The sequence below is a fragment of the Coturnix japonica genome, chromosome 2, assembly GCF_054131305.1.
Source record: "Coturnix japonica strain WE chromosome 2, WE-NBRP24, whole genome shotgun sequence".
NCBI lineage: Eukaryota > Metazoa > Chordata > Aves > Galliformes > Phasianidae > Coturnix > Coturnix japonica.
Window position 1 is genome coordinate 830,403 of NC_140664.1, and position 139,353 is coordinate 969,755.

The 139,353-nt window shown below is 44.3% G+C and overlaps 9 protein-coding genes across 26 annotated transcripts; 8 read left to right on the forward strand and 1 right to left on the reverse strand.

Moving 5' to 3' along the window:
• Nucleotides 1-14,669: 14,669 nt before the first annotated feature.
• On the reverse strand, nt 14,670-37,561 carry RHPN1 (rhophilin Rho GTPase binding protein 1). 5 transcript variants are annotated; one of them, XM_085536872.1, is made up of 15 exons: nt 37,355-37,561; nt 31,352-31,467; nt 28,259-28,387; nt 26,388-26,463; nt 25,945-26,022; nt 24,695-24,819; nt 24,134-24,300; nt 23,620-23,807; nt 23,339-23,495; nt 21,805-21,924; nt 19,619-19,813; nt 19,407-19,483; nt 18,053-18,199; nt 17,339-17,497; nt 14,670-17,025 (listed from the first exon to the last, which is right to left on the reverse strand). In XM_085536872.1, exons 1-15 carry the CDS (start codon nt 37,454-37,456, stop codon nt 16,831-16,833), a joined length of 2,031 nt encoding a protein of 676 aa, XP_085392998.1. In that variant the 5' UTR covers nt 37,457-37,561; the 3' UTR covers nt 14,670-16,830. The 5 variants fall into 5 exon arrangements, with proteins under 5 accessions (XP_085392998.1, XP_015711939.2, XP_015711940.2 ...); XM_015856453.3 differs by having other exon boundaries at nt 14,670-17,028; XM_015856454.3 differs by having other exon boundaries at nt 31,352-31,470.
• A 2,102-nt stretch (nt 37,562-39,663) lies between these two features.
• LOC146761655 (uncharacterized) lies at nt 39,664-46,220 on the forward strand. Of its 2 annotated transcripts, none has more exons than XM_085536879.1 (8): nt 39,664-39,772; nt 40,860-40,970; nt 41,189-41,279; nt 41,380-41,444; nt 41,596-41,683; nt 43,471-43,529; nt 45,165-45,237; nt 45,369-46,220. In XM_085536879.1, the coding sequence occupies exons 2-8, from the start codon at nt 40,927-40,929 to the stop codon at nt 46,218-46,220; spliced, it is 1,272 nt and encodes a 423-aa protein (XP_085393005.1). In that variant the 5' UTR covers nt 39,664-39,772; nt 40,860-40,926. The 2 variants fall into 2 exon arrangements, with proteins under 2 accessions (XP_085393005.1, XP_085393006.1); XM_085536880.1 differs by having other exon boundaries at nt 41,599-41,683.
• A 286-nt stretch (nt 46,221-46,506) lies between these two features.
• On the forward strand, nt 46,507-55,762 carry TOP1MT (DNA topoisomerase I mitochondrial). 12 transcript variants are annotated; one of them, XR_014942360.1, is made up of 14 exons: nt 46,507-46,748; nt 47,875-47,990; nt 48,307-48,428; nt 49,008-49,130; nt 49,556-49,743; nt 50,035-50,179; nt 50,955-51,098; nt 51,302-51,487; nt 51,572-51,640; nt 52,485-52,599; nt 52,990-53,154; nt 53,948-54,042; nt 54,873-55,022; nt 55,318-55,762. XR_014942360.1 is itself a non-coding variant. In XM_015856445.3 (14 exons), exons 1-14 carry the CDS (start codon nt 46,651-46,653, stop codon nt 55,418-55,420), a joined length of 1,782 nt encoding a protein of 593 aa, XP_015711931.2. In that variant the 5' UTR covers nt 46,507-46,650; the 3' UTR covers nt 55,421-55,762. The 12 variants fall into 12 exon arrangements, 8 of the variants coding, with proteins under 8 accessions (XP_015711931.2, XP_015711935.2, XP_085393000.1 ...); XM_015856445.3 differs by having other exon boundaries at nt 53,027-53,154; XM_085536876.1 differs by lacking the exon at nt 46,507-46,748 and adding an exon at nt 47,016-47,046 and having other exon boundaries at nt 53,027-53,154.
• Nucleotides 55,763-64,695: 8,933 nt separating this feature from the next.
• On the forward strand, nt 64,696-68,598 carry LOC146761656 (lymphocyte antigen 6E-like). Of its 2 annotated transcripts, XR_014942364.1 has the most exons (4): nt 64,696-64,891; nt 66,475-66,594; nt 67,220-67,468; nt 68,463-68,598. XR_014942364.1 is itself a non-coding variant. In XM_085536881.1 (3 exons), exons 1-3 carry the CDS (start codon nt 64,840-64,842, stop codon nt 67,375-67,377), a joined length of 330 nt encoding a protein of 109 aa, XP_085393007.1. In that variant the 5' UTR covers nt 64,696-64,839; the 3' UTR covers nt 67,378-67,870. The 2 variants fall into 2 exon arrangements, 1 of the variants encoding a protein (XP_085393007.1); XM_085536881.1 differs by lacking the exon at nt 68,463-68,598 and having other exon boundaries at nt 67,220-67,870.
• An 11,994-nt stretch (nt 68,599-80,592) lies between these two features.
• On the forward strand, nt 80,593-84,764 carry LOC107310617 (lymphocyte antigen 6E-like). Its single transcript, XM_015856424.3, has 3 exons — nt 80,593-80,867; nt 83,637-83,756; nt 84,257-84,764. Exons 1-3 carry the CDS (start codon nt 80,729-80,731, stop codon nt 84,463-84,465), a joined length of 468 nt encoding a protein of 155 aa, XP_015711910.3. The 5' UTR covers nt 80,593-80,728; the 3' UTR covers nt 84,466-84,764.
• Nucleotides 84,765-88,411: 3,647 nt separating this feature from the next.
• LOC107310639 (lymphocyte antigen 6E-like) lies at nt 88,412-93,483 on the forward strand. Its single transcript, XM_015856472.2, has 3 exons — nt 88,412-88,491; nt 91,956-92,075; nt 92,872-93,483. The coding sequence occupies exons 1-3, from the start codon at nt 88,440-88,442 to the stop codon at nt 93,078-93,080; spliced, it is 381 nt and encodes a 126-aa protein (XP_015711958.2). The 5' UTR covers nt 88,412-88,439; the 3' UTR covers nt 93,081-93,483.
• Nucleotides 93,484-94,255: 772 nt separating this feature from the next.
• Nucleotides 94,256-104,258, forward strand: LOC107310616 (lymphocyte antigen 6E-like). Its single transcript, XM_015856423.3, has 4 exons — nt 94,256-94,397; nt 98,933-99,301; nt 103,200-103,319; nt 103,981-104,258. Exons 2-4 carry the CDS (start codon nt 99,250-99,252, stop codon nt 104,190-104,192), a joined length of 384 nt encoding a protein of 127 aa, XP_015711909.1. The 5' UTR covers nt 94,256-94,397; nt 98,933-99,249; the 3' UTR covers nt 104,193-104,258.
• Nucleotides 104,259-113,815: 9,557 nt separating this feature from the next.
• On the forward strand, nt 113,816-119,905 carry LOC107310625 (lymphocyte antigen 6E). The gene is made up of 3 exons (XM_015856443.3): nt 113,816-113,936; nt 117,918-118,037; nt 119,074-119,905. Exons 1-3 carry the CDS (start codon nt 113,885-113,887, stop codon nt 119,280-119,282), a joined length of 381 nt encoding a protein of 126 aa, XP_015711929.1. The 5' UTR covers nt 113,816-113,884; the 3' UTR covers nt 119,283-119,905.
• A 4,942-nt stretch (nt 119,906-124,847) lies between these two features.
• LOC107310606 (ly6/PLAUR domain-containing protein 2-like) lies at nt 124,848-138,149 on the forward strand. Its single transcript, XM_015856416.3, has 5 exons — nt 124,848-124,999; nt 125,538-125,711; nt 126,562-132,845; nt 136,739-136,858; nt 137,351-138,149. Exons 3-5 carry the CDS (start codon nt 132,794-132,796, stop codon nt 137,560-137,562), a joined length of 384 nt encoding a protein of 127 aa, XP_015711902.1. The 5' UTR covers nt 124,848-124,999; nt 125,538-125,711; nt 126,562-132,793; the 3' UTR covers nt 137,563-138,149.
• Nucleotides 138,150-139,353: the final 1,204 nt, after the last annotated feature.

The window sequence follows — 139,353 nt, forward strand, 5'->3', positions numbered from 1 at the left end:
CTTCACCTGGGCACTATTATCTCCCTGTATGCTTCCATCCATGGGGACAATGGCTCTGGGACACAGCAGCTCCTCAGATTTTTCCTCTAGTGCAGCAGCTGACTCGACACTTTTTTGCATCTGTGTACTAACGAAGCAGTGATTAATTTCACTGGGCCACACTGGGATCTTATTAAAGAGAGAGCAAGCACATCCCAAACCTGTCCCCAGCTCCCCTACAGCCGGGCTGGACTCTCTCCTCTCCCCCTCCTTGCTTTTCCACTCTGCCTTCTTTCTCCTACTAAATTAATCTCCATTGCTCCAAAGGTCTCTCTAGCACACACCGCTGACCCAAGCTCAAATTGATTTTTTTCCCTTACCCCTCACCCTCTGCTGTTTTCTGCCAGCAAAGCAGAGAAGGGATTTTTTTTTTTCACTAGTATTATTTTTATTTTTTATTTCTGAAGGTAATAAACTTTGACCTTCTAAGCTCTGGAAATATATATATATATTAATTTAGAAGTGAAAACTAATTATTTCAATGCAGGAATGTGGGGAAGGAACCTGGAGGACGGGGGCTCTCTTTAATGCCTGCTTTAAGGGTGAAGTTAGCAAGCAAACTCCTGGAGTTTCATTCTTTCCTAGCTGTTCACTGCCTGCCTCAATTCAGCTGTGGATTGGGGTCATTTATTTGTTGTACTTTGCATAGTTTGAGACAGGGGGATCCCGTCCTGCGGCCGTTGTGATGTTGCGGTCACCCTGGTAAGCTGTTCCAATTCACTCTTTTCTGGGTAAAAGGGAGAATGAAAAAGGGATTTTGAGCAGTGGAGTTAGGCATGATGCTCTGAATTACAGTGATGCTGATTGCAGCACCCTGGGAAAGAGGCTGTGCTCAACTCTCCAGCCCTCATAAGCAAAAAGGGCCCTTGCAGTGAGGTCATCACATTGTGATATGGGGCTCTGCTGTGCTCCAGGTTTGGAGGTACCTGGGAGAAGTTATAGAATTATAGAATATATAGAATATATATAGAAAGTTATAGAATAATAGAATTGTTTGAGTTGGAAGAGACCTTTAAAGGCTATCTATTTGAACTCCCTGCAATAAACAGGGACACCTACAACTTGAATGGGTTGCTCAAAACCTGGTTCAGCCTGACCTTGAATGTCTTGAAAGTCACTGCTGACACTTGGCACTGTTTGCAATCAGTTGGTCTCAGTGGAGCTCATCTCATGCCATATCCATTCTTAGCATCCAGATTCACCAAAGGCTTCTTGATGTAGCAAAAAGAAAAAGGAGAACTGCTGCAAACCCCCTTCAAGTTGAGCTGCTTGCAAATTGCTGTTCAGATCCCCTTGCTAGCAAAAAGAACCTCACCCTGGCAAGAGCCTGCTTTTGCTGAAGATTTTCAGGTCTCTGTAAGAAGCCTGCAAGAGAAAACCAGAAGCTTGCATGTCTTCTTTAGAAAGACATTTGAAGTTTTCTATAAAAGAAGAAATCTTCACGTTGATGTGCATTAGTATGATGGAGATATGCAATGCTCAGTCTCTACATTCAGTGATTCATATGCAGAGATAGCAAATGCTTGTATGAAGGAGAAGGAAATATATTTAGTAACACAGTCCAATTAGTTAGGCAGAATTAGGCAAATACAAGATTTGTGGTGTTTAAGAAAACCCACAGGACAGAGAGAAGAGTAATGAGGTTTGGGATTTCTGTCTCCTGTGAAGCTGGAAAGGGACTAATGGAGCATCTCAGGTCACTTGATCTTCCCAAAACAACTCTTGGTCACTACCCATGAGGCCAAGATGGGCCATGAAGTACATGACCTTTTCTGTCATGGGAACACCTGATGGAGTACAGGGTCAATGCCAACCATTGCTGACCTGCAGACAATATATTCTGGAGAATGTTACATGCAATGAGAGGACTGTTGTCAGCCTCGGGCCACCTACTCATCTTGGGCCATGAACGTGTGTCCATCTCCAGTGGTCCTATGGGTCTTTAATCATGTTCCAGTGCTTGGACAAGAAGACAGTCAGGTTCTTAGACACTACTAGTTAAAACCCCATCAAGACCCAAAGGATTTTGCACAGAATTAGGGTCATTCTGCTCTTGGCTATAGCAAGTGGATTCGAAAAAAAAAGGAAGATAAAAATCTATGCCTAGTCCGAAAGCATGCCCAGATCTTACCGCAGTCAAGAGCTCTGGGAACACCATCCCTGCTCTCTGCAGTAAAACTCCTGTCTGTCAGGGACAGGACAGTCAGCCTTCTTCCAAGGGTCAGCCTGGTGTTGGGTTTCAGCTCCAGGGCCCAGGTGAGGAAGCTGGCCCCAAAATGCCTCCCTGTGTGAGCCAATGCACTAAGTCAGCAGCTAGGGAACTGGCTCCTCAGCAGCTTCTGAGGACATCTCAAGGGCAATACTCCTGCAGAGGCCACATGGGGCCGTGATGACTTTGACAGCATGGAGTGGCTAGCGCACGGTAAGGGTGAAGAGGGAAGGAAGTGGATAAGCAGGGATTGCAAGGATTTGGGGTGGATTCACCCTATCTCAGGTGTAGAAGCAGATATAGGATTGGGGATCACCTGGCTAGTGTCCCCTCTGCAATGTCTTGGGTCGATCAGATCATTTGCCTTCCCATTGTAGACAACCTTGTTTAGGGGTTGAGATATTCAGGACATGCCTTGCCATGTCCCTAAAGGAAACTTCTGGGACCAGACAATTCCTGCCCCAAGGATTCCCAATGCTATTGCAAAGGCAGAGGGAGACAAGAGGGAGACCAAAGTCTCTAAAGCATCAAAAGACATCATGCATGGATCACCAGTCTTGGTTTGGTGAGTGAGCAGATGGGAACATCCCAGTGTCCTTTTCCAGGCATCATTGCTACCCTTAATAGGAAAATCTGCCCCTATGCTGCTGAGCAGTAAAAATCCAGTTCCATAATGCTGCTCCAGAACATGCAGTCAATCAAGTCTAAACTTTCTAAATATCTGAAACAGCCCAAACACTTTCCTCTTCCCTAGACAGTCAAAAAAAAAAAAGATTTTTTATATGCTTTGTGAAAAATCAAAATTGCATTTCCTGATCTCCATGGACACTAGTGATAACATTCACAATTTCACTGTCTTTGCTCCTCTAAAGATATCCCATTTGGTTTAGAAGGGGTTTGAACCTTGCATCTCAGAAGAGTCACCTCTCATCTGCCTCTGCTTTGTTACATCTCCTGAACAGCCCGTGAGTAAATAGGAAAAGCCAAGGAGAGGTGAGAAAAGGAATCATAGATTCTATGAACCATATGGAGAGCAGCAGAGATGGGGTCAGACATTCCCTGAGCTGTGTAAAGATACTTGCTCAATACTGGAAGGACCCAGCTCCCTCTCCTGCAGACCTTTACCATTGGTACATCACAGCCTGGAGGTCAGTGGTGTCAGAAAAGGGTTGAAGCATCCGGAAGGAAAATGCTTTGGGGGCTTATCTGCAGGGTGAAACAGATCCAAGTGGTTATGTTGTGTCCTCAGAGGCTGCTCGAGTTTCTTCTGCTTTGCTGTGCAAAACAGCCTGGTGTTGGATGGCACAGGGAGAGGCAGAGAATGGAGAGGATGCTTCCCAGCATTGCTGCTGGGGATATATCCATCTGCAATGGAACAATACAGGGAAGCAAATGTCTGCATACTGATGAATGACAAATGTGAGGGTCCAGCAGCCAGCAGGGCAGTCTTCAGGACAGGATGGAGGCCACAGTGGTGATGGAAGAATAGGTTTTATGGTTGGTGCATTAGGTCTCTTTGGATATATTCACATCACAATCATGTTTGCTGGTATAGACAATGTCCGTCTACCTTGGACAGGTGCAAAAATAGATGCAAACCTCTGCCAGAGCTATTGGAGAGCTATGGGAGATGCTATGGTGGGAAGGCTCAGCTTGGGTCGATGGGATCCGCTCAGATGCTCGCAGCGTATGCAGAAAAGAGAAATGGAAAAAAAAACAACAAAAACAAACCTAAACCAAAAGAAAAAAAACCCCACACTCGACAACACAACGTTTACCCAGATGAAACATTTATATGCCCATTTGATCTTGGAAATGTAATTACTGCCGCTTGTCCATTGATCGCAGCGAGGTGTATTGACCAGCCCCAGAGCTCGTAGAGTCCTTGCCTGACTCTGCTAAGCAATGTATTGCTGAGGCCAAACTCAGAGCCAGTTCTCTCCATGTCTCCTGCACCTTATGGTAACCTCACCTTGATGTGTATCACCTTTGGGACAGCAAGCTCTTTTTTGCTCCCAGAAAGGGCTATTCTAAGTCTCAGGGACTCAGACATTATCAGCCCTTCCAGACATAGGGTGCATTCTTTCCCATGGGTTTAAGGTGGAAAGCTCCAGTGTGAAATCACGAAACCCCCAAAGCAACCATCACTTCCGTACCAAATTCAGCAATGAATATGGTAGTAAGTGCATGAAAACCTGTGATTTTATTGCAAGTGGCATTTTCTCTCATTTAGGATTATTTCCATGGAAATTCTCCACGTTTTTCAATGAGAAAATGAAAGTGCAAAATGTTCCACTTCCATATTTCTGATAAATGAAAACACCTTTCAAAAAAGCAACCAGAAGAAACCAATTTGAGAGCTTTTAATAAACATACCTAAATGATACCTTGAAGGATTTGCAGTTTTAAAGTACACCATCCAAACACCACTAAAACAATCCAAACACCACTAAAACAATCCTTTTCTTTTTTTCTTTCTTTTTTTTTTTCTTTCTTTTTTTTTCCTGGAAATTCTTCATAAGCAACAAATTCCTTTTCCCAAATCTTTCTTCTTCAGTGTTAGCCTTATGCAAGCTCCAAAGGGCTTTCATCTTCCTTCCCTTTTCTCTCTCTCTCTCTTCTTTGTTTTATAACAAAATAATAATCTTTTCATTTAATATATCTGAAGGAAAGCTACCCCATGCTGATGCCATTAATCTGTCCAAATACCTCATGTAAGGGCTGCTCAGTGTTCGGTGGCAACCGTCTTCTTTACAGCAATAACTTCACAAATGGGTCCCCGAGGGGAGTAGAAAATACTGATATACATCAGCCTCAAATCCCCTTCAGCAGAGATGTAACCACTTTACAACCACGTTGGATCAAGGAGAAAGATGGGGAGCAAATTAGCAAGTGATGAGCCCTGGGATGAGCATATTGCTGATCTATAAATATGGGTTTGGAAGGGTTTGGGCCGTCACCATGGATGGGTCTGTGTGGTTGCAGGAATATGAGTTGTGTCACCTGCATGGTAACAGTGGGGGACAATGGGAACAATTTGATCGTGCTATGGATATCTGTACTGATTTCTACCCTGGAATAAGCAGGGATAGGCACAATGCTCAGATGGGATTTCCAGCTAGGAAAGGGCTCATTTCTCAGCAGCTCTCCCTCAGTAGAGCATCCTTCTGCTCCTGGATGCAATGGGAAATGGGATTCATCTCTAAAGGACCCTCAGAAGATGTGATATCAGCCTCTATCTAGGCCACAAGAAGGGGTTCACAACACCAGTGCTGAAGGGCATGGAGCTATGTTGGGTGTTCTCTGCTAATGTCTGAAATACTGAATCTGTCCTCTTTTTTGGTGCTCTCAAAACAAAGAATCCCAATGGGGATGGTGGACATGGTGGAGATGCAAGGGTGTGTAAGGACCATTCTTGATCACCATCACACCATCATCACACACATCTCTTGGGAGGGGAGGAAAATGACTCTTGTGGGGGTAATTTCCACTCTCAGAATGCAGAGGGGTTGGGAAGGGATATAAAAGAATAGAGCCTGCAGGGCTGGCAGCCTCCAACCACAGTCTCATAGGTTAAGGAGACTGGAGGCTGCCATGGTCTTAGGGTAGACAGGATGGACTGTGGGTTAAGAACACCCTGGGGAAGACTGCCTTGCTCACAGCCCATTTCTGTAGGCTTTTTCCAAGTCGTGCTTTATTTACCTGTTCAATATCAGAGAGCAATTCCCACTGCAGCCCTAACATTACACTCTACAAAGTGCTAACTCTGCGAAACACAGCTACCACTTAGAGAAGGATGTGCTGTAAAGCCCCTGCACCCCACTGTGTGCCCTACAAAACACCCAACGAGGGGACCACAGGATGCATGGGTTCATCTGCATGTGAAAATGTGTCTTCCCACACACACACACAGACTGTGTGTGCATTTGCTCACTCAGAGATGGACAACGTGTCTGTTTGCAGGCAACATTCTGCTTGCAGCATGCTTGCAATTTGCTCAGATCCTGCATGGGTGGTGAGTCCTTTGTGCTGGCTCTGAATATCTCCCTTGGAGGGTATTCAGGGAAGTGCCCACTTCAGCAATAAAGAGGACAGCATGTGACAGGGCAAATAGATGCATCCTAAAGCTATCTGTGTAGTTTATTTTTTATAGTGAGATCTGAGTGAGTTTAAGAGAGAAAAATGTTCCAGAAACCATGAACAGACGCTACAAGAGGGAAAGTCCCATGCAGCTTCTTGCCACCAGAGATAAACCTGTGACTTCAAAACCACCCAAAATCTTTCTTACCCTTGGGTGCACCCTTGGGTGCAGCATCCCCAGAGCCCAGGGGTTGATCAGGAGCTCTCAAGCCACAGGAAGGTCCTATGAGCACTGTGAAAACTCTGTCACTCCCTGTTTGCAACTCATCCTTCTAAACATTTAGGGTGCTGGGGAGGAATCCTCATGGTGGCTTTTGATTCTGGTGGCTACTCTTATCATGCCAAGGTGATAAATGGATCTAACTGGCATGAAATTGCTGGCAGCAGCTCAGTCAATTCATCAGCTGCTCCTTGCTTACCACATCTCGGTTTCCCAGGTGAGCTTGGGAGCCACAGCCCTTCTCTGGGATTTGAAAAGCTTGGGTACAGGGACAGGAGATGGGATCCAGGGGTGCAGGGACATCCTGCCCTAAGCTCCCCAGTGCATGTGAATCATCTTCATATCCATGTTTTTCATTCCAACTTTTAGTTTAATGAATGTATATTTTGAAACTCTACCCAATATCATCCCAGCTGTGTGATGGATCTTGTTCCCTGTCCCCTTGGGGAGAATGACCTGGGGAGATAAGGTCCTCTGTCCTTGGTGCTGATAGGGGAGTGGGAGATAGGCTATAGGGTGACAACGAAAGGTGGGGGGGGGGGGGGGGGGGGGGCTATGGGAAGATGATACAGAGGGGACCATGTAGGGAAACCTTCCCTGCCTGGAGCCTTTGCTCATTCATGGCAGAGCCTGACTCTGCAGAGACTGAGGATTATTGCTTATCCTTGCATTTCCAATGGAAAACTGTCTGCTCTGGAGGAGTCAGCTAGCCTGGTGCCTCTCCTGCTGAAGACTGGATGCTGGGAAAGGGAAATTCTTCCCTAGAAGGATGTTCAAGGTGATGGAGCTCCAAATCAGCTTGGTCTTGAGTTGTCTTTGTGGCATGAGACAGCAGCTATGGATGTTGGTGCAGTGTTGGGCATAGATGGTGATAACCATTCAAAAGGAATGGGCAAGGTGTGCAGCAGCTTTGGCAGCTGAAACCTGTGGATGGGGTCAGGAGAAAGACAAAGTCAGGCAGATTCTGCTGAATTGTGGATGCTTAAATACACAGACAGGGCTGGAAATATTACAAACATATACTGGACTGGATAACCTTTAGAGATCCCTCCCAACCCGAATGATTTTATGATTCTATGGTTCTATGACGAATACCTTAACCAAGACCAAGACTGATTCACTTCCATTATGAAACCTTTTTCTACATCTTGTCACCCTAGATGTGTGTTTAGATGGTTCCTTCATGCCCTGGGAGATGCTTCTATCTCACCTGCTGCAGCAGCAGAGGGAAGAAGAGCATAGAGAAAGCAAAAGGGAGGATATAACCCATGGACCAAGCACAAAATTACAGCTAATCCCTGAACAAAAAATTTCCTGTTCTCTATGGGTGAGGTTTAAGGGACTGATGGGGTTATATGGCATCTCACTGTGGATGTCCTAAGCAAGGGTCCCCATGCAGGCACTGACTGTCATCACTTTATCACGGCACTAGGGCTCAGTCAATAAGTCTGGAAATAAAGAGCCATATAGCAGCAGCAGCAATGTGAGCTCAGGGAGGGGAATGGATGGGAAAAGAGATTCATCAAGAGGAAGGGGGAAAAAAAGAGGCAAAAAAATCAATGGGCAGGATTGAGATGACATCATATCTCCATTATTATATCATCAGCCCCACACTGTTGATTTATCGCTTGGGTAATCACTCTCCTTCAGCGCCTGCTAGACACAGCTCAGCATCTCCTACCAGAGCTCTCCAAAGGCAATTTTTGGGTTAAAAATTCAGGGAATGGAGAATATGGGCCCTGTGACACCACTCTGACCTCTTTGTCCTCTGTGTGTGTCTCCAGAGGGATTTGGGAACAAGAACTCTGTTTGTTCTGTGCTGTTTGCCTTTTTGCCAGGTGCATCGTTTGCGGTTGATCCTTTGCTCGAAGGCTTCCTGAGCCCGTGCTAATCTCTTGGCTTTAATCATATTTTTATTGTTTGTCTGTGGAGGAAAATGCAGAAAGGAGAGCCCAGTCCCCTTTATATGCTCAAGTGCTCAGTGGGGGTTCAAAACCCTTCTTAATTCTCAGTCTGATGCACTGTCTACTGTATTTGTCCCAAGCTCTGGATAGAAATTCCTTTTGTTGACTTTCAAACCTCATTCTGTTGAGTTTTGGTACAGGTAATGTTAGCACAACCCAATTCCTTTGACTGTGGCTATGGAAGGGAAGACCTCCAGACGCAGTTTTCCTTGAAATCACAAAAAAAATTATTATGTTGGCTATTCATTAAAATGAAATTTTAAAAGAAAATAATTTAAAAAAGGAAAAACAAACTACAAAATGATGGTTAGGAGAAAGTAAACCCACCCTAAATCGATTAATTAAGAAGTTCGAGTCTCTGTAGAAACATTAGATCAGTAGCACTATGAATGTATGGCAAATTTTAATGACTGCTCAAGCAATTTAATATGCACTTTAATATATCCGTGCTCTCTGATATACAGGGGCCCAGGCAGGGAGGCTGATTTCAGCTCAGCAAGGATTAAATAAGTTGGTTCTGTCGCATAAGCAGATGAAGAAACGTCACCTTCCAGCCCTCAACCTGGCAGTTAGAGGAGACGTAAGGCAGCAGCAGAGCCTGCAGACCTGTGTGCCTCAGTTTCCCCTTTCCATCAGCCCTCTGAAGAAACAACAGATGGGATATGAGGGCACTGTCTGGAGATCCACACCAATGAGACAGGGGGAAAGCCAAATTTTCATGCATCGTTAAGCCTGGGCTCATTAGCTGAGTCCTGCAATCTCAGCAGTCCAGGGCGAAAGCAGTGCTGAGGTCACACAACATCGTGACATGTCTTCCTCTCTCCTGATGTGCAGAGCTCAGCATCAAGAGCGGAGGAGTCAATATCCAGCTGCTTAAAGCTCACAGTCCTTTTAAAAGGGCTCTGCATCAGCCTATGCACTGGGTTGTGTAGCATCCAGATGTGTAAAGCTCAACATCCAGATGCTTCAGCCTCACATCCAGATGTGCATCCCACTCACCCCTCCCAATCCCTCTGCAGAGCTCAACACCAGCTCATGCACTGCACAGTACCAGACTGTTCCACATCCAGATGTGCAGGGTTCTGCATCCAGATGTGCAACATTCTGGTGGCCAAAGGTGGCAGATGCCACCACCTTGCTCTGCTGTATGGCTCCAGAGGTGATAATTTCCCCAGGGCCTGGTAGCACAAGGTTATGGACTCTCTCTGATTTTTAATTAATGAGATTGACTCGGTGTGTGTTGGGAAAGGGGAGGGACGGGGACGGGAAATTGTCCCTTTGAGGGACAAACCCTGACAACCTTGTCATCCCCAATTAGCGAGTAATTACCTCAATGACGTACATCTTTATTAATCCAATTAATACAGTGGGTGGCGTGACCTCGGCAGATCTGCTGACTCAGGGTGATGCTCGCCAGGAAGGGATGAGGAAAGGAGGTGGAGGAAGGAGTAAATTCCTCTGCTCCCATTCTCTCTTCTTCATCACTAATTACAGCCACTGTTTGCCATGATGTGAGCAGACAGGGACATCTCCCAGCCTGATCCCAACTCCTTTTTTTCCTCTTTTCCTTCTCTATCATCTATTCATCTTCTGTCTTTTTGTCTCTTCATTCATCCATCTCCCAGCAGACACTTATCCGGGGTGAAGTAATCTTATTTCAGGGCCTCTAGCTCCCAAGTGGACATGGGGACTCCTCCCATATGACTTATTTGCGTGGTCACAAACATCTCAGTGCACGAAGCTTTCTTGGATAGAGGAAAGCTGTGTAACCGGAGAGAGAGATGGGTGGACAGATGGATCAGGATGTGGATAGTTAGATTGTCAGCTACATGGATAGGCAGACAGATGGGTAGATAGTTGGATAGATGAACAGATGGACGGATTGATATGTGGTTAAGGACGTGGATGGATGGATAGATGGATGGATGGATAGATAGATAGATAGATAGATAGATAGATAGATAGATAGATAGATAAATAGAATGGTAGAGATGGATAGACAGTTGGCTGTAGACAGAGGGGCAAACTGATGATGAATGTATATCTATATACACACATATATCTGTATACAATAGAATCAGGGGTGGGCCACCAACATGATTCAAGGGATGGAACACCTCTCCTATAAGGACAGGCTGAGAGAGCTGGCGCTCTGGGGGGAAAAGAAGGCTCTGGTGAGATCTGAGAGTGGCCTTTCAGTATCTAGAGGGGGATCTATGAGAAAGAAGGGGACAGACTCTTTAGCCGGGTCTGCTGGGATAGGAAAAGGGGAATTGGTTTCAAAACTAAATTGAGAAGAGATTTAGTTGGATATAGGGAGGAAGTTTTTCACAATAATGATGGTGAGGCACTGGAATAGGTTGTCCAGATAGCTCCATTCTTGGAGACATTCAAGGTTATCCCATCTGTAGCTCTATGCAGTCCGATCTGGCTGCAGATGTCCCTGTTCTTTGCAGGGGGGGTTGGACAGCATGACCTTTAAGGGTTGCTTCCAGCTCAAAGAAATCTACGATTCTACGCGTACATGTATATGGGTACAGGTGTATAGAAGCTAGTGGAGACTGTTAGACAGAGTGATGTATTACAGAAGAGCCACATGAAGGTCAGTGATGGCAGGACAGACAGATCAAACACCCATGGATGCCTCTAGCCAGCCTAGGTGCAGTCAGATGCTGCTCACTGGTATGGATGGCTGAGCTGACTGAATGTACTGATGGTCCCCATGAACAATTGCAAAGGGGACACTCAGAAGACATGCATCACAAATCAGGCTGCCCCCTCCCTATGCTGTCAGTCCCAGTGGATTGATGGTCTCCCCAAAGAGATCCCATGGATGTCCAGTGTCCCCATGGCCACCAGTTGGGGGTGAGATTTGCTGTCAGGCACAAACCGGTGAGGATAGAAGCAGGGAGGGAAGGCGGAGGTGGAGGAGGAGAGAGCTCTTTTTTCATGGCTCTCTTGTGGAGCGACCTCTCCTCTGTCTTTCCCCACAGATGGAGCCTCAATTAAATTCGGAAATACATTTTTTAATAGGACTTTCACCTCAGCTCCCTCCCGGGCTATTAAAGCCATTATGGCAGAGTTAAGTAAAGAACTAGCGGCCAGGCAATAAGCTTGAGAGCCTCTGTTGCTGTCATCATATGTTTATGGCCCAAGCAATGTTTGCTTTATTAAAGATTCAGAAGCCATTTCCGAACGGCTCAGTTCTGTCCTTCCCATTAAAGATGGGGCCTTTTGTGAGTGCGGAGAAAAAGAAGAGGACTGCTCCTGAGACAGGGAAAAGATGGGATGAGTTCTTTGGGAGTGGCTGGGGCTAAAGGCAAACAGTCAGAAAACAGACCAATATCAGACTAGTGTGCCTTCAACTCATTTGTCTGTCGGTAGAGAGCCGTGTTGGCACTTCTGCCCTGCATAGATGTGTTCAAAAAAGGACTCTTCATATGCTGTGGGGTGTATTTGTCCCTTGTCCCCAGGAGCTGAGCAGGATCTATAGCTCTGGAATGATCATGTTGGCTGCTGGCTTTCCTCAGTGCAAGTCTTGGGCTTATGGCCCTGCTGTGCTGGGTGAGATCACACCATCTGGGCTTGGTCCATGACTTGAGAAGCCCCACTGAGTTCTAGGACCCTGGAAGCCTCTTTGCCCTGTTACAGGAACATTTTGATCCATTGCATTCCTCATTGCCCTATAGCACGATCCTCTAGACTCCTAGCATGACAACATTTCTCCATAGTGTGACCCATTTGCTCTGTAGCACAACTCCCTTGTCCGTCATGACCCACTTGCCTTCTAACATGACCCTCTTAGCATCATAGAATCACTAATATTGGGAAAGACCTCTAAGATCGTGTAGTCTAACTGTAAATGCCATCTAAGATCATATAGTTCAACTCTTATTCGATAAGAAGACCCCTTTGTGTTACAACATGATAACACAGCCCCTTTATTACACAGCATGACAGTCTTGCCCCTTAGTATGACCCTCTTCCTTCACAGCATGACCTGCTTTCATCACAACATGACCTCTTGCTCTATAGCATATCTACTTTGCTCCATGACATGACTCTGTTTCACCACTGCACGGTCTCCTTGCCTCATAGCACGGCCCTCTGGATCTCACTATTTGAGATAGCCCCAAGTTTGGTCACCCAGGGCATCCTACAGCTGGTAAAAGCCCTGAAATCAGTTCTTCTATGGCAGTGGAGTTTGTGAGATAGTATTAATATATCCATCTCTGGTTGCTGCCATTTGCCATTGACAACAGGAGGCACCTCCTCACTTGTGGATGGTGATTCCAAAGTGAGACAGCTTTGCACTTTGCATAAGGTAAAAGTTTTGCACATTGGAATAAGGAAGGGTGAGTTGTGGGAAAGCTACTTGCTTATAAAGGGCAACTCTTAACGCACTAGGATTTGACTAGATTAATTTCACAAAGGACCAGCTTCCTCCCTAGTCCTCCTTTACTTGTCCCATAAGAATAGAGGGATTAGAACCTCTTTTCATGCCATGCTTTGCAGTCGTCTTAAAGCACCCCTGGGATACTTCCCGTTCACCCTTGAGTGGCAGATGCTGCTGCAGGGATGAGCGGAGCATGGACAGGGTGCTGCTGCCCTCCAGTGGGCTAAGACTAGAAAGGGAGGCGATAGAAAGCACCCTGCTCCACATCAGGATGCACAGAGGGCGAGGGATGGTTGGTGAGGCTGCAGCTGGAGCGTAGGAACCAGTGCTGGGCCTGCAGTACATGAGAGATTGAACAGAGTTCTAGGGGATATGATGGAGCAGGATCGGACCAGATGGTACCTGACATACCTCCAGCCTCAAAATCTGTGATGAAGCCTTCTTTCATGGCCAGAAAGGGGATGAAGCGGGAGTTCAAGGGGAGGTGGACTAGATGATCTCCAAAGGTCCTTTCCAACTTTAACAACTCTATGATACAAGTGGGCACAGAATCACTCCCCTTCCCCGGGGCAGGAGGAAGCCTGTTCTGACCCACCCTCCTACCAAGCCAACTTTGCTCATCTGCTCTCATTCAGGACACATTACTAATGTATCGGTCACTTCTCAAGGGCCTGATCATGCTAGAAACAGTCTGTGGGATGTAAATTCTGCTCTGCAGATGCTCAGTAGGGAGCACAAGTTCTTGCTGATAAGAGCATGCATCTGAAAAGCTGTCACCAGAGGGGGAGGTGATCCTGCTTCCAGCATCACAAGTTTCTTACGTCAGTGGTAGGTGGGAAGAGGATCTACTGCAGCAAAACATCCGTAGGTGGCTTTAAAAACCTGATAGACCATTAACCATGGTTAAAAACTGGCAGGGATTCACGTTTGGTGCTGGGCACATAAACCTGATCAAAGGAAAAACAAGTCCTAAATGTCCATACTGCAAAATGAAGTAATGCAAGATGTTATTTTAAACATGGCTTGGCAGATGGGAAGAGAAGATGAGCCCAATCAGAGTAGGGTCCCCACCACCTACTCCTTGGTGTTGAAGGCATTGACCTTGGTCCATTCCTACCTGAAGGGGTTTGAACTTCTCACTTAGTTCTTACTCTGTCCTTTCACCTCCCCTAAGGAGCAGAGAGGTGTATACTCCTCAAGTGACTCAGCTCTGGGATGGGATCATGGGTTCTGGAAACCACTTCCCCTCCAGCTACAGAGCTGGTCACTCGACAGTGATCTCCTTCTCCACCTGGGAGTGATGCCTTCATCCTCAATGAAGGCTCTTCCAACAACAGGAACACTGACTTTGAAGCAAAGATGACTTGTTTGAATGGTTTCCTTTATTATTTAGGAGTAAAGCCTCCAAGGGATCCAAGTCTGAGCCCTATTCCCCACCTCTTGCTTTACTTCTATGAAATAACTTGTGTGAGGAAGCCACCAGTTCCCACTATGCTGGAGATGGACATGATGGCTCAGCACGGGCTGTTGGATTGATTTGGATGTTTAAGATTGCTTTGCCTTGGCTCAGGTCATACAAGAGCCAAACCACCTCTCCCAGTTCCAGATTTACATAGAACTGACCTATTCGCCAACTCGATTCGCCACAACTCGCGTACCCAATCCACTTATAATTAGCAAAAAATAACACGTTACGAAGCGTTTTCAAACCAGTGCTTTTTAATCCATAAAAGGTGAGAGTCCATGTACAAATTAAAAAAAAGAAAACAACAACATAAACACTGGCGTTAAGAAAAATACCCAACTTGCACAAAATGCAACCCCCCTCCAGCAATGCCAACAGAAGGGTTGGGTGATGAGGGAGGAACCACGATGCCCACGCTTCTATTTAATAAGTACATCTCTAGCTCCAAGACATTTTAGGTGTTCAGGATGCCGTAAGGGCCAGGCAGCCATTTTCTGCATATCTCACCACTCCCGCGCCGAGCAGCTGGTAAGATTATGCAGAAAATCTGACTGCGGCAGATGGCCCCGTGGTGGCAGCCAGGCCCATAATCCTGTCTGACGATGTCTAGGTCTCGCATCGCACAAACAGAGAGGATTCTCAGGAAGGAAGGCAGAAGTTGGAAGTGCCTCCCCTCCAGTTCTTCTTAAATGAGAGCTGAAAGCTTGGCACGTGGGCACAGGGAAAGAGAGGGGAAATGAAGGTCAAATCATGGGGGATGCTATCGTGGTGACATCTCTCTGCCAACCCGCTCTTGGTTTCACGAAGCTCCCGCTACATATTTATCACAACTTAAAAAGTACAAAAATACAATTGCATCTGAAGGGTATTTTATACCTACCAAGATCATCCAAGCACTCAGGGACCAGACAGCTCTTTAGCTTTCAGAAAACTAATGCATGAGGCAGAAATGAGATTGAGAAAATTTTGCCAATATATCTATGAGTATTCCGAGTCTCCCTGCATTTCCAGTACAATTACCAAGATGCATGTATCCATCAGGCCAGCTCTGGTACGAATGCTGACAGCACAGTGTTAGGGTATTAGCAACGTGTGCAAGATCCAATACTAGCACAAATTTAGTAGTTTAATAATCTGGAGGAGCTATCTTCCTGGAATTTTAATCTCATACCAAGTAAGAAACAAGGCTCTTAGCTATTAATCTACTCACATATTTAGGGCAATCCACCTCTACTGATTAAAAAAAAGAACCGAGACAACAAATGCCTGTTAAAGTCTTTCCCTTTTCTTCCCAAGAAGCAGGTTGTGCAGCCAGGCTGTGCTTGCTGGGCAAGCCTGAGTTCCAGCTAAAAAAAAAACCCAAACCTGCACAAGTGCCCCAATTCAGCACAGCACTAACTCATGCTCTTATTTCTATCTGAGCTGGCCTAGATGTGACCAAGTCTATCCTATTTGCAAAACTCGAGGGAATGCGTAGCCCAAACTCTGCCCCTCTGCTGATTACCTGATGGAAGACCTGACATTCCCAGCTGATGATAAGCACATGGTTAATGCCATCCCAGCTTGCTGGGACACCCCTAAGCTGTATCACAGCAGGGATAGAATCACGGAATTGTTTGAGTTGGAAGGGACCTTTAAAGGTCATCTAGTCCAGCCCCCCTGCAAAGAACAGGGATATCTACAGCTCGATCAGGTTGCTCAGAGTCCTGTCCAGCCTGACTTATACATGCAGCTCAGTGCAGCCTAACAAGAGGCAGGTCTGAGCCGGACCCCAATAATCATACACACTGCACATCATTGATGTCAGAGCAAAATCCTCTCCCAAAAACAGGAGTCAAACATCATCTCCATTTGCCCTGAAGGGTTTTGTTAACACAGGGCTCGCAAAACTGAAACCCTCTCCATCTTCTGGATGCTTCTGAACAACCTGGTTCCACTAGCAATGAGTGGCACAGCGACAGTGCTGCCTTCTACCTTGCAGAGAAAGCCTGAGAGATGCTAGAGAAGGTTATAGCTTTTGCTTTAATGGCTGGGTTTGGTTTGGCTGCTCCTCGTGCTGAGCAGAAGACACAAACCAGACTCTGCTTTACCCTGAAGCACAGTTTCTCCCGACCCCTTAAGAGCAAAAAAAAATAATAATAAATCACTGTTTCCCCATAGAGTTTAACACGCAGGAGAATGAGGAGTCCAGCAACCAGCAGCAACAGTGGCTGTGCATCTCTCACCTCTTTAGAGAGGCTTTGACCAGTGGTGCATCCCCAAAGAGGGGGGTTCCAGTATCCTCTGGATCAGGGATGCTCCATGTGGCCACGACACCAGCGCAGCCCATAGAAGCAATGAGAGCTCATGAGGATCAATAGGCAACCAGCCCCAGAGCTCACGGGATACAACCTAGCCTCAGTACATGGCCTCGTTGTCTCCCACGGTGGTGAAGGGGATGCTGTAAGTGCTGTTCTTGCTCCGCTTGCTCTTCTTGTTCCAGACAAGCAGTGTGCTGGCACCTTTGCTGTTCATCAGGCTCTTCCGGCTGTTCTCCTTGTTGCTTTTCAGCAGCCCGCTGCCAGAGGACATTGCTGCTGCTTTCTTCTCCACCTGCTTGGGGAGCAGAGATGAGTAAAGACAGGGCAGCACTGAGCTGGTGATGCAAACACAATGCTTGGTCTCAGCCCTGCCCCAGGGCATTTGGAAAGTTCTGTGTGCTGCAGAGCAGCTTACTTTTCTTGAGGCTAAGAGTAAAATGGAGATGTTTTCCATTTTTGCAAGCTGCTAACTGCTTTATATTTGCCAAGCTGGTTGCAAATTAACCTGTTGCATGCTGGAGACAGAGCTGAGCCTTAAACAGATCACAGCCCACTTCACCCCCCATAGCTTCAGCTTCCCATCTGAGGCTCAGAATGTGACTTACAGCTTTTGGCCCCTCTGAGCCCTGCAGGGTTATCACTCCAATCTCCACACCCTCCTCCCCAGTGCTCTTCAGCAGCTGCACCACCTCAGCATGCTTGGACCACCTGCAATCCTTGCCATTCACCAAGATGATGTAGTCACCCTCCTTCAATCCAGCTTCCTGCAGGGGTAAAAGAGAATGAGGTCTGATTGATTTCCTCCCCATCCAGCAGGTCCCAATCTTGCAGAAATACAGGGCATGGGGAAGGCTGGGTATGGCCTACAGCACGAAATACTCAAAGCCATCATATTAATGATTTTACAGCTGCTTGGCAGCTCACAAACATGGTGATGGTCACACTCAGTATGCAGCATGCAATGAATTCCCAAGCTCTGTGATAACAGTATATCCAGCTTCAACTTAGGTTAAATGCTGTACAAAAAGGATGCAATCCTGCTGCTAAGGAGACTGTTATTAGGGAGATTCTAGGATCTGGGGGGCATAGAGGATGCAGCACAGTGCTGAGGGATAGGGGGTCCACTTGGTCATCCCACCAGGATGCTCCAAGAAAAGTGCTGCCAGAAAACATCCTGATCCACTGCAAAGCTCACATGGCAAGTCTGCACAGCACTAATTTGTGTTTGATATCGTGTTCCATCCCACATCACATCCTTCAGTGGAGGATCCCCCCCACCTCAAGCACCCTGTGAGGACATCAGGGCTCGGAGTACTCACAGCAGCACAGCCTCCTGGTATGACACCAGCAATGAGGACAGGGGAATCTCCTCGCAGTGTGAACCCAAAGCCATTCTCTCCTCTCATCAGATGGACTCTCCGCATTGGGTACCACTTGTTTTTGGCCGAGAAAACTGAGAGGGGCCCCTGGGGTAAAGCAGAAATGAGGAAAGCACCTTTCAATGCAAGAGCAACTCAGTGAAAACTTACAGCCTTTGATGGAAAAGAGGAAGAACAAGAAAGACTGTCCTTTGCACCTCTTTGACAACGCAGTTATGAGCCTGCCCAGTGTATTACCATGCCTGCAAGTCCAAAAACCCAAGACATTTACGTCTAGAGGAGCTAAAAGCACTTATTAGATTGCTTTGTGAGCAGTAGTCCAGGCTTGTGCAGGTTGGAAAGGACCTGAGTCCTCCTTTCCTATCCTCTTAGAAGCAGCTTAGGTCACGGTTCTATGACGTCCTCCCTGCAAGGCAGGTGAATGTCTCATCAAGGTCAGGGAGTTAGCATCATTTCAGACACCGCAATCCTTGAAGTAACAAAACAGAAAGCTCCAGTGCAGAGCTGGCTCCTTAACTCCCCACTTCTGGAACTAAGGGGAAGGATGAGAGGGAAGAGGTTTTCACCTCAGCCTTGCTCTGGGAAACAGTCTGGGGTGGTCAACAGTAGTGCACAAGGCATTGGTATGGGTCACACCTTCAGGGTCAGACCACTCCAAAAATCTTTCCTGTTCTCCCAGAAGCATGATATACCTGCCTGTCTTCCACTCAGGTTGCCCAAAAGCAGAAGTGCTGGTTATATCCCAATCAACTCATTCTCTCCTCAAGGTGCTACATGGGCTTCAGATGTCTGGGGGATAGGGACAGCGCAGTCACTGCAGCCTCCAGGGCAGCCCCAAAGCTCAGCCCTTCTCCCCAGGACCCCAACTAGCCTACAGATAGCAGAGATAAAGGACCTGGTGGGATTTTCCTACTGGCGCCTGCTGGTCAACACCACATATCTAAGACTGAGTTCTGTTACCTCTAGGGATAACACTACCCTCAACCAGCTCTGCTCCCCTAAATAGCCTAAAACCCACCCAAAACACCCATGCCTGCTTCCCCGTGCACTGGAGGAGCTTCACAATAATATTCACTGTGGGTTTTTTCACCCTGGCTCAAGCCATTTAGGTCTTGCAGAGATGGACCCATGCCCTCCCATCCTTTCTCCTACCCAGGTCCTTTCTACAAGGAACTGGCTCATCCTTCTCAGAGAGCAGCTGCACCAGGAAGAAGGAAAGCAGGAAAACAGAGCATGCAGGGGAAGAGGTGACATCTGCACCCATGGGGCCAGCCCATCTCAGAGCTATACGTACCAGCCTGTGGAAGAGATCTGTCACCTTCACCTGAGAGAAGCTGGGTGATTTGATCTCCGGCTTCTGGTGTGTTTTGGCTAATAGAAGGAGGAGAAAAGCATATTCACCAGGTCAGGAAGGAACCAAAGTGGCAGCTGTCGCCTCTGCATCCTGCTGCCCACATAGCAAAGGTGCAACCCACAAAAACCCACAGCGGACCGAAAACCACTTACGGTGAATATCTGGGGCATCTCCAGTTTCAAAAAAATCCTCCTCGTGGTCGATTTCTGAGTATTTGCTCAGCGAGCGTTTGTGGGCAAAGGAGAGGACCTCCTGGAGGATGTCCATCTTCCGTAGTATTTTGCATAAGCCGTGGATCCTCATGGCTTCCTCATGCTTCATGATGGCTTTCTTTAGGTGAGCTTTGCCTGCGGAAAGCAGAGAGATGACAGCCCAAGAGCTCAGCACGGTTCCGAGCTCAGGCTCTGTCGCTTGCTCAGCTGCCCACGGATTAAAGCAGCCTCCGCGGCTGTGTCACCCGACGTGACTCAGGGACGGCCCCGTCACGTTCACAGCCTGCCAACGGGCTCTAAATGGAGTAGGTCCCAGCCGTCAGCTCAAGCCCCCAATGGAGGGCTGGAAAGGGACCTTGAAGGGTGACCTACTTCACTCCTCTGAGTGAATCTGGAGATGGGCTGGCAGATGTTCCCAAAAAAAAAAATTACTGGTGATGATGCTGCCGTCACCCGGAGAGGGAGGCTGGCACCACCACCCCCCTGAAGTTCCTCCTATCCCTTAACCTAAATCTCTGCATATTAACTTCTCTCCACTGCCTCGTGTCCCTGGTGGGTACAGAGGACAACTGAGCCCTGTTCTCCTGGTGACCGCACTTTAGCTTCAGGGAGATCTGTTGCAGATGCCTCTTTTCTAGGCTAAGCACAGCCTTCACCATGCCCTGAAGATCTCTTCTGGTGCCCTTTCTCACTTTCCACTTCTCAACTGACCATGATAATATTTCCAACTTTGTGAAAACAAATTGTGAAGAAAGCAGACAAAGAAATCCCAATGTTCTGCAAATAAATGCCCCAAGAATACTCTGCAACAACCCTTTTGCAAGAGACTGCGACAACAGTACATATATCTGATATAAGCTAAAGATCAAGACATATATATAGAGAGAGAGAGAGAGGGACGCATCATAGATACATGTGTGCCTGCAGCATTTACAGCTTTAGGACACACGGTGGCAACATAAGCCAGCGAGATGATGGAGTTAGCTCTGAGTGAGAGGGACCACAGATTGAAGATGTCTGCTCTGTGCAAGATGCCAATCAAGGAAGGATTTTGAGGCTGGATGAAAAACAGACAGGAATGGACTCTCCAAAATAATCTTATCGAACGCATCTATCATATTCTATGCTAGCACCCACAACCAGCCTCACTCCTAGGCAGGAAAGTGTTACAGTAAGTAGGTTTTAATGACTTATCACTAACTTCTGCATTTACAGCAATGAACAAATAGATAAGAGCATGGAATATACACGTCAGGAATGGAAGTTGTGCAAGCTTCTAGCTCCAGTTTATTGAAACTGGTAGAATAAAACACAGTGTTCTAAGACCATGTGGTAACAGAAGGAGAAGAAAAAAATAATCATTCCAAGGAGATGGTTATAATGCTGCAAGTTTCTTCCCTTCCTACAGGCCAAAATTAGAGCTGGAGTTGGTGTCTGCACATGAATTTTTCAAAAGCCAGCACTGAAAGGAGACTGTTTGGAAAAAGAAGACCAAGAGGCAGCTTGTGGAGGAGGCAAGCAGAAGACGACACCCCAGAAGCAGGGCACTGAGCTTGCTCTCACTCCTGCCTCTTTGCTAAAACATGACTTCAGCTGAATAAGCAACGCTGTGTCTCTTCCCTGAAGCTGAAAAATCTGCGTGGGAGGAAGCTCTCGTCTTCCAAGCCTTTTGATGCAGCAAAAAAAGCCACCCCCAGCCTTCACTGCTTCTCCTCGTCAAGTCAAGCTTGCAAGCTTGAGCCAGGCCCCTTTGCAAAAGCTCCAGGTCCCCAAGGAATTCTCTGTGCTGTGTTGCGTGATGTTACCTGTCTCAAGTGCCTGGGGTTTTACTGCTTAACCTGGCAAAATGTGTCAATACAAGTATCATGAGCTGTCCTCAACACCTTAATAGGGAACACTGCAATGCTTCCCTGCCTTCCCAGGAGAGGTTCTTTCCAACAAAAGGTGTTTTTGCATAGAGAGGTCCTGCAGGAGTTCATCACTAGAAGCTTGGGGGAGTGGACAGTAGACAACCTTTGAGGTCCCTTCCTACCCAAGCTATTCTATGACTCCATGAATACCATTCCCACAAGGATTCAGGGTTTCATTCCCCAAGCCTGGCAGTTTGCCCCTATGCATGTGCTCACCCAGCTTCCTTCTCTCTTCAGGATCCTGCAGTAGGACACGAAGTGATGGTCCCTCAGGCATGGTGACATGGAACTGGAGAAAAGCCTTCTCATGCTCAGGCAGCTCAGCATCAGACGCCACTAACAGAAACAAAAGGAATGCAGAAAAAAAGTCAAGACATTGTTCCAAGCACCGCAGCAGGCTTGATTTCTACACCATTATTCTCATCCAGAGCTGTTCCCTGCCTCTCTGGCTTATACAGCAGCCTCCTCTCCCGGGCACAAGCAAGTAAAAGAGCCCTGTGGATTTGCTGGTCCAAACTGCAGGAGATGTCAAAACCCTGTCAGCATCCCTGGCATTGGTTCTGAGCATCTCCAGGGTTGGCTTGTCCTATTCCAGTACCCACAGCAGCATAAGGAGCTGGAGCTTATTGCCAGCCATCTGGAGGAACAAAGGATTCATTATTCTTGACCAGAGTTCATACTTGGAGATGTAGAGAGTGGGAACATGAGATCTCTGCAGGGTGCTGATGTAAAACAAACCCCCTGACTCAGGGATCTCCTGCAGATTTGTGCTCCTTCCAGTGTCTCATGTTATTTGGACAGGCAAAGAGCTTCAGAATTTCAGGGAAGAGTTTGGCCCCATCCCTTGTGCAAACCTGGTTCAATCACATCCTTCTGCCATTTCTGTCTTCATCCCCATGGCATCCAACCCTATTCCATCTCCACCCCAGCAGCTGTCCTTGTTCAATCCCATTTCTGCAATGCACAAGCCCAGCAGCTTAGTGATCTCAAGCCCTGCAATACCTCTGGGCTCATGGCAGTGCTATGAATGCTGCTTCTGGCCAAAAAGATGAACCTACCCTAGAAGAAGACCTGCAGGAGTCCTCCAACTCTGTCCTTAGCACATGGTGGTTCAACACCACAAGTTCCTACATGCATCAGCTGCCCGCCTCCAAACACTCAGCCTGACACAAAATCGATTGTACAGGACCATGGTGACAGCACAGATGGAACTTATGGGTCACATCCTGCTTCCACACTCCAGCTGGCTCCCTGTAGCCACGTCACCCAGCTCTGGTACAACCACACCACATGCAGACACCCAGGGCAGCCTGGCAGAAGTAAATTTAAGTAGCTCAGGGATTTCTTGATTTATGAGAGTTTATTGCTGTTTTTTTTATGAAGCCCTTTGCTGGTCCAGCATATAATTAAGTGGGTATGGAGGCTGCTCAGGTAGGAACACACACCCAGATTGAAGGGGGACTTTGCAAGCACCTTGCAAGTCATGAACAGAAATATGGGGGACATCTGCACTGTGTACAAATTACTGAACCCATCAGCATGGTCAGCAGCTCAGAGCATCCCAAAAGAATCTATGCACGGGATCCTATACAAGATTCCTTTTAATTCTTTCTCACAATGCCTCCCCAACACCAGGCTGCTACATAGAAGCAGAGAATTACTTTACATTAGGTTGGAAAAGACCTCTAAGACCATCAAGACAAGAAGGCAGCGCTCAGCTGAGCAGCAGACTCTGAGCCACAGCACTCACCTGGGCAGTCACAGAGAGCAATGGCAGCGAAGTAGTGGGACAAGGCTTTGAAATGTTCTGACTTGACATGGACCATGGTGGTCCATGAGAAGGGAACATAATCCTTCACATGAGCCTGGGTCATTGTCTGGTGCACCAGTGAGTAGGCATCTTCCACCTGTGGGTGTCAATGCACAAACAGGTGATGTATGGGCTGGAAACTAGCATGTTCATTGGGTGGTAGTGACAGCATGTTGTCATTCCTCTTAGCGACTATGGGGATCTTTTTGGGATGATCTTACCTTGGCTGCCTCCTGAGCGAGCTGCAGCCATGTGAGGAAGTCCTTCTGGGCATGCAGCAAGGTCACCTTCTCAAAAACACACTCCTGGACTTGAGCGACCATCAGCCTCACCAGCATGTTGAGGGAAGCAGTGCTCATATCCAGGCTGGGAGCATTGGAGAAGTTTTCCTTCAAGTAGTTAAAGGCACCTGTTCAAGAGAGAAAATGCTGGGAGCTACTAGGCTGACAAGTGAGGAGGGTTTGGAGCATGAAGGTTTTTTCCATGCCTGAACACAGGTTCCAAGAGAGGTTGTGGAGTTTCCTCCTTGGAGATGCTCAAAAGTAACCCGGACATGGTGCTGGGCAATCTGCTCTAGGTGGTCTTGCTTGACAGCAATCCCTTGGAGACTCTTCTAACACTCTTTGCAGAACTGATTCCCCTCCTTCACATCACCACTGCCATAATGAAATATTAGCCCTGCTCTGACCACTACCCAGAGGTGGAGAAGGAGACAGAGAAGGAAAACCCACATACCAGCAGCCTTCTGAAAGGCATCAATAGCCTGGTTGAGCCCTGGCAGGGAGGCACGGTCCTGCCGTGCCCCAATCTGGGTATGCAAGGCTCCGATGTTGAAGAGGACACTGCCTTTCTCAAAGGCCAGTGCCCGTTGGTGGGATGGAACCCCTGTCAGCGAGTCGTACCTGGAAAAGGGAAGAGCCAGAAGGGATGAGAGTATCAAGGCCATCAGCCATTGCTCCCACCTAATGATAGAATTTTAAGTTGTTAAGAACCCTTTAGGTTCAGCTAGTTCAAGATGACCAACAAGAGGCCTTCAGAACATTTTGCACAGACTCTCTTTCAACCACCACGCATCCTCAGAGCCTCACTTTCCCCTATATCCTTCAATAGATCCATCAAAGGCAGCATCATCAAACCAAAAGCAAGAAAGAAACCCAGCTCTTGACACTGGCTGCTCTATGATGGAGCTCAGAGGAAGGATGAACCCCTAGGAAAACCCAGTGGAGGAAGCCTGGCCCTGCTTCCCTCCCCACTCCCCATTAGTAATTATGCACGGATGGGAAAAGCTGCACCAACCAGTGGAAGAAGACACCCAGGCTTTTGCTGGGAGGGAAGAAGCGGCTGTCGAGGAAGTAGAGTTGGTTATAATACTCCATCAGGAGCTCCAGTCCAGCCTCATTCCGGCTGGGGGTACGCATCGCCTGCAGGGATGGGAGAGAGGGAAGAGACATGTTGGGAGGAAAAGAGGAGAATGGGAGAGAAAGATGAGATTTAAGGTGCTGCACATGCTGGTCAACCCTATGGGTTGCAGCCCAGGTGGGAGAAATCCTATCCAAAAGGCTCTGTGGGCAGGATTGTAGGGGATGAGGGCAACGGCACGGAGCTAAGCTCCTATGGACCACCTAATACATGCAGGCAAGGTTGTATTAATGCTGAAAAAGAAGCTTTATTTCTGTGGCTTCTCTGCTATTCAGAAGGTTGAAAGGAGGCAAACCCTCATGCAACTGATTGTTTGGCTGGGGAGACAAAGTTGGGGCAAACAGATCAGAGGCAGTAGCCTGGCAGCAAGGGATGAGCCAGCCATGCTGGTGGCAGCACTCATTCAAACCAAGCTGGGATTTGACTTTTTTTTTTAAAGAGAGAAATTCATGCAAAGTCTAATGGAATTAATGCTAGAAAGAAAGAAGACTTTTTCCTCAAAACAGATAAATCCTTGGGCTTTTGACTCGAGACGGGGAGGAGTGCCAGAGGTCTCCTAGTTTCAGTCACGAGTCTTTTCCCAGCTTGTGGCTTTCCAGGGCACCACTCCCACAGCCCAAAGAACAGGATCAGGACCTTCATAAAGCCTGAGAAAGCCTTTTCTTTCCGCTCTTAAGATCAAAGCTTCATGGCAAGGCAAAACTGAGGTTACTTATGAGAGCTGCTTTGTAGGAGAGAATAAAGTTCACCTTCACCGGATTGCTCTACACTTCCTCTTCTCCAAGCACTACGCTGCGTGTTAGCTGGAGAGAGAGCAGTCATTTAGCCTTGCCAGAGGTGAACTATTCACAAAACAACAATAATGGATGGCATGGTATTTTTATTGCTGTTCATTCTAGGTTATCAGGTCATTAAAGGACTCCATTATGGAGATAGAAAACAATTACCAAAAGGTCTGTAATCTTTTCGTAATTTCTGAACTGAAGCCAAGGATGCAGCACCCCGAGACATGAGGACAAGGGTGCAGTTTGCAGTGAGCACTAAGGTACCCAGAGCAAAATACAGCACCTCCAATGGGTAATTCTTGACAAATCAAAGTAAGGCTTTGCATCTTAAGGGACACCGACCTGCCGCAGTTCCATGAACTCTTTGATTTCTTTTTCAAACATGACACCCTCCTCTCCATAGTGCTCACTGATGAAGTCCTGGATGGTGAAAGGAAAGAAAAACCTGAATAACCATTAGAAACAAGTATTCAGGACTTAAAGGGTGACTTGTCAGCTCTCCCTGCATGAAAACTTACAATATGGAAAGTAATCACCCCACTCAGCTCTTCTTCTCCACTACAACAGAAAATACATTCCTTTCCCATAGCTCCAGACCCCCCCATCTCCTTTCCCCCCTGCCATTTTCTCCACCTACATATATTTGTTATAATTGTTCCAAAACTGATGTGGCATCTTCTCTACAGCTCCCAACCATGACCAAGTGAAGAAACATCCCCAGAGTGCAAGTCCTCACTCCTCCATCCATCTTCATTGCACCTTGTGGGCAAACCCCCTTCACTCACCTTTAGTGGCACCAGCAAATCCAGCTCCTTTGTCTCCTTCAGGCCTAAAGGAATCATGGGGACGCTGATGGACTCACTGGAAGAAGACAACAAACTCTTTGATGGATGTTTTTTTGAAGAGCAAAACTAGAAGAGAACCCAATTTTGCCCAGCAGAGGGACATGCTTTGCCCCGAGACGTGCACAGAAAACATGCTGATAACCTCAAATCTGCCATATTACTTAAATTTCAGCTTTTATCTCTGACAGATACAACAGCAACCACATCAGGCTGCAATGATGAAGCTGCTTTAATTAACAGCACTTGAGAAATGGGAGTGATGTGTGCACAGGTCATGGATTCACGAGCTCCTACGTGTTAATCTGGGCTTTGTCGCTGATAAGGACTTGCTGATAAGGACCAGCTCAGGAGTGCAGCTCCACCTGATATTGAAATTTGCTGCCTCTATTAAAAGCAGTTGGCTATTAATAGCACTTATCGCACAGCCAGGTCGATACTGTAAAACACTGCAGATTAGGATGACATTGGTAACACCCAGCTGGGAGTGGTTTGTAAAGCAGTAAAGCAGAGCATTTGCACAGAACCGAGGAAGGAATCGTAGGACTTTCAGGAAGGATCATCTTTTGTGGGATTTTGTTGCTATTTTTTTTTGCTGACAATAAGTGATGGCCTTCAGCATGCATAAAATTACCATCTTGTTGCTCTGCAAAAGCTTTCAAATTGGTCCCAACCTCTGCCTCTTGTATACATATATAAGGTGAGAACCTTTGGTGGGTTCCCAGCTTGCACTGAATGCAAGAAGTGAGGCAGGTCAGGCAGGATCAGGCCCTCAACAGACCAGATTTGCACAACAGCCATGTCTCATTATCTTCAGAAAGTGCACATTAGCAGAAACATGGATTAGCACATCACAGGCCAAGGAGGGTTAAACTGGGGAGCAGGGGTTGCACCCACACTTTGGTCTATTCACGCTCACTGAATAAACAGCTTCAAGAGCTATAATTAGAGCAGGAAAGCCATTATTGCTTATTCTCTAACAAGATTTCTATTTGAATCCAATGTCCAGAGCAAACAAAGGAGCTTTTGTTTGGTTTAGGCACAGTTTGGGGGTTGCTGTTGCTATTGTTTCCTTTTTGAACCAAAACAAACACTTGGGCATAGCTCAGGGAGGTTGCCTGCAATCCTGGGAGTCCAAACTGCAATCTCCCATCACCATCCCGCTGTTGGGAAAGAGGGAAAACATCCAGGGTAGTGAAGGTTATTGATGACCACAGGTGGAGCCTCCTCAACCCTCCTCTTCTCTCTGAAACCCTAATGCAACACTCACACATCCAGATTGTCCTTGCTCTGCACTTAGCAGCAGTGCAGCAAACAGGATGGAGTCAGTGATGCTGCCTGCAGCACTTTGTGCCCCCAGAAGCAGAACAACCTCCTCAAAGGAGGACAAGACAATGAGCAAAGCACATGGATTTATGGACACCATCCAGCTGTTTTGGACTAACTTCTGTAGCTCCAGGTTGCTGCAGCATCCCTGGCCTTTTCAGCCTTTGTGATTTCTGCTTTTCTCACCTCCTTGAAATGGCTTTAATGAGTGAAGCGTGAGGTGACTGGGTAAGCATTTCAAAGCGACAGAACTTCTCAATTAGCAAAAGGTCTAACCTCAGAAAGAGGGGGAAAAACCTAATACCCTTGGATAGGAAAAGAAACCAGCCGAAGATCAGCTAGAACAAGAGACTGGGTACAGTTTTAATTACTTAAATATCCCACTGGAAACCATCATGATCTAGAAGGATGCTCAGGACAAGGAGAGCCAATCTATCCCATGCCCTGATCTTCTATTCTCCAGCCACCCCCCAAGCAAAACCTACTACCTGTCATTCTGGTAGACATCCATGCAGCTATTCAGCTCTTCCAGCTCCTCCTTCAGCAGCTGCAGGTTGGAGTTCACGTAACTCAGTTCCAACGCAACCGTCTCCTTGACCTTGTGGTTACTGGTGGCTCTGCAAGATAACACTGCATGGATCAAATCTCCCTGTAAAAGCCTGGTTGAGTTGAAGAACAGCAACTAAATAAACCTAGAGCAACGTATATGACTCTCAAGCAGTATTGCTCATGAGCTTCATCCATGCTCCCATCTCCAGCACATCTTTGGCTTTGGTTATAAGCACTCAGGTGTCTGCCCACACCAAACAAAAGCTTTGCTTCATGCTTAGACCTCCTCTTAAAACAGAACTTCCCTGTGTGTGCAAATAACCAGGTTTGCCATGCTCACCCATTAGCAGCACTCTCCCCTCCCTTCCCCCTCATGCATGTCAAGAGATGTAAACACCAAGGATTGATTTCAGCTGCAGCAAGCTGCCTGCTCTCAGCAAAGCAAACTCCCAGGCTGATTATACCCTCCTTATCTGCTCCAAACTAAAGCAGGGAGAGATAACCCAGCAGCCAAGCAAAGCCAATGGCGAGCAATTGTTGACTCTCTGAAAGGGACTCTCTGGCTGCTTACCCTAAATCACACCAAGCCCCACTGGGATGCAGTAAAAACACCATGTGTATGAGCTCTGTTCAGCCCCAGATTTTGCAGAACACATTGCTTTTGTTTATTATTGGCATCATCCATCAGGGCCTTTGCTCTGACCTGACGAGCTATGCTGATTTTCCTTCAAGATGATGGCTCTTTAGTCTCCTCCTCTGCACCTCCAAGACAGTTTTGCTTGCTCTCAGATTTAGAATGAACATTTTTAACCCTGGACCACTTCATTCTGCATCCTGCAAGTGCTTTTTGCAGCACAGAACCTCTCAGAGAGGCCATTTTTAAGAGCAAGCAATTGTGTATCAGTAGCACAAGGAGCAAACATATGCTGGTAAAGGCTTTGGTATTTTCACGCTGGGCATTGATCTCTATAAGAGCACACAAAGTGGAATTATCAGCTGTTTGCTTAATGTTGAACAAAGATTTCTGAGTTATTTAAAAAGAATTGGTTCACTGGCAACACCTTTATCTTCATTGCACCCCAGCATTTGAACAAGGAAAGAGTTTCCACTGCTGATTTACTTACCCAGCAAGAAGAAAAATACACAAAAAAAAACCCTACAGCCCCATAATGCTGAGCAAACACTGTGTGCATTTTTCACCAACGTGCCATTCATGGCAGCTTCTCCAGGGAAGGGAACTGAACAGCTTAGGAAACTGCACTGAGATTTACAGTGGCTTTTTGAAACCAAGAATGGAGAGGAATTGCAAACTTCACTAAAGGCTGAGTTGTTCTTTGCATTTTGAATAGATTTGTTAGGTCAGGGCAAGTCAAGTCTAAAAAGGTTGTTGCTCAGAATTTATTATGATCTTCCCCTCTCAGCCTTTAATTTAAGGCACAGCCTTCATTTTCTTCCCCTCAACGTTTACAAACTCCAAAAGCCCACCCCCAAAACCACATATCAGCTGTAAACTCGACTAGAGGGAAGGTGGGAGGAAGGAAACATCATTGCTATTAAAGCACATCCAAAGCGCTGATCCAGCCAAAAAAGGGCCCCATCAGTGCATTTTGCCTCTGCCCTGCAGGAAAACAATCCCTCCCTTCCCTGGACAAGTAATTAATACGGCTTTTGCATCATAGTTTTGCTCACTCCCTGGTGAGGGAGGAGGTAGAACAGCTCTGATGCACACTTTTCCACACCAAAACCACAGCTGGGCACATTTGCTGCTGAGGCTGCATATTTTAAGGGGATTTCTTTTTCTCTTCATAACAAAAGGTGAAGCACGTGGAGTGGCACATGGAGGTCTCACAGACGTTTTAATTAGGTGAGTTATGGTCCTTCAGGGCTTCATACCTCGCTGTCTCCAGGATCCCATCTTCCAGGGGATCCTGTTCTCAGCCACCTGTTAAACTCTATTACTTGCTGTGGTAGAACACTGATAGCTGCTTTCTTTCAGCTGTACATATCACTGACATCAAATCAGCCCAATCCAACAAAATATTTGCTTTATTGGAGAGGGTGGGAGGAACAACACTAAAAAAATCACATGATAACCATGAAAAAAAGCAGTCTTCGTAAAAGAAAAATATCTTAACAAGCCCACACACCTGTTCATATTTATTACAGGAACTTGATACACACTCTACAGCTATAAAGAAGGTCATCTACAGGTTAGAAAGGCAGTAGATGTTCTATTTTTTTTAGACATCAGGCTATTGCATCATGACTTCATCACGACCCCTCTTTAGGAATGGCAATAATGTGCTGAACCAGCTGTGACCTGAATGCCATGCAGAAACAGCAGTTTTCGTGCCATCCCACAAAGGCACCCTAGTAGCAGGATGGAGAGCTGCTGGGCTGTGTCTGTATGCAAAGGAATGCTTGACTATCCCAACAGATTTTCCTTGGGTGGAATTACTGGGACAGCTTTTCTCTTTTAAATAAAGCTGGATTTGACCCACTTACTGGGGGGTATCATGCAGGATGTCTGCACTCAGAGCTCAATCCCAATTCAACATTAGTTTCCATAATTGCATCCATTCCCAGTCTGCTTTCTAACAGGCTTGCAGGGCATTAGAAACAACCACTTGTCATTAACCCCCACTGCATCAGCACAGCACTGAACACAGGGCAGGCATTTCCAGGGTGAGTGCTGCAAAGCTCAAGCAAGGTACAGCCATGGGAGCCCTAAGCAAGCATCACTAGGGCAAAAAGCAGCTGTTTGGTAACTGATGTGGCTTAAAGGAAAAACCTTGTGCAAGCAGGAGATGAAATTGCCTCTTAAGGGAGGGGAAATGATTGAAAAACGTGAAGAAAAAGCATCTGATAATCCAAAACCATTCCTTTTCTGCAAGCAGCCTGCAGGTGTTTCCTGCACAGTTTTATACCCCCTTCTCCTCTATATAGTGGAGTATATAGTATATATAATTACATTTCCACCCCCCCCAGCCAAATCCCTGGACCAGATGGATGCTTCAGGGTCCAGGACTCACCTGAAAAGGTTTTCTGCCCCAGCACGCATCCTCATCTCCTTGTTGATCTGCTGGTTGATCCTTGCCCTCCGGTGCTGCAGCTTGCTACGCTGGGTCTGGGCAAAAGGGTCACAGCCCTGCTGAGAGAAAGGAATAAGGTTTCATCACAACATCATGGCAACTGGCCCTTATCCTGCTCCATCCCCTGCTGCTCTCATGCATAGTCTTGCATTACCCCATCACTGGAGTAGCATTGCAGCAGGAGGCAGAGCCACTTACTGGATAACACCTGTCGCTTACAGTAAATTTGTTTTCTAAGCTATTCAGAAAAGGCTTCTTAAGTACGGCAGTGAAGGGATACAGGAATTAAGCATCTCCTTACTGAAGTCTTGCCATCTGGATACAATATAAGTGAAAAGAAGCCATACTATGGTGGGGGTGCAGACAAGCTCACATAGCATCACATCTGTTCCTGAGCTCAAGGGCTACATCTGTAAGTGCAACCATCTCCTGCTGGCTACAAGGGATCAAGGGGATGCAAGTCAAAAGTTCACGGGACGGAGATACAAGTTGCACAAAGCAATAAATTCATTCCATCCCTGCCTCCTACATGGAGTTTCAGCTCAGACTTCCTGCAGATGGGGAGCACATTTAATTGCTGGCTTCAGGAAACAGCAGATGGCAACATCCCTGCATCCCACAAGGGCAGGAGGTTACTATATGATGCTCCAGGCAGAACTGAGGCCACAAAGAGCATCTCTGCATCCACGACCACAAAAAGCTCTGTCCAAGCAGAGATTCTTTCTGTTGTGCAAGAAAGATGCCTGGGTAAAAATATTCTCTGGGAAAGGACCATTTAAGAGCGTGGATTTTGTCACTCAAGAGGCTAAACTGAGCTCCAACAGGGTCTGCTTTGTGGGAATTCATGCCTCATGTGTGATGTCCAATAACAGGTGCCCAGTTTGAATACGTTCCATGATTAACACTGACTTTTTCATTAAGATGATTTCAGCTCCTAATTGGTACACAGGACACTGTAGAATCACAGTCTCTCCATCTGGACTGTAAGTCTATAGGCTTAATGCTTTACAGTGATCTACCAATTCATTAGAATGACTCAAGGACCAAGTTGAAAGCATGGAGATGGGATTATTCTGTTAAGGAAAACACCCCCAACCGCTTACAGATCCCATGTTAAGACACCCAAGAGCAAAGACACAAAAGGGTGCTCTGAAAACTCTACCTCTGGATTCACCAAGGGCAAACCCAACCATCTTGCATATATCACTGCTTCCTAGGAAGCAAAAATCCAGGAATTGGAAGAAAGAAAAGGATGAGGAATTTCTAACCATACCCCCCCCTCCACCAAAAAAGGCCATTAAACCCCATTCAAAACATGAACAGCCCCAATAGCAGCTCCCTCACACAAGGATATAGGGCAGGGGGTTATGGGGGAGACCTGAGACCAATAGGGGATATAGGGGTTATGCGGCAGAGCTAAGACCTATAGGGGATAGAGGGCAGGGGGTTATGGGGCAGAACTGAGACCTATAGGAGATATAGGAGTTATGGGGCAGAGCTGAGACCTATAAGGGATAGAGGGCAGGGGGTTATGGGGCAGAGCTGAGACCTATAGGGGATATAGGAGTTATGGGAAGCTGAGTAAGGATGGAAGAGGTAACCAAGGCACAAAATTCAAGACATTACCACATCAAAGCACTGATAATCATCCATCACCTTGGCTTTGCAGACAGGAACAGAGGAGGTGCCTTTCAGGAACTCTTGCAAGCTCTGTTGTAAACATGCTCTGACAACACCCAAGATGTCTTGGCATTCAGATTTGCTTCGGCTTCACCCCAAAAAGAGACACTAAGCTATGCAGCTGCAAGGCTTTTTCTACCTCAACATTGCATGTTTCCTCAATAGGACTTCGCAAGATAGTTATCAATTCCCATACAAGCTTCTACACCAACAGCAAAAAGCTGCAACACCAAAGCCTAAATAAGGATGGCAAAGCAGGATCTTGAGATTTCTTGGTTTTAGAGGCTAGATGGGGTCTCCCCATACCTTGTTTTCAGCCTCCAATGGCTCTGCCATTAGTCTTGAAGAACTGTCATTGGCCAGCACAGACCAAAGTCACAACTTCAAGGCCACCATGGAGGCACTATGAAGTGTTAAAGACACTATGTGTCTAAGTGTGAAGACACTATGGAGTGTTAAATAAGGCAATTGCATGGTTAGATTGCCTTGTCTACTCAAGTCCTTAGGGAATGTTTGCTTAGAGATGATCATCAAGTGCATGCTGCTCTTTGTCTCTCCAGTAAACAGCAGGACATGAAGCCTAGATGCGTCCTAAGTGACAAGGCACACCCAGGGCTTTATTTATGACCTGGGTGCAATAACAAGGCCACTGCCTCCCAGCTTTTCTTCTAGGCAATAATAACAGACAACACTAATCACTTGTGGGAAAAGGTGGAGACCAGAAAGTCCAAAGAACAAAGAAGTGTACAAAAGGACTAATTTCTTGCTCTTTCACCTCTGCTGGAAGAATGGGAGCTCAAAAGTGACTGGAGAAAAGCACAACCTTAGTACCTGAAGTCATCAAATCACTGCACCTGTCAGAAAGGAAAGCAATCCTGGGATGTGCTGGTACAGTTATAAGCGAGAAAAATGGAAATCCAGATCCAGGCGTCTCTTTCAACTTGGAACACTGCACGACTTTCTATTTCTGGGTGGTCCTGTGGAGCCAGGAGTTGGACTCAATGATCCTTACTTGAGATATTCTATGATTTTTATGTTGCTTAAGGGGTTCCAGCATCTGCAGATCCTGTTGCTGAAGGGAAACTCAAGTGCTGTCTGAAGGGGAATTCACAGTTCAGGAGCATGGTAACATGCCAGGCATGAATCTATCAAAATGAGAAGAATGGAGTCTACAATCTATTTAGTTACAGCCCCAAGAAGTGGGGTTATAGCCCCAAGTGCTCCTGGTTACCTGGAGAGATTGGCTGGATCATGCTCCCACAGCTCACAGAATAAACAAAAGAAAGCTGAAAATGTTTCGTTTGTGCCTAAACCATAGACATTCAATTGGTTGGTGCAGACCTGGGCTGCACACCCAGCAACCCAACCACACCTGCTCATGGAGGTTGAAGGAGAAAGAAGCAGGGGAGCAAAGATATGAGCCACAATCCTTATCAACACATTTGGGTACGTAAACATACAGAAACCCTTGGTGCCAGGAGTGCAATTATGTGAGGGTGAGCTGCTACCTTCAGAGAAACCATGGGCTTCCACCATGGGCCCATCACAGCTACCAAACTGAAATCAACTCGGGAGATGCTGGATACCAGGATACACAAAGCAAAGCACAGCTGCATCTTCATTACCCCAGACTGCTGTATATGTGACTTATAGAAACTAACCTTTGCTTCCCAGGGAATACACAACCTGTTTTACTTTAAGAGAAGACATCCCACGGTGATTTCAATCCCTTGACCTCCATAGTTCTACTCCATTCCCTCCTTGCACCACCAAAACTCAAGGTTGGCTGCTCCCAGTATAAATACAAAACATCAGGAGCTCAAACAGAATCTGGTTCCATAACCCACCCTTATCTCATCACCTACCCTTATCTCTTCACCTTCTACCCAATCTGTTCCCATATGAGCCAACCCAGAAGTACGATCCAAGAGCAATGCAGGCAGAGGTAGGTGATCCCATATAAAGAGACCAAAGAGTTAAAGACAAGCCCAACCTTTTACATTGGGTATGGATGCAGTCTCAGCTCACCCTAAATCTTCTCTAGCAAGTGATGGCCACAGCTTCCATCCATTCTCAGATGTAATATTGTCTCCTAGCAGTCATACACAAGGGTTTTGTCCCCAAGAGGGACGTATTTTTACATGCTCAGGTAGTCCAGAAGCCACAAAGCTTGCCCTAGCAATAGGGCAACAGGCATCCCACACCTTTTTTATTGCCAGAATAACTCTGGTGTAAAAGCCCTGCTATTTCATTGCAGCCAGAGCTGTCACCCAGCATTATTATCCCCCACTGTAAAACCATGAGTCGTAGATTAGGTCAGCACAGGGTAAGTGGCCAAGTGTTCCTGGTTTAGCCACTGGACAAGGGAAAACAAAACCCAAAGAGCTGTTCCAGGCACCAAAGCAAGGCTTTGAAAGCTTCCTTTTTAGAAAACCATCAATATTTCCTCTATTTCCCCATTTCAGATTGGAGCGTGAGCAGCTACAGCAAGGCAACAGGTCAGTCACGGTAAAAGCTTCTGCTCCTTTAATGTCTATTTATATAGAAAAGTCCTTATCACAGAACTAATCTCATGGAGCACTCTGGCTGAAAGCTGTTTTTCCTGTGGGAGACATTACCAGCTAAAACCTCTAAAACCTTTATTGAGAATATGGTTACATCACACAGGCCCTTTAACAAACGGGCTGAGGATTAAGGTTTTAAACTACCCAAAGTGCCCACAGGGGGGGGAAAAAAAAGGCAAAGGGGGAGGGAAATGGGGGCACTGGGCTTTTAAATCTCAACTCAGAGCTTGCATTTATGGGACGATTCAGTTGCTGTAGTACTTTGTGCCATGGGAGCCAGGGCATAGAGCCAATAGGAAACAGATGCATCAAATCCATGGCCCCATAAAGCAAAAGAAGATAGTGAGCAGTGCCATAGTGTTGGTGATTCCCCTATGAGAAGATGAACGTGTGGGGCTGCACCCACAGTCTGAGTGAAGAAAAGTGCTGGTTATAGTGAGAGCGTGCTTCAAAATTGATAGTATTAATAGGAAATCCCATTGGATCGCTTCAAAAACCATGTTAGGAGAGATGCTGCATGTCCTATAATAGGTTTTTCCCCCTTAAAGCTTCGTAGTGTTTTGCTGTGTTATTCTCTCCCAGCACTTTAAAGCAGAATAGAGTGAAGGAAGGAAAAACCTCACACAAGTAAATGTGAAATAAGCGGCCTTGCTAATCTCCCTTTGCAAATCGGCACCTGCTATCAAGAAACAGCCCTGGGTGAACTCAGCCTGGTTTAAGGTTGCAACCTTCAGAGCTGCAGTGGCTCGAGCGATTCGGGGTCAGATTAATCCATAGATTGCACTTTCAATCCACGCTCCGTTCTCTTTTTGGCTGAAGAAAAGCAGCAAAAGAAAAGTAAATAAATAAGAAGTTTTCCGGATAACTACTTTTGTAAAAGGGATGGGATAAGAGTGAAGGTTTTTCCAGCTGCTAATAGAATTGGTGCGTGGAAAAATCCCACTAAGAAACAGACATAGTGGGGCAGCTTTTGTGGCTGTTATGATCTTCATAGAGCAATGATAGGAGGGTGTAAGCTCACCCTGGCACTCAATGTAGGGTTGGTGGCACCCAAGGACAGAGCTCACCCTACTGTTACTAATTAATCAAGCGGCACCAGCGGGGTAATAGCTGAAATAAAGAGATATTCAGTGGGATAAAGGGGCGGGGGGGGGGGGGCACAAGGCTGATCGCATCACCAGAATGTAAGTGAGCTTTTAGAATAGAGGGGGGCAAAATAAGATGAAATGGGGAAGAAATGGGTTAAAAGGAGAAGGGTAGGTATTCAGACTATGATATTGGGCCTAGGGGGGCTTTATATACAGGATAAAGGAGGATAAAGGGGGGGGACAAGGCTGATAGCATCACCAGAATGTAAGTGGGCTTTTAGAATAGAGGGGGGGCAAAATAAGATGAAATGGGGAAGAAATGGGTTAAAAGGAGCAGGGTAGGTATTCAGACGATGATATTAGGCCTAAGGAGGCTTCATATACCCCAAAGGAAACCAAAAGAGAAGGGGGGCGGGGGGGGAACCCTATATTCTCACCCCCCAAACAGCACCTTAAAGTTCAGATTGAACTGGCCAACACCCCCCTTTCCCCAAACTTTAAACCTTAAAGAACATTATTCCCTAAACTTTAACCCTTAAATAACATTATTATGGAGGAGGGGGATTAAAACCCATTAAACCCCAATCCCACCCCATAACCTCAGGCCTCACCTTCCGGGCACTGCCGCTCTTCAAGGCTCGTAATAGGGCGAAACCCCCAACTCCTTCTCCTCCTTCAACCATGTTCTGCTCGTCCACAGCAGAAACCATCATTTCCAGGGGGGGAATAGGGGGATATAACCCCAAAATACCCCCTCCCCCCCCCCCCCCTTAAGAACTCTTCACCCCCTCACTTCCCCCCTCAAGTCTCAACACTGAAGGGGACTCCAGGCGGCGCGGAGCATAATTAAGGCAGTGGGGCGGGGCGAAAGGAGAAAGCAACCAATAAGATAAGGGAACGGTGATGATGGGCGGAGTCGCTGTCCAATAGATGGCGACGAGGTGAACGGAGGGGAGGGGGGGGGAAGGGGAGCCGTCGCCCGTAGCAACGGTGGGAATGAGAACGCTGTGACGTCACGCAAGGGGGAGGGGCTTCTCCCCGCCCCCCCCCCCCTCCCGGAACATCTGGGCACATCTGGGCACATCTGGATGGGGGAACAGCTGCATCATGCGGGGCTTTTGTCCTACACCAGCAAAATGTAACTTAAATTGAAATTATCTATCTATATATATATATTTTAATGGATAAAATCTATTATTTTTACGGCTAAAATTAAAAATAATTTCTTTTTTAGTTTTTTATGACAAAATACTTTAAAAATTATATATATATATACAAAAATATTAATAATATTAATAATTTTCACTAATAAATTCAGCCCTGCTTTCGCCATTTTGCTTTCCATAATATACGAGCTGGATGAAAACGATACATATATTAATATTAATAATATTAATATTATTAATAATTTTCACTAATAAATTCAGCCCTGCTTTCGCCATTTTGCTTTCAATAATATACGAGCTGGATGAAAAGGCAGTAAAACATCATAGAAAATACCCAAAGGTTGGAAAATGATCATTCCCAGTTGCACTTGGGACCCTTAAACGTGCAGCATCCATCACAGTGTGTCACCCCAAAAGGTTCTTTACTGCTGGTTTTGTTTCTATAATGAAGTTAATGAGAGCGCGCTTGTGTATAGTGAGTCCTATGCACGTCAATGCCACTCAGCTGTTTAATGAAGGGGAATATTAGCCTAGCGTGTGTTAGATCATTGCATAACAGCCAAAATAAACTCAACCCTATCCGCCTTTCCTGTATGATTTTCCCTTGTCGAGTCTTTTTTTCATGCTATCGTGAGGAAAGCAGTGGGTTATAATGGGGGTTTTCTCCTTTGGTTTCCCAATCCAAAACGAGCCGCGAATGGAGCCATCCTGCTCTCATCTCAAAGAAAACATATAATAATACATAACATATATCCAGTTTTAACATGGATTTTGTTTGTAGAGGAGAGATTGGAGCACTTATGGATTGGGATAGCTTATTTTCCCATCTCATCTGCCCTACAAACCCCACCCTTTTGCATCACGGACAACACAGCCAGCACTGAGACCTTAAGAGAAATCCACACTGAGGTTAAATAAATCCACATAGGCACAAAAAAAGCCATGAATATATGCCAGTCCTTAGCTTATAGAAGGCTTCCAAGAGCAAACAAGCCACAGCATGCCATTGTCTCCTGCTCCCTGGCCTGGGGCAGGCTCCCACCCCGTGATGACTTTTACTCATCCAGCAAGAAAGGTGGCTTGGATGCTTCTTCTCTATGTGGCGCAATGGGATCAAAGAGGATTCTCCTGGAGCCAGCCCTGCCTTGGGGTGTTTCCGCTTCGGCACCTTCTCAAGGGAACACAGGGCCCCGCTATTTGCCCATATATGGGGTGATGCTGAAAGGTTTCCTTAAAAACCCAACTTTGCAGGCAATGGTCATGTATCTTGATATGCAAAGTGCCCAATTCATAACATAGATTGGAGAAGACTCTTAAAAGCATCACGTCTAGACAACAATCTACCACTACCAAGACCACCTTACGACACGTCCCTTTTAACACCAAATCTATGGTGGAAGAGCTACTAACCCAAATCATAGAATATAGGACAGTGGCTTAAAATATCCTTAAATAAAACACAACCTTTGGGTCAAAACCCCCATAGAATCACTTAGGTCGGAAAAGAATCAATATCATCTAGTCCAACAATCAATCCACAACTACAAAAACCATGTCCATAAGCACCACGACTAAGATGGAAGTGTTTTGAAACACCTGAAAACCCTTTCCATTAACCTCATGTGTTGCTGATGAGGATCCTTTTGAGGCTCAGCTGCAAAAAGGTGCTGGATGGGAATGAGTGCAGGTGAAATCAATAGTTTAACCTGCATTAATAGGGCTGGAGAGAGAGCAGCATGGGTGAATGCTTCAGGGTGGAAGTTATGGCCAGCAGTGTCTGTGAGGCTTCAAGTTCTGCACCCAGTGCTTGGGTTTAAATGCTTCTCTGAGTTCAACCATGGGGCTCTGATGGGTAAGAAGCAGGTGAGAAAGGCTGCATTTTAGACTTCTAATTATCTGATAACAGGGGTGAAATCTGCTGGAAGAGAAAGGGTTGCATAATGTTAGTTATTTTTATTATTACTATTTTTCCAAAGCAATACAAAGTGCTGCTAAAAGCATTCTGGCTAAGGTTTATCTTTAAACTTATTTTGGGAAGCTGAAAACTTCATTTTCCATGGTGCATTTTGGGCTGGGAGCCTCCAATCAGGACCAAAAGAGTCTTAAAATAAACTGAATTCAAGGGGGTTGTTTTCTTTTGGGGAGTGGTTGGGTTGGTGTTGAGGCTTTATTCAGCTTGAGTGGTTCTGAGCATGTTACTCTGTGCTGGTTGAAGATAGTCATATCATCATAGTATCACAGTCTCGTCCTCTTGTACCATAGTCCTACCAGTATAAGCTCTCACCACTCTACAGGGGTTGGTAACAGAGAAGAAGTCTTCAAAGAGTTTCCTATTTCTTAAAGAATTTTTAGGGTGTCTTATGGTACTTTACTGCTAGCCCTTAAATCCTTGGAAAATTCACTTCTTTCTGTTGATGGGAAGGGCCTTCGTGGTTGAGGATCAACTTGATGCTTAAATCAGAGCTTTCTTTCTTGCATTCTTTTAGACCTTTGATTTTCAAGGGGGGAACAGTAATTTTTAGGGGGATTTTGGCCCCTCCAGCAGTGGAAAAGAAGGGAGATGACTGTTGATAGTTGATGGTGTCCTAACTGTAAAGTCAAATACCAAACTGTGCGCTTGCATATTTGCTATATTTCGTTAAATTTTAGCTGTAATCATCTTTTAGACATATTCAGTGCTGTGGGTAACTTGTGTTGTACCTTCTGGTTGCATATCCAGCCCAACATGCAATTCATATCTACTTCTATGAAGCTGTTCTATGGGGATTTATTTAGGGACAGAGTGGTGAAAATGAACTATTAACATTTTAGGAGCTGAGTTTAATGCTGAGTTTAATTGCTGATGCTTCATTTGGGTCCTTCTGGAAGCTGAGCTATAGAATGAGCACTCAGTAGGGTTTCCCCAGAGAACATTGCTTGGTTGTTGTCCCTCATCTCCATCTTGTTGCAGTGTACATCCTTGGCAATGCTGCCTTAACTCTGCTTCCTATCCTGAAGAGCCAGCTATCAATGAAGCCATGGGAGTTTCAAAGACCAAGAAGACAAAGGACAGCAGCAGTCGGTGGGCACTTGGTGGGGTTTGGGGCTTTGTTTTTGCAGCTAGTTCTAGTGGGCATCTCATCCCTATAATGATCTACTGATAAACCCTCCCAGTTGTCCTTTTTAGGAGTGCTTTTTCTGGCAAGGTTATGCAGTGTAGCTGTATGTTATGGCTTACTGTCAACAAGGTGTTTGCAGGAAGGTTGGCCTCTATGGGATAAATTTGCTATCATCCTCCAGAAAGGAAAAGAGCAAGTTGGAGAAGGGGCAGGAGAAGCTGAAGACGACTCGGGTGAAGGAACAACCAGAAGAAAGATCATGCATGGGGCAGGTACCTGACAGCCCTTCCTATACTTGAGTATTGGAGATTATTCTTGTGCATGCCTTGGTGTTTCATGAACTTCTCTCTCTTCCTTTCTCCTGGTGTGTAGACTGCTGTGCTGAAAGGGAAAAAGAAAGTCAAAGAGAAACCACTGCAGGAGAACACCATCAGTAGGTAACTCCTTTAGCTGGATGAGAGGGTTGAAGGCATCTGTGGGGAGGGGGTGGGAGCTATGAGGCTTTACCTATTCCATGTTGGGATTATTATTATTAAAAGAGCTTTTTTTATTAACTGGAAAAACATGTCTTCTCTCTTTCTGTCCAAGAAGCTCTCTAAGGCATGAGGCTGCACAAGAGAAAGATCTCAGCTGGCAGGATGGGATTCAAGAGAAGGAAGCAGCTGCATCCTTATTGGTATGTGGTGGTCTCTGTGCTGAGGGATTCAGAAACGCTCTTAGTTTACTTTCAAGGGAGGTGTGGGGATAGTGTGTCCTGTAGCTTGGTGTGAGCCAACAAAAAGGATCCTTTGAGCAACTTCAGTTAAATAAAAGAACTGAAACTTGTGTGATCTATTAGTAGATGTGGGCAACACTGAGGTGCATTCAGTGTATTTGGAGTTGGATCAAGAGTGTGAGCTGGCCCTAATGGGAAGCACCAGTGACGACTCACTCAAGCACGAGACTGGGATAGGTCTCATCCCAACAGCATTCCTTTGAGTTATTTGGTCTTCATTAATAGTCTTCTCTATTCTATGATTCTATGACTTGTTGCTGTTCTTGGGATAATGCTAGGAATCATGTATCCAGGGTAATTTCCTGTATATCTTGCAGGGGTAGTAATCCATATTAATGTATTTCACTTGGGTAGGGGCAGGTGGAGCCCCATCTCCATGCAGACCTCAGATGTTGCATTACTTTATATTGGCATCCAGGATGGGTGATAAAACCATGAAAGTTTTCCCCATAGCAGAGCCCTTGGTGGGTTTTTTATTGCTTTGGGGATACTTGACATTTGCTTTTACCCTGACATTTGCTTTTACTCTCCCATGATGAGTCTTCATCGTTCTTGCAAATGGTGTTGAAAATGTTGACCTTTCCCAATTGGAACTGCGCTGCAGCCTTGAAATCTAAAAGCATCATGGTTGGTGTCCTGTTATTACCACTGTTCTCAATAGCATTTGCAAGCAGGATTTCTGTGGAAAAGCCTGGCTCCTGAATTGACCACCTAATTTCTGATGGTGGCTGGATGATTGTGAATCTGAGAGCAGGCATATTCCCAGAGAACAGAAGTGCATATTGCCATAACCAACCTATAATTAACTCAGCTTTTTTACCCCCCCTTTAATGAGTTTAACCCAGCTGCTTCTCATGAGCAGCTTTCAAGAAAAATCTGTGTGTGGTTTTGGCCTCCCTTGAAAGCTTTTGGAAAGAGAAACTCAGGGAGTCAGAATTTCTTAACAAGATCCCCCAGTGCTTGGCAAACACTGAGAGAAGCTGGCATGGGTTTCAGGGCAGTGCATTGTTAGATATAGCCTTGTATGCTGGTTGGCAGCTTATGGGGCTCTGAGTCCAACCTGAGCTCATTTGCTTCCAGATCCTGTCCTCATTTTTTCCTGTGGTTTTCCTTTTTTTTTCCTGCACTTCCTTCCCTGCTGCTCCCTCTTGTACTTCCCACCTATGGCTTTGCCCCTTGCTTTTCTTTCTCCTTTGCCATCTGCTACAATGGCTATTTAATCTTGCAAGGAATAAGCTGGCCTGAATGCACATAAGCTGTGATTAGAAGCATCTTTTTTGGAGTGCTCCCATCCTTCTGGCATCCTGGCCCAGTGTTGCCAATAACAGCAGTATATCTGATAAGCATGTGGATAAGGCAGGTGATGGTTCTTTTTAATGTCTGTGCTCTACAAAACACCTTTTTAGCACTGAAGTTAAGATATGGATTTCCAAACCTAATAAAACCTCAAAGTTGCCCCTTTGCTTGGTGAGATCAGGCTGATATATGCCCACTGTTTTGGGTTTAAGGTTTCTAGATGAGGTGGCTGAGGAAGAAGTTAATATTTGTGGGATGCAGGGACTGTGACCTGGGTGGCTGCTGTCACGGGAGCTGGGTGATTGCTTGGGGGGCAATGCTGCTCTTGGAAACCCATTTAAACTCTGTCTTTTTAAAACCCTCCCTGCATCAATGCTGTTAATCCCTTCCAGGAGGAAACTGATTCCATTCTCCATCAAGGGTCATCAATGGGACTGAAGGACTCCTCTAGGTAAGTCAGGCTGTTTTCTTCTTGTTTTCTCTTTTTCTGCACAGAGAAATGGAAACTTATCCTTTATCTCCTTTATCATTGAGACCACCCCACTATTCATGCCTTTATGGGTCTTGGATGTGTACTGGTGCCTCTGGTGGCCTCCAGAGATAGCCAGAAAACAATGCAAGTACAATTTGAGTGTGTATCCTGGCCTTTGGATGGATGTGGGAGGCTGCAGGCCTGATTTGACCTCTCAAAGCATAGAAGGATGCTCAAGTCAGCAAAACACAATTGCTTGGCTGCACATACCTACATAAATATGGGAGGTAGGCGGTGAGGAAACATTAAGGGGGATAAGCAGTCTCACAGTGCCTGAGAAAAGGGTGTTTCTATCCCTGTCCTTGTGCTAGATCTGGGTGGAGATAGGAACCTGCATTCATAATGCTGGCCTTCAGCAGGCTAATCCTCTCCACCTTATAGAGGCAGGGGCTTTCATGTCCAGTGAGAAGCCTCTAATAAGACCTTTTGGGGAAGGATCTCCTCTGAAAAGGCTGCAGGACTTTACCTTCTGAGTCACAAATCAATCTCATTAGGAGCCGGTTGAAGTGTGTTTTGCAGAGCTATTTGCACTAATGAGTTTAGTGAAAATTGTGCAATACCCCAAAAATGCATCCGGACTGGGCCATCTCCCTAGTGTTATTTCCCTGGAGCTGCTTTGGGATTTGGGCTGTGGGAAAGCAAGCTTTTCTCAAGGGATTTGACTGCAAAGCCATACTTTAACTTGGCTGAAGGCTGTGCCTCTTCCACTTAGGGTTTTGAGTTTGATATGTCAGAGAGCCATGAGGTGCTAGTGGTGAAAAGTGGGAATGCTGACTCTTCATAGGGGTCTGAAAACAGGATGGGAAGACCCCATACAGTGGCTTCCAATGTTGCTGTTGGTGGAGATCATGGATCTGGATGCTCCTTGTCATCCTGCAGCCTATTGTAATTAAGGAGTTATGTACGTCCTCATCACACTGACGCTCTGTTCCCCTTGTTGGGATGGATGTTAGGGTATCTTTCTGCAAATCCTCACAGTCTTGGAAGGACCTGTCTTGCCTAAAGGCTACCACTTCCTCCAGTGTTTCTATGATGTTCAAATGCCATCTCCATGTCCTACTTTAGTCATCAAACCCTGTAAACTGTCCCATTCACTAGGTGCTTTGTTCTTGGAGGTGTCCGTGCCCTTGCAAGCCTATTTCATGCCCACCACTCTGGTGAAGATCCTAACCTCCTGTTGACCATCTTTCTTAGGGTCACAGCTCTATGCCATTTCTTTGGGTTCTGTCACTGTCACCAGAGAGCAGATCTCAGCACTGTCCCTCTGGGAAATTGTTAAGATGCTATAAGGCCTCCCTCAGCCTCCTCTGCTCTGGGCTGAACAAACACAGTGATTTTTGGCTGCTCCTCTTATGCTTTGCCCTTCAGATCCACCCCCATCTTCATGGTCTTCTATTGGGGCACGTTAATAGCTTTACTTCCTTCCCATTGTGCCTAAAATATTGGTTCTGGGTAATGTGCTCTTGCTTGAGCAGGGTCTGATTTAGATGGCCAAAGAGGTCCATTCCAACCTCAGCCATTCTGCTATGAGAAGAGGCTGTGTGTCTCTTACAGGTCAAAGAGTAAATCCCAGAAAGAAGGACCTGCAGTGGGACAGCAGCTCTCAGAGATAGAGGACAAAGTTAGGGTAGGAAAGCTGTGGGATGACCATAGTTCCCCAAACCCAATCTTGCATGGTATGTTCCTCCTTTGTGCATGTTTTCTTTGTTTCCTTTCCCAGTATCAACATTTTTTCCCCCTGTTTTTTGCTTCCTGCAGCTCCTCAAGTCCAGTAGAGGTGATGATGGTGTGGCTGGAGAGCCTGGGGCTTCAGGGTTGTCTGTGAGGGTCACTGCTTTGAGGGAGGGTGTGAAGAAGGAGACAGATCCCCATGTCCCAAAGCAGAAAGGGGATGCCAGAAATCTAAGAAAAAAAGAAACAGAGAAGAAGCAAGAGCCGAAGAAGCAGAGGGAGAATTCCTTGAGAAAAGGAGAGAGCAAAAGGGATATATTAGAGGAAAGCCTTGGGAGTGTGATGGAGGGCATCAGGGAGGAAAATGGTGCTGGTGAGCGCAAGAATTGTGAAGTCAGACAGGGTAAAGCTAAAGAAGGGAGCAGCAGCACACGGGAAAGGGCTGATGAGAAGGAAAAGCAGAAGAAGGGGAGAGGGGAGAAGCGCAAGAAGGTAAAAATGGAGGGGGAGGAGAAGGAGGGGAGGAAGAAACTAAAGAAGGAGAAAAAGGTGGAAGAGAAGCAAAAGCTGGTAAGGCTGGGTGAGGAATTAGAAGTGGGAGATGGAGCAAAGGAAGATGAAGGTGGAAAAGGGGTGAAGGAGGAGGAGATGGATGAGCAAGGAGAAGATAAAGCATGTGGGCAGATTCAGAGCATGGAGACTGAGGAAAAGGAAGTGGGGAAAGGAGATGTATTGGGGAAAAAGCAGAAAACCAAGGAGAAAAAGCCAAAAGAGAAGGGGAAGAAAGATAAAGAGAAGAGCAAAGAGGAAGAGACCCCAAAGAAAACCCAGAAAAGAAAATCCAAGGATGATGGAGAGGAGAATAACAATAAGAAGGTTAAAAAGGAGGAAAAAGAGAAAGAAAAGAAAGAAGAAACACAAAACAAGTGGAAATGGTAAGCATCCTGCATGTGAGCCAACCAAAGGGAAACCTTTGGACAGGTTTAACTTGGATATAATGAGTCTTTTGGTTTTATTTCCTAGGGTAAAAATGAAACTTATATATATTTGTTATATTATTATATTATATATAATTATATATATATATATATATATGACTTTGATTGGAAAGGATGCCTTAAGATCACTTAGTTCCAACAACCCCAGACCTTAGGAAATGACTTTGCAGTTCACAGTGTGTTTTAAAAACACAACTACATTTCCCACAAGGCTCCACTGCTCCAACACGTGGGGGAAGTGCTATAACCCGACCAACAGCGTGTTCTTTATTCTCATGGCAATGCTTTGGGCAATGCCAGCGCACCCCAGTGTATAACGGGGTGCTGGGACATGATGTTGGGGGTGACTACTTCTGTGAGCTGTGGGTGGTATGTATCGGTGTTTGGCCATATCCCTGTTTGGCCGAGGGGTCTCTCGATCCCGATTCATCCCCACTGCCCTTTGTGCAGGGTCAGGAGGCTGCAGCAGGTGAGTGCATGGGGTTGCTTTGCTTGGCCGGAGGGTTACATGGGTTTGGGGAGGGGGAGGAGGTGGAGGCATTATAGTGCTTTGCAAATCACTGCTTGTCTCTCAGAGGTGCTTTCAGCCACGTTTTCTGCAGCCTGATGATTTAATGTGTGCATATATTTATATTTTCCTAAATGCCTTCCTTTAAAAAGTACTTTTTCCCCTTATTTTTCCTGGCAAATGATTTTTGATGCAATCTATCCAGCTTTTAACGCAATCTCCTCTTGCTGGGAGGAGTCAGCTGTGAAACAGTTCCGGGGTAATGCTGAGCAATATGACTCCGTACTTAATCTTAGTTTCATGCTTTTCTTTTTGCTTGCTTGTTTCCAGTGGTAAAATCTTGCCGTTCTTTTTCCTGCTGTTTCTAATTTCTATTGGTGGTTCTGTGTGTACAGAGCCAGGGGGGTGCAGATCTGCTTATCTCCATGCATTGCTTGCCAGTTCTTCCTCTTTACTCAAATCCCAGTTATCTTTTTTAATATTCTGCATATATATATATATATGTATATATATATATATATAATTTTTTTTTTCAGGGTGGATGTTTTTAAGCCTAATTTCCATCCTTGTTTTACAGCTGCAACTCGCAGTTTGTTTTAAGATTCTGTTTGTCATGCAGGGGGAGTGGGTGGGGGAGTGGTATGTTAAGATCCTATTTGCATTAAGGTCATACCAGAAGTAGAATGGGGTGGTGGGATGACCATGATCCCTTTTGTTTTTGTGCCTTTTAATGAACAGGACTGGGGAGGGCATGCATTTTAACACTTGTATTTTTGATGCAAAATGAGGATCTTTTAGGGCTCTTGGTGGCTGTCCTCAGTGTTTTGGTTGATGGTTCTGTCTTTTTGCTTTCCCTCCATCAGTTCCTAAGCATCCCACTGAACGTGTCTCATTGGGTCATTAATTTCTGCCTCCTCCAGGATGTTTTCCCCTTGGTTTGATCATTGTTTTTCCATATTTGGAAGAATGGGGAAACTGAGGCAGCGTCTGGAGGGATGGAATTTCACTTAAATGTTGTGGCAGTGCTCAGGAGAAAGTTCCAGACACTTGAGGTAGGGATGGTCTTATCTATGTGCTTCTATCCCAGGTGGGAAGAGGAGAAGACAAATGATGGGGTGAAGTGGAAACAGCTGGAGCACAAAGGACCCTACTTTGTCCCTCTCTATGAGCCTCTGCCTGATGATGTGCAATTTTATTATGATGGTAGGTTCACCTTGGGACGGAGCACATGGTGTTGCCTTCTGCATGTCCAAGGAGCTGGTATCTCCTCTTATATAAGGGAGACATGTTGCAGAGCACTTATTAAAAAGGCCACAATACCTCTTTGGAGCAAACCTCATCTGAGACTTGCTCCTCTGCTTACAGCCTTTATTTTTTGGCTGTGGGATGCTCAGGACTGGACCCTGAGTATCTCAAAGTGATGCAGTGCATCTCAATGCTAATACCTTAAAATCATATCCTAGGACTGCTGGATTGAGATGTCCCCATAACCAATGCTAATGCTTCTCTCCCTTTCTAGGTAAACCCCTAAAACTGAGCCTTGCCACAGAAGAAATTGCCACTTTCTATGCAAAAATGCTTGATCACGAGTACACGACTAAAGAGATCTTCCAGAACAACTTTTTTAATGACTGGAGGAAGGTACTTTGCATATTGTGACTTCCTTGCTGTCAATCCTCTGCACTGAATCCCAGTGTTAAGATTCAGGCTGTGGGTTTTCTTTGGGGTGTTCACCCCTCTCAAAGATTAACCTCTTGGTCCTGCAGCACCGTGGCTAATTCCTTATGCATAAATGAGATGCTTACTAGTGCATATCCCACGCTCCAGTGCCACTTCTGTAGACTGTGCCATCTGTGTGTGGTTACTCTTGGAGCTACTTCTTACTGTAGAAGAGCTTTGAATCTGCTTCACCCCAGAGCTGGTTGCATTTTGTTTCTCTGTGGGTCTGGAGCAGCCTGGCCATTTGCTGGTACAGCTTAATCTACCCTTGTGTGGATGTGGCTAAAGTATCAAGGTTGGCTGCATCTCTCTGTCTTTATGCACTGATGTGGGGATCTTTATTTCCTGTTCTCCAGAGGTGAAACATAGTCAAAAAGCACTACAAAGTTGGTTTTGCCACCTAGATTTATTATTGTATGGCTGGAAAAGACCACTAAGACCATCCAGTTCAATTGCTAACCCATCACTACCATTCCTCAGCCCTCTTCATTTCTTCCACAGGAGATGACACCTCAGGAACAAGAGATAATCAAGCAGTTGGACAAATGTGACTTTAGGGAGATTCATAAGTACTTTGTGGACAAAAATGAGGCACGGAAAGCACTTTCCAAAGAGGAGAAGCAGGTGAGAACTGTTTCCTATGGTACTTAGAACTGACTGATATGCTTTAGGAGTAGCTTGGGTTCCCTCCCATCCTGGTGGGTTATGCCCTTACCTGGGCCTCTTTAGTATTTGAACCACATGTGTCACATGCTTTGAAAGGTACCAGTCATCCTCAGTCCATGGTTCCAGGTTCTGCTCTGTCCAGAAGGTGGTAGACCTTTGCTTCATTAGCGTGATATGCTGGGACTGCATTGCCATGTGGGCTTGCATGGTGCATGAGGATAATGTGTATGAAGAAAACTTGGACCTTTGATTTTTCTCTAACCTTTTGAGCTGTCTTTACTGCCTTGTTTCCACTAGGAAAAAAAACAACAAAAAAACAGTGAGCAAGCATAAGTCATAGGTTTTCAGCTGTTTCTTATGGGGTGGCATGATGCTTGTTTCAGAAACTGAAGGAGGAGGCAGATAAGATCCAGGAGGAGTATGGATACTGCATCCTTGATGGACACAGGGAGAAGATAGGCAACTTCAAAACTGAGCCTCCAGGGCTGTTCCGTGGACGTGGTGACCACCCCAAAATGGGCATGCTGAAGAAGAGGATTATGCCAGAAGATGTGATCATCAACTGTAGCAAGTGAGTTGCAGAGATGAGCTCTTTCCAAGCAGAAATATTTAAGTTAGTTCTCCTTTTATCCCTTGCATCCAAAGGGTAAAGACTGATAGCATTGCTGAATAATTTTGAGCAGGCTGTTTTCTGCAAACAGTGATGCAACTTATTGGGCATCCTTAGCTTGCTGTGAAGGAATGACTGGGGTGCCAACCAGTTTCTTGTCCTTTGTGGTCTCTCAAATCATAGAACCATGCTGCAAAACAACTCTAAGATAATCTGGTCCCACCAATGGTTGTGTCCTTGTTCTATCCACAGAGACTCTAAGATCCCTGAGCCACCAGTGGGGCATAAATGGAAGGAAGTGCGCTTTGACAACACAGTCACCTGGCTGGCCTCATGGACTGAAAACATCCAGAACACCTTAAAGTACATCATGTTGAACCCCAGTTCCAAGCTGAAGGTCAGTGAGATACCAGATTAGTTGGGATGCCCTTGGTTGATATATGGAGGAGGGGGGGGGGAAGGGCAGAAGTGTTTATGTTGAGCATTGAGTTTGTTTTTAGGGACAGATTGCTACTTGTAGAGCTGTCCCTGTGCCGTGCTGCTCACGTGCATCCTGGTAAGGCTGCTGAGAGCTGGGCTTGCACTGAGAAGATCCACAGGGAGTTAGAGTCCATGGGGTTTAGTTCATTTGTGTTAGCAAACGGAGGACAGGAGGAGGTGGGATGGCCATCTGTAGTACTGTGGGAGGGAGGAGGGAAATGAACAGGGGAGAGAAAGGTGATTTTCAAGCTATTTCCATTCTTCAAAGCAAACAAGGAAAGCGTATTTAAGTTGGGCGCAGCCAAGTACATGCACTGTGTATCAGTCCACACGAATGGTGTGTGAAAATCAGTGGCTTTAGCTGTGCAGTGTTATAAACAGTTGACTCCTTGCTTGTCTTACGCTGGCCACAAGCTGGCAGAAGATGCATCCAATTAACAGCTCACATTTTGTGATGATCCTGGGCTCAGTGCAGCCAGCAGAGGGCACTGAAGCCCCAGCTGAGTTGTTTCTGCTTGATATTGTTTCTTTCCTGTTTTTCATAGATTTTTTTTTTTTTTTTTTAACCTCAAGAAGATGCTGCGTTTTGAGTATTTAGACCCTGGAAAAGTTGTGTTCCCAAAGCAGTCTGGCTGGAGGGGATGGAAGTAAGATGGGGCACTGAGTGACAATGCATTGGCCTCTCTTTCTAGGGGGAGAAGGACTGGCAGAAGTTCGAGGTAGCTCGGAGACTCAAGGATGTTGTCCACAAAATCCGTGCTCAGTATCAGGCTGACTGGAAGTCCAAGGAGGTGAAGAAGCGACAGAGAGCAGTGGCCCTCTACTTCATTGATAAGGTATCTGTGGCCTCACCTTGCCCCTTTGCTTCTCTGCTACTTTTGAGGCTGACATTAGCTTATTTGATCCACTTCAGACCATGACTTTTTGTTGTCTGACGGATATTACTGGCTCCACATCTTTCTGGTGTCCATGTCTACTTTACCTTTAGAAGAATTCTGGTGGGCTGGAGAGGTTGATTTGATTTTGTGTGTCCTTCCAGCTGGCCTTGAGAGCTGGTAATGAGAAAGAAGAAGGGGAGACTGCAGATACAGTTGGCTGCTGCTCTCTACGTGTGGAGCACATCAAGCTGCACTCTAAGCTAGATGGGCAGGAGCATGTGGTGGAGTTTGACTTCCTTGGGAAAGACTCTATCCGCTATTACAATAAAGTATCAGTGGAAAAGCCAGTAAGTGTGGTGGAGATGGATGCTGTGGCCAGTGTGGCAATGTGGCACAAGACTGCCCAGGGCCATCCTTTCTTCCTCCTCTAGGTGTTCAAGAACCTGCAGCATTTCATGAAGAACAAAGACCCAGGTGATGACCTCTTTGATCATCTCTCCGTAAGTTTTTGTGTCTCTACTTTTGAACCTCTTGTTCAACCATAAAATTTCAGCATCTCAATCATGATTCTATTTTGTTTCCCATTCTTTCTCCACTGGGTGATATCTCTTATTTCCCAAATGCAGGCCTGACTGTCTGCATGCACCCATAAGTAATGCATGTCCCTGTTAAATAGGTGGTTTTCTGCTCCTTTCTTCCTCTAACTGACCTGTCTAGGCTTTTTTGAGTCTGGGAGGAGCTGCCCATACACATGCTGCCTAGGGTATTGCTGGAGGTGGCAAACCTCACCCAATTGGTACTTCCCCACCTAACTGGGGCTCAGTGTGAGAGCCTTCTCCCAAGTTATCCCCTTTGTAAAACCTCTTACCTCCACTTCAGCATGTGGTATGAACTGCTGCCACCCATGCTTCCCTTCTGCCCATGTGCCTTACAAAGCCCCTTGCCCAAATTTATAGAGGTAAGAAGTTGCTCCTCTTTACCTGAGTCAACTTTCCCTGTGACAGGCCTTTAGTATCATCTTGTCTGGTTGTAGCCATGTGTGCTCTGTAGAACAAAGATATCAGATGCAATTTATGTGAGATACTTGATGTGAGATGTGGCTTTTTGGATATATGTAAGCAGAAGTTACTGAATTTCAGAAGTTCTGTGAATTTTAGTGATGTTTCTCCTAGTCTTCATTAGAGCATGAGCCAACAGGTAAATATGCAAGATATAGTCGATCTGTTTAATTGGTTTGTTTAAGCAGAAGATGATGGCCTGAAAAAAATGCTTTATTGTCTTGACATCTGCTTGTTCTTTATTTCCTTTTTTCCCTCTCCATGTTGTCCTGTGCTCGCCCTCCAGACTACCGCCTTGAACAAACACCTTCAGAAGCTGATGGATGGTTTGACTGCCAAAGTGTTCAGGACCTACAATGCTTCTATCACCTTGCAGGAGCAGCTCAAGGCCCTCACTAACCGTTAGTTCTTAATCACGTTTGTGTTGTAGGGGCAATGGGCTCAGATGTCCATCCATTACCTTGGTGACCCCATTGTCCCCTCTTCCTTGGCTGGTCATGTGTCATGTTGTAGAGTGGTATATAACTTGTAGGTATATGCAGCAGGTTGGGAGCTATGCAAAGTGGCAAAATCAAATTGCCTGCTCAGTGGTAGTCTGACAGCCAAGATGGGAGTAGATTTTCCCTTTCTTTTTATTATTGGTTGCTTGTGTTATTTCTGTCCTGCCCTCAAGTGATGAGATGTGATCACTTGATTGTAGAAACTGGTAAAGGACCACCATTGTTGCTCTCTTATGGCAAAGGCCAACAACTTGATGTTCTGGTTTGTTCTTTGCCTTTCCCAATGCCCAGAAAAGAAACAAACTGTGATGCTGCAATTCATTTCCAGCTGATGACAGTGTTGCTGGAAAGCTTCTCTCCTACAACCGAGCAAACCGGGCTGTGGCCATCCTGTGCAACCATCAGAGATCCACGCCGAAAACCTTTGAGAAGTCAATGCAAAATCTGCAAACCAAGGTGAGGCCGACCAAACTCAGAGTCCTCAGATTTTCTCCCAACCTCACTGATACAGTCTTGAATGGGGAAAAAGAAGGGTGAGGAACGTGATGCTTGAAGAGACTGCATTGAGCAAGCATAGCAAGGGCTTTTGTGGCATTGAGCGAAGTGGTTTAGTGGGCATTGATGGTGATGGGTTGATAGTTGGACTGGGTGATCTTTTATGATCTTAATGATTCTATGAAGGAATGAATGAGAAATAGCAGCTTTTCTTAATTAGTACAGAGATACCAACTACCTAGGGTGGGTAAGAATCAGGTAAGCACATGTGGCTTGAATATGTTTGGGTTTTGGTTTATTTTTTTAATTTTTTTTGTCTTCAGGCCTAGCTGGGTACATGGCTTAGGACCATGGAATTAAGTTGTACAATTTGGTGGTTTGCATGAGAACCAGCTGAAATTTTAATGGGTCTGCTATGGAAATGCTACAAACTAAGGTTTTGTAGTTGTCCTCAGCTCTTTTGTTCACAGTCTATCAGTGAGCTTGGGCTTTTGTGACTGTGGCTTGATGCTGTCATGAGCCAGACAGCTTTGGTTAGTTGCATAAGGCAAATAAGATCTTCAGGTGTTTCTGCCATTAGTAATGTGAGGTTTTGAAGATGTTAAGAAATGTTTGAGCCCTAGTGATGTGTCTCAGGGCTGTTTCTGGGGGCTGCAGTGGGACTGATGAGAAATTAAGGAGCAATTTGTTGTGGTAACGGTAGCTGAAATCTCTGTGGAAGGACGTGAGCATGCAATCACTCTATTTACTTCAGATTGATGCCAAGAAGGAACAGCTAGAAAAGGCCCAGCAAGAGCTGGAAGAAGCTGAAGATGAGTTTAAAGACAAAAAAAATGCCAAAGCAGAGGCGTGAGTGATTCTTTTCAATTCTTGTTAGTGGAGGGATATGTGCCCAGGATTTGTGGGTGGGAATGTCATGGTCCAATATCCTACATGCAGCTAATGGGAACTGAAATAGTTTCTGGGTACCTCCTTTCCCATGAGAGCCTGGCAGATGGATGAAGGTCTTTGTGGTTGGGTCTCTGCAGGCGTAGGACTGACAAATAACTCCTTGCAGGGATTCATTTCTTTTATAGTGGGGCATATCTCTGAAAACTTAGACTTCAATGCAAACTGCTGGGCTATCCTACAAATGCCATAGTACATAGGGTGCCTAACTTGGGGTTGAAGCTGAGTGTACACAGACTGGTCCTGATATGTGTTTTCTTGTGGACTGTGGCATATCTAATCTCTGCTGTAGTCATAATGTGGGTCTTGTCTGAATTTACTCCTCCTCCTGGAGCCCAAGTATAGCCATTTGAGATAGCAGCCAGACTCCATGTGCAAACACTACTTGCCCAACATTTGTACAAAGGTGTTTAAACAAGAAATCAATCTTGTTTCTCTAGTAATTATTCTGTGAGTGGGCATGGTGGTGATGGTTGGACTCGATGACCTTGAAGGTCTTTTCCAACCTTAATGGATTCTGTTTTTCTCTGGTAGGCTGGTACAAAATCTTCCACTTTGCCATTCTAGAGCTATTTCTAGATTCAGTGGGTGTAGAGATCACTGAGATGAAGCTTGTTGTCTTCTTATCACTTTCCTAAGCAGCATCAAAACAGGAGAACTGCTCTGTATTTCACTTCTGCTGCTTTCCCCCTTTAACTTGCTCTCTGTGTTGCTCTTCCCCCTACCCTCAGCAATGTGCAAAAGAAAAAGAAGCTGTTGGAACGTCTGAAGGAGCAGCTGGCCAAACTAAGTGTCCAGGCCACAGACAAGGAGGAGAACAAACAGATAGCTCTGGGCACATCCAAGCTGAATTACCTGGACCCCAGGATTAGCATAGCCTGGTAAGCTTTGAGCATGCTCTGGGGTAGATGTTTTTTCTAGAGTTGTGCAGATTGTTCTGCAAGTCCAAAACTGCGACTTCCCTTGCTTGCTAGGTACTGATTGCAAGGCAAGATGACACTTCTTGCTGTAAAACCAGAACTAGCACATCTATCAACAGAGGCAAGGTGCAAAAGCGATTTCCTTTGGGGGCTTAAGGAGATTACACAAGTGAACATGAAGGACTATGGTAGGAGTTAATTGGGGTGGATTGTGCATCCATTGGGATGTCTCTCCATTGCATTGTGGTCTCCACAGGTGTAAGAAGTTTGGTGTGCCCATTGAGAAGATCTTCAACAAGACACAGAGGGAGAAGTTTGCCTGGGCAATCGACATGACTGATGAGGACTTTGAGTTCTGAGGAAGCACCTTTCCTGTTAGCCTCATGCACATCTGGTGCTGTTTAATAATTTTTTAATGTGCTGAGATTATTCCAGAGGTGGGATGATTGTCTAATACAAGTTTGTAGGTGTTTCACAATGTTTTTTTCTATTAAAAAAAAAAATAAATAGAAACCAAGTGTTAAAAGCAAATGCTATGGACTTGTGGCACTCATTTTGAGTGCAACTTAAATTTGAACTTTTAATTCCTCTCTAGAGCTGTCAGTTGCTTTGGATGTCTTCTTCCTTCCTCCTTGTTGAGAATCTTGGAAGAAGATTGAGAGCCTTAACTGTGCCAATAAATAAGATTACACAGTTAATCCTATCTCCCTATGGAGAAGTGCTGTGCTTCTTAGATACTCTGAATTATCCTGATGCAGAAACATGAGGCAATGATGTGTTGAAATAGGTGTAATATAGTGTGAGACCTGGGCTTGTGTCAGGGAGATGCACTGGAGTAAAGGGAAGAATCTCAGGGTATTTTGTGCCACTTCATTCTTGGGATTTGGTGAAACTGCAGTTGCACAAATATAATCAAAAAAGAAAAATTTGGGAAGGATGCCAATATCACTGAAGCTGCATCCTTAAGGAGGAATGGGAAAGTGCTGGGTCATAAAGCGAGTTTAATGGTAGAAAGCTGAAAATAAGTGATACATACTCTGTTCCACCCCTGTGTGATCAAACCTTGGTCTCTAAGAGGAGATCTCATGTTGGTCCAGAAATAAGCTCTCCAGCCACTGACTTCACATTGGGAAAGGACAGTGCTGGCTATGATGGATGGGATGCAGATGTACTGGGGAGTGATTAGCAATCAGCAGTCTGCATCCTTCCAACAGACATGGAGGAGGCAGAGACCAATTGCATGCAGTGTTGGTGCTTGTTCAGTTGGCTGCTTTTCAGAGAAAGGGAAAAAGGTGATATTTGCATGTACAGTTAGCCTAGTTGTCAATGAACCTCAAGTGTAAGCAAGCTATTGCATCAATAGCAAAACCTTGTAACACAGTGCTGATGTTGAGGCTGCTGTGGTTGGTGCATATAGTGGGTGTGTTTACAGCCGCTTGATCTTGTGTTTGAGCTGCTATTTCAGTTGGGAGCTATTACAAATGGAAGTGATTTTTCTGAATGTGTGATTGGAAGCCAGGGGTTTTTTTGCAGCTCAAACTAGATGTGATTCTGCCGAGAGCTGATGCTTCAGCTTTGTGCTTAGGCTTTGTAATGGGTGTGTATGTACTCAGTTGCCTGCAGAAACTGATATGAAATACTTTGCCTTCAAGCAAAGAACCTCAATACAGATCTCAAACCATTTTGTTCCAATAGGCCTCTAGGTCTCAGGATATGTATGATGAGAAATGCATGAGCAAACCCAATGCAGTACTGGTGTGGGATTATGTGTGTAATAGTGCTCCATGACTTAGCTGAGATGTGTCAGTACTGTCTCTCCAAGCCATGGGAGCTTATATAGAGCTTAAGTGAGGCAACTGAATTCTAAACCAGAGATCTGAATGGTGGTAAAAATGAGAGGAGCTTTAATTTCCTGGCAAAACTAGACTAGCTATCAGTGAAGCTGTTAAGCATGCACCCCATGTTGAATTTGTAAGCACAGAGACCCAGTTTGGATCCAATGCACTGAGATATTTACCTACTACAAATATTTCCTTGCTTTAAATAGTGGTGTATTATTATTATTATTATCAGAGATTTATTGAAAGCTTGTTCCACCCCCAACTAAGGGGGTAACTCCAGAGGAACCCCTTTTAAGGGGGGATAGGGGGAATACTCTTTCTATTGCAGAATAAAGGAACAAAATGCAAATGGATAAGCACAGTGAATGTTTCACACAAGGAGCTGTTTTAATAAGAGCAGCTGCATATGGGCTATATATAGTACTGAAGGGCTTCTTGACCATGCTCAGATGCTCTGGAAATCAGGACTGAAGAGCTGCCAGTGTCAGCCAAACAGTTACTGGTTGTTATGTAGGTGCTTAGATAAAGCATCTGCATTTTTTTCCCTAGGAGGGTGTTAACTTGTGTTGTGTTTACAAGTATGGCTTGACCAGTTCTGTCAAAAAACCAAAAAAACCTGTTGGGGAAGAAAAAAAAGACTGGAGATTCAATAGAGCAAAAGCAAGGTGGGGAAGTCATGTGTTTGGCTAAGTATCTGAGTTGATACTTGGTTGAGTAGTGAAAGAAATACCTTGGAACTAGCTGAGCTTTAAGGAGAGAAGGTGACAAGTCTGAGGAGTGTAGTCTTCTCCTGTGGCCATAATTATGCAACTCAGAGTCTGGGGAAGGGGGGTTTCATAGAGTGGCTTGGGTTGGAAGGAATCTCAAAGACCAAGTTCCAGCCCCCTTCTCTGGGTGGTGTTGCCATCCACTTGATTCTGTTGCCTATGGCCCCATTCAACTTGGCCATGAATACCTCTAGGGATGGGGCACACACAACTGCTCTGGCAACCTGTGCCAACACCTCACCACCCTTTCAGTGAAAAATTTCCTTCTGATGTGATTCCACACCCACGTTAGATGGGACCTACAAGGATCATTGAATCCAACCCCTGGCTCCGTGTAGGACCGCACAAAACTCAAACCCCATGTCTGAGAACACTGTCCAAACACTCCCTGAATTTTGGCAGGTCTGGGGTCACGACCACTGCTATGGGACCTATTCCATGCCCACCAACTTCTGCTGAATAGTTCTTTCTTAACATGAAGCTTGACTCTCCATTGATGCAGATCTATCCCTTGGGCAGTTGGAGGCTCTAACAGGGCTGATATTTTGGGGGTAGTCCTATGTAGAGCCAAGCATTGGATTTGATGGATCATTATGTGTCCCTTCAACCTTGGACTATTCTTTGATTCTATTCTATGATATTTTTGCATCAACAGCCTGTAGAGATAGGAACAGGAAAGCCAATGTGTTGGCACCCTTTGCAGCAACTAGTTCTAGCTGCTGCTTATCAGCAACCTTCCCACATAGTGCTTTCTCCTGGGTATGAGTCAACATCTTGAGGCACAGCCAGCAGATTATTGATGCTCATTGACAAAAGACATGTGTCAGCCTTTCATTTCCTGGAGCTGCTTTTTGCTTTCTTGCTGGAGTTGACAACAGGGTTGGTAGTGTTGGGTAGAGGAGTGACCTGCTATATGACTTGGGTAAAGCAGCCATAGAATAGAGTTGGAAGGAACTTTTAAAGGCTATCTAACCCAACTCCTCTGCAATGAATAGGGACACACACAGTTAAATCAGGCTGCTTAGAGCTCTCTCCAGCCTGACCTTGAATGTCTTCGGTGACCAGCTCTCTATCAAAAGCTGCTCTTTCATCTTCTTAATGACATGGCCTTGGCTCACCTGCAGGCTCTTCAAAGAGACAGCCTTTGGGTTGATCCATCTTAATTGGTGCAGAGAAGGAAGTGGGTGTGATAAGAGCTCCTTAGCAAGGAGTGTTTTCTGTTGGACTGCTTCTTACATTCTGTCTGCTCCCTGGTGAGCCATCAGATTAAGGAGGAAACAAAACAGCTGTAGGTTGGCAGACAGGTGAGAGGTGGGAAAACCCCTGCAGGGATATGAGGAAGAGAAACATGGAGAGTTGCCAAAGGGTTCTTCTCTCTTCCCCACCTTCTTCTCGTGAGTCCTGATGTTGCAAAACTGCTGGGGGGAAAAAGAAATAGGAAAAATGGAACAGAAACTTTGAAGGGGAATATTTGTGTCAGTGTGATAGGAAACTATTTAAGCAAGACCATCGCTGCTGGGCTTCAGAGTTTCTTCTTCAGAATGCAGTAAATGGAATAACTTCTTTTTCAGCCTCCTCTAGTAGGAGGAGATCACAGCTGTGGTTTGGCATCAATAAAATACGTGCTTCAGGAGCTCTGTGTGTGGATGCAGTTGTACTCTGTGTCCATCAACTGTTGGCTATGTTCAGATAGCTGTAAAATAAGCTCTGCTGGGACAGGCGTTAGCCCTTGTCATGCGTTTGTAAATGTGGTACTGCTGGTGCCAAGGTGAGCGGCTGCAAAGGAAAGTGAATGATTAACCTACAAGAAACTGAATCTCTGTGACAAAACGAAGGGCAGTCTAATGAGAGGAAGAGGGAAGGCTGCCAAGGCAAGGATAAAACCTTAGGATATCAAGTTTGTGCAGTGGGAGGGAGAGCTTGTGGCACTGTGCCCAGCTTTGGGAGGAGGGAGATAGCTGCCCATCACTAGCATCCCACAGGGAGTGAGTAGATGACATGCTGGCTGGTTTGTCCTATGGCTTCTTTTTAGAAATAATTGCCACATTCTTGGCCAGTGGAGCACATGCATTATTTAAAAGAACAACACAGGCTCAGGAATATCTCAGTCTGTGTCCATCTCAAGTGCTGAGAACAGCTTCTCCAGATCTTAATCCTGTGCTGCTGCAAGCTGGGGCATGAGGAATTCCAATAAATTGCTTAATTACAATTTTTAATCCATATCTGGATTAGGCTGCAATTACAAGTGATCAGTTTGCCTCGAAAATAAGCCTTTAAATAACTGCAAGAGGGGTCATAAATTCATTCTGCTGCCATGAACCTGAGAAGAGCACGATGTGTTATCTCTGCAAACCAAGGTAGCTTTTAGTTAGCCTGTAGTGTATCAAGCTTGTAAAGGAGGGATGGGGAGGTGAGTAGCTGCCATTTTAGGAAAAAAACAAAGAAAAAAAGTTGTGTTTCTAGCTTGGTGGGTTGTATACAACTCCCCATTCTCTTGCACACAGGGCATTTACTTACGAAGGTGTGGGTCAGGTGAGGAGTTCTCTCCTTCCCAGAAGTCATCTCTATGTGAATGAGCTCTTTGTTTTATATAGGTGTGCTCTGTAATTTCTTCTTTCTATTTCTTAAGATGGACTCTTGAACCTCTCAAGGCTTAGAGGGAGAGCTGGGTGGGAATTATTGCAGCTGGTTTTAAGTAGGGTTTACATTCACTTCTTGGAAGATCCCTTTCAGGCAGAAAGAGTCTCTGTAGTTCATTCCTGGTGCTGCAAAACCCTACTTATATTAGAGAAAGAATGTGAGAGGGTTAAATCTCTACTGCTCCCTCTTCCTATGCGTTTCTGGACCTGAAAGGGAGGATTCTGTCCAAGTAGGAGGCCAGGAGTCCCAAAGGAGTTCCCACTCAGGCTCCCTGTGAAAGCAAATCTTGTCTATTGCCCTTCCAGAGGTAAGACTTGAAGGTAAAGGTGAGAAGTGAAGAAAAGAAGTCCCGTAGGTTCAGACTCATTTCCTAGCTTCTCCTAACCCAGGTACATGACATAATCCTATTATCCTTTTGTTTTGTACTCATTTTTTCAACCTTTTTCATTGGTATCCTATATTGGACAAATGCAGCTTCACTTCTCATCCAGCTTTCTATATAGTGCCTTTCTACATGCTGGAAAAGAAAAAAAAAAACAAAAACAAACAGGTTATTTAATACTATAAATAAAACCAAATTGCTCATGCTATTTTTTCCCCCTCATTAAATTCTAAGACAAGAGGGTTTGGTATCCCCTAGCACCTTAGTTTGGTGCTGCTATTGCTGGTTATGGGCCAATAAGCTTTGAAATGAGTTTGTGAGACCTCAGGATTTATGTTTCTAAGGTTTGCTCAGGCTGAGTTTGTCTTGACCTGCCTGAAGCTTTGTTTCACTTGGCTGAGCTGTAAGAGCAATTTTTCTAATTGACCAGGTGGCTTTGGCTAATTTGTTCTGCTTTTATGTATCTTTGTATGATGCAACTGTAGGCTTTTATAGATAGCAGTAACAATCCATTATTCTGTATACGGTGAGGTATTTATGGCACAGGCACAACGATATAATGTAGAGAAAAACAGGTCTGATATAACAGCAGGGATCTGGGCAAGTGGGGATAAGAAAAGAGACTGGCACTGGAGCTTTTTGGTAAACAGTTCATCACTGGCCAGCTGAAGAAGAAGCAGACCTGGAGATCGTGGCATCATTAAGACTGGAAAAGACCACTAAGATCATCAAATCCAAAAGCTGACCCATCATAGCCATACCCTACACTAAACCATGTCCTTAAATACCAAATCTACCTTTTTCCTGACAGCCTCCAAGGATGCTGACTCCACCACCTCCCTGGGCAGCCTGTTTCAATGCTCTTCTAGGGAATATTTTTTTCCTAATATTCAACCTGAATCTCCCCTAGAACAACTTAAGGCTCTTAACTCTTATCCTAGATCCAATCAGGCATCCAGGATGAGATGTCCCATCCTGGTGCTGGGAACTGCAGTTCTTGTCAGTGTCAGCAGGTTCATTTTCTGAACTGAACCGTGATGCCCTAGGAAACTGGGTTCCTGTTGAATAACCCATGCAAGTTTCTTAGCCCGTTCTGGTCTCCTAATTCCTTCAATGTTTTACTCATCTGTCTTCTAAACAGGTGGTGATCAAACATGGACAGACCAGTCTTGAACCTGACTTGATCCTTCTTTTTGTTTAATCTTCTACTTTCTCATGCAATAGGGCTCTGTGGCCACTGTGAAATAAAGAGAGAATAAATAACACCTGTCTTGGAAATGTCTGTTGATAGCTGACTCACAGCAGGGCTGAGGTTTTGCAAGCAGCATGGTCTGGTTGTTCATGCAATTAGAGAGAGCTAAACAAATGGGGATGAGTAGGAGGAGGAGATGATCCTGATCAGCACAACCCTGGAGCAAAGTGTGTCTCCTACTGCTTCAGCCAGGCAGAAATTTCTGAAGGTGCATAGAAAGGCATCTAGAAAATCATTACTTTATACATCCAGTGGTATTTTACCATCTATACTCAGGTCCTGACAGGAGTTGGGACGTCATGGGGAAGGCATATTAGCAAATGAAAGCTCTTGGGTCTGTTCCTGGCCCTGTGGTTGGCTGCTATCCATCTGTATCCCTCTAGAACAAAGTGGCTGAGTCCAAAATACCAGTTGGAAAGTGTATCTAATTTGTGATAAGTTCTGCTCCCTGTCCAGGAACTGTCAGAGATGGTTTTAGATGTTCAGGCAAAAACTCTGCTAGTAATTAAACATCATGGACAACTGTCCCCCGTGCTATAGGACAGGCCTTGAAACTATGACCGAACTCTTCATGTTAGACATGGTTTCTTCTATGACAGCCCTTCTTCAGTGTGATTCTAGCCCCAAGGAAGCTGGAAAGTTGGTGACCTCCTCTGTAGCACAACTGGATCCCCCTATTACAAGCAAATTAGGTAATATTGTTCTGGGAAATCCCTGGGGCACCGCTTTCCCTCCTTGAGCCAAAGGGCAGGTTCTCCAAAGGATTTCAACACCTCAGTGTTACCTGGCCCCCAGGCTGCCCATGCTGTGTTGTTGAACCTGAATATCTCTGTGCTGTAGTGGGACTCCCATAGTGAGCACCCAGATACCTTCGGAGCACTCAGGAAAAGTGTGAGCACGTGGGAGATGGGGGCAGAGTCAAGGCATCAAAGTCCTTCAGCTATTTGGAACATGAAGAGTTTAATCCTATGCTGATTTTCAGCAAGACCTGTAGACTCAATATTGCTCTTTGTTAATCATATTGATAAATAACACAATTACTTTTCACTTCTTCCTCAAAAATAAGAGTTAAGTCAGGTTAAAGCAAACTCCTTCCTGGCCTATGCAGAGCTTTGTCCTTTGGCTGCGGGACACTCAGCCTTGGCTGCCCATACTGATTTCCAGATCCTCACGAAGAGTCATCCCTGCAGGAGGACATCATGTTGTGAATCACACTGGGCAATCCTTTGTTCTCTGCAGTGGGTCTAGCTCTTTGGTTGCTGCCTTGTGACATCGAGGAGGACTGACACACCTCCTCCAGCATCCACAATGGCAGGCAGTCCCTGTGCTTGGCAGGACTTCATCTGTTGGGCAAGCAATGTGGTTTACCCTCTCCACGCCCAGAAGCTGTATGTCCATTGTTGGGGAATGATGAATGCTCATGGGGTTATCAGGGCTGACTTCACCATCCTGTTAATCCTGCCTCATGTCAGCAGTATGGATAGCCCCAGTGGTTTGAAGCCAATGTCAGAAACCTCAAAAATATCTGAAAATTACTACCCCCAACATCAGTACACCCCCCTCGCCATTTTTTTTCCATCAAAAAAGATGATACCATGGTTTTTGGTGTCCCTCTGAACTTCCTCTGGCCATGCCTTCACAGTGATGAGTGATGAGTAGTCATATCAGGTGCCTTAAATGTGCAAGATGCCCGTGACCGCTGCTTCAGGGCTGATCTATCCAGGGCCTAAAATTCACACCCTTCCCTTTCTCCATCTAAGGTCTTCTACATGTTCTCTTAGTCTCTGCCTATTCTTCTTCTACAGCTCCATCTCCTAAGCCCCAGGTTGTGTACAGGTCCGTTCTCTTTCTTCAATCCCGTTTTCTTTCCTCAGCCAAGTCTTGCAAGGTAGAGGAGTTGAGCAGACCAAGCAGCCTTAATCTGGCAGAGGATCTGTTCCTGCTTTGTCCTCTCTGCTCTTTAGTGGCTGGGTCTATGATGATTCATGGAGAAGTCTGCAGATTTCCTGTACCAGTTTTCCTGGTAGCTCTTTCCTTAGAAGCAGAAGTGTGATAAGAAATCAAACAAAGGCTCCAGAAGGTCTTAAATTATCAGCTCCAGCTCCACCCCAAAAAACAGACAGAGAAGTCATACAGGCTGGGAACCTTATACTTGAATGCTATCTAGCAGGACATTGCATTGGATGCTCTGTGTAGAAGGGCCATAAATGTGTTTTTACCCTTTGCTCAGGTGTAGCAAAGCTGGAAACCGACTCCCAAAGTGCCAGCTCCTGTGTTTGAACACCAAAGCTGTTGTTCTCTTGCTGCAGCTGCTCTCAAAAGTAGGATGTGGAGCATTTAGGACTTTATAGGTAACCAGCAGCTTTTATAGTCTACAGGAAATCATAAAACATTTCCTGTTTATAATTGTCAACCATGAAAACAGATCTAGATCCACCCTGACTGTAGACATAAAGGAGTTCTCCAGGTCTAGCCCTGGAAAGGCACTTAGCAGACATCCACACAATGAAGCCATTAATTTATGCCATTTATTGCCATTTTGCTTGGAGTAGATGCCTTTGCTGAACTATCTGGCCGTAGATGTGATGTAGTAATGGTACACTGATAGTACTACTAGCCTGACCATAGAGACATTAAAGCATTAGAAGCAATAAATGGGATGAATTGCTCCCATGGTGCTTTCACTCATCTTCAGACCCATCAGACCAGCCTGAAGGCAATACTGAGGTGAGAAAAAAAAACAACGTGCATTCCTATCCTGTCAAATAATACATGATCCCTGCCCATCTTTTAAAATTGTTGTCTTCATCATCACTCAGTCTAAACGCAGGCAAGATATATATCCTGTCCACAGATAAGGGTGCTTTTCCCAGGCTGTGAAGACGACTGAGAGAAGATGAAAGCTTCCTTCCTTGCCCTTCTGGCTTTGGTCCTATGTGCATATCAAGGTAAGAGCGTGGTTTCTATTACACAAAGAATTGTAGCATGTTGGAAAGACAGAGAGGCCTTGTGGGAAGGGATGTCTTAGTACTTGTAATGCTTTAATGCTTGCAGTGGAGATGCTGGGGAAGATGGAACTCCTCTTTAATTTCTCAGATGGAATGTATGAAGGCTTGCTTATGTTCAGGATGTATTTCTCTATAAACTCATGTACTGCTGGATTTTTATGAAAGCAAGACCAACAAAAAACAATAGGAGGCAGCCGCCGCTTTTCTGTCTGTGCTAAAAGACTTTCCAGCGGGTTCGTTTGTTCAGATGTTGTAAGACTGTGGTTATTTCTATATCTTGATGAAGTGCTCTAGCCTACAATCACACAACGTATCCATACCTTCATGCTCCTATCTCTTCCTGCAGCTATTGACACCATTTCTAGTGGGATAGGGTCAGATCTACATCTCCCTTTGTGCAGCTTCCTGCTTAATTCCCCTACTGTCTGCTCTTCTCAGAGACCCTACCCAAGTGATTTCAGGGTCTTTGGAGTCAAGCTGGGGAATGAAGGGGAAGTTTGGAAGTGAGCTATATGGAATAAGTGTCTTTATGCTGGGATATGTGGGTGGAGAGAAATATTTGCATCTTATTTGCATTATGGGTCTTATTGTTTATTTTACTGAGATTGAAATCTGAGCCCTCTGAAAGTATATAGTCCTATAGCCTCTATTGACAAAATATGTAAGCAATGAGGGAGAATAAATGTCAACTTTGATTTGCACTGAGGAATAAGGTTTTCCAGCTCATGGAAATTTGCCACATTTTCTGCTGTAGAAAAAAAAAAAAAGAATTTATTGGAATAGTTATTTGTGTCGCATTGTGGCCTAAGAATACCTTTCTGCTGTTTACCTTGGCTCACTTTCTAGAACAGTGATTTTTGCAAATTTCCAAGTGTTAATAAGGCCCAAGGGACTGAGAGATTGTCTTCAGCATCAAAATCAAGAGCACCTTAACTCAAGTTAGATAATGTATGCAGTAAAAGTAACAAAGTTTTGGGCTGCATATGTCTTATGGGTGAATTCACACAGCTAAGAGTTAAATGTACTATTCTTAATTGGTGTTTTAACACAGATTTGAGGGCATTGAAGTTCCACCCATAGACATATAGGGTGAGGACTGACAACTTCAGGCCATAGAGGTCTCAGTTAACAGGACCAACAAGTGCTAGTGCTTATGGACCAATTTGGCTACAGTCTTATTTTTTGTGTCCCCAGCAACTAGAAAAGGTGAATCCAAGCCTTGGAACATCCCTATAGACTCCTACAGTAGGTCGTGAGCTTCCCTGCTCCTTGCATCATATCAAACCCTGTGTCTTTGTCTCACCTGCGATGCCTGCACCTGTGTGCATGTGTTGGGTTTAAATGTGCAAGTGTGCAGAGAGCAGAGTGAGTTGAGTCTGAGTCTTGCAAATCCATAGTTTTCAGCAAACTTGCATGTTGTGCATTTGAGGGGCAATGGAAAGAAAGTGGTCATTTTGCTACTAGGAGTAACAACATTTTGTCATCATCTTTCATATTCCAACTTCTCCTGTCTTCTCCTGCAGCAAAAGCCCTGTATTGCTACACCTGTGAGTGGGAACAAAGCAACTGGAGCTGTCTGAAGGCTAAGAAGTGCTCCGATGAGGATGAGTACTGTGTGACGAATGTTGCTGCTGTAGGAATAGGTATGTGGTGTCAGTGCACAGGGACTCAGGAATGCAGTGTAGGGTTTTGGCTAGATTTATATGATTGCTCTTTGTGAATGGATGAGTTGAGGAATCATGGGGAAGGACATATGGAAGGCAGAGATTTCAATAGCCCAATCTGGCAGGGCTGTAGTTAACAGAGTTTGAAAAATTCCTCCCCAGCACAGCTTGGGATCTTCCTTCTTGTTTTATGCCTGCATGGAAAAGGATACTGAAATAGGTCTAGTGCAGATGCAGAAGGAAATAAAATCTGGCAAAGTGCTTTCAATCCAGGCAAGAACATTCCTTCATGGAGCTTCATAGAGCTGGATTCAATATTCCTTGTGGATCCCTTCCACCTCAGGATATGATATGATTCCATGTATGCCACCATTGTACACCTAACAAAGTCTCAACATGAGGATCTGTGCTGGGAAGTGCTGGATGCCCATCAGAGATATTAAATGGTCCTGGCAATTGTTGAGTGGGTGAGATTGGGAGGGTTCTTATTGACCGTGCTGGTCCTCAGGACAGAAGGACATATTATTTCCTCTTCTAGAAGACTGAAGAGCTCTTGGGAAGTCCTCATCACTAACACTGCTCTTCCCTTTCTCCTTTGATCAAGGTTCTTTGTCTTTCTGGAAGAGGATCACCAAGAAGTGCTCCAAGACCTGTCCATACCACAACTTCAGCCTGGGCCTGGCTACGTACACCTCATTCTGCTGCCAGACCTTCTTGTGCAACCTGCCTGCCTGCCCAGGACCTAGGCTTGCTCGACCATAAGATGCTGGTGTTCCTGAATCAGTGTCCTTCACTTGCTCAGAGAAAAGAAATCCTAAAGGCCTGAAGAACATGATCAGATTTCCCCAGAAGGGTATGTCAGGGGGAAGTCTTTCAATGAGAGTGTGATGTAGTACTGGAACAGGTTGCCCAGAGAGGTTGTGGTGTCCTGTCTCTGGATGTGATCATAGAATCATAGAATCTCAAGGTTGGAAAGGACCTACAAGATCATCTAGTCCAACTGTCCTCCCATTACCATTGCTACCACAGTACTGAGACCAAGTTGGATGGGGACCTGGGAAACTTGATCTAGTTGTTGACAACCTTGCCTGTGGCAGTGGGGTTTCAACTTGATGATCCTTATGGACCCTTCCAACCCAAACAATTCTATGACTCTGACTCTATGATTCTATGACTCTTTGACTCTATGATTCTATGATTCTATGATATGGACACCATGCATGCATACTAAGTAGATAAAATATTAAGGTTGCTACCTTCTGCCTTGTCTTGCCTCTCCATCTGGAGCTTCTTACTGGCTTCTGATGTCTGAGTTCCATCACCCCAGCAACTTGACAGAGAAGTAACCATGCTATATCCTCTGCAGCTTGGAGGAGGGAGATGCTGCTTCTGTATGGTCTGTGCCTCTCTAGAGGGGTTTCTCCTGCAGTCTTGCCTTGTCTTGGATGCAGCTGGGTGTCACGCAGCAAAGAGCAGCTTTCCAGCCTCAGAATAGAGGGTAGACCAGAAATAAATACCTCTTTGTGCCAATTCAAGGTCAACTGTACAAACTGACATCATGTCTGCTGGGGAAGGGAAATAGCATATAATCCTGATCTTGTAATGGATCCCAACCACTGATTTTCTCCCTTGCCCCCTCTGTTCAGCCTCTTGCTCCTGGTCCCCAGCTAGTGCCAGTGACATCCCTATGCTATCATGCCATTAGCAGTTGACATTCTTGTTGCTGTTGGTTCTGTTCATGATACCACACTTTTATAAGAAACAAAATACTTATCTGCAGTCTTTGTCCCCATCTTCATTTCCATGGGCTCTCATTGGCCATCCTCTTTGTGTTGCCTTGCTTGCAGCTGCTGTTTGAGCCAAGTGAATCAATTTCCCTGGATCTACCTCTTGGCAATGCATCGTCCTACAGTGAGTCATTCATTTGCCCATTCCTCAGACATCCCTCAGAGCAACTGCAGGGTAATGAAAAGTATTCGCAGCCTTTGGGTCAATCTGGGGAGGAACATTTAGAGAGGTTTATGAGAGAAGAATACAGATTTTTGAGTATTTCATGTAGATGTTTCCAGAAGCTGCAGAGAATGGAGGGTAAAAGGAAGCTGAAAAAATGAATAATGACAATGAGAGCTCAGGGATTCTTCATTGCTAGAGGTGTTACTGAGTGCCTTTCCCTCCTTCCAAGAAGCACTTCTTGGAGGAGAATGGAAATGCATGAACTTGGGTAAGTTGAGAGGGTTCTTCCCAGGTCTGGGGCTGTAATTTGGATGCTGAACCTTTACACCAACTCCCATGACAAAAACAGAGCACATCTGCAGCCCGGGACTCGCTTCACAATCAACTCTCTGAGCTTTCAAATCTGCAAAGCACTGCTCAGCCAAAGGATGATGCTCTGTGCTGTGTGGTGCTTCCAACCCAATGCTGGTAAACAAGGGGACAAAAGGGGCTTTGAGCCCTGCCGAGTGCATCTCCCTGGGGCCAGTGCCATGGCTTCTCCGGATGAATGCCTCCTTCTGAAGTGCTGCACAACAACAGCCTTCAGAGATGCATGCTCTCTTTTATTAATCGACTTCTGCTTTTACTTTGCCCCTACTTTGCCCTGCAAGGGCAGCTCTCTGGGCTGAAGAAGCTATGCTGACCAATGCACCTCTCTTTACCTCTTCCTTTGACCATGACTCTTTTTCACATCCTAATTAGGAATTTGCTTCTTTTTTTTTTTTGCCTTGAAGCAATCACAGCACCCTCCTGTCTCTAAGCCTGAGTGCTCAAAAGCTCTAATTTACTCCAGACACAATATTTTCATGTAAAAAAAAAAAAAAAAAAAAAAAAAAAAAGCAAAAAAACCCTGACTTTGTGTGTGTTTTGGTGTTTTTTCAGTGCACCGGAATTATTCAGCTCTCTGAAAGGAATCCCAGTTGGATAGACTCTAATAATTAATATTTCATTGCATTGGATTTATATGTCCTGTGGCAGCAGAGACAGTCCCCCGCAGCCTGCAGGAAAAGACAGGATTGTTTTCTTTCGTTTTCCAGGCCGTTTTAAAGCAAAACTGTCTTATTTTGCTTGGTTTGCCTGCTTCATTTGCTCTATCCTTTCTGTAGAAGAGCCTTCTAGTGCCCCACAGTAAACATAAGGGAACATAAACATAAAGAGCAAAAAGCACTGCAGCTCTATGGCATCAAAATGTGACCTCCTTCCATGGCACAAAACCATCCTGGAGGAGCAAAAACTCCTCTGAGATGTGTGGGGAGAAAAAAAAGACATAAGTGCAATGTCTAACAACTGATTCTGCACAGCAATTAGAGTTGATGGGGATCAAAGATAGATGGCAATCATTAACACAAGGATGAGGCTATCCAGAAAATTACCCTGTGGATCCCAAGAACTTGAATCAGACTTTTGAAATGGGCACTTCACCTGTCCCTGCTTATCCTAGCACATGGCATCGAGGAGAGGAAGAGCATTTTGAGGTTGTATCCCAAAGTGATGGGAGGCACTGGAGAAAAGTGCATGGAAGAAGTGCCTAAGCACAGCAAGAGAAACACTGCATCCTTTCAGTGGCTGGAGCTTGCATGTGCATAATCACAGAGGTGAAGAAACACACAGATGACGTAATAAATATTTGATTGCAGATAATAAATAGCAGTTTAAATACCTAAGTGATGAGTCGAATGGAAGGAAGGGGAAGCTGTGACGTAGCTGCTTTGGGGCCAGGTGGTTGTATGGTCAGATCTGCTGTGTCTGGTTGTAACCCTTCTCCTCCAGTGTCACAGCTGCAAACCTGCAGCCTCCAGCAGCCAAACCCATGCAATAAATTTAGCCCAAGCTGTGACTGTGTGAGCAAAGCTGAAAGAGTGCATGAAGCCAATTTGAGCCATCAAGCCTTGCAAAGATTAGGGCAAATGGCAAATACAGACAGTCAAGCCTTTCTATGGCCACCACCCACACAAGCCAACAATATGAGTGTTAAGGCAAGCAGGAAAACCCCAAAGCACCTTTCTGAAGAGCAGTTCCACCAAACTGTTGCCCAACTCTCTGTAGGACTTGGTGTGTAGGGTCAGATCCTTGTTTCCTTATTGGGGTGGTGAGCATCACTGGGATGGTGGTGAGACCCTGCAGGCAACCCTGCCCATGGCAGGGGGCTGGAGCTGGATGAACATAGATCCATAGAACCATTTGAGTTGGAAGGTCATCTTGAATTTAAAGGTCAGCTAGTCCAACTCCCCTGCAATGAACAGAGACATCAACAGCTCAATTGGGTTACTCAGAGATTGGACCTGGCTGACCTTGATTGTCACCTACCTCATCTCTGGGCAGCCTGTTCCAGTGCTTCACTACCCTTAAAGCAAAATAAAATAAAATAAAATAAAATAAAATAAAATAAAATAAAATAAAATAAAATAAAATAAAATAAAATAAAATATAAAATAAAAATTCAGTCTAGATCTCCTCTCTCTTAGATTGAAACCATTTCTCCTTGTCTTATCACAATAGACCCTGCTATAGTGTCTGTCCCCTTCTTTCTTACAAACCCCCTTTTAGATACTAAAAGGCTGCTCTGATCTCCCTGGAGCCTTCTCTTCTCCAGGCTCAACAGCCCCAGCTCTCTCAGCTTGTCCTCACAGTGGAGGTGTTCCATCCCTTGGATCATTTTTGGTGTATTTCAGCTCTGAATGCATCAACTTGAGTTAGTAGAGAACTGGGCAACTTTGGGTTGATTCCCCAAATTATTTGCTTTGAATCACTGGTAAAATAAAAATAACGGCAGCAAAAAATACAGGGAGAAATAAAACTCCTTGTACTTATTGAAAGGAAGCGTGATAGAAGTCAGCACATTCCTACCAAACTTCAGTTTTGCATTGGTGAATATTCAGTGATAAATGTCAAAAAAAGGGGGGGAAAAAAAGAAGAAAAACAATAGAAAATCACTTCCCTGAGAAGTCCTGGATGGATTCCAATACTGAGAGCTGATCTAAGCCCACGAGAGGGAGCTAATGCTTCTGTATGGTGCCAGAGTGGCTACAGAATGCCTAAGCAATTTTCAAGGGAATAGAAACCAGTAGCTATGCAAGGGATGCAAGGGCTCTGCTGGAAACCACCCAGACTGTGTAAGCAGCCCTGGCAAGCCACCAGCGTCTGCTTGCTCCCACGCTGTCGGCAGCAGGGGATGTGCCTCTGTTTGTTGGCATAGGGTTTGCTTGTTTGTCTCATACCAGCTCGTGGGGAGCTTGTTCTTGCTCTAGCATAGGCTCATAGAATCATGACATGACCATAGAACCATAGAATAGTTTGGGTTGTAAGGGATTTTAATGGTCACCAAGCTCCAAGCCCCCTGCATCATAGGCAGGGTTTCCAGTCACTGGACCATATTACCATCCAACAAAATACTCAGAGCTGGTACCAAGATCTACAAGGTTTCAACCCACAGGATATGGCTGTTGGCTACTTGGAAATGGGGAGCAAACCCCTCTTCCTTCCTGTAGAGCTTTTGGGAGTCCTGAAAATTGCTGGACTTTATGCAGGGAACCTTCTTTTCTTGGCACCTGCAAAGTCCCCTGGCCTAGGGAGTGAAGAGAGGATCAGACTGGAAAGATCTGTGCCATTACAGAATCATAGAATCATTAAGGTTGGAAAAGACCACTACAGTCATCTAGTCCAACTGTTAGCCCATCACCACCATGCCCACTAAACCATGTCCCTCAGTGCCATAGCTACATGTTTCTTGAACACCTCCAGGCACAGTGACTCCATTACCTTCCTGTGCAGCCAGTTCCTCGCCATTCTTTCTGAGAATAAATTTCTCATCACATCCAATCTGAATTATGGATGACTCTGTCCTCTCTTTCCAATTTTCCTGCACATTCCCTCTTTAACATCTTCTCCCCTCTCTAATACTCGATCCCACTGTCTCTCCATTCCTCCTTATCCGTAGGGTTTAGCCACCCCCCTAACCCTTAAATCCTGCCCGCCTGGTGCCATGCAAAGCTCAGATCCTGCAGTGCTGTTCTGCTATAACCAATGTAACACTCATCCTCCCTGTCATGCAATGCAGAAATCTGTCATGGCAAAACCAGAGTCGCTCCCACGTTGCTCCCTCCTACAGAAATGCTGTTATTTGACTCACTGTAGAGCTGAGGAGCTCTTGTTAGGAGCTCTATTAGGATCCCTCTCCCAAGCTTCCTCGTCACCATTTTACAATTGGAGGTGAGGGCAAGGGAGTGGACGTTGCTCAGTGTATGGGTTGCTTGGCCAAAGCATGATTTGGTGTCAGCAAAGATGCAAGTTGCACAGTCAGATGCATGAGCTCAAACCTATCTGAAGGGATTTATGAGCCATTAGTCTCATGTCCAGCCATGAGGATCTGGGTGGTGAAGAGTAGAGATTGCAGTGCCAGGACTTGTTCCCCAGAGATGATCCCAACAACAGGATAAGATACAGAGTCCTGTGTCCTCAGGAAACCTCTAAAAGCAGTGGGTGAGAGCACTGGCGTGGGTGAGGAGGGCAGATTAAATGCTACAGCAGAGAGGAGAGCAAGGAGGAGGCTTGGAAATGTCCTCCGCCCTAGAAAACCTGGGAGACCAGCTTATCTACTTCTTGCCCAGCTCCCAGCAGGATGTCAGCAGTGGTGACAAGGGAGGGCAGTGCTTTGTCCCCTCTCCACACCTTACAAACCTCTTCTCCTTGTCTTATCTCTCTGGAGCTTTCTCATCTCCAGGCTCAACAGCCCCTGTTTCTCCTTTCCCCACACTCAGAGTTCTTTGCTGCGTGGGGAAAAGCTGCCGTGCTTTTGGATTGGATATAACTGCAGGTTGATGCTGCTCCCAGGGCTTGTCCACATTGTGGGACTGATGGATTCAGAGAAAGCAAAGCTTGAAGAGTTGCTGAGTTTTGGGAAATTTAAATGGCACAACCATGTTGTGCATCCCAGCTCCTGCACATGCAGTAATTGCTTGCTTAGTGTGATGTGTTGCATCCCTCCCTTCCAGGCCATGCTTCTCTGGGGAAATGAGATGAAATGCCCCGTCCCTGGAGGCATTCAAGGCCAGGCTGGATGTGGCTCTGGGCAGCCAGGTCTAGTGGCTGGCAACCCTGCACATAGCAGGGAGGTCGAAACTAAATGATCATTGTGGTCCTTTTCAACCCAGGCCATTCTATGATACTATGATTCTATGCACGGATGGCATCAGAGTAGGACTTTGTCCCACCAGTAGGAATCCTTGGCAGTGGGACATTAAAGATGTTGTGGTTGTGATAGTGATACCAAAGGGCAATGTCAGGTGTGGTGAAAGGGTCAGAAAGGAGGTGGCCTGTGAAAGCTGTGCCTGGAGAATGAGAAGTGAGGTTACGTCTTCAGAACAGGTCTCCAGGGTTGAGGCCATGGCAGAACCATTTCTATTAGCTTTTCCTTCATCCTATATCTCTTTTAGACTGAGAAAAGAATGGTCAGGCATTGGAACAGACCGTCCAGGAAGGTGGTGGAATCACCATCCCTGGAGGTTTTCAAGAACTATGATGATGGGGCACTGAGGGATGTAGTTTAGTGGGTACGATAGGGATGGCTTGGGGTTGGACTTGATGATCATAGTGCTCTTTTTAACCTTAATGATTCTATGATTTTAAAGTTGGGTTTTCCTCTATACTGGGGCGGCAGAAGAGAGCAGCTGTGAACAAAAGCAGTGCCTGATGCCAAGCACTGTGTTTACAGCACAGAAATGGGTGGATGTTTCCCTGCCCCATGCAATCAGAGACTGGAAAACTTCATAGAGTTTCTTTTCCCATCAGAGATCCTTCTTCCTTCCCACTGCCCTGCTTGTGCTTTGGGCTGCAAAGGAAAGCAGCAATTGCAGCTGCAGCAATCCACTTCTCTACCATGCCAGTGATTTTGGGCATGGTTCTCAAATTGGGAATGAGTCAAAACCCAGTACCCAGTGTATGCAGTCAAACTGGGACAAGTTGTTCCAACTATGCCCTTTTCTTGGCAAGCACAATGGTGTCTACAAACCCAGGGTGGTTTTTTCACGCTGCTATTGCTCCCTGGCATGGTGTGGGTGGTTTTTGGTTCCCATGCCCTTCCCAGGCTGTCATCCATGAGGTTTTCAAAGTTTTTGTTTGTGCTATGTGACTGGCAAGCTGGGTTTAGGAGGGGCTGCTCCACCAATAGATGGCATGGACTGTGTCAAGAGAGCTGCTCTCCCCATAACTTGGAGCATCAGGGATGAGGGTGAAGAACCAAAGCCTGGGAAGGCTGCAGTATGCTGCAAAGGCAGATCAGTTCCTTTCCCTCCCTCTGCTTGACCACCAGTGAAAATATGCACCATAAAACCATATTTTTTTCCATGATAATAATAAAATAATAATAATAAAAAAACAACCACACACAGCTCTTACTCTTTGGCTAATCCTCCTGGGAACATACCCTCTTGCTTGCCCTGTTAGGCATATGATTGTGATCCCAGATATCCTGCTGTTTGTTTCTCTACCCTTCTCAAAACACACCTTTCGGGTTGGGATGGTTTCAGCCAGGATGTTTCCTCCATCTACTGCTCCTCCACCTGCTGTGGGCTCACCTCTTACAGAGACAGCTCTGATCTCCTTGCCCTCCTTGTCTGCCTTTGAGGATGCGGTTGTGGAGGTTTCAGCATGGCTATTATCCAAGGTGTGACGAGTTTCTAGATGTAACAAGCACCTTTTTCTCACCATGCAACTGGGGTTTTGACGCCTTGCTGGGTGAGCAGGAGTGGGTCAAGAGAGAAACTGGAGCACCCTCATCCTGCCATGCATGTACTGAATTTTTTCTACTCTCAACCGCTTCTTGCTTTCCACTCTCAGTTGGGTCTCACCTGCAAGAAATCAGAACCAGAATCCCTAAAACAAATGAACTGAAGACACCTTGTCTATGGAGCTCATTACAGCTTTCCCTCAGATGGAGAAAGGAAGTTTTCTCATTTCACTCTCAACTCTCATTTAACCATGGAAATTTTAGCTGTCAGGTTGCACATTGCACAGCAGAGGATATTTCCAGCCTTGAAAGAGCCATCACTCAAATCATTGGATGAGTCAAGAAAATTAAAAAAAAAAAAAAAAAAAAAAAAAAGAAGAAGAAAAAAAAAAAAAAGAAAAAAAGAACAATTTTGCAAAGCATGACTGTTTCCTTGCCTGCTGGGGAAGAAGGGGATGTGTGGCATTCTGGGTGCCTTTATAGTGGCACCTATATATATTCCCTATATAGATAAGGGAAATTATATTTCTGACAGAAGGTAAGTTGTCAAGTACAGCACGACTTTCTGATGTCCCTATGGAGGCTCTCACAAGGCCAGCTGCTACCATAGCTGTGTCACAGATGAATTTCTCCCATATATATCCCTGGCCTGGAAGCTCCAAATGACTGTTCCCTGCACCACCATGTGACTCTAAGATCTTGAATTTTTGGAGAGCTGAACCTCCAAAAAGATCCCATTTTCAGGGAAACGCAATGACAGAATTATCAGGTGAGCTGTGTTACGAGTGTAGCCTCAATAAACCTGTCTAAGATAATGTCTCTATACACAGTTGTGGCCAGTGGTGTCCTCCTTGGAGAGGCATTAATTCCTTAGAGGGTATCCCAAGGGATACCCTCACACTGAGGGTGGTGACACAGTGGAACAGGTTGCCCAAGGAGGCTGTGGATGCCCCATCCTTGGAGGCATTCAAGGCCAGGCTGGATGTGGCTTTGGGCAGCATGGTCTGGTGGTTGGCAACCCTGCACACAGCAGGGAGGTCAAAACTAAATGATCATTGTGGTCCTTTTCAACCCAGGCCATTCTATAATACTATGATATGATTCTATGAACGTTCTCTTTCACCTCTTCTTCAACCCAGCCATGCTTCTCCACCATCCTTTTTCCTTCAGACCCTAGAGTTCTCCAGTATCCCCCCCTCCTGGCTATTGAGGTCTCACCACCAACATAAATCTTGGCTCTGAATCCAAGAAGGATGATTCACATCCACAGCCTCTTTCCTTTACAAACAGGGTGGTGACCTCCAAATTGCTTGCAAGGAACAGTCTCATGTGAGGGCTGCTGATTGGGGTGTGCCCTAACTGTGTTGATAGTCTGATGGTATGGATAAAGCTGGGCTTGTGCCATGTTTGCTACTCTGGATCCAATCCTTGAGCCAGGACATTGATGTGGATGTGAATCAGGGTACTTGATCCCATCACTGGACTCAGTAATCTTAGTGGCCTTTTCCAGCCTTTATGATTCTATGCTTCTATGTGTTGTCTAATGTGTCCCAAGCTGATGGGGCTGAATTATCTCTCAGGACCTTGGAGGTTAAAGGCATGTGAGAGGATGGTTTTGTTAGCTTCTTGGCTGGTAGCCATGGTCTCAGTAGGCCTCATGTTCATAGAATCATAGAATCATACACTGACTTGGGCTGGAAGGGACCTCAAAAATCATCTAGTTCCAATTTCCCTGTTGGAAACAGCATTACCATCCACTAGATCAGGCTGCCCCATGCCCCATTTAACGTGGTCTACCATGCTTCCAAGGATAGGTCATCCACAACTTTGGACAACCTGTTCTAGAGCCTCACTACTTCTGTTACTCAGCTCTTGTGACCAATGGCAAATCTTTTGGTGACAGTCAGCTGTCGTGCTGAGATAAAAGTCTACCAAATTCATATTGTTTTCAGACAGACAAGGTGAGTTTGGGCTAGTCCTGTGCTTTCTAGCTGGAGGCTTAGTAGCCTCCACTATCTGCCATAAGGCTGCCTTGAGGAGTTCTGTCCTGTTTGGAGCCTACTTGTTCTGTTTGGTGCTAGGATGAGAGGTAATGGCCTTAAATTCTACCAGGAGAGGTTCATGTTGGATGTCAGGAAAAATTTATTTCCTAGAAGAGTGATAACAGGCTTTGCAGAGAAGTGGTAGAGTCCCCATCTCTGGAGACATTCAAGAACCATGGAGATGTGGCACTTTGACCACATTGTTTGATGCTCATGATGGTGAAGGGTCAACAGTTGGACCCGACAATCTAAGTGGTCTTTTCCAGCATTAATGATTCTTTGATTCTACCAGTCAGATGCCTCTACACTTAACTCTGTTGCAACTGCAATGAAATACAGAGCCTTCCCTGACCCATTAAGGAGGGAGGAGAGGACATAATCCGACCAGCCTGATGTTATCTGAGGCCAAGCTGGACTGCTTGACCTGCATGCACCAGCTGCATGATTCAGGCATAACATGAGCACAAAGCTTGTGCATTTTCTTCTTGTCCCACGATCTCTCCCACGTTGTGAAGTTTCCAACAGTGAGACGAAGAACAACTGTGATTGGAGCTATCCTCCAGAAAGAAAAAAGGAGAAACCGGGGGGAACTGGCAGTAAAACTTCCTCAGACCTTGACATTTGTTACACGTATCCACTCCATTCTGCATAGAAAACACTCTTTGTCTATCTGCACTTACACAAAAGGGGGACAAACTTTGCACAGTGTGCTCCCAAGGTCTGGCACAAACACACGTGCTGACCATTGCCAAACAAAAAGTGGGTTAAAGTTTCTTCCTTAAAACTCCCAAGCTCTGGTAATTTGTTACACCCTCTGTGGTACCAGGTTGGCACCCACCTACCCCACTTTCTGCTCTCCCTCCCCTCTACCCCCTTTGTCTTCTTTCTACCTTTCCTTCCCACCTCCCCCCCCCCACAAGCTCTTTTTCCTCTCCTTGCTTTTAAAAACTGAGCTTCAAGACATACTTGGCCCCTGTTGGTGATACTGGTGGGAGTCCAGAGCCCTGGCGGTGGCCCTGGCCGTGACTGCAATAGCAACATCATGCAATAAAAAAGCATGGTTTGAGACATGGCCAGAACTCTGTCTGGGTCTGAAAGCTGCAGTTTTCTACTTCAGGATATAGGGATAAGGGCCAGGTGGTGCTCTAGTTGCCTTCTGTACCCTGGTTGCCTACAGACACCCTGTATTCTGATTGCAACTGAGATTTGTGGAGCTACAGAAAATGCTCTTCAGACCCTAAAGGGATGTGGTTAATACCCAAGCAGCATCTGCACAAAACATGTGCACTGTCCACAGTGATAAGTAATGCCACCATAGGGGACACAGTGGAAGACCAATCCTTCCTTCCCATCCCATTTTCCTACATTCCTTTAATTATTTCCCCACTCAAGATTTGTCTGTTCACTTTGATGTATTTTGCTTTGTAACAATATTTCTCAACTCTCTCTTTCTCTCTTTCCAGTTCCGGCTGAAATATTAATCTTGTTTATTATTATTAGCCTTCTCCCTCTCTAATCTATTTAAATGCTTTCCTACATTTCTACTTCCTACAGCCCATTTCTCACTTGTAAATTTTCTGTTCAGCTGCACTGTGCTTTAACAGTGTCATTTATTTACTGCTCATTTATTTGTTTTAATTTCAAAGCCTTTCTCCTTTCTTGTTGTGGTCTGTGTACATGCATTGCTCCTTTCTTCCTGCTGAGGAGAAGCATTTCTCTGCTTGGTTGGCTCCAGGAGGGGCTGGATTAAGAGCAATAATTCAATTTATTTTGTTACTTTTGATTTCTTTTCTGGATTTTCAGTGTAGACGAAAAGGAAAGTTTTTACTTTCTATTTCACTGCCGGCCAGCTGGAGGTTGGACACTGTAAGTAAAACAAACATGTGGACTAATACTTATCCTTCCTCCCCCCACACTCCAGCAGATTATATTTCCTTCCTGATAGCATTCATGCATGTACAATGTCTGGTGCAGACAGTATGGCTGTTTTACAGATTATTTCCTAAGTATCATTGCTGCATTAGCTGTCATGTGGGACTCACACAACCTTGCTAAAAGAAGAGGTGATTAAAGATTCATGCTCAAGGTCAGGGTAAATCTAGAAAGAAGAATGGAGGACTCTAAAAACAGGATACTTCCATCCTTTAACAGGCAAAAGCAGAGAGAGAAAGCACTGGGGTTTGAAGGAATGAGGAATTGTACAAAAGAAGTACTGGGAACAAAAGAGAAGTTGTAGAGGTTGGGCAGGAAGCCATCTGCTTAGGATTCTGAATATACAGACTGTGAACCAATGTGTTAGGGAGCGATGTGGAGAAAAGAAACAATTGGATGCTCTTCATTCTGTTTCCACATGCTCCATGACCTTAGAATTTTAGAATCATAGAATCATTAACGATGGGAAAAGACCTCTAAGATCATGTAGTCCACTGTCCAATGTCCACCTACCAATAAATCATGTCCCTAAAACCCCAGAAGGAACTGTCCTGTTTATGAACTGCCCTTGGTCTTTTCTCTCTCTGAAGATGAAGGTTCCTAGTCTGATGAGATCTCCTCTTGGCCAGCACGTGTTTCATTTCTTTCTTGTTTTCATTTCTAATCATTCCCAATTTAACTCCCACAGCTGTTCCCATTCTCTTGCCTCTGCTGCGTGATGTGCATATGTGGCAAGAGGTGACAGTATGCTTGTGAGAGCAGGAGGAGGGAGCCTGGATGGACTGAGGAGGTCACCAAGGACTGGAAAAACCTGATAGAATCCACAGATAACAACAAACATTGTCGCTTGGAAACCCTAAATGTTTCTGGAGGGCAGAGAAGCAGAGCAAATAAAAGCACTGGACCCCATCCCTGCTTGAGCCCTTGAGAACCTCAGTGACGGTCCCCAGGCACAAACAGTTGTGTTGTGGGAATGCTACAGTACAGGGTTTTTCTGCTTAAAGTACTTTTCTCAGTACAAGTGGGTTCATTCTGAAGGACTGTGGGCAAGCCAGTGAAAATCTCTTTATTTACCTATTCTCCCACTTTCATTATGACAGATATCAATCTGTCCTGTTGTGGATGGAGGATGCCAGATGATTCCTCACATGAAAGCAATGAGCCACACCAGACTGGCATGGCAGCCTCAGCCTCGCTTTAAGTTTTGTGGCTCAACCCTATAGAGTAGGAAGGGACTCCCGTGTCTGAATCATAAATTGCTCCTCCAATTAGCCCTGCAGACGTTGGAATAACAGATTGGATCGGAGTGAGAGGTAGAAGAAATTGCTGCGTGTGATGGGTTATTTCCTACGCACAAACACACCCAGCGCTGATTCCATATTATGGGCTGTCACTCCCCAAAACTTCAAATTGATGCAATCAGATGAAATCAAAGCAAGCACAGTCCCAGTATAAAACCTTTCGATGGTGCATCATCCCACACTGTGCGGGCTCTGAGGGTACAGCAATCATGAAGGCTTTGCTTGTTGCCCTGCTGGTGGCAGTCCTGTGTGCTGAGCAAGGTAAGGTGCTACAAAGGCTTGGGGCAGCCAGGTGGAGAGGATGGAAATACCAGAAGAGAAGTTAGAGATAATGCAAGAACAAGAGGATTTGACTGCTTTTGCTGCGATTGCTGAAGTATCGGTAGTGCACTTTTTCTTTGGTATTCCTTACTTCAGACGATATTTAGTGAGATTGAGTCTTAGCCTCTGCTTGAGCTCTACCAAGGTGCTCATACCCCACAGAAGATGAGCTCGTGACCTGTGTTTCTCTCACTCTCAAGAACTGTGCTCTGAGCATCTGAAGATACACACGTGAACCAAAAAATGCTAAGAGCTGAGGACCATCAATCCAGCCAGTTTGTTTGGATAATGCTTTCAGACATAGGGTTTGATGTTTAGGTGGTCCTATATGGAGCCAGAAGTTTGTCTTGATGATCTCTGTGGGACCCTTCCTGCTCAAAATATTCTATGATTCCATGAATTAAGCTGGGCTCATGGTTTTGCCTTCAGTTTTCTTTTTGTTCCTGAATGAAACTGCTGGAGTTGCTGATAAAGATAACTGGGCTACTGTTGAGGCTTCATCTTCTGCCAGCGTTTCACTTTATTTCCCACAATGGCACTGCAATTAAGAAACTAGGTTGCTGGCAGATATTTGAAAACCCAAGAGCTCTTTGCTCACCGCTTTGATGAGCTTTCTTAAATGCCTCAGAGTGAGTGCATGTGTAATGGGATCCACAATATGTTGTGCTTGGCCCCTTTCAAAAGGATATAAAGATATGACTTGATAACTGCCTTGAGATAATCAAATAAAAAAACCACAACAGTTGCTCTCCCTGCATGTTTGTAATCCCAAGGAGTACTGCAAGCCTTTTTGCACTGCTAAGGCTATTTCTGACTGCATTTGCAAAGCTGGAGCTAATGGAGGGAGGGTGGAGGCCAAACATAGGCAAAGCTTCATAACAACTGCAGTGTTTTAAGTGGTTTCCTGTCTTGCATTAGTGAAAGAGAGCATGAGTGCATTTCTCTTGCTTTTGCACACGTACTGGAAGCTCGGTTCTGAAGGAAGTGTTTTCAAATAGCTATGTGTGATTTATCAGAGAAACAGATCAAGAAAGACTAGATGGAATGAAAAATGTGGTAACATATTGGTCGGACAGCAAGTCTGGAATTGCTCTGGCACGGTACGCAAAGGATATCAATCCACAGCTTGAGTCAGGGGACATCCAGAGAGAAAGGTGGGAGGCTCAATCCAAATGATAGAGAAGCACTGAGTGTTGTATGAGTCAATTAAAAGGAAGTTGAAAGAGCATCTGGGTAGGTTTCAGAACAAGGTGATCGGTCATTTGGTGAAGTTCAAAGCTCCAAATCTGTATGCAAGGCACCTGAACTCCCTGTAGCATAGAAAGGTAGGTTTTTCTTCTCTGACCTGGGGGAGTTTGGGCATAAAATGGCTTTTTATTTTCTTTTATAGCTGCTTCTGGAGTTGTCTAACCAAAAGTTATGGGCAGGTTCAAATTTAGGGATGTGTTTGAATCAACTGAGCAGCTGGGCTTCAGAGAATAGTGGAAGGAGATTTAGAAAACAGGTTCGAAATCAATTGAAAGGAGATGCTCTGTGTAGAAATAAGGACTTAAGAAAGCAAAAAAAAGAGCTGAAGTAAGGAAATTTTGGTCTAAATGAAAACCCTCTCTGGGTTGTCAGTTTATCACCTTTGATCAGGAACCCTCAATCAATGGGGTTCTGCCATGCAGGTTCTTGTGGTCACTGTTCCTGGAGGTGTTCAGGAAAACGGTAGAAGTGGCATGGTTTAGTGGGCATGGTGGGGATAGGTTGATGGTTGGACTTGATGATCTTAGTGGACTTTTGCAACTTTACTATGATTCTATAATCCTAACCAGGGATGGCAATGGAGCAGGCTGCCTTTGATATCTGCTCAGCTGCCTCCTTCACCTCTGACCAGAAATTTAAGGAAACGGTCATAGGACTCTGAACAGGATGGAAACCATTTTTTCATTCCCAGCAATTGTGAACCAACCTCCAGGGAACGCAATGGCACGCGCCTGTGTTTCTTGCTTGGCCAGGTGTCAAGCTTGGAAATTTGACTCAATTTACTAGAGTTTTGTTCAGAAGTAGATATCCTTCCACCTCCTGTCTTCGTAATTGCCCTGGCTGAGACTTGCTTATAATGTCACCGAGGACATGCTGTTCAAGCCAATGGTGGAAATAATCACTCCATTGTTCAGAGCAGCCTCTCCCAGGGAACTCCCTTTAAAGTGACTCTTCTAAGTAATTTAGCTCACAGAGGTATCATAGGCTTTAATTAATTCGTGTCTGTACAGTGTTTTGCAGATGCACTCTGAAAATAATAAAAAAAAACCCTTAAGCTCTCAGCTGAGAACAGTACAAGCTTATTCTCCCCTTGCCCAAACTGCACTATGCTAAACTATACCAAGTTCTGCTTCTGCAGGTTGGCTGCCAACCAGGGCAGCATAAAACCCAGGAGAAATGGAACTTAGTCTGGAGGAAAAGTCACAGGAGAGCACTGCTCAGCCTGAAAAATGTGTTTTCAGATTTAATCACCAAAAATCTGAAGTAAAGAAAGAAAACTTGTTTTCTTCTGTTTGCCTTTTCAGCTTCATTAATCAAAACCAACCTCTTATTTAACTTGCTGGGAAGACTCATTTGTAACATGTACCTTTTATTTTCCAAGAAGGGACATGGCTTTTGACACTTTCTTCCCAGAAGTGTGTTGCTGAAGCCACTGATGTGTGCCTTAAATGCTCTTTCCAGCTTCCTCCTTGTTTTGCTACACATGTGAAAATGAGCACTCCAACTGGAACTGCCTTAAAACCTACAAGTGTGAAGAACATGAGAATTACTGTACAACCACATACAGTGCTGCTGGGTTTGGTGAGTACTCGTAACACATCAAGAATTATGTTTCTTGTCTCCAAGGACGGAGATAGGCAATAATTTCTTCAGAGCAGTAGTCGCTCTTATTGGAGTTGATCACAAGGGCTTGAGGCTCACGTCACATAATATGGAACACAGATATTTTCATGAGCAGACCTTGTTGCTTGATCTGGAAGCTCATACCCATGCTTTGTGACATAAGAAAGGGGTTAGTTATAAGGAATGTAGTTTCAGAAATTAAATATGCACAGACAGTGATTTTTTGCTGTCCTGAATGAAGCAAGGCATGGATTTCTATCAAGGACTTTAGTCTAGTGTTGTCCACTTGATTCAGGTTGTGTGAACCCTCACCCAGTACTCATCAGATCTGTTAATCTCTGTTATTCCTGCATTGCAAGTTAAATTCAGAGCATTATACTCCTCCCATTTTCCTCTGGTCAGAACTTGCAGGGAAATCTTACTTCACAACTCTCCTTTCTTGTCTGTTTTTCATCCAGGCAAAGACGTGGGATATCGCATAACCAAGAAATGTTCTGCAGACTGTCCTGAGACCAACACAGACTTTGGAGTGGTGGCCATTTCCACCAAGTGCTGCAAGACCTCCTTGTGCAATTTCAGTGGTGCCAACAGTGTGAAACTGAGCTACGCTGTGATGTTCCTGGGGACAGTAGCCAGTTTGATCTGTGTCATTAGGGCAGGATTGTGATGAGGGTTGGGGGTGGGAGAAGACATGGCAACCCAAGGGCCTACACATGGTCTTGCCAAAAAGATTAAACAATGTCTTTTGTCAAGTATCTCCACCAAGGTCTATGCTATTCTGCTTTTTTTTCCCAACACTTTTTTTTTTTTTCCCAGACCTGACCCACAAAATGTCATGGCAGTGTAGCTCCTAGTTTGGTTTTTCTTTTTCCCCCTTATTGTTTTGTACTAATTTTCCCCAAGAAAGCTATTTTGATTGCACATACGTGACAATTGTCAGACAAAATAAAGATTTATGTTATTCTAGAGAGTATTTGATATATCCACACTAAGCTCAGCCTGAGAAAACAGCTCTGCTTGAACGGGCTGCAGCTTGAATCTCTACATCACATCAAATCCCTTTTATTTTTTTAGTGTCTGGGAGTACTCTCTTGGCTGCCTTTCCCCATTGACTCAATTGCATCCAGAAGCTCAAGAAAGACACTCCATAAAGCCACATGTTCTGCCTGATCACTCAGAGCTGATGAATGAAGGTGTCAATGTGGAAAGGTCAAAGCCATTTGTGTTGTTCCCAATGCAAGCTGGCACTCGTGGAGGCATAGAGGACTGCTTTGCAACTACAAGCACATGGGAGTGGGGGCTTGGCAAGTTACACTCTTGGCAGTGCTAACAAGTCATATGATCACTGCAATGTGGATGATTTCACCTCTTAAAATGGGTCAGAGTACCTCCTCGAGATGCTGGGGATGCTCAAGATAAGGACGGTGCTGTTAAGAGTTCTCCTCATTGAGAGATGGCCTCTGTGGCAGCTTGGAGAAGATTCTGGTTTGGTAGTTCAGGAAAAATTTCTCCTCTGAAAGCATGGTGAGATATCAGAACAGTCTGCCCAGGGAAATACTGGAGTCACCATCCCTGTAGGTTTTCCAGAAACATGGAAATGTGGCACTGAGGGACATGGCTTAGTGGACATGGTGGGAATGGGTTGAAGATTGGACTTGATGATCTTAGAGGTCCAACCTTTCTGATTCTATGATTCTAAATGATTGCTCATGCCTACAGGGATGGGATATGAGCAGAAAGAGCTTAGAGAGGCGGTGCTGCCTGATCAGATGGGGTGATCTCTTTTGCTGCTGTATTTTGAGGCTTGGGAATGGGAGAGATGAAGTGGAGATCCCAGAAGAGCTCTTGGAGGAGCAGAGCTCTAAGATAATGGTCAAAGGACACGCACTCCTGGAGCAAGAGGGTATATAATTCCTAGTGGAACACCATGCAGGAGCCACATTTTAGGAGGGCTTAAATAGAAGTAATGCCTGGAAAAAATACTCCTGCATGCAGCCCAGTTGGGTTGGGGAGCTCTGCTCCATCAGTGCTCAAGGCGAACTGCAAAGGGCATGAACTTTTCTGCACCACGGTGAGAAACCACAGTGCTGGCTGAAGGCTGTGAAAGGCTTAGTCACTCTGTAAAGATTTATTTTCTGGGCAACAAGAGTGTCCTGGCATTCCTTGAAATATGAGATGGTCCAGCTGAAGTGTTGAGGCATTTCTTTTTGGAAAGAGAAACAGAAACTTGGCTTTTGTGCTTCTCTTTAATCTCTTTCACCATCACTTTTTCCCTGTATACTAACCGCATTAATTTCTGAAATGATTCTTAAGGCTTTGGGCCAACGGGAAAATCTATGAACAACATTTGAATTATGCACCATGGTTAACTTTAAATTTCAGCTTTCGTTTCATGAAAAAAAAAATACATGTTTTCACCAAAATAAAGAAATTATTCATCCTTCTCCCGTGGCAAATTCAACTAGGTTTAGAACAAGAGGAACAAAACAAGACAAGGAAAACACGCATCCCCCTCACTCTCATTTAAATCCCTTACTTCTCTTTCCAAAATGTTCTGGAATTTCATAACATCTAAACATTTGTAAGCTGTAACGTTCTCTTCTCTTTTGCCTGGGTCCTTCTGGTGACCTCTTTCTATCCGCTTGGAATCTTTTCAGTCTATATCACCTGGTATTGATAAGAGTTGAAGTCATTAACATCAGAGACATACACGGGACCAGTTGCAGGAGCATGCAAAAACCCTGCAATAACTCCTTTATAAAAATACACTTTCCATCTCCAAATCTCAGCAGCTTGCAGGAGACAAGACATATTTCGGGTTTTCCTTGGATGAAGCTACAAGGGAGGGAAGGGAAAAAAAAAGTGCCTGGCAGATCTGCTATTTCTGTACCTGTTAATGGATGCTGCTGGCTGAAATAAACCTGAATGTGGGCTGCCTCTGCAGCGCAATGTACAGGCTGCAGAATGACATTGCCTGATGGCTGGAGCACCCTGCTCTGCCATTACCTCAAATAGCCTGCAGTAAAAGTTGATTAGCCAATAAAAATATATGAAATATCTTCTGGATTGGAGATAATAAACTATGTCAAGGAAATGAGGGCTGCAGTCCCTGGTATGGAGGGTGCAAGCTTCTGTTTTCCTCCTGCCTGATATATTACGAAGGCATTGGCTTTCCTTGGCCAAACAACACCCCTCCTTTGAGCTTCCTTGGTTAATTGCTGCCTCTGTTCCTGCTGAGTTTCATGCCCTACCGATTGAGAAAACAGAAATTTCCTCACCTTAGTCACGTAAGTCTTCATACTAGCAATATTTCTATGTTCAGTTTACAAGACACTGGAAAGACTTACATCACCTGAAGAACTGGGCATGCCTTTCCACTGAGATAATGGTTGGAGGTGAGTCCTACTGGAAGATCAACCATCTAGTGGGAGGTGGAAATCTAAGCAATTTTGGGACCAAGAAAAAAAGAAAATACAACAGATGGAGAGCAGCAAGGGGCAGAATCCCTGGCAGAAGCCTGAGGCACACAGGTTGCTCTGAGTGTCACGTGCAAGGGACTCAGCTGGATAATTTTTGGGTCTGTGCCTCCATCCCAATGGTTAGATGGCAGAAAGACAACGGTGGGAGGAAAAAGCAACAGAGATGAGAAGAAAATGAAGAACGATCTGATTTTGTACAGGGAGAAACGTGGTAAAAATGGAGGAATAGAGCTCTCTCTCTCTATATATATATACCCAAAGGTGTACTTCTATCAGGCATTTAGAATGATACTGGTTGGCTATCATTCTTTTTTTCTGAAGACTTAATGTGCTGATAGCATTGATCAGGCAGCCCCTCACTCTCTATGCTTTCACTGTTTTGTTTGTTGTTGGTTTTTTTTCTCCATGACATTTATTTTTTTTTTCCCAATTCCTGAGAAAATTCACAGCTTGCTCAATGTGATGGGGGTGGATGTTATTTTTATTTTCTAATTTAGGTGGTCATTTTCATTGCCTGGTGGAATTTATTTCCCAGTAAGAGAATATCTTCCCTCATATAAAATATCCACTTTTTTTGAACAGAAACATTTAGGATTTTGAACTGCGGTATTGAAAAGACTCGCAGAAAATTAAACCTGGTCCCCTATGAAATGCAGTGGAAGGAGATTGCTCTTGTGATCTAGCTGTACTGAGAATCCTGGGAGACGTTTTGAAGATGTTTCAATCCCAATTTCAATTTCAAATTCAATCCATTTCCATATGCACTAAGACAATGTGTGAGGATGGGATCCTGAAGGATGCAGCCTTTGCTGAGCCTGGAAAGGTGAGCACTCGCTTCTCACGTGGACTCTGTTCTGTTTTCCTGTGTTGCTTTTCCTCTACTTATCCAGAATTAGAAACTGTTTCATACTTAGTACCAGATGAGTAAGCCACATTGTGAAATAACTCAGAGAAGAATAGGGGGGGAAGATATGTGCTTGTTTAGATTTCCAACAAAGCATATTTCCCCATACAAGCACTGGCATGTTACTCTCAATCAGTCATTGCCTGACGCACTGCAACACCATGGTTATTATCCTGCCATAAAAGCAAACACAGCAGAGGTATAAAAGCTGCCACGTGTGAGCTCTGCTTATTTTGGAGGCTGTGAGAACTGTAAAGGATGAAGGCTTCTCTTCTTGTCCTGCTTGTCATTGCCCTGTGCACGGAGACTGGTGAGTCGCCAGGGGTTGTTTTGTGCAAGCAAAAGGCAGGAGCTGGGGCATGTCATTGACACTGCAGGCTGAGGAGAGGATTTTGCAGCACAAATAGTGATTATTATGCTCTAGAGGATATTCCATTCCTCGGGATAAGAGCAGCCAATCCTTTCTGTGGGCTGCTGTTTTCCTACCAGGAGAAATCATAGAACCATAGGACTATTTGAGTTGGAAGGGATCTATAAAGGTCACCTCATTCAACTCCTCTGCAATGAACGTGGACATCTGCAACTAGATCAGGCGCTTAGAGCCTGGTCCAGGCTGAAATGATGCTGAGGAGCTGAAGTGGGGGTTGAGATGCTCTCTCACCTGACACCTTCCAACTCACTCCAGCATTTGGATTGGCTCTGTGTAGGGATCTGAGAGCATGGTGGAGCTCCATGAGGAGGGGAACTTAACTGAGGATTATACAGAGCTGGAAGAGGTAATATAGAATCATTGGTAATATGGAATCACTGAATCACAGAACCATTTGCGTTGAAAGGGACCTTTAAAAGTCATCTAGTCCAGTTCCCTGCTGTGAACAGGGACACCTACAGCTTGATCAGTGTGCTCAGATACCTCTCAAGCCTGACCTTAAATATCTCCAATAAGCCTGCAAATTTGACCTATAAGAAAATATAGCCTGACATTTTTTATCTTGCTAATTTATTGGTTGCAATTAGAAACCTTAATCACCTAACTTGATAGAGATGTTTGTGCTGCAAGAAGATGTAGCTCTGTCTCCCATCTCTTTCCTGCAGTTTCTTTGTCAACTCTGATCCCAGGTTTGGGATGGAACCACAGGGTCCCATCCTCATTACGATAACTCTTTTTTTTCTTGTCTGAATGTTCCTCTGACTACGTCAGGGGAAATGTTTGATTTTCTCAGCTCAGATGGCTTTTGCCCTATTCTAAACCTAGGATAAACCTAATATTTCTCTGACTCAGTTATAGGGCCAGAGAATACCTGCGTATTTCTGTCAGTTTCAGTCCCCACCTAGCAGACCAGTAAGGCTCATAGTTAATTTGAGGCTGTAATTGTCTTTACTGTGGGACTTCACCGGCTTCAAACTTGGCATGTACTCAATGGGGTTGAGAAACTCAAAGGCAATAAAGCCAATCCCTTCCTGCAGCTTATCAACTAAAATCACATTTTTTTAATAAAGATCACATGATGAGACAGCAAACTCACTAAAGGAGTTGATAAAAATTAAAACATAGGCAGCACCACTTTGCTGTGCAATCTAGCCAGAAAGCTGGTAGCTATTCCAATTAATCTCGAACCTGAATGATTTTAATGGTGCAAATTCTACCTCTGCCAGAACTTGTACTTTCTAGTGCCTTACATATGTTAACTGTTTATCCATGTGGCTCAAATTATTTGCATGAGAATCTTCACTGAAGAATGTTCCATTTCATTTAGAGCAGAGATTTTCCTTACTAGAGGCAGAAGACCTTCAAGGCAGCCACATGCCTTTAGTAGAATCATAGAATATGCTAAGTTGGAAGGGACCCATAAGGATCACCAAGTCCAACTCCTGGCTCCTCACAGGACCACCCAAAAATCAGTAGATGCTTACTGGGAGCAAAGGGCAGTTGTGAATGTCTCTTGCTTTGAGACTGAGTTCAACAGGACTCTGAAATTACTAGCACTGGGAATCTGGGATGAAACAGGACTTGGGCATGCAACAAGTTCCACAATTTCCTGCAAAGGTCTATAAAGTTTATCTTAATTGTCATTAAAGTACTAAATGTACTACATGTCTAGAAAACCCAGTCTGATGACTCTGCTCGAGTGTATGGCTATCAAGATGGAAAGGGTGGTTCCCAGTGGACTGGAGCAGAGATGTGCCTGCTTTCAAGTTGCACAAGAGAAGTGAGCAAGGCAATGCAAATGTTGAGCTTGGGAAAGGAGAGAGATGGTATCTGAGACAAGCCCAGCCACCCAAGCTCCGTGTCCTCTGCTAGGTGCTCTTCATCAAGAGATAAAAGAAGGAGGGTAGAACATGTGAGGATTAGAGGCCACAAGAGGAAAGTGAAGGTCAGTACTGAGTGGCTATGGGAAGGGAAAATGAGTTGTTAGCTGCAGTGGGGGTGAGGAAGCAGCTCCAACTTAGACAGGGAAAGATGGGTACTTCTTCCCTAAAATTCATTTTTGTGGTTTCCTGTGATATACAGTGCATGCTCTGGTCACTTGGGTTAATGGAGTGGAGATTCTGTTTGGGTCAGACAGACTTATTTGACCCCTGTTTGGGTCCAAAAAGGGCAGAAATGTGGCTAAGACACTTCCGGCAAAGGTACCAGGAAGGGCAAAGGAACTTGGGCAAGAGAGAAGAAGGATGCGGGAAAAGAAGAGAAAGGGAAACAAAGCTAAGGAAGATTACTGGCACAAGAATAAGATGAATATTAACTGGTCACAGAAAGGGATAGCCTGAGAATGAGAAGAATGAGACTAATCCCCTTTGGGTGGCATTACTGCAGGAGTGTTTGCTCCAGATAAACAGATGAGCAGGAAATTCCTGTTATCATGCAAAGAAACCTTCCCTAAGGATCTCTTTGCTATGAATGACTGCTTTAGCTTACTTGAGCACAAGCTGTTTTCATTCATTCCTATTAGCACAGCACTTTGCAGATGCACGGTGTTACAGATGTACCAAATTTGTAGTATTAGTGAGTATTTACCCTTGGATGACTAGAAAAAGGAATGTGCTGAAGCTGAGGAGCTAGTTTGCTGAGCCACGTCATCCACAGAGCCAGGATTGCTTCCCAGTGCAGGAAAGCCCCAGGAATGAATTCATCAGATGCAAGCATCCCCCTTCCCACCAAACACTGAGATGGAGAGCTACATGTCTTGTCTCTTATTTGAGATAAGTTGTGGGAACATGCAGGGAAAAAATTCGGTATGGCCAGAGAATTTACTCTCAGATCTCTCTTCCTTATAGGATTCAAATTTTTTTGTAAGAATTCACTGTCAGTCCACCTGTCTGTTCTGAGAAAGAATGTATTGGCCAGGACTCTTCAGATAACTTGAAGGAGATGCAAAAGAGAATGGACAGGAATCAGTTGGTCTATTGGCCAACAGATGGAGATGGGGAGAGGTGTCAGAAATTGGGTTAGAAAGAGACCACAAGAGCCTCATGCTTCCAGTAGTAGTAGACTTTCCAACTAACATTTCTGATGCCAGGAATTTAAATGGATTCAAGTGAGACTCAATTAAGTATCCAGAATGGATGTTCCTTGAGGATTACTAAATAAGTGAACCCACAAGAATTTGAACTTAAAGCAATTTTGGTAAGAAAGAGCAATTTTGGTCCAAATTTGGATGCCTGCCTGTGGTGGTTGTGCTTGATAGATCCTCAGCCTGGACTAGCATCACCAGCTTTGTTTTCCTATGAATATTTCTAGAGATGAGTGATGGATGTTGTGTGCTTCTTCTGCAGCTTTCTCCTTGACGTGTTTCACATGCAAAGATGCAACTTCCAACATGCAATGTTTAAATCCAACCAAGTGTGCTGACCATGAGAACTACTGTCTTACGACATATTCTACTAAGGGACTCGGTGAGTGTGAAGCTTTTTCTAGGGCTCTCTCCTGACAAACAAGGTTTGAGATTAGGCTGACTGCAGGTGTCCTCCCATCGGGAGATATGACAGAAGAATTAGAAGGATCCTGTCACAAAAACAACAAGTATTGCTTCAGGCGTGAACTCAGCTAATTCATCTCTGTCACAATATATCGTAACAATGCTTGTAAAACACACCCAGGAGAGGGAAATGATGGAAAAGAGAAGATTTCTTTGTGCAACAACCTTGTCTAATCCATGGGCTTAAAGATATATTGACAGAGTGCTAGAACTAGAAAAGACCGGATGCTGTGCAAGGGAGAAAGCCAAGGCAAGATGATGATGACATAGAATTGTGGAACCACAGAGAATCATAGAACGGCTTGGGTTGTAAGGGATCTAAAAGATCATCTAGTTCCAAAACCCTGCCATAGACACATTTGCCAAGTGATAAATCAGGCATTAGATAAGGTTGTCCAGGGCCCTTTCCAACCTGGCTTTGAACATCTCTAGAGATAGGGCAATCTTGCACTAAAGAAATGCATTAGATGTCTGAATTTATGCTTCAGGTTCCATTCCGCTGGGTCTGAACATGGCATAGGAGCCTTAAGGTCAAGGGAAGGTCTCCATAGGTCACCTATAAACAAATAATGATGCAGCGAGGGAAAGCCATCAGCATTCAGTACAGAACAGCACATTCCCCACTGCATATTGTGCAGACAGTTTATCATTTATTAAAAAATATGAGATAAAAAAATCTGACTTTTCCCCTTGATCTCTCTCTCCCACTTCAGGTGATGACCGTCAGCAAAGCATTACCAAGAAATGTGCTGCAATTTGCCCAACAATTGACCTGAATATAGGGATTGCAGGTATTGCCACTAGCTGCTGCCAGACTTCCTTCTGCAACATCAGTGGGGCCAGCAGTGTGAAAACCAGTTACACCATGATAGCTGTGGGTGTCTTGGCCAGTCTTGCCTGCATCCTTCGTCTGGGGCTCTAAAGGGGATGGGGGGAAAGGAGCTACTTGGCCTTGCACTGCAAGAGTTCACTATCTCGTCTGTACAGAAGTTTCTGCCAGGGTGAACGTCATCCTGTCTCTTCAACCTGTCGTGTCTCATCCCATCAGTAAATATTTTACTCTTTCCATGCTCTGACAGCCATGCGCAAGAGCATGACCCTACCTCAGAATGGTGTTTAGAACGCTGTGTATGCTCTGTACCATACACAGAGTACTGTATAGACACCATCTCTCCTACTACAAAACTTTATAACTCCATACATTTTTGCCCTTCATTTTGGCCCTACCATTCTCTTGTGCCACTTTTCCCCTTATACCATTTTTTCCCATTTGATATTCGATTTGTTAAAACAGAAGCTGAGCACAATAAAGTTTTATTTTACTCTGTTGTGTGAGTGTGTGATACGGCACATAGGGTGCAGTAGCTGGGTGCATCCACGTTACCAGCAACAAAAGTGGAAGCATTCGTTTGCAAGTTGGATGGAAATGATGCTGAAATATATTGCATTCACTTCTCATTCACTCTGGGAAGCCTCTCCTAAGGTTTTCCTTTGCGGATTTTTTGTCTTGTTTTGTTTTTAATAGCTAGAAGTGCCATTTTGTAAGTCTGTTTCAGAGTAAGATCAGTTCTATTTGACTTGCTTTCAGTTTCTCTTCTGGGTCCGCTGGCGGAAAGTAAATGGCTGCTGTGATCTTCAGCAGGCAAACAGAGGGGATGAGGTAGGACTGAAAATGAAGGGATCTTGAGCATTAAATTTTTCTTACAACGATTTAAGAAATCACTTCTTCCAGTGGAAGTTGCTTTATAAGCATTATGGATTATCTTGAAAAGAAAGAAAAGTAGCTAAAGCAGTGCTTAAAGGAAACTCATCAGAAAAAAGAAAAGGTGGTTTCTACCCTGTGTCTGCTGGAGTGTATAACAAATACTTAACGCTGAGGACAAATCTCTTATGTTTGCTAGTCAAGTTTTCTACCTGTGTTAAAATTGAAGGAACTCATTCCCCTTTGCTGACCTTCCTTGTGGATAATAGCTGTGAATGAGAGATTTGCTCACTGAAACTCTTTCAAAGTGAGTCACTTAATGCTGAAATGCTTTCTCCTGAGCTGGAGAAGCTCTCCATTAGGATTACTCCATCAAAGATCTCCCAGGATAATTAGCTGGGTGCAGCTCACCCAGCTGGTTCTGTCTCCATAGGCTCACCACACAGGGAGAGAAGCTGTATGTGTTGTTCACTCAACTGGGACTTGCCGGGAGCAGAGGAACAGCTATAGTGAGAAATATCTGGATCTTTATAACAGGTTTGCAAAGGAAATGTGGTCTTACAGCCCCAGCTTATTCAGCCTGCTCCTGTCCCTTTTTGTCCACCCTTCCTTTCTTTTGTATCTGACTACATGTTCTCTAGCTATTTCCTAGCCTTCCTTCTTCATCCAGCGCCAGCCTGGACTTCCCTTCCAATACTTATTTTCTTGCTAGAGATTAATCTCACTTTTTTTCTCCTTGGTGCAAATGCAGGATTGGCCAAGGATAATCCATCTTTAGCTACAAGAATCTTTGTTGTCCGTATGGTTTCTACTGCACTGCTATTCTTCAGTTGAGCTGGTTCCTGCCTTCTATCCAATCTGCTGCCTTCACCTTTCTTTCCCTCCTGCCAAATTTAGAGGTACTTCTGTGACATACACATTTGAACATCTTGAACGAGCCAACAACTTCTGCGACCATGCTCTGCCCTCAAATGGCCATACTCTGCCCTTAAACCAGATCACGAGATTGTGAAAATCAGGCTGTTTGAAGTAGTCTCCAGTCTTTGCTATCCCCAGTTTTAGGATTTCTTAGGGACATTGTTAGTTGGCACAGACCAAGATCAGGCTGGGAATAGTAACAGTGACTGCAGTGATTGCAGGACACATCTTGTCCTGGTGAACTTGGGAATATAAACCTATTCTTGGCATCCAGGTTTAAAAGAAGGTAGTGTTCTGTGCTACCTGAGCTTGGAAGGTGCCTCTCTTTTGGGCTGACAGGAAGGCTGGGACCTGAAAGAAAAATGTTTGGACCAAAGGGCTGAAGAAACGTGATAGATCCTGCTTCTGTAATGCAGGAATTCATGCAAGATTTCAGTTTTGTTGGGTTAATGCTTGGACTAGATGGTCATAGTGGTCTTTTCAATCTTAATGATTCTATGATCTATGTTCTGCTTATGGCTGTTTAATGGAGGAGTTATGAACAGCACTGGGAAGCCAGGATTCCTGTCCCAAAGGGAGCAGATCCAGCTGTGGGCACCAGCCTGCCTTTATCACTTTGTTTCTCCCTATTCTTTACTATTGAGAGTGGTAAGGTGCTGGAAAAGGCTGCCCAGAGAGGTTGTGGATGCCCTGTCCCTGGAAGTGTTCAAAGGCAGGTTGGATGGGGCCCTGGTCAGCCTTGTCTAGTATTAAATGTGCAGGATGATGGCCCTACCTGAAGCAGGGAATTGGAGATTAATGATACTTGAGATCCCTTCCTACCTGGGCCATTCTGTGATCCTGTGTTATTCTATGACCCCAAAGGTTTTACGTTCCATGTTGCCCAGCAACACAACCCATCAAGACTGACTCACATCTCATGTTACATAAAATGGTCCTTATCTGGAGATGGGAGCAGCAATTGCCCTGAGGCACAGGAGGTCCTTCCATGGAAAATTCTCCTTGGCAATAGTTCTTGTATAACAGAAGACTCCTCTCTGCTAGCCTTCCTGAGAAATCCTGATGTAACATCTTCCATGCCTAATTTCAGATCCCTCTACCAGGGTTTCTTATCTGTTGGCTACAGTTACTACACACTCTTCCCATGGGAACACCAGTCTGCCTTGTAGACACTTGAGATGCCTTGAAGGTTCTTGGGAAGAAGACTGGTGTCTCACTCAAATAGCTGGGATTGATCTTGGTAGAAGTTGGCTCTCTCTACGTGGATTACATAAGAGCTCGGTTTTCAGTGCTCTCACTTACAATGCCAGGACTTGAATCAGTCAAGGAGACCTTGCCCTGACTAAATCAGGCATGTGTAGGAGGTGATTTGACCTTGGCTCTTGTTTTCCCTCAACTCAAGGCTTTATCGCCATTGATACGGAAATTTTTATGCTGCCTTCTGCTCTCCTTTCATGAGTTGTCTCTATTTTTCCCTCACAGTGTCAGTTTTCTTCCCTTATTTGTGCAGATCAGATCGATAATGATTATAATTCTATGATTCTATAATAAGTACACCAGGGACAAAGGAAGAGACAAGGCGGGTGTGTAAGATCAGTGTAAGGTCTTCAAAAAACCAAAACTTTTTCAAAAATAGAATCATAGAATCACAGAATGGCCTGGGTTGAAATGGACCATAATGATCATTTAATTTCAACCCACCTGCTGTGTGCAGGGTTGCCAGTCACCAGACCAGGTTGCAAAGAGCCATATCCAGCCTGGCCTTAAATATATAGACAACTCAAAGCTCCACTCTGAGGTTCATTTTAGATTTCCCAAATGAGTATTGATGAAATCATTCTACAGAGGTGACTCAGCCCCCATGTTTATTTTGATCTTCCTCAATTTCGATCTTCCCACATGGTGCCCCTGATTGGCCAGCTCCAGGCCTTCCTCCAGGCTAAGGTCAGCAGGAGAAGCTTGCTTCCCCATTCTGACTGCTTAATTGTTGTCTTTGACTGCTTTGAATTTTGTAATCTGTCCTCTTGGGAAATAGGGAATCATTGTGAATCATAGTCACTGGGCTGCAAATTAGTTCTCTCTAGATGCTGGGAAGAGAGCATGCGCCAGCATTATAATATGCCCAGGGAATAGCAAAGACTTTAATGTCTTGAGAACAGCTCCCTGTTTGACATACAAGTTTCCTACTCAATTTTGTCTTCTTAAACTCAGTACACACTTGTTGGCAGTTCTTAGCTGCACTTGATGACTAATAAGCTGGTGATCTGATGAAAGCAATGAGCCAAAATCCTACTTCATTAAAGTTCATGTAGAAACAAATGGGTGTTGGCAAGATTTGCATGATGGGGTTGAAGTACTAAGGCCTGAACAGTAGGCCTCGAATCAAAGTTGACCTCTAGGTGAATCTCACAACTCAGCATTACATATCTGATCATTAGCAAAATATGCATGATAATTAGCAAAATATAAATCTTGGACAAAACATCTCATTAGCAAAAGATGTAGTTTACATAAAGCACTATGAGAATGTATTAACCTTTCTTTGTTTAGAAGCATAGTGTGAAGGCCTACTAGTATGCAAACTTCCTTTGTTTCTCCTTGAGCCCTGGCCAGGCTTGATGTGGAATACAAAGGGAAAATGAAACCAGATGTTTCCTCCTAATTGTCACGTAATCTTGTTTATTCAACAGTGTGAAAGATGGACCTCTTGTAGCAAAGTCGGAGCTATCATCATATAGTAATGGTTAAATGCACTGCCTTGTTCTGTATTATTCTGTCTGTATCCTTTTGCTTATTATCACTCCAACCTGAGTGATTCTATGGTTCTGTGATTCTATGATTATCTCATTACTTTAAATTTAAGTAAAAATAGACACACTTCTTTAATCTGGTGTATATGACATTTGTGCTGACCCTGTCCACTGGCAAAACAAGGGCCTATGGCAATAAATAAGGCAGCCTTGCACACACTGAGAAAAGGTGAATATATGCACAGAACAAAAGTCTATGGGTTAATTAATAGGAGAAAAACAAAAGGAAAAAGGTTGTTTCCTTTTAGCCTCATTGCAAAATAACAGCAGAAAGAGATACGCACTGATTATGGAACAACAACCTGTTTATAAGACACAATAAACTTGACTGCCCTCTGCAAAGCAAAAGGTTTAATGTGACCTTTACCAGCATGTCCCCCTATAAGCCTGACAAATCTACAACACCATGAGAAAAGATGACTATTTTGACATCGGTCTTGATTAATTATGGAATTCACCACCTGATTATGCAACTCCTGGAGCAGTTTTGGAAACGCCTGCAAAGTGTCGAGATGTCATGAGGATAAGGAATTCATCCAGTGTTAAATGAATCAGACACAAAGGAAACAACACCTTGTGTTGCAAAGACCAGTAGAATACCCTACTGATGGCTACTGCAAAAAACACCAGCTGTGTTGTTCCGTAATTGTCAGAAAAAGGGGGTTTTGACAACTTGTTCTTTTGTGCATTCTGCTCCCTGCTGTGCAGGACAAGTCTCACCTCAGAGGAACACTGAAGCAGAAGCACAAGCTCTTACAAGACACATCCTATTTCCCAGAATGTCAGAAGCTGATCTTAAGAAATTCAGAGGAGACATACACAGAGAAAATGATTTATTTAAGAGCAGAGATTGAAAAAGAGACATTGTGAAAGATGGCCTTTTTTTTTATTTTTAAGTAGACTGAGAATTCCAGAGTGACAATTGGCGGTATTGTAAATAGAGGCCTGATATCCAGGAAGTGCTGGGTATGGAGAAAAGCAGACTCTCTAAAAGATGCCTGAAATAGAAGCAAAACGTCATTAAATAAAACATTTATGGAATTTCAGAAGGTATTCAAGAAATACAACGAAGAGATGAGTGAGCACAGGGATTAACTGCAGTTAAAGGGGGGGAAAAAAGGATAAGAAAATGAAAGCTGACACACAAAAAAAAATTAAGAAAAATATTTTGTGTGAATAACCACTATGCAACTTCATTTAGTGTAAAACTGACTTCTTTGGAGCTATATCAGTGTAGGTGTGAGTCTGGCCTTCTGGTTCTGTGTAACAATTAAGACTGTTGTATGAGCCCTGGAAAAGGGATTACAAAAATGCACTGCCAAGACTGTTTTCCTTTGCCTGCAGGCTCCGCTATTTCATCAGTGCAGCTGCTGCTTCTGTGGGAAGACAGGGAGAAGTAAAGGCAACCAGAGAGAGAGAAGAGCCATCTCCCATTTCCCCATTACTCATAAGACTGGAGGTGCAATAAACGGGGTGCTAAAGGGACTTTTCCCCATTGTGATATCCTGCTCCATGGGCTCCAGCATGGAGAACTCCCACACGCACCTTACACACCCTTGGGTTGACTTCATGCCTGGAACCTGTAAAACTGCTGCTGTTCAAAAGGTATATAACCTGTCTTCCAAACACCTTCCCAGTTGAGCTGAGAGGATCTGGTGGAGATGAAGACTGCTCCTGTTATCTTGCTGATTGCTGTCCTGTGTGTGGAGCAAGGTGAGCCTCTAATGCTGTTACCAATGAGAAGATGGAATTTGGGGAGCTATCCTCAGCTTTGCAGTATTGCAGAGCCTCAGCCATGCTACTGCCAGCTTCCACATATACCTTGACTAACACTGAGCACACTATTTGTTGCAGAATAAGATCTTGATAAAGTAATTCTTTCCAGCAGGCAGTACCGAGTAATATAGTTGTATGTTGCACTGGATGCTGGGTTATATTCATACAGTGGTCTACAGGATCCTTCTCAGCTATGCAAGTTAAAAGTGCCAGAAGATATAAGAAAGCATATTTTTTATTCATACTGGTTTTAAATATTTTACATCCTTTTCCATGCTGCTGCTTCCTTCATTATAGGGAGCCATGTGGTGCGTCACTTGTTTTGTTCACTAGGAAATGCAGCAGAGAGGATTTTTATAGGTGAAATCAGAGTCAGAGGTGAAAGAACTTTTCCATGCATACACAATGTTAAAGGCATACTTCTTCCAAAGGGAAGCCTGAAGTATTCTAAATGTGTGTGTCTTCCTTCTGAGGCTGATCCACGTGTATTGCTGCATTGCTACGGGCATGTAGGAATAACGATTAGATTGCCAATATCTCCCCACGCCTGATGGTTTCCCAGAAACCATGATATATATCTAGCAGGGGTTGAGAAAGAGGCATTTAATTAATTCTTGCTCTCCGATGTATCAAAGCTTTACTCCCACATTATTTTGGCAGATGGTTCTTCAGTATGCCTGCAAGTTTTGGATGGTTTTTGGGTGAGGAAAGGGGTATGAAACTGTACAAGAAAATGACTTTTTGCCCAGTCCTATGTGATATGAGATCCAGGACTCTGGCAGAACACATTTCATTGGCATATTTTATTGCTCTAGTGGGCCAATGATGTTCCATGTTGATATTAGCTTGCAAATGGATGTTAAAACAGCTTTTTAAACAGCGTCTTTCTGTAGCCTAGTCTAGATCAGAGAAAGCTAGTAATTCTAACTCAAGACTTCTACACTCAAGACTGAAAGATCACAACTTTCCATACTAATACAAAGGTAGTCTTGTAGACAACCATTATTTTATTCTTCTCGTGTATCTGGGGTTCCATTCCATTCCTGTGTCAAATTTTGATCAAAACACTTGGTCTCACAGCCCAAAAAACATGGTCATTTTAATTTCTTTCCATGATCTCACCAGTATAGAATGTAGGACCATAAGAAATCTTAGAAGGTCAAGATCCTTTTCACTGCTCCAATGCTGAGCCAGATCAGGCAGATGTTTGTCAGATGTGGCTTTGAAAGTTTCCAAAAAAGAAGATAAAACAGCCTGGAACTGCTAAGACACTACTTTAAATGAGCTAATCTAAATATCTAACGACCATCTCCTCTTATGTAGTTCTCCCGTTTTCACCATAGGGAGTTTATTACCTTCCATGCAGGTTCTTTTTTCTTCTTTGAATAGGGTTACTATGTCTTTCCTCAATGTTATCTCGGTTTGACCGAGAAAGTTAAATGCTTCAAATATTTGTTACAAGGCTGTATTTTCAAGATCTCTGACCACTTCTCCTCCCTTTCCTCTGGTCTCTCTCCAAGTGCTTTGCATATTTTTTGAAGTGCCGCATACAGATTTGGACATCAGTGTTTCAGCTGAGGTCTTGACGGAGTGGAAAGGCCACCTTGCATACCTTCCACATGACATTGCTGCCCGTGTTCCTTTGGGTGATGTTTGTTTTCATTGCTACGGTGTGACACCGTCGGTTCCCACTATTTACACTGCCATTCTTAATTGTAACACAACCTGTTGTTTCTTGTCCTACATTTATGGGGTCAATTTTATCTTAGTACAACATACTTTACTGAATCACATGCATTTTTTAATTCCTTTGTTACATCCACAGATCAAAATCACCTAGAACTCAGCTTACAGTACATTTTCGGTGATTCCCTTCCCTTCCCTTCCCTTCCCTTCCCTTCCCTTCCCTTCCCTTCCCTTCCCTTCCCTTCCCTTCCCTTCCCTTCCCTTCCCTTCCCTTCCCTTCCCTTCCCTTCCCTTCCCTTCCCTTCCCTTCCCTTCCCTTCCCTTCCCCTCCTTTCCCTTATGGGACAGGGTCCCCCTGTCCCATAAGTCACAGAACTGGGCCGAATCAGCCCATAAACCATTGACACAACTGCACCACTCAGCTTGGTGTCATCTGCAGACTTGCTGAGAATTCATTCAATCCTATCATCTATGTTATAGATAAAGACATTAAAGAGTATCAGTCCCAAGACAGACTGCTGTGGGATACCACTAGTCACCAACCTCCACCTGGCCAGAGATTCACCAACAACAACCCTCTGTCTATGACTATCCAACCAACTCCTTATCCACTGAATAGTCCACTCTTCAAACCTATATTTCTCCAATTTAGAGACAAGGATATGATGTGGGACCATGTCAAAGGCCTTGCACAAGTCCAGGTAAATAGCATTAGTTGCCTTTCCTTTGTCCACTGATGCCATCACTCCATCACAGAAGGCCGACAGATTGGTCAGGCACAATCTTCCCTTCGTGAAGCCATGCTGGCTGTCTCAGATCACCTGCTTGTCCCACATGTGTCTTTAACATTTCTTCCGGGAAGATTTGTTTCATAACCTTCCCAGTCACAGAGATGAAATTCACTGGCCTGTAGTTTCCCAGGTCCTCCTTCCTCCCTTTATTATAAATAGGAGTTATATTTCCCTTTTCCAGTCACCGAGGACTTCACCTAACAGCCACGTGACCATCAGGAACTTCTAATTTAATAGTTTCTCTGAACTACACTGTCCTTATACTTCTTTGTAGCCAACTTCTTATCAGGCAAAACCACGCTCACAGAAACGTGTCCTCTAGTTGTGTTCTGCCCTTTCATTACTGACAGTGTCCCCACATTTACCAGGAGCTTGGCAAGCATTTTGCGTTGATTCACTTTCCAAAAATATCTGTGTTTTTAAATAAACTAATCCCCTCTCCTACACACACAAACACATATTTTGCTCCCGGTGATTTGGAATGCTCAGAATGCAATCACCACAACCAAGTCTATAAATCAGTTAATCTGCTGAGCTAGGATCTGGTTTCTCATGCACACTGTATTTCTGGTTTTGGGTTGTTTTTGTTATTCTCTCATTTTATCATCACTTTCCATAGGCTTTCCTTTTTACTATATAATCTTCTGTATCTCACAGCAAGCATAAGCATTCTTGACAGACAGGACAACTCATCACTGTCTGCCTGTGCTGCTGGTCATCCTCTATATCTGTATTTCAGACAAATACATTTAAACCATACTTTTGGTTAAGACTTCCCATTTACTGTCTATCCTACAGTAGTATGCAGAAGTTCTACACGGCATCTAACTGCTCTCCCTAGGCTCCCTAGGACTGAGGTTAGGCCAGCTCACTCAGTGGTGTCTGACCTCAAGAAAAGCTACATGACAGTACTCTGCAAGACAGCTAAAAGAAAAGTAGGACACTAGGCAATGTTCATCTCCTCAAAATACTTCAGGACTCAGGCATCCTTAAGTTTTCCATGGCAAACCCTTCAGGAGAAGCAAATGAGCAGCCATTGATAATCCACATGAAGGAACTCTCAGGACAGAGAAGCTATTGCTCAGCAATAATCTCCATCGTAAAAGTCACTCAAATCCTTGAATTCCACTCACATCTACTGCTGCCAGAGACTGCAAACAGATCGATAATACTTCTCAGTCTGAGACATATGAGACAGAGAGGGATTTAACATTGCTGCCACAGGTTAAGGGATAAAGTAAGTCACTGGTCATTCACACATGAGAATTTATCAGGATATAACTAGGAAGAATGCAGATATTTGGATTGCAGGTATTGAAGTTCCTAAGACACAAAACATACTTTTTTTCTCCCCCCAGTTTATCCGTTTATGTGCTATGTGTGCCAAGAACAGGAGTCCAACAAGGACTGTTTAACCATTTCCATGTGTGCAAAGGGAGAGAAATATTGTGTGACTGTCCGCGACAATGTTGGAACAAGTAAGTTACTGAACAACTCTTTATTTGCGCTGTAGGAAAAGGAGCCCTATGAATTCATGCTAGTCACAGCCACACATGGAAACAATAGACCCAGTCACCAATTGTTAGGAAACCCTGCGGCTCCCTATTGCAAACACTGTGTGGAGTTGCTTGATACTGTTATCAAGAGTTGGGGAAATGCTGACACCATATATAGCAACACCAGCTAAACCATAATTCTGGTTAAAACTTCCTATCCATTGTCTATCTTAGAGTAACATGCAAAAGTATCTGACTTCTTGCCCCAGACTTTCCAAGGTCAAGCTGGACCAGGCTCTGATCTGGCTGTAGATGTCCCTGTTCACTGCACGAGAGTTGGACAAGATGACCTTTAAAGATTCCTTCCAGCTCAAATGATTCTATGATTCTACGCTAATATCACTTTAGAGACAGATATAACATGGAGCCCAGAGAAGACAATCATCATATAGCAGCTGTATAGACATGGCCAGACTGCTGCTAGTCCTAAGAGGACATATTTGTCTTGGGGACTGCTTCCTAGCCTTGTTTTTTCTAATAATCACCAGTACAGATTTAGCTAGGAAAACATTATAGCAATAATCCTTGTATTTTATTCATTCTTTTTTTTTTTTTTTTTTTTTACCCTTCACCTCTTCATTAGACCCCGACAAGCCTAAATACATCATCTCCAAGAAGTGCTCTCCAACGTGTCCAGAAACAAGTCAGCAACAAATCCAAGCCCATCGGAATGTTACATGCTGTGAGAAACCATTGTGCAATGTGAATGGAGGCAGCAGCAAGCAAGGCAGCTATGCAATGATGTTCCTGGGTGTCCTAGCTAGTATCACTTACATCTTTGCTTGTGGACAGTGATGGGTTAGGAAAAGCTCCCTGTGTTGGCATTATTGTCTGAAATAAAAGTGTGTTACACTGGGATAATTACTTCTCTCAAGAGCTCATGACTTGCAGATGAGCTTTGTCTCAGATTTTCAAGAATATCAGTAAGTTAGATGCTGAACTCCTCTTGATTTCCTAATCCTACTTGAATCTGAAGTCTCTTCAAACAGTCGTGTCATCTAAGAAAACACGTAAAAGACCCTCTTGACATGTTCAGGCTTCAAAAAGTTACTGCTCTGAAGATATTCTTCGAGACATACTTTTTTCTCTTTGACTGTTGAACATTCAACATGAACGCTATGTGGAATAGCAATCCACCCTGTAAGGAACACAGGTAATAGTTCAATAGTTATGTCAGCATGCTGGAGAAGTTCAGTATCTTCTTCAGGTCACAATATGTTGGTTATCACACATCGGTTCATAAACAGGAAAGAAGAGGTAAATCTTATTTCTGCTAGTCTCTGGAAATTCCTCCAGCCTCAATCAGCAACAATTTCTGGCTCCCATGGCTCTTTGCACTTGGAAGGTTATCACGAGCATCCTTCATCTCCCAGCTTCGATGTACCAACTGAGTCTGGAGAAAAGGAAAAGAGAAACAAATGTGACCTAGAGAGGAGATGCAATGTCTGGTAGTGGGGAGATGGGAGGGAGAAGGAAATGCTTTGGCATACACAGACTTGGTGCAGCTGGAAATGAAAATGTCTCTATGTCTATTTCCCTTTTTCGTTTTTTTCAGAGCCAACCCAACCCAACTGCTATTGCCAAACCCAGTCATTTAGAGACTGTGAAATAGCTGTATGAAAACTATAGCATAGAAATGATTGACTGTGCTGGGCTTTGTTGGGTTTTACATCCCAGGCTCTCTGCTTCCTCCTCTCCCTGCAAGAGCTACAGCTGAAGGGAGGCAGAAAAGTTCTGTATGAGGCCTGGAGATGTCTAGAGAGAAGAGGGGCAGGCAGGTGAAGACTAACATAAATAGCTCAGAGCTTCCTGGTCATAACTCCTGCTGCAAGCTTACTTCTCTGGAACGAAAGTAAAAAAGGGAAGAGTTGGCAGCTACACTTGCTCAGCTGTGTTCTGACACCAGGACTCATCCAAACAATTCAGGGCCTTTGTTTTGTGGTTGTTGTGGGTGTTACTTTATTTATTTATTTATTTTTATGAGATGCTTTATTTGGTGGCTAAATGAGATCTTTGATTTGTCTAAAGCATTGTCTTGAAAGTCAGCGTATTTCTGGCTGCAGATGTGGAAGGATCCATTGCTGGTGTTGGCAACAGGGTCTTGGTTTCTATAACCATGGGAGTCAGTAAGCTCAACAAGGGACCTTCTTGAATGAATACTACCACAGAATGATATATAGTATATAGTTGATATATATATCAACTATGAGAAGAGTTCCTAGAATGAAAAGAGATCCAAGGTTAATATTAAAGGATCATATCCCCTAGGGTAAAGAATGATGCATCTCCGCAGGCAAGAAACCAAGCAGAGTGAACAGGAGTCCTGCATGGATGAACAAAGCATTCCAAACAAAAATCAAGCATAGGTAGGAAGTGTATAGGGAATGGAAGCAGCAACAGCTGACTCAGGATAGAATATAGGGATATTGTAGGGATATTGTCAGGGTAGGCAGAAATATGGTAAGAAAGTCCCGGGCCCATTTACAATTAAATCTGTCTAGGGATTTCAAGGACATCAAGAAGGGCTTCTTCAAAAAGGAAACAAAAGGAAAACTAAAGAAAATATGGGTCCACTGCAGAGTGAGGCAGGGACACTGGCAACAGAGGATGAAGGAAATACAGAGATACTGAAGGACTTCTTTGTTTCAGTCTTCACTACCAAGATCGTCATGAAGGAATCTCTGATTCGGGAGTCCAGAGAGAAATTCTGTAGAAAGGAAGACTTTTTCTTGGTTGAGAAGGACTGAGTTAAAAATCATTTAGGCAAATTTGACATCCACATGTCCATGGATCCTGATAGGATTTAAACACAGGTACCAGGGGATATGGTGAACATCATGGTCCAGCTCCATGGGGAGTTGGAACTAGATGATCTTTAAGGTCTCTTCCAACCCAAACCCATTCTATGGTTCTATGACCAGCTAAAGATGCCTACCTTTTGTGTTTCCATTGCTATCTCTAGAGCCTGGCACCTGGCCCACGCTTTAGATATTTCATTCTATGGCTGGGAAATAGAGGGAAATTATTCTGCTAAGGGAAGAGGCTGGCAGCAGTGTTGTAGGCTGTGGTGGCCATGCTGCTTCTTGAAACCATAAACACGTATACCACAAATATTCTGTGCAGAGAAAATCGACTACACTTTTTCCAAGAGGCCCTGCAATACAGTAGGTGCTCTCCAAAAACTCTAGGAAAGCTGGGCTCGGGGCCAGACATATTACTGTCTTTAGCACCAGACAAGTTAGCATAGGAAAGGGGAAGCAGGAGTAATTTATATCTGAACCAGATTCACTGAATGGCAGAAAGCAAAGCGAGGTCAGCTGGCGGGGAGGGAAGGAGTCAAAGATTGAGAGAAGAACAGTGAGCACCCAAACAAATATTATCTCCAATAAGACAAAATGAACAGAGGAGTTCCTATGTCACCCTGTCTCCAAATTCAGAGGGAACCCCTTCCTTTCTTGAAATGTTTGGATTCCAGAGCATCTGAGTGTACAAGGATTATGACCATTGAACATCTGTGGGTGAAATGCCTTCAGGTTTTCACTATTTCAATGCCAGTATCCACTTAGCTCCCAGACTGAAAACCTACAGTTGTGAATGAGGCACTGAAGGTCTCTCAATAGTAGCTACTTAGGTAGGGTTTATGCCTGGACTTTATCAAAGCTGATTCTCTGTGTAGGAAATCACTGAAATTCTTTGAGAGAAATAAAGAGGAAAAGGGACACTTAGAGCCATAGAACTGAGTTGGAAAGGACTCCTTAGAATCATCTAGTCCAACTCCACTGCAATGAACAGGGATACCTACAGCTAAATTAGGTTGCTCAGAGCTCCTGAGCCTGATCTGGAATGCCTCCAAGGACGGGGAATCCACTATATCTCTGTCCTTCCTGCTTGGGAGTGAGCCATGAGTTGTTGTTTGGCTAAGGTCCCAGACTATCCTCCTGGGCTACAGAAAGGTGCAGGCCACAGATATGGGTTCTCACAACCCAGGAGTTTGGGCATAGACTGAAAAAATCACCTCTTCTTCCATGGGAAGAATCAAATTTGCCTTTTCCAATGAAAACGCAGTGCATGGCCATACCCAGGATCGTGTTACTGGTGATCTCTAGGGTTAACTGCATTTGTTGGCAGCAGACACCCAGATGACGTTTAGAGATGCTCTTTAATATAGGATCTGTTCCAGGAGCAGACATCTAGATGACGCTTAGAGTTGCTCCTGTTCTGCAGTCTCACAATAACTGAGCTCCACACTCAGAGTTGGGATATGTGTTTTTGCTTCCAGCCTGCAGTAAATGCAGGGTAAAAGGGAAGTCAGATGGAGACATGAGCCACATCTAATACATGCTAATTGGTATGCCAACTAACACATGAAAACCAAGAACATGAAAATGAAGCAGGCCACAAGAAGAAAAGGTGTTTTTTTCCATATGCACATCAGTAAAGGGTATTAACCAAACTAAGTGGTGACTAGGCATAGAGGAAATCTTGCACATCATAGAAACGCAGCTTATTTCACCTGTTTCTTTTTCTTCAGAGTGGGAAACCAGGGATTTCCAAATGCAGTGTGCATTGTTATAAAGGAAACGGGGAAACCATGGGGAGCTGTCAGTCCAGGCCCCAATCCTGGAAAGAAAACTGAAATAAAACATCAAACAACTTGTAATGGTGTAGGGGTTATCAAGGAGATGGCAATGAACAACAAGAACTTTGTGACAGATGGGTGTTATTCCCACCCATGAAAAGGTGGAAAAATCAGTAGATAAAGGTAAAATGGGTACTTAGCACATATTTTAGTGTTAATACAGTTTTTTTTTTCTACCATAGCACATGACAGCCTCATTAGGAAACTAGTTAGAAGCACAAGCAAATAACTGTCAAACCAGAAGGATGTATTAAACTCTGCAGCATGCCATGGCTCTGGTATGATGCAATATTTTAATTACCGGTTTGACAGACAGAATAGAGAATAAATAGATTGAGTTTGCAGGTGACACACTGGGAGAATCTGAGAAAGAGAATGAAATCTGCGCAGGACAAGCACAAAGCTCTACTGTTAACTGCAGACACATCATCTGCACAAATATAGGATGAAGAAATACCCTTTCCAGCAATTTGGCAGAAAAAGAAGTTGCATTTACAATAGATCATGCATTTAACATCTGTCATACTTGGGGAAATAGAACAAAAAAAGGCCTTGTTGGAACTCTGCATCTATTGGAAAGTTGCACACTTCGTGCCAGGCAGTGTAAACTGGAGTTTGATGGGATGAGATCCCTCCAATCTCTTGCCTAGTGGTAAAGCTTGAGCTGCTGCATTCTCTCCACTTTTTGCTTTAGGGTTTGTTCACATGGCCACAAAGGAGCTTTCAGATAGGATCAGAAAAGTTCCTAGCATCTAATGGAAGAAGAGCTGGAGTTGATTGCTGGGAGAACTGCCTCCAGCATCAGCAGCTTGAGCATCATTATCCAGTTGCATGATATATTGTCCTCAGCATCTCATTAGTGAGTATTGGGGAAGGAGAATGAACTTGGACACCCCTCCTGGTCCCCTCCATTTCCCTTCTCTCCCTCCTACTGCTCATTCTCATGAAGCTGATGAGGGTTCTGGCTACCTTTCCTTTCCTACTCCAAAAATGTTTAGATGTTGTACTAAGGGACATGGTTTAGTGGGAAAATATTGGTAGGTGGATGGTTGGATGATCTTGAAAGTCTTTTCCAACCTTGGTGATTCTATGATTTCTTCATTAAAGCATAATTGTGTTGTGCTATTCCGGCTTGACTTTGCTTTATAGCACCAAATTTGACCCCAAAATGCTCTTCCATTGACACCACATAGGAAGATCACTCCAAAGAATGAACGCCTCCCTGGTTCCCAGCATCAGGAGTACAAGCACTAGACTTGCTGACACAGCTCTGCATAATAAGAATGAGATAAGGATTTCTCCTTTTTCAGCTGATTTGTCACCCAGGTAAACCCTTAAGCACCATGCAAAGCACTGTCATCATGCACAACGAGGTTCATCATGCATGAAAAGAAGTTCATTGCTGGTGCAGGAAGCAAACAATGGCTCTATGCCTGGTGTTCACAATAGCTCATCTGGGACCTGCCCTTGGCTCCAGGGCATGCTCAAGCATTAGATGTAATCAGCAATTAGATAACCTGCAGACACTGCTCTTGGGAACAAGAAACTCTCTTTCTGCAGTCTAGAGGAAATGAGTGCAGTAAAACAATATATTCCAGGAGAAGAAAGCAATTTTATCATACAAAATTTTTTAAGCAGGTTGATTTTTGCCCTCTCAAACTTATTCTCACAGATTTAATCTATTCCCTTTCTCACAAGCACCAGCACATGTGTGACACTGGCCAGGTGATCTGGCCAGTGTCAATTCTATGCCACACTTAAACAAGAGATGACAGTTATGCAGTCCTCACCATACTTCCAAGGTACTTGGCAGGGCACAAGCTGATTTTGGATTTGCCTCTTACAGCCTTTGGGAGGAAAGAAGCTGCCTTGGCTCATTTTTCCTTTTATTTTGCCTCAAACTGTAACTCAAAAATCCCGAACTTTCCAGTTCTTTTGTTTAGCTTAACTGGGCGTTTTATTGCTCCCATCCCATCTCCATTCTTTTACTTAAGGTCAGTTTGTTGTTCTGCTTTGTTTGAAAGCAATCAAATATGGAATGGGTTACAGCAGTAAACACATGCCTTTCCTCTTAACCCTTGTGCTTCTGTTTCTTCTAGGTGTCTTCACACACATGGATATACACCCAATTGTATTTTACCCATGCTGAACTCTGTACTACAAATCTCCCGAAGTCCAGCACCTTGCCTACAGCTTCAGTATGACACGTTTTTGATATAAGGGATGGGAAAGGTCTGGAATGTTTCTTCTTTTCCCAAAACCACCAGACATTTTAAGCCCTGCACTTAGAGAGAAGTCCCCAGGCATAGAAACCTTTGCAGAAGGCTGCAGAACCTCACTACAGTTCAAAAGAGGCCAGGAATGGAAACAAAGCTACAACGTGTATCCGAATTTCAGCCAGGAAACAGAGATAGGACTGGAGATGGGAAATGTACTATACAGGTCCAAGGGTCATCCAGCAGACAGAGCTGGAGAAAAGGCTTCAGTCCAATTGCCATGTAGAAAATGAGGCCAAAAACAGAACTGGAGTTAAAATAACGACAGCATGGCTCCAAGGTTCATTCTGGACAAGGCTGGAGATGTGCAAGACAGACACATAGTCCAGACAAGGACAAAATAAGGTCAGGTTTGGGTAGAGGAGCTGGTTTATAATGCTGGAGTGCATCATTCTAGAGCAACCTTTATTTGGAGGTATTCTGTCCGTTCTAGACAGGGACATATCCTTCAGTACACTTCAACAGCAGCAATCAGAATACAATTCTTTACTTAAGTAATGACCTCTGCTTAAAGCTTCACAGTTCAAAAAGCCTAAAATAAACAAGCAAGACAGAATGTGAGTCATACAGAATGGAATGAGTAAGAATGCTGCCGTGGATACAGATTGGACATGCAGCAGTCATTGAACTACCTTCACCTTAATGGTTCTGGGAAAGAGGGAAATCTGACATGTTGACACCAACTACAAACAACAGTTCATAAATCTGTCATCCTGACTACGACTGCACGCTTCCGACTTCTGCTTGGTCTGATCAGACAAAGGTCCTATTCTAATACATACAGCAGCCCAAAGACTATACACCCACGTTTTCTGTTATCTCAGGTTTGCCCCCATGGGTTGCAGCAGAGTGTCTTGACAAGGTGATGGAGAGCAAGTGAGTATTTTGGCACTGTAGGCAGCAAGAAAGTCCAAAGAAACACCTGTGGCTTGGCTTGCCAATGAGAAAACTTCACAAAGTGGTTTTAGCAGATTTACTCTGGGAAATCATTCTGCTCCACTAGCAAGAGAAACCCCATTTGCAAACCCCACTGGGGTATCGGTGCCTCACAGAGACAACCCTGGCTACAGTCAGGCATTCTCCCCAAGCCTTGAAACAGAATATACAGTGAAGGAAACTCTCTGCATGCCATCAGGCTATGCAAATGCTGAGCAAACTCCCAAAGTGCCAGTTCAGCCCTAAAACCTTGCAGACCTAGTAATTCCAGTTTTAATTGCTGCACTGATCCCTGCTAACTCGTTCTCTTGACCCGTGAAGGGAGCTGCCATTATCTCCATTTCCTTATTTTCAGACTGACCGTTTCTCCCCTGCACACAGCCAAACCATGTAATACTTAACACTAGCACTACTTTGCTTTCAGTTCCAGCTGCTTCCTTTTACCTCCCAAGGTAAAAGGATTACCTTGAGCATATCTCTTTACCTGAATCCACTTCTCTCCAGCACAAACCACATTCCTGCTGCTGGATTTTACCCCTTCTGCCTTTCTTACTGCCTCTAAGGACATATTTTTCCACCTTGCATTCAAAATATGAACCCTACACTTCAGCAAAGTCATTCAACAAACCCCAAACCTACAAGGCTGGGTTATTTAGCAGTGTTTGGCTGTATGTTGCTTTAGAAAAGAAAGCCCTGCCATGAGACAATCACGGCTTTGCCATCCTCCTTACCAAGGCTGTGGTGTAGGATATGTAGGCTCTAGACCAGTGAGTTTTAAGAAGAGCTGCCTTACCTTGTGCTTTTTCCATACCATCTACCATAGTAAATTGGTCCCTGAGCACTCTGCCCACCTGTTCTACTGGCAGCATCCTATAATTATTGCTGTCCTTAACCCATCATTTCAGTATTACTGGGATGACTCCAGATCCTGTGGTGAATCGTGTCCTGTCACTCTAAGGTCTTCTTTTTTCCTTCCCAACAAAGGAAAGAATTCTCTGCATGAAGTAATGGAACTGCTAAGGTTAAATTTGTGGGGGTGAGAAAACCAGAGAGCTGTACGTGTTTGTATGTTTCTGTTGGGGATGTGTGGAGCACACAAGACACCAAAGGAGCAGGAGGGATGAAAGAACATGCTTTGCCTTCCTGATAAGCAGATGTGCCATGAGATTGCTCACATACGGACTACAAAAAGTCAGACTGACTTTTACAGATAGTGCCTGAACTTGGCTGCTGGGCACTCTATAATAATGTTATATTATTATGAGTTAATGTGAACAATGGCACACAGAGCAGCTGAATTATGCTCAAGCTATTTCAAAGCTAAAACTTGTCAGGTTTTGTGCATCTGAGTTGCAAACCAAAGAAAGAAACAGCACTAGCAGCTGGTATCAGTGGAAGACATTAGGCCACAAAAACTCGCCACACACACTCAGTTCCTGCTAGAATAACAGTCAGTGATAAATAGAAATGACCCATAAAAGAAATGAGGGAAGTGGCAGCTTATGGGCACAGATTTGGTTTCAGAGTAGAGGACTTTGAATGCACACTGAAAAGTCAGGAGCTGGAATTTCTTCCAACAAGACTCATTTGCCAGAAAACGCTGATTCTGCAGAATTAAACCCAGCTGTGGCATACAGAGTTTGTCAAACCTGCATTCCCAGACTCCCTTCAACAGCAAACTTCTCAGACTCCCTCGCTCAGCAGCCTCTATCCAGTTCATTTTCTGCAAGACTTTGCTATATCTTTGGGACCGGCTGAACCTGGGTCACAACTGCAATCCTTTTTTATTGGACCACTCTGTGTTCTGAAGACCTGTCATGTCATGTCGTGTAGCTCAGAATGTCCCATGCTGTCTCTGCTGCCTGGTCTCACACTTTCTAAATTCCCAACTGTCTATGTCTAATCCCATTTGGGATCTAGTAAGTGGGTCAGAAAGTTGGTTGCTTACTTTCTTGGGTCTTGGAATAATAGAATCATTAAGGTTGGAAAAGTCTTTGGAAGACGATCTAGTCCATCTAGTTTTGTATGTGTGGGGCTGTGCATGCAGCATACATGAAGAGAGGGCATCACACATGTCTTGCATGAACAGAAAGAGCTGCAGACACATGCAGGGTGGTTGTGGACGTATCAGGAGCACAAGCGCACGCAGGGGATCTGTGCATGTGTGTTTTGGGGACACAAATACAGTGGGTGAAAAGAGCTGTGAATGCAAAGAGTTGTGAATGCAAAGAGTTGTGAATGCAAAGAGGGTTATGCACGAGTGAGGATCTGCATGCTAGGGGTTCCCCTGCTGAATGCCCTTCCCCCAGGGAAATCGAGCGAAAAAGCCTTGAAATGGGAGCAGGGATGTAAAGGGGCCAGAGGGGAAGCTGGCTTTACTCCTACGAAGCCTCTGATCAACCCGCCAGCCACCCCCACGATTAACGACTACCCCTTTCCCGGCCTCCGGAGCGATGGAGCGGGGAAACGAAACCAGCGAAGGCCGGGGGGGAGGAGGGGGAGGGCGGCGCAGGGCGTGGAGGCGGACCGCTGGGCGGCGCCGCTGCCCATTCCCTCCTCCAAAGCTCATCTCTATCGCTAGCGTTGCTCGCTGCTTGTCTCTTTGCGCATCTCCTCGTCCCCCCCATCGCAGCACCATGAAGGCGTTACTGCTCGCCGTGTTGGCTGCGGTGCTGTGCGTGGAGAGAGGTAAGAGGGCTACCCCAGGATATCACCAGCTTTTTCTCGTGGTTCTATAAGCTTTTCTCAAAGATTTTGCTTTGGGAGAGAATTAGTGGGGTTTGCGTCTTGCAGGCATGCGGGAATGAGTGAGGGCAGTGAAAGAGGTGTGGGGGAGTGGGGCTGAGCCATGCAGGGGGTTGGCGGAGGTTTTGGAAAGGGAGGGGGTCTTGCCAAGACCTCTCAGCAGTGTTTCCCTTGCATCTGGAACTTCAGTCTGTATTATAGGTGTGCACTTCCAGCTGTGTACGTCTGTATCTTGGAGCTTTTCCCAGTTTGCAGCTCGAACAAAGAGCCGGGGGTGGCTCCGCTCCCCCCTTTTCTCTGCAGCGAGTCGGGATAACGGCGCTGAAATGGGTTGAGATGATGCCGAGGGGAAGGGAGGAAGGAAGGTGTGGGGGGGGAGGAGATGGAGCCCTGCCCCGGTAATGGCAGGAGTAAAGTCTGGGCAGAACCGCTTGTGATTCTGGCTGCTGTTGTTCCCTGGGATTCTTAACGACAGGCTGATATGGCCAAGAGGGTGGGAGGTGGCACCCTCAAGGCACAGGGTCGTTTGGAGCACATCTTGGTGCTGCTCTTGAACCCATGGCCAACGTGCTGCCTGTTGCTGGGTGTGAAACAAGTTGGCTAAGTTGCAGGTCTGCAGTCTCCATGACTCGATTTCTGCCTAGCCGAACTCCATGGGGCCATGCAAAATGCTGCGTTGTTTTTTGTATGGCTTTTCTTGGAGAAAAACAGACAAAGAGCAAATTGGGAGAATTTTGCATCGTCTGACCCTCTTGTCAGGAAGCACAGACACTCTCAGTGGCTCTCGAGGACACCAATGAGAAGAAAACAGTTGTTTTCTGCCCTTCTTACATCCCCCTTGGGGTTTGTGAAGGAACTGGCAGTTAAAGCACTGGGTTTCTATCAGAGCCCAGTTAGCATGTGCTCAGGCCCAGGCAGGAAGAGGTTAATGCATTTCCCCCCTTCCCAGCCCCTTTAAAAGAAAATACCTACTTCCACTTAAGATTAGGTTCTTCTTACCCAGGAAAAAGGCTTTGCTGTGAGTTTGCTTTATCTACAAACATTTCCAGCACATCCAGTAAGGGTTTTCTTTTGCCTGGTTTTCAAAGTGCCCCGAAGAGCTGGCGTATGGTGTGTAAGAATCTTGTCTGAAAGCAATGTGAAGAAAAGGAACATTTGGCATAGGGATGAATGGAGAGCTGCCGAAGCAACAGTATTTTTCCGTATTTTTTCACTGGTGCTGCTGAGCTTTGGAGTGGGCTTTCAAAGGCTTTTTTGTTGTCCCTGCATTGCTCTTTGCAAGGAGGGGTTTCAACCTCTTATCAGAAGAATTATCCCAAATGATCTGCTCTGGTTTGGAAGCCCTTTGTTCCTCCAAGGAGCCAAGCAACAAACAAATAAACACATAAATTCTTCCTGTTGAAGAAAACTGCCTTTTCTAGCTGATGGAAACGAGGCTTTCCTTTTGCATTGTTCAGTTTTTTGTTTTTTTCCCTTTAGCCTTGAGCTGCAACTCTTTGCTCTGTCTCCAGCTGCGTAAAATAATTCTGCTCCCCTCTTGTGCCTTCTGTCTGAAGTATGCAGCCTGCTTGCTCTCCTCACTCTGCAGTTGGTCATTTAGTTCTGTTTTGCCTAAGCAGAAAGCAGCAGTAGTTAATTAAGACTGAATATTTCCTCTCTTAAACTATGCTGCAAGACTTACCCATCCTGGAAAGACTTAGTCTACCTTTAGACAAAGGGTAATAGATGTGTCAAAGGAAAAGGTGTGGACAAGACAGTGTTAACATAGATTTAATGGCAGGGGATTTAGTGCCTGTAGGCACTTTTATTTGTGCACACAAATATTTATGATGTGTGTGTATCTGTAATCTTTAGGGCATAATGAATAGTACTGCGCCACTCAACTTCTGCATTCAGCATCACAAGCAAATGCTTAAGGGAATGGACGTGCTACCATAATGTTCGTGGGAAGTCTGTAATCCACTTAATTCCTGCTTGCAGATGATTCTCATGGGATGGAATGAGTTGCTTTGCCTTCTTGGGCCTCAGTTTGCCATCAGGGTGGTTGCAAGAGGAGTGGTTTGGGACAGTCAGCTGAAACTTGAGAGCAGGGATAGAGGAAAAGGAGGGAGCCAAGCTTTTCTTGGGTGTCTCCGGCTGATTTTTGGCCATTGAAGTGAAGAATGCAGTTCATAGAAATGGTGTTTATAGTCGGTGATGGCCTTGCAATGAGTGGCTCAGACCTACTTCTCTCTTAGTCCTCCTACTCTCCTAGACCCAAAGGTGTGTTCCAATGAGGAATCTCCCCTGAGGCCTTGACTCTACTGGTGGCCCTATAATCCCGGCTGTTCCATGTGGGTTGTGACTGCCCTGTTGACATGCTGGGGTAACACTGCTTTATTGCCAGGATCATTGGCCGATTGATGATGATGGTTGAAGGCTCTATGAGACAGTCCAGGAAATGTTTGCTGTGGGGTTGTGATGTTTGCTTCATCTCCAGTGTGTGACATACAGGCCTGCCCAATAACCTGCTTTGATTTGTTTCTGTCAGACTTGCTATTATGTTTTTCATTCTTTTTTTTTTTCCCCTGCCTTGACCATTGCTGCTCAAAAATCATTCTTCTGAGCACAGTCATTTTTCTTCCCAATTTTCCTGAAAAGGGCTTTTTATATTTTTATATTCTGAGAGAAACATGATTGAGAAGAACCTCAAGAGGTCATGCAGGCCCATAGCAGAGTGGGACAGCTGCTATCAACATTCTTCCAATTTATTCTTCAAAATATACCACAGCAGGGACTGCCAAGTCTTAGCAAAATCATCCAGGGCTTCTCTGATATCCCCTTCTTAGGCTAATCTGTTTACCATGGGGGTGAAGGGGATAAGGAGCAGGAGCAAGACAGCTTGTACTTCCTTCCATCCTGAATCTTCAACTCCTCCATTTTGCATCCTATAAACAAGGAAGAGAGAGGCAGGGCTTCACGGAAGAGTTTGCAGTCAGAATGCTCCAAAATCAGAGCCTGTCAAGTGCTGGGAGCAGACCAGCTCTCTGTGTATGTAGGTCAACAATTGCAGTGTGGATGTGATGTTCCTGTATGTAAAATACAGAGAAGATCATCTGTCCACTGCAAAATAACACATGTCTATGCTGAGTCACTGGTCCAGGCTGTTCCTGCAACCATTTCCCTCCACTGAGTGCTGTTTCCCAACCTTTGATTTCACATGGGCAGATGTGAAGGATATGAGATGGGAGCTATCCTAGTGCAATCCATTCCCCTAATGGAATTGCCCCAATTCATCTGGGGTCTGTCATGTAGAAAATCATGCTGATTTGTTCTCCCTTTGCCCCAGATTAGAAGAGTTAGTTGCATATGTCGTAGTGCTATGACTCTCTGGGTAGCAGGGCAGTGCAAGTCCTTGCAGGCCTTGCTGAAATGCTGGGCTTGCTTTTGCTAGGAAATCATTTCCATCATGTGTTAGCTTGAGCTTTATGCCCTACTGCCAAAGGCAGGCCATGAAAAGCTCAAACCTGTAGTCACATCACACCTGGGGCATTTCCCATCAGTGACCACTGTGGCAAAGGTGAGTAAGCTTAAATTTTAGACTCCAGCCTGCAAGCCTGAGCTTGTTTTTGTGATTCAGGTTGTCATGGACCTGCTCATGGTACAAATAGGCACATATTGTAAAAGTATTAGGCTGACCTGCAATTGCACTGAGCCTTTTATTGGCCAACCAACCAAAGTCTCCAACCAAGACCTTAAAATGTATTCCTTCTGCTCGTACCCTTCACTTGGCCAAATTCTGGGAACAAAAAGCCTGTCACAGATTGACACAGCAAGTGTGGGCTGTGGCTGGTTGCAATGAGTTCTGAGCGTTGTGAGGTGGGAGCCACAGCAGGGATATCTTTCCTCTGGCCCTTGACTTAAAGATGTGCCTTTTTCTTGCAGCCCACACGCTCATCTGCTTTTCGTGCTCGGATGCATCCTCCAACTGGGCCTGCCTGACACCTGTCAAGTGTGCAGAGAATGAAAATCACTGTGTGACAACGTACGTCGGAGTGGGAATCGGTGAGTGGCGATGGGACCTTCTGCCCTTCTTAGCTGGATCACCTGGGGAGGTGCAAGAAGGTTTTCTTTCGTTTGGTTGGAGAAAGTGATGCTTGGCTGCCAAGTGCTGGACCATCCCAGGGGTGCTGTATGAGGAACTTGCTGCCAAACCAAGTCACGTTAAAGCCCACGTGCGTGTGCTCGTGCTAGGAGTCTGAAGGGAATTTAGGAGTGGAGAGAGGAGGTTGCTGATGAATTCAGTGGAAGGGTAGAGGATTTCCTCTGCAGGAAATTCTAGGATTACCCTTCCTGCTTTTGCCCAGTGCTGACTGCTGTTCTGGTTGTTATCTGTGAGTCCTTCCTTTGCTTTGCTCTCTCTGGGTGCAGCAGGATTGCCAGGAATTTGCAGATTCCTTCACCAATCACGGGCTTTACACAGGAGGGAACAGGCACCAGGAATAATCTGAAGGATCTCTCAGGCTGCTCTGGCTGGTGTCCTGGTGACATTGCAGAGCCCACGTCCCACCCTGGGTTGCCTCACTTTCCTCCAACCTCTGCTTCTGGCATGCAGGTGGGAAGAGAGTTTCAAACCCAAGTTTTGCAGCCCGTAATGTGGGCGGCTTGTGCGTGCATAAACAAGAGGCTGGGAGCTTTTATAAGCCTGACACCTGCTTACGGCTTCCTGTTTCTTGTGCACACTGGTAAATGTGAGCTGTGCCAAGCTCAGAACACAGTGTATGCTCTCAAATCCCTCTCTGACTCTCCCAGTCTCACCTGAGGAGCCCTAGGATTGAGCTGGAGTGTGATTTTTGAGGTTATTTTTTTCACCACATTTCCAAATTCTGGCCAGCTGCCTGGAAGAAGTGTTGTGTACAACGAAAATTCAGCCAGGAGTGTTTCTCGAGGTGCAAAGACTTGACGTAGCTCACTGAGAAACTTCACAACCTCTGTGCTGCTTGTCTTTTCAGTACCGTTATTTCCTTTGCAAAACATGATCAGAAAGCTGAAAGGTTTTAAACTCATCTCCTCTTTGCTTTTCTTCCCAACCTAAATTCAGGTGGCAAGTCTGGCCAGTCCATCTCCAAAGGCTGCTCTCCTATTTGCCCCAGTGCCGGGATTAACGTCGGCATTGCGGCTGCCTCCGTCTACTGCTGCGACTCCTTCCTCTGCAACATCAGTGGTTCCAGCAGTGTTAAAGCCAGCTATGCTGTTCTGGCCTTGGGGATCCTGGTTAGCTTTGTCTACGTCCTCAGGGCTCGTGAGTGATGGGGAAAGCCAAGGAAGACCCTGCGCCCGGGGACCTCTGCACCTCTGCAACATGGCGCCTTGTCTTCCATTGGCCATCACAGGTCTCGTTAGCTGATGTCTTCTCTATTGCTGCCTACAAGGAGATCTTCTACTTCTCAACAGGCTTCCAACAGTGATTGTTTCCCAGACTTTACGCTCTTCCAGTATCAAGAGACCTGAGTGGCTGGGCCTAACCCTTCTCCTCCTCCTTCGGACATACCCCACTGCACTCTATCACTTCCCAGTGGATTGTTTTGGAAGGGTTTCTGCTTTTTTTAACCTGTGCCCCCACTTTCTAATTTTGCTTAAAACAAGGTTGGGACTCACTGAGAAGCGATTGTCCCCAGACACTGCTCACTTCAGTGTTCAGATGGTCCTGGAGGTCCCTGTGGCACCATTGTGCCCCAACATGCCCCCCCCCAGGCATGGGGAACGCATGACCCCAGTGGAGACAAATTCCCAACCAATGCAGCTGGAATCTCTTTTTATAAATCACTTCCAATCTCGGGCTGACTTTTTCTGGAAAACAAATGACATGTACCTTGTCCCTCTGAGCTCTGTAAGTGCCAGACCTGAATAAACATGCTCCTGTTGTTACCTGAGCGGGGATGTGTACTTTGTGTGTTTCCTTGCTGCCACCAGAGAGATTAGGAACACTTGAGGAAAACTCGAATATTATGCCCAGCAGGAGAGCTTCTTACCCTCTCAAGTGTCTTTTGAGTGCTCCATCTCAGCAGTTCACCTCTGAGCAATGAGTTCACCTCCTCTCTGTCCCTCTCCTTTCTGAGAGCCCTGATAAAATACCCTTTGGCCAGCATGCTTCACATTGCTTTTTCCAGGTTCATTTTTTTGTGAAAAATGCCAGCTGTTGGGATCTGAGTCAACCCTAATTCTCCTGGCACTGCGAATTTGCCTTGTACAAGTTAGTCTGTGTAATACAGACACTTGATGCCTCAATTTCTGAGCTTAAAGACTTGGGATCATGATAATGGATAATTTCAGTACCTAAATGCACCAGGGCAAAAGGTCTGTTTGCAAAACATAGTGAAGTCTGAGGCGAAGAGATGATTATTCAGATATTTAAGTTTAACCTGCAATCCCTGGATGGTCAATGGTGTCTGTGGACTACAGAAGGCGACTTCACCAAACTGGCCATATCTGCTGCCTTCCAGATCCCAGGATTTTCCCAGATCTCTCCACTGCATTGCTCCTGGAAGCTTTCAGCCATCCCATGGGAGATGTATCTTCCTGCTGCCTCCACGTTATGCTGGTTTCCTACCTACTTTTCCTGCCTGCTAGACTCAAAACGAGCCAAAAGTGAGCCTTAATCTTAGGCGAAAGTTTGTAGTCATTTTCATGGTTTGATCAGAATTGCGCTGGGCTCTTTTTTCTAGAAGCAAAAGTCAGGTGTAATATTTGGTACTTTTCAGCCTTGCCCCCCTTTCCTTTGATTGTGTTCTTTCTATTTTGTGTCAGAAAGAATGAACTCCTAAGTGGCACACGCTGTTCAATTATAACCTCTGTCCCCACTTAAAATGAGTAATGAACAACTTATCAATGAAAGATGCGTGCAGTTGTATAGACATCTTACAACAAAAGCATTATCATGTCTTTGCTTCCTCAGTTTGCTCCGTATCTATTAATTAAGCTGTCATAGATGCTAATGATGGGGTATACAACAGGAATGGCTGGGTGATCGTGAATGCAACCCACTATTAGGTGATGAGTTCAGTAAGAATGCATGATACTCTGTTATCTCACTAGGCTTGAGATGTGCCTTCCTCTGCTTATCTCAGCCTCCATCGTCTTCCAGGTTTAGCAAGGCTCAATCCTGCTTGAGGTGCACTGTAATCCAGTGTCCAGCCCTCTGCTATGCGCAGTAGCATGTGGCAAGCCATGGAGGAAGTTCACAGGGGTGGGGCAGTTAATATCCCCTTATGAGAGGGTTAAAAACCCTTTATTTTTTTCAGGATAAAGTTGTTCCTCACTGCTTGATGTGTGTAGATGCTGAAGTTCCTGTGGGATGTGGATCAGAGGGACGGGGATACCATCACGTGAGTCCAAGGCAGCACCCAGAGTGTTCTACCTATCATCAGTGGGACTCTGGCTCTTCTAGCTACCTGCTCATCTTTTGGACTCAAATTATGCTTGCAATAGCAAGGAGAGAGCTGGACTTCAAAGCCACCAGCATAGTTATGTCCTAATGCATGTTCATGCCTTTACAAGGCAGCTCTGAGGCTGTCACACTAGAGAATGCCATGGGATAAAGCTAAGAGAAGGACTGGAAGGCATGGTCACTTCTTCCAATCATAGAATTATAGAATATCCCAAGTTGGAAGGGACCCATAGCAATTACTGAATACAACTCATGGCTCTACTCAGGACCACCTGAAAATCAGACCAATGGCCCATTACTTATTTTGGCGTTTCAGAGCTTCCTCACAACAAGGAATTGCTTATACAAAGGAACAAGGGTGCAGAGTGGTCAGCAGGCTATATAACCTATAGAAATACGTTAACATTAATGGCATTGCCAAGAAATGTGATCTGAAGGTTAATTTGCATGTGTTCTTAAGCATATAGATGGTAAATAGATTGCACATGGAGATGTTTTTTTCTTCCTTTTCACTTTCATTTTCCTTTTCTCCCTTGCATGGTATATTCTTGTACACTTAGTATGGGGGAGAAGAGAGATTTGTAATTTTTCCTTTCAAACACAGCTGGTAAAGATCACTTTGATTGATATATATGCATTTGAGAGACAGGGAGGGTATGGCAGCCTGTCAAGTGCAAGAGATGTAATTCAATAGTTTAATTCCAGGCATCGTATGAACAGTTCTCACTGTAGATGCTTTCTTTTTTACCCCTGAATCTCCAGCACCTGAAATCAGATGAGAACCGTAGCTGTCATAAAGCCCAGAGGTGAAAAGCCTCAAAATATGCAAATGTAGTAATTAAAAAACATTAACAACATGAAGAAAATAGAGTAAGATCCCAGTATTTACAGAGCATTGAAACTGGAGACTTGTCAAACCAAATGGCTGATTTGGAGCTGGAGGGCCACGATGGGACAGCCCTTAAGTGCTTTGAATATGTTTACTTGGCTTGTGGAATTAGAGATTGAAATCTTTGTGGAAATCTCAGATCTTCACTTTTTCAGACCAGAAAAAGGCTTAATGGGGAGACAGCTTTGCTTTATATAAAATACCCTGGAGCAATTTTTACTGGAAAATGAGAACGGCTTAGGTCAAAAACTGCCCACTTCGGAGCACGCTAATGAGAAAATGGTTTCTCTGCTTCCATCCTGGAAATGGCTGTATTTCAATGGCAGGTGCTGCCGCCTACCACTATGTTAACATCACAAGGGCTCCCATTTTTTATGTACTTTCTGTACATGCTTGAAGCTTACTGCAGCTCCAGTGCTTCCTGCTCAAGTTCAACTGGGCTTGCTCTTTGCTGAAAGGAAGACTTAAAAAATGAACAGTGTTCTTCCAAAAGTGTTTTTGAGATTCTTTTCTTACAAAAGGACAGACCTTCTCCTTTTGGAATATAATAGACTTCATGTGATTTCCTTGAACAAACAGCAAGAATAAATATTGCCAATTGCTTGATCCTGATATGCAGAGGATGTCCTTGCTTGGTGTTGATTCATTCAAGTTATGTGTTACCTGAGATAACTTTCTTCCTGGAGACTTTTGCAATGGAGATGGCTGTGGTCCCACCAACACTGCATGATCCGTGGAGGTCGTGCTTTCATGCAGGAGTGAGATACAGCTGTCCCTGCTCTCCCATCTCTGGAGAAGGAAGATGTGATACTCAACTGGATGCCTGGATGTTTTAAGCACTGTTACAAAACCTTCAGTCTTGTGATCTCAATGATTTGCATGCTGCAGTTGGGTTCTTTCACTGCAGGTTATGTGGGTCTTGACTATTTCCCTTTGAGGAACTGCTTTCCCATCTGAAATGCTGTTATTTGAGGGTATCAAACTGAAACAGAGTGCTCAAGTCTGCATTTTGCTGGGAGTATTTATGGCGCACAGGCAAACAAAGCCCTGGGTCAACCCTGCCATCTACTGGTTTTTGCTAGACCTGGTAGAGATGCTTTGAAGCCAAGATCTCACAGGTCAAGGAGAAAACCTTAATACAAACGAAATAGAGAATCGGGACCCAAGGGTGAGCTACCTTTAACCACATAATTGCATGCAAAGCAGAAAACGAGAGGCTTCAGAAGTTGATGGAATGTATTAATTTGTCCAACTCTGTGCCGTTAGTGTCAATTGAGAATTAAAAAGCATAATAGGCTTCCCAGGTCCAATGTTTTCCAAGCACATTTCCAGCCCCAAACCTACCAGTTAATCAAAACTGAAACACTTCATGAAAATATAATAAGGCCAATAAAGTGTTGCAGAAGAAAATATTAATGCATTTTATTCCAGCTTTGTTGAATTATTTCATTTCACTGAGATGGTTACCAAGAAATGTCAATTTTACTAATGCATATGCGTGAGCTTTGTAACTGTGTGTTACCTTTATTGTAAGAGAATAAGAAGAATAAAGACATATTGATTTCTTTCAATATATTAACATAAATATACATGTAGTGTATGTTACATAATGCTTGTTATAATCCTCTAATAAAATTATACGGAATTAATAGAAAAATTACACTTCGAACAATTTCTTTTGGATGGTTCTGAGTTATAGATATTCATTACAGAATATTGCTTTGGGTTGAATCCAAAGCCTAGGTTTGGGGGTTGCAGGCTGGCCGTAAGGAGTGTAGCTATGAAGCTGAGCCTATGGACTTTAGGAAGGGATAAGTTTATACTTATCATATCAAGGTCATTGGAGTCTCTTCCTGATGATGGACAAAGGCCAGGGATTGCCTGTCTCAAGGGACCCTAACTCAGTATCATGGAAGAATGAGGTTACATTGCCTGAGCAATACATAGTAAATGTAGAATAACAGCAATGGGTTTCTTAGGCCTGAAACAAAGAAATAAATATTTTTCTCTGGATAACTCAACCTGGAATTTGCCCTTCCTGGGATAGGATCTTCTCCAGTGCTCTTCCATGCTTTGTAGCCTCATTTATGAGTGTTTTTGGGGATTCTGTTTCTCTAGATCTGAGAGAAAACCGTTAATGTTTTGACCCTGAGGTACTCAAGCTGTTTTCTTCATTAAAATCCATATTTCTAGGACCCTTGCTGAGCTCAGACAAGCTAAACTCGCTAGTTATAGGAGAGACATCCATTCAGTATCACTATTTGGAGAAAGAAAACAAAAACCAAGGGCAGTAACCCAATGGATGTATGGTGGAACCTACCATGTGGCCACTTGGCAATGCTCAGGGCATTTATCAGGGCTTGGCATAGATCATGGATTACATGTTGGAATTCAACTCATGCCTTATTCAAAGCAGCTTACAAATATATGTGTGTGTGTGTGTGTGTAATTTTTTTCCCCTTTCTCTTTTTCATATGTATATAAATAATAATCCTAAAAATCTTCCCTTTGGGAAATGGGGCCAGAATCAGGCATTTGCCTTTTCTTCTCTTGCCAGAAGGTGGCAGTGGCAGGCCCCAGATCCTCAGTAGGATGCCCTGGATGTGTTGATGTACCAGGACTGCAAACCCACTTCTGCTAAGGGAAATGATACAACAAGAAGCTTATCTGGAGTCTGGAGAGGAGGAAAAAGTATGTTAATTCAGCATGTATCCCAAGCATGGTGACATCATGGACTCTCTGGGTATCTATCTCTGTATTTGAACACTCATGTGGAGAAATATTTGTCCTTATATTGGATCAGAATTTCTATTCCTACAGTCTGTGGGTAGTGCTGCTTGTTGTTTAAATAGGCAACTCAAGGACAGCCCAAGATAATCTTTTCTCTGCCCCTCTTTTAGCTCGCATGTTGTTAAACCCTCAGAGCCTTCTTTTCCATGCTGAACAACTCAAGGTTCTGTCATGGATGGTTACAGACCATTTGGAAAGGACAGGCTGGGAAAATGAGGAAGCAAAGTAACCCCTCATGTGAGAGAAGCTGAAATGCCTGAAGCTCTACCTGGGGATGAGTGATGAGTTGGTTGTCCTATCACTATCAGACCATGCAAAAATTTGGTCCCCCTCCTGCTTATAAGCTACCTTCAAGTACTAGAAAGCTACAGCTAGGTTTCCATGAAGTCTTCTCCTCTCCAAGCTAAACAAGTCCCATTCCCTCTATCTGCCTTCATAGGAGAGGTGCTCCAGGCTCTCCTCTGAACTCACTCCAACAGCTCCGCATCTTTCCTGAGGGATCCAGGCCTGGACACAGTACTTCAGATGGGACCTTACAAGGACAGAGTTGAAGTACGTTCAGGTGCCTCTAGATGGAACCCCTTCCTTCTGTTGTATCAACTGCAGCCCTAAGGTTGGTGTCATCAGCAGACTCGTTGAGGGTGAATCATTGAGTCCAACTCCTGGCTCCATGCAGGACCACCAAGAATTCAAACTGTATTTCTGAGAGAGTTGTCCAAATGTTCCTTGAATTCCATCAATATGGTTCCATGACCACTTGCCTGGGCAACCTATTCCAGTTCCCAACAAACCTCTTCTTAATGTCTTTAAAAAATTATGGCAAATGGGAGAGACTCCTGATGACTAGAAGGAAGCAAACATCAGACCTCTATTAAATAAGATCAAGGAGAATATGGGGAACTTCAGGCTAGTCAGCCCCATCCCAGTTTCTGGGAAGGTGATGGAGGAACTTATTGTTTCTGGATGTAAGAAGGGCAAGACAGTGATCAAGAGACATAAGCATGGATTCACAAAGGGGAAATCACGCCCTACTTTCTTGAAGTGATTAGCTTGGTGGGAGATGACAGCTGCTCTCAGACCTTTCTTTGCTCATTTGCCAGGAACATCAGACAGGCTGAGCTGCTCAAATGGCTGGGGAAAAAAATCACATCTCCATAGCTGCAGGGTTTCTTTTTCAATGCTGGTCACTTTAAAAGAGCAAAGGAACAGGAATATCCAAAATTATGAAAGTCAAGCAGATGGAACAGAAAGCTGGCTTGGCTGTACAGAGATTTTCTAGTCAAATATGTTGTGGACAATAAAAAAAGAGGGTTTTTTTTGTTTGTTTGGTTGGCTTTTCTAAATATTTCAACAACAAAAAGAGGACAACTGAGAACAATGGTTTGTTACTTGATGATAACAGTCATCTTATGAACAGGGGCAGAGACAAAAAAGAATACCTTCTTTGCTTCTGCCTTCATCAGCGATGATGAGCTCTGAGAACCGAATTGGATGACCGTGACTGCATTAATGATCATCTCTCATCTAAGTCCTGACTGGTGTGCAATCTGCTGCTCCACCATGGAACCCAATGGGATTCATCCCGGGCTATTCAGAGAGCTGGTTGATGTCATCACGAGACTTCTTTCAATTACTTTTCAACGGTCTTTGGAATCTGAAGAAGTCCCAGTTGACTGGAACCTGGCAAACGTTCCAGTTTTCATGAAGGACGAGAAAGAAGTCCCTGGTAATTATAAGTCTGTCAGTCTCACTTCAGTGCCTGGTAAAATTAAAGAGAAAATTATGCTGGCAGTTATTGAAAAACACCTGAAGGACAATGTGGTCATTGGTCACAGCCAACATGTGCTTATGTGGGGAAGGTTTGTTTAACTAACTTTATTTCTTTTTATGACAAGGTGACCCATCTAGTTGACCAAGGGAAGCCAGCTGATGTTATTGTTTGGATTTCTGTAAGGGTTTTGATACTGTTCCTCACATTTTATCACCTGGGTTGTGTGGATAGCTTCAAGACACATAGACTTGCTATTGGTTTGAGCAGACTGAACCTGGGGATGTGCTCCTACCAGTCCAAAAATAAACAGAAATTTCCATCTTCAATGCCAAATGCTGCAGCATTGGAAGAAGGAAGGGCCTGGAGACAGAGGCAATTCCTTTCAGCCAGGCCATTTTGTGTTTTACATGTGTTGTCCTTGTTCTTCCTTTCTGGGTCAATGGGAGTGATTCAGGTATGAATGTATCTCCTGTTCATTGGATTAAGACTTGAAGAAACACAGGGGATAATTAAGTCAGGTGATGAATAAACTGAGCAAATGATTTTCGTTCCTGCAACATTAACAGGAAAGCTGATTGGAGTAAATGATCTTGAAACAAGTGACTACTTCCTAAGTCAGTTAGGGCTGATGAGAAGGGAAAAAAATAGTGGGTTATAAGCAAAGCAAGCAAGCAAGCAGACAACAACAGAAAATCCAATCAAACTGAGAAAAATCAAAAAATAAGACAGAGAGGGACTAGAAAAATTTGGTATAGAAGGAATATGAATTCCCACCAATTATAAAGACATGACTCATCTTTTTTACTGCATATTATAAACAGATGGGAGAAAACGTCTGGGTAGTTATTAACTCCTGGAAATCCCCTGTAAGTGCTATGTGTAGATCAGTCTAAATTACCTAAGGGTAAGAAGTGTCTACATCAAGTTCAAATTTCTTCAAAAAAAGAAAAAAAAAAAAGAAAAAAAAGATGGCTTAAAAAATCCAAACCTGATGAATTATTGCATACAAAGAACATGACTCCCTATAAAATTAAATTATCTTGTTCCCTACCTCCCCATCTTGGTAATTACACAGAGATGCTCAGGCATAGTACACTTTGAATGCCTGGGGCAGCGAGGATAAATTTCATAGAGTCCAGTAGGAATTTGGGAAGAGCAGCAAAATTAAGGAAACTTCTTAGACTTGGGGTTTGCTCTGATCAGTTTGCCCCAAGTTCTGCACTAGTATCCCCTGTACTCCGGTCCATTATCAAGATGAAAAAGTGCTGGGAGAGTTGCCAAGCTTTCTGTGCTCATTTGCATCTCCAGGTTATAGAAAGACTGACCTTCTATCAGATATAAAAGACACAGATCTGTGTTCAGTGCAGTGCATTGGGACTCTGGCTGGTCAGATCGGGGAGACAGACGAATGCCCCCTCCCCAAGGGCAGCTTCCAACAACTCAGTTCCAAGAATTGCCTGACATCTACGGGATTGAGGGATGGCTGAAGTGTTTTGCAAAGCTATTCTGATATAACAGTTTTTAATCCAGTCCCAGACGTGTTAGGTCTTGGCCATTCATTGTAAGGAATTGTAGTAAAATCAATTAGTAGGAGTAAGGCTGCTGTGAATAATAAGTTAATGAGTGATGCCTGAATGGAAGTGGCTTCATGAAAACTGCAGGGTTGGATTCCTGATACGTGCAGTCATAGATTCAGCCTTGGTAATGTTTTTACCTCACCTGGCCTTTACCTCCCCTTCCAGATTTCTCTTTAACTTTTAAAGACACTCCTCATCAGAGCATTAAACAGAGGAGAGAAGAGATGGATGTTTAATTCTTTCTAGGTGCAAAGAGGCTCTAATCTCTGCAGAATCATGGTGTCTACAAGAGATGGATGGGGGAGATGATGCATTAGAGGTGAAGTTTGTGTCATTTAATCTTTCCACACCAGCAGGTTTGCTCATTAGACAAAACCATCTTTGCTGCAGCTTTCCTTAAGTGGCTTTCATCATTGACATTATTTTGTAGTTACCAGGAGAAAACAGTGAATTGTTTGACAAATCTCCTTTTTAGCCTTTCTAATACATAGCTTATATCGTAGGTATAATTAACATTAAAACATGCCCTAACTTAATATCAAACGTTGGGAAACTGAGGTTAATTTTCCAAGGACATCTAGTAAATCATTGGTAGGGCTAAAAATATACCTCTAAGCATCTGCTTTTAAGGTCAATGCCTGCTCCTGTTGCTTCCAGTAACTCATGCACTTATTATCAGGGTTACACAAAAATAGCAGTAGAGTACTCATGAAAAAGAAGAATTAACTAGTAGTTAAACCACGTGGAATACAATGATGTCTCTATTTCTGGAGTTGCTACTACCTTACCGCATAAGCCTAATTAACCTTTCTGTGTCTCAGCTTCTTATGTCTGATCTTGATATAATAATATTTATTCATATTGCAGGAGTATTCTCAGGTTTAACCTACTTGTAGGTGTGCAGCAAAAGCCCAGTGCTAGCATACCACGCAGTTATTTCTGCATCCTTGCACATCTACCTTTAAATCCTATCATAGCATTTCCTTTCTGGAAATATATGGGATTTCTAGCAAATATGCAAATTGATGAATAGAGTCAAGAGAATGGTAGGTTTAAAATGTTTAAGTCAAAAAGGCTCTAAATTGAAACCTGCACTTCTCCAAGCACACATTCAGCCCATGGATGCTGAAACTATATCACAGAGCTGCATGGACATTTCTTAGGACTTCTTGGCAAGTCCTGTTCAGTCTGGTAACTGGGGAAAGTAGGTCCGATGGGAAGGTTGGGGGCTTTGGAACATACTGCATTTGGAACCTATGTTATAGCATATTTCTAACATGTTTGAACAGATGACAATGCCTTCTTAGAATCATATGATCATAAAGGGAAGATCGCTGAGATAACCAAGTCCAACCATTAACCCATCACCACATTGCCCAATAAACCATGTCCCTCAGTGTCACATCCCCACATTTCTTAAATATCTCCAGAGATGGTGACTCCATTACTTCCCTGGGAAGCCTGTTCCAATGCCTTGCCATTCTTTCTAAGAATAAATTTTTCCTAATATCCAACCTGAACCTCCCCTGGCGCAACTTAAGGGCCATTACCTCTTGTCCTATCTTGTTCTCTGAAAGACTGTCTCTAGGACAGGAAAATGGCTTGGCCCAGATTCATCAGGTTGGAAACAGAAATTAAATGGACCTTTCCCTTTCATTTATAACAAAAATGCTTCTGAAATGCAGAAAGTTCTTACGCTTATTTGCATTTCAACTCACACAGTAGAAAATTTCTTTTTTCCTTCAAATCTATCTTGTGGTTGTTGAGTCAGGTTTACATGGCTTATGTCCTTTTAAATTGTTTTTCTTGTCTGTAATTAATGGAAAACCCCAGCAGAACAGGATTTGAACACTAACAAAAGGATAAATGAGTTCAACGAAATGTTGTCTGAATGTTTCTATTAGTTCTTGTTACTTGTTCTGCGGCTTGCCAAAACTGCAAAGCAATTGCATAAGGTGGATGTAAAAGAGGAAAGATTTAAGGTGCTGCTTAAAGACTTACTCAGATAAGATCAACTGAAACTATAAACAAGTGAGTTGTCATCCCCCTAAACAACCCTCCAAACTGAAGGAATGCACAGGCTTTAGGGAAGGTGTCAGCACTGTAAAAGTTCTTCCATCCAAGACTTAGAATGCAACGAAGATCACATTTCATATGTGCAAGTGAAACTATTCAACTAGTGCATGTTTTTTTGAGGCCACTTGATACCAGAAACTAGAATCCACACCCCTTTCCATGTTTAGTTTTTTTTCTTAAGAACAAAGCAAACACAATCAGAATATTTCCTCCTTCTTAATAGGATTATAAAATTCTCTCCGCTGAGCTTGATGAATGTCATATCAAGAACATACCAAAATACCTTTCCCTAGATAATTTAGGGCTGGAATGAGCTACTAAGCTTTCATAATCAGCATAATGACTTTATTATGGTGCCACTGAGAAAACAATGTTTTCTCAGTGTTCAGAACAGAAAATGTTCTGAACTCATGAAGATAACACAGGAGAATGTTTCTAAGCGAAAGTTATCATAGAATCATATAATGATTAAGTTGGAAAGGACCTCTAAGATCATCTAGTCCAACTATCCACCTATGACCAGTATTAGACAGTAACTGGAACTTTAGGTTTGGACTGATGAGGACTGGGTTGTTTATCTGGAAAAGAAGACCCAGAAGACCATTTATTTTTTGCATTTCAGGAGCTCAAGTGATACTAAACCTGAGTAAGCTTCCTCTGATGATTTGGCAGGTAACAAAGATGACAGGAATGTCTCCAAGAATGTCATTGTTTCAGCTTTCCCTTCTTTCCTCCTTTATTAAAAATCTCTGTTGGGTGTGAGGGGCTCTTTTTTACCTTTTTTTTTTTTTTTTTTTTTTTTGCAATCTCACAGCTACCTTGTCCATCACACACTGCAGAACATAAGACTTAATAGCATGACTCTAACCTGAGGAATGAGAAAGACAGGTTAATGCCTGGAGAAGAGAGGTCTGAGGATAAGAAAGGCAAAGTACTTGGAGAACAAGAATTAGTGAGCTTTTCAACACGCTTGGAGAGGGTTGGCTTAGAGCAGGTGGACTGTCCAGGTATTGTGCTCCTTGAATATTTGGGATAGTGGACCTGAGAGACTTCCTTGGCCCAGACTCTGATAGTCTGGCTCTCCCCCATCCCCATATACTCAATTCCCATCCATTAGATATATATGCATTGCCAAGATCCCCTCTGTCTTCTCATGTGAAAGTACTTTACAGTAAGGGTGACAGAGCACTGGAACAGGTAGCCCAGAGAGGCTGTGGAGTCTCCTTTCATGGAGATTTTCAAGACCCATCTGGATGCCTACCTGTGCAACCTATTGTAGGGTACCTGCTTTAGCATGGGGGTTGGACTTGATGATCTCTTGAGGTCCCTTCCAACCCCTGAAATTCTGTGATCCTGTGATTATTCAGGATGAACAGTCCCAGGTCTGTCAAGCTTTTCTCTAAAGGGTGATGCTCCAGGACTCCAAACATATTTGTGGCTTTCAGATGGACTCTCTCCAGCACTTCCCTGTCTTTCCTGATCCATGGAGCCCAGACCTGGACACAGTACTGCAGATGTGGCCTCACTAAGGCATAGTAGAAGGGGAGGATCACCTCCTTTGACCTACTGGCCATGTTCTTTTTCATGCACTCCAGGATACCATTGACTTTCATGGCTACAAGACACACTGATGGCCAACCTACTGTCCACTAGAATACTCAGGTCCTTCTCTGTAGAGCTCCTTTCCAGCAGGTTGGTTCCCAGTTTGTACTGATGCATGCAGTTATTCTTCTTCAGGTGTAGGGCACTGCATTTGCTCTTGTTGAATCTCATCAGGTTCCTGTCTGCTCGGCTTACCACTACATGGGATTTAGTGCCTTGACATTCACAGATACAGATGTTTTTTTCCCAGAGTGCATGGAAGCCAGCAACATTTCTCTAGCAACAATTAAAAAAAAATAAAATAAAGAAAAGGAAGAAGAAAAATCAACAAGCTGAAAAGCAGAGATACTGGAATGACTTAATACCCCTAGGCTTGCACATCATGCTTAGACACAAAAGATCCAGCTTAAACAACCTCAGCTATTGTCCATCAGCTAAACCCTAATTTTCTTCTCCAAGGAACATGAAAAGAAATGACTGTATAGCAGAAGGTGTGGCTTACTTTGTGGATGGTTAAATACATTTATAGCTCAATTAGACTAGTTTTTCCAGTAGAATTGAATCTCAGTCTGGGATCGGTATATGGCAAGGCACCAGGAGGTGTAGCGTTAAATCCTGTGGTGAAGACTGGCAGCAGCTTTGTGACCGGGTGACAAGAATCCACGAAAGATGAAGCTCTTTCTGCCTCTTCTGTTGGTTGCCATTGCTGGCATGGAGTTTGGTAAGTTCCCACTCTGCCTTGTCCAAACTGCTGAGGGAGATGCAAGGTGAAAAGCCTCCCACTTTGTGGAATTTTCAGCAAAAATCTGTCTATGAAATATTTTTATCCTTTCAGATGTCCAGGACCATCATGTTCTCATTGGGGTTGTGAGTTTCGGCTCTGTAGGATGTGTTAAAGATAAAATGTGATTCTTCAGTGTTATTTCTCTGATACAAATTTCAGCTTTCACTTTTTATGTGTTCTTGCTCAGTCTGACTCTCTTTTTTCCTTTCTTGTCTTAATTTTAGTTCCTCTTTTAATATTTAATCCTGAAGCCAGACAGCGTATTTAATGCCATGTGTGTAGCGGCTCTATCTAATTATACGTTGCATTTACAGTTTATTAAACTTCAGCTGTCAGAATTGGGTAAGACAGGCTGGGACTTAAACCTACTGACCCAAAGTACTGTAGGGTTGATTTTTCCATCTCCATATAGTAGCATATTGTTGTCTGCATGAAGCCAAGGACAATTTTGGCAGTCCACCTTGAGAAATAACTGAGGATGTAGAGTTTTGGGGATTTTCCTCCTTGGCAGAGGCTTAAAGAGCTTGTCATGGTTAGAAGTACCACCCCTACAATTCTTCCTTCTTTGTCTGTCTTTGCTGGTCATACAGCAGCAACTTAATTTGAGATGTGATCAATCTGGGATGTGGAGGTAGAGAGCAAGGGCCCATGAATTCCTTGTCTTCAGGGATGCCATGTAAACTGTTATATGTCCAGCTGTTCAATTGTTTCTCCTCCATAACCAGCTCATGAAGTCAAATATGGGGTGATGTATGACATATGGCTGTTTGCATTCCTGAGGGAGTAGGAAATCCTACTAAACAGCCCCACATGAGCAGCAATGCCACAGCCTCAAATGGTGAAGTGTGACCACATGGTGCATATGATGTCTTGATATAGACTCCTCATCCTTTGATGCTGCCACCAGAATAGTTTCTTGCTTCACAATGTGATCTGACATGGCTGGTGTCAGGCTGTGAGTTGGGGTTTGAGGCAAGTCCTAAGCAGGACAAGTCAGGGGCTGTGGTTGCTTTTGGGATATTTACACGCTCTGGGTTTCTCTGAATGCAGCCAGTGCAGAGAACGATAGTACCTAGTTAGGATTTTTGCCTTTTCCCTTTGGTTTATTTCCAGTTTTTATAGTAAGATGCCTTCCTTCCTCCATCTTTGGGTCTGAAGATTGGATTCTTCCAGGGAGGGCCAAGTGGATAGGGAAAGAAGATGTATTTTTTTTGTTGTTGTTGCCATTATACTCTTTTCTTTCTGGGATTTCTTTTCTGTTCATCAATGGAAAGACAGTAGTTCAGAGAGGAATGTATTTAATGGATAGAGGATAACCTGGGGAAAAACAATTTACGTTGTCAAGGGAAGGGATAGAATCCTAGAGCAGGAAAGCAATGGAGTGGGATACAAATTTGGCTGAAGAATGGCTCACAATCCTAATTTTACCATCCTTCTCAATGAGACTTTGTCAAGAGTTGGGCAGCTGGTTAGCTCTTGCTCTGGTCCAAGGCTCCATGTTTGAACCCACTAGTTTGAATGATAATGAAAATACCAAGTTTGCACATGTTGGATACTAAGCTCTCTTAATTTTACTCCCTTTGTGCTTTTTTGTTTTCCAAATATAAATGCCAATCCCATAGCTTTGGCTTGTCAGATTATGAGTTTCATGTAATCTGAGAATAAAGACAAAGCTCCCTCCCTAAAGGTGTATTTGACATCTGCCAGGCACAGAATTAATGCAAACATAGCATCAGTCCACTCTGAGCAGAGGATAATAATGTGAGCTTTGAATAAAAACAAGGCAATTGCTGAAGCTATTTATGAAAGGGCTCTTTCTGGGTTGCTAATTAGGGTAAAGCTGCAGGTAATAGCTATTTTCATAAGGTGTCTTTACTTGTCTCAGCCTGCTCCTATGAAAGTCCATTGTAGGTGTGCTGAGATGAGCTAACTGTTCCTCTTTCTCAATGAGGTTTAAAGCACTTTCATCATGACAGTCACACAGATAGGATGAGAAAGGCTTTCCAGACACAGAAATGCCTGAGGAGGAGCTACCAGCCTGTGATAGTGATAAAATGGATTTCTATGACTTCAAGGCATTAAAGAGAGAACCTAGATCAAGTTTTGGGTTCTTCACCAAGACAAGGGAATAAAGCACTCTGGACAGCTTGTCCAACGATGGTTTATGCTGCCTAAGAACCTTTGATAGGAAATACTGATCACCTATTTTGACTTGATGTCTTCAGCTTGGAGTGCTCATGAAACAGTGCACCAAAGTGCAATGAGCTTTCTGGTATCTTCTGGAGAATTTTTTCCATCCAAAAGACTTCAGGCACTGAATAAGTTGAGCTGTGGTCATTCTATACATCTAGGACCCATTCTGCAGCCCAACAGGAAAGTGATGAAGGAACCTAGGAGATGGTGAAAGCTGAGTCAGAGTGAGATAGCTTGGATTGGATTTGGGGCCTTTGGTGCCTGAGTGTCTTTTAATAGCTTCTTTCTAGAGCACAGGAGCCCAGAACATCTCCCCATACAGTCTATTATTGTACTCATAGTCACCTTTTTAAAATAGATTTTTACATATTCCTCAGCAGAGCAAAAAGATTGTGTTTAACTTGCTGCTACGGCTCAGTAAGTTCAATGGAGGCAATTCCTCCTGTCTGGGATAATCTCCTGCCCTAGAGCTCAATATCTAGAGAGTGGTTGACATCAGACAAAATACTCCCTACTGCAATTCACACTCAAGTCTGACTTCTCTATGTATCCAGACCTTTTTCTGACACTCCAATAACATAAAGATGAGGAGAAAAGTAGATGCAGAGTAAGTGCTGTTGGGGTTAAATTAGCTACAAGCGTGCTTGTTGTCCTGTGGGAATAACAGATGAAAACCACTTGGGGAAGTGGTTGACTGGCAAGCGGAATGGTTAGTTTCTTGTCATAAACATGTGAAGCAGGGCCTGTTAGCTAATTGTGATGATGGTTAAAAGAAAAACATCTTGCAAATTGCATAATTGAATGGCTGGAGTTCTCCCGGCTCTTTGCATGTCTTAGCTGGCTGCTGGCACCTGGGATAAGATCTTTGAAGAATTCAAGAACTGATATTTTTTTTGTTTCACAAAGCTTGTCTTGCTGACATCTCGCCAGTCACCATGCAGAGTAGTCAGCCCTGTCTTAGGCAACGTGATTACCCATAGTGATTGGAAATAAGGGTGAAGTAGGTGGGTTGAAATGATCTTACTTCATACCCTTGTGAACTTACTGTTTCTTTTTCTATCTGTCTATCTATCATCTATCTATCTATCTATCTATCTATCTATCTATCTATCTATCTATCTATCTATCTATCTATCTATCTTTTTTTTTTTCTATATTTTTATTTAGTTTTGGGATGTTCCAGAATGTTCAGCACGTATTTAGTGCATGTTTTAGGGTGTGGAATTGTCAGTAAAGTAAAATTATCCTTAAGCTCTTTTGTTTACTTAAGGATTATCTGGAGGTAAAAAATCAAACAAACAGGGAAAACAAAACAAAACAAAACAAAACAACTTGCCAGGACTTCCGTGTGTTATAGGGCCTGCTGCACATGTCTTTCCTGCCTTGTTACTGAGGGAGTTGAACCTACATCTAAGGTTCTAAGATTGATTGTAGGTTCTAATTGAACCTACATCTTTGTCTGGCTGACCAGACTAATGTATTTCACATTCCCTGTAACGCAAATATATTCTACTATTCAATTTCTGTACAGTGTATGAGTATATTGGAGAGTGATACTACTCAGATGTAGCTGGGGGAGTGTGGACAGAACCTGATGTTCTCCACTAAGGTCAATCTCATATTTTTCCTCCATATAGCCCAAACCTTGAAGTGTTACACCTGCCTTGAACCTACAGTATCTGAGAAGTGCATGAAGATCCAGAAGTGTGGTAAGAATGAAACCATGTGCAAGACAACCATGTATTCCTTGGAGGAAGGTAAGAGCAAGTCTTCTTTATCCATATAACTAGTGCAAACCACAAATAGAACTGAGTTCTTGGGAGCCTTAGGCAGATATCATCAGTCTGTGTGTGACTCTAAAAACCAATATCCCGTCCAAATAAAGAAATGTACTGCTAGGATGTAGGTTCTGTCTTTTTTTTTCTGGCTTATCTGGGAAAGCTTTGTTTACATGTCACAGAGGAAGGAAATATTGAGTAAAGTCAAAGTAGAGACAGATAAAATGTTTAATGGGACTTTTTCAGGAGTAAGATGATTCAGACTTAGCACGGAGGATGCAATGTTTTGTTTGGCTTAGAACCACTGGACAGGAACTGTTTCTTGTATTTCTGGTAGGAAGTGGTACAGTTGTGTTTGAACTGGAACCAAGACTTCAGTGGTGAAGTTAGTTAATATTACAGCTAGGGACAAAGTGACTGCTGTTCACACCTCCCATTTCTTACTGTTCCTTCTTTCTTGTTTTATTGCAGTTTATCCTTTTGTGGGAGTCTCAACCGTCACCAAGATGTGCTCTTCGGTCTGCATCCCATCTGATGTGGATGGGATTGGCATGACGCGCCCTGTCTCCTGCTGTTACTCCAACTTGTGCAACATCGATAATGCGGCCAGTTTGAAAGTCAGCTTTGTGCCAGCTGGGATGTTAGCAAGTGTTGTTTGTGGTCTCTTCTTCTCTAGACTGTGAGGAGCTGAGGAGGGCATGTTTCTGCCAAAGAACCCAACAGAGAAGAGAATGAAACCCTGCGAGCCCAGCTTTCCATTTGGATGCCTTATGGGCTACCTTCAATGTCTTCCACAAATGATATTTCTAGTTCCCAACCTCCTTCCATAGTCAGGAGGGAAGGAAAAAATCAGGAATTCTCAACAAAATTTTTGTGGTTGATTCTCCAACATTTCCCACAGAAATAACTTTCTTTCCTTTGCTGGTCTGGTTGATTTTGAAGTAAAATATATGGTTTTTATAGTATATTTACAGCAAAAGACACAGAGCTAAGAGCATTCTCTTCCCCACATGTTCATCAGCAGAATAGCTGAACTGACCAATCTTCTCATATGAAATTCACTTTTATGTAGCATATCCTCTCCAGTCCACATTTTTTGTGCCGGCCTTTGTGCTGCCTAGATTTCCTTCTTAGTGCATAAGAAGTTAGAGAGACATTTCTATGCTTCCAGAATATGAGATAGGAGATTGGTGACCTGATCCATGAGAGCTGAAATACCTTTTGTTTTCTGTACCCTTTTGTGCAAAATAAAAACAATGTTGTGTTAAAACTGTCGTGGTCACCAAAGTTATTTGTAATATACCTGTATTCTGATAAAATTTATTTTAACTTTTACTTCTACTTACTTTCAAACTCCAGTTCCACCTTCCAGTATTGTTTAATACAGTGGGATGTGTTGAGTTTTGTGATCAGTCTTGCAGTAAACGTGTAAGACCTTTCTCATTATCCCCTACTGACAGAACTTGAACTAGAGACCACCTGGCATTCTCCTTCCAAATTGAGTTTCTTGTGATGCTATAATCCACCTATTGACATCACCAGATCACAAACATCATTATTTCCAAGTGCATTGCAAAGTTTGGTAGTTGCTTTTGCAGCTATTTTCACCTTCACTGAATTGCTTCTCATTGCCAAAATGGGATGAATACTGGATGAACTTCAATTCCAGATCCATTCACAGTTTGTATCGGGGTCAAATGTGGTTCTTTTTCTGAAACAATAGAATGGACAAGATGTTGCATAGAGGTGACAAGAGGAACCATATTTCTGTCTATAGAAACTACCAACAGGTTTGTCCTAGCTTACAATGTGTGTTTTTCAGCATTCTCTGCTTGTGAGCCATGTCCAAAGCTTGGTCCCCAGAGATGTATGAGATACTTGTGGCTTGCTGCTGTACGAATGTGGTATATGGGGGTTTCCTTTTTACCTGACAGCTTTGGCAATCAGGAACCTCAGGTTTTTCTGGCCCAAGAATAGGACTACTCAGGACTATCAGTATGCATTATTTCATGTTGAGTTTATTCACACTCCCCAGACTTCAAAGCAGCCTTTTAGGATCAGTGCCACTATTTCATTAAGGCTTATTTGTTTCTTTTCTAAATCCTCTGCCTCACGGTCTCATTCAAATCCTTTGTTCTTACAGATGAGCACTAATGAGATTGCTTCCTGCCTGCTTTTGCTACATAATTAATGATATATAGCCTTATAGCTACTCTGGTATCTCTTCTCCTAACCAAAGATATTGTGCCTACATTCAGGTACCCCTCAAGAATTCATTGTAGGATGAGAGATAATAGCCTTAAGTTTTGCCAATGGAGGTTCATGTTGGTTATTAGGAAAATATTATTCACAGAAAGAGTGGTTGGGCACTGGCTCAGGCTGCTCAGGGAGATGATGGAGTCACTGTCCCTGGAGGTTTTCAAGGAATGTGGAGATAAAGCACAGGGAGACATGGTTTGTGGGTATGTTTGGGA

Excerpts from the sequence above, each read along its gene's own strand:
- RHPN1 (XM_015856452.3), bottom strand. The coding sequence starts at position 37,456 with ATGATGGTTTCTGCTGTGGACGAGCAGAACATGGTTGAAGGAGGAGAA. Across the intron at positions 24,820-25,944 it reads AGTTCATGGAACTGCGGCAG|GCGATGCGTACCCCCAGCCG; the intron begins GTCGGTGTCCCT and ends CCATCCCTGCAG. Across the intron at positions 17,029-17,338 it reads GCTCAGAGGGGCCAAAAGCT|CAGGTGGAGAAGAAAGCAGC; the intron begins GTAAGTCACATT and ends CTGCTCCCCAAG.
- LOC146761655 (XM_085536879.1), top strand. The coding sequence starts at position 40,927 with ATGGGAGTTTCAAAGACCAAGAAGACAAAGGACAGCAGCAGTCG. Across the intron at positions 40,971-41,188 it reads ACAAAGGACAGCAGCAGTCG|AAAGGAAAAGAGCAAGTTGG; the intron begins GTGGGCACTTGG and ends ATCATCCTCCAG. Across the intron at positions 41,684-43,470 it reads AAGCAGCTGCATCCTTATTG|GAGGAAACTGATTCCATTCT; the intron begins GTATGTGGTGGT and ends AATCCCTTCCAG.
- TOP1MT (XM_015856445.3), top strand. The coding sequence starts at position 46,651 with ATGTATCGGTGTTTGGCCATATCCCTGTTTGGCCGAGGGGTCTCTCGA. Across the intron at positions 48,429-49,007 it reads TTTTTAATGACTGGAGGAAG|GAGATGACACCTCAGGAACA; the intron begins GTACTTTGCATA and ends TTTCTTCCACAG. Across the intron at positions 50,180-50,954 it reads ACCCCAGTTCCAAGCTGAAG|GGGGAGAAGGACTGGCAGAA; the intron begins GTCAGTGAGATA and ends CTCTCTTTCTAG.
- LOC146761656 (XM_085536881.1), top strand. The coding sequence starts at position 64,840 with ATGAAAGCTTCCTTCCTTGCCCTTCTGGCTTTGGTCCTATGTGCATAT. Across the intron at positions 64,892-66,474 it reads GGTCCTATGTGCATATCAAG|CAAAAGCCCTGTATTGCTAC; the intron begins GTAAGAGCGTGG and ends CTTCTCCTGCAG. Across the intron at positions 66,595-67,219 it reads TGTTGCTGCTGTAGGAATAG|GTTCTTTGTCTTTCTGGAAG; the intron begins GTATGTGGTGTC and ends CCTTTGATCAAG.
- LOC107310617 (XM_015856424.3), top strand. The coding sequence starts at position 80,729 with ATGAAATCAAAGCAAGCACAGTCCCAGTATAAAACCTTTCGATGGTGC. Across the intron at positions 80,868-83,636 it reads AGTCCTGTGTGCTGAGCAAG|CTTCCTCCTTGTTTTGCTAC; the intron begins GTAAGGTGCTAC and ends TGCTCTTTCCAG. Across the intron at positions 83,757-84,256 it reads ATACAGTGCTGCTGGGTTTG|GCAAAGACGTGGGATATCGC; the intron begins GTGAGTACTCGT and ends TTTTTCATCCAG.
- LOC107310639 (XM_015856472.2), top strand. The coding sequence starts at position 88,440 with ATGAAGGCTTCTCTTCTTGTCCTGCTTGTCATTGCCCTGTGCACGGAG. Across the intron at positions 88,492-91,955 it reads TGCCCTGTGCACGGAGACTG|CTTTCTCCTTGACGTGTTTC; the intron begins GTGAGTCGCCAG and ends CTTCTTCTGCAG. Across the intron at positions 92,076-92,871 it reads ATATTCTACTAAGGGACTCG|GTGATGACCGTCAGCAAAGC; the intron begins GTGAGTGTGAAG and ends CTCCCACTTCAG.
- LOC107310616 (XM_015856423.3), top strand. The coding sequence starts at position 99,250 with ATGAAGACTGCTCCTGTTATCTTGCTGATTGCTGTCCTGTGTGTGGAG. Across the intron at positions 99,302-103,199 it reads TGTCCTGTGTGTGGAGCAAG|TTTATCCGTTTATGTGCTAT; the intron begins GTGAGCCTCTAA and ends TTCTCCCCCCAG. Across the intron at positions 103,320-103,980 it reads CCGCGACAATGTTGGAACAA|ACCCCGACAAGCCTAAATAC; the intron begins GTAAGTTACTGA and ends CCTCTTCATTAG.
- LOC107310625 (XM_015856443.3), top strand. The coding sequence starts at position 113,885 with ATGAAGGCGTTACTGCTCGCCGTGTTGGCTGCGGTGCTGTGCGTGGAG. Across the intron at positions 113,937-117,917 it reads GGTGCTGTGCGTGGAGAGAG|CCCACACGCTCATCTGCTTT; the intron begins GTAAGAGGGCTA and ends TTTTTCTTGCAG. Across the intron at positions 118,038-119,073 it reads GTACGTCGGAGTGGGAATCG|GTGGCAAGTCTGGCCAGTCC; the intron begins GTGAGTGGCGAT and ends ACCTAAATTCAG.
- LOC107310606 (XM_015856416.3), top strand. The coding sequence starts at position 132,794 with ATGAAGCTCTTTCTGCCTCTTCTGTTGGTTGCCATTGCTGGCATGGAG. Across the intron at positions 132,846-136,738 it reads CATTGCTGGCATGGAGTTTG|CCCAAACCTTGAAGTGTTAC; the intron begins GTAAGTTCCCAC and ends TCCTCCATATAG. Across the intron at positions 136,859-137,350 it reads CATGTATTCCTTGGAGGAAG|TTTATCCTTTTGTGGGAGTC; the intron begins GTAAGAGCAAGT and ends GTTTTATTGCAG.